This window comes from Dermacentor albipictus, unplaced genomic scaffold (genome assembly GCF_038994185.2).
Source record: "Dermacentor albipictus isolate Rhodes 1998 colony unplaced genomic scaffold, USDA_Dalb.pri_finalv2 scaffold_33, whole genome shotgun sequence".
Taxonomy (NCBI): Eukaryota; Metazoa; Arthropoda; class Arachnida; order Ixodida; family Ixodidae; genus Dermacentor; species Dermacentor albipictus.
Window position 1 is genome coordinate 1,489,883 of NW_027225587.1, and position 144,179 is coordinate 1,634,061.

General features: G+C 46.1%; 3 protein-coding genes across 3 annotated transcripts; 1 reads left to right on the forward strand and 2 right to left on the reverse strand.

The window, feature by feature from the left end:
* Window positions 1–4,909: 4,909 nt before the first annotated feature.
* On the reverse strand, window positions 4,910–62,984 carry LOC139052767 (nose resistant to fluoxetine protein 6-like). Its single transcript, XM_070529847.1, has 15 exons — window positions 62,876–62,984; window positions 61,468–61,676; window positions 57,255–57,366; window positions 55,230–55,314; window positions 52,412–52,500; window positions 51,194–51,373; window positions 47,017–47,110; window positions 46,692–46,778; window positions 37,233–37,398; window positions 35,476–35,558; window positions 31,600–31,722; window positions 29,921–30,041; window positions 11,740–11,929; window positions 10,946–11,088; window positions 4,910–6,222 (listed from the first exon to the last, which is right to left on the reverse strand). Exons 1-15 carry the CDS (start codon window positions 62,982–62,984, stop codon window positions 5,920–5,922), a joined length of 2,094 nt encoding a protein of 697 aa, XP_070385948.1. The 3' UTR covers window positions 4,910–5,919.
* Window positions 62,985–87,108: 24,124 nt separating this feature from the next.
* On the forward strand, window positions 87,109–91,199 carry LOC135914538 (uncharacterized). Its single transcript, XM_065447449.2, has 2 exons — window positions 87,109–88,508; window positions 89,608–91,199. The coding sequence occupies exons 1-2, from the start codon at window positions 87,177–87,179 to the stop codon at window positions 89,650–89,652; spliced, it is 1,377 nt and encodes a 458-aa protein (XP_065303521.2). The 5' UTR covers window positions 87,109–87,176; the 3' UTR covers window positions 89,653–91,199.
* A 19,627-nt stretch (window positions 91,200–110,826) lies between these two features.
* Window positions 110,827–126,227, reverse strand: LOC139052757 (nose resistant to fluoxetine protein 6-like). The gene is made up of 15 exons (XM_070529820.1): window positions 125,281–126,227; window positions 124,374–124,585; window positions 121,637–121,748; window positions 120,313–120,397; window positions 119,897–119,985; window positions 119,244–119,423; window positions 118,591–118,684; window positions 118,287–118,373; window positions 117,539–117,704; window positions 116,713–116,795; window positions 115,730–115,852; window positions 115,036–115,156; window positions 114,395–114,584; window positions 113,334–113,476; window positions 110,827–112,133 (listed from the first exon to the last, which is right to left on the reverse strand). Exons 1-15 carry the CDS (start codon window positions 125,903–125,905, stop codon window positions 111,825–111,827), a joined length of 2,619 nt encoding a protein of 872 aa, XP_070385921.1. The 5' UTR covers window positions 125,906–126,227; the 3' UTR covers window positions 110,827–111,824.
* Between the last annotated feature and the right edge of the window lie 17,952 nt (window positions 126,228–144,179).

Genomic DNA, 144,179 nt, shown 5'->3' on the forward strand with positions numbered 1-144,179 from the left:
AGATGACTGTGCAGCTATTAGTGGCCCCATAACGATACAGGAAATTGAGCTAGATATTGATCATCTGCCTTCTTCGAGAACGCTCGGCCCTGTTGGAAAGGCGCGTGAATTTCACAAAACTTTCAAAACAATTCACTACCCTATATTGCTGGATATCTTTTCTTATTTTGATCTGGAGGCTTTTCCATAGACATTTTGCAAAAACCACAGTTTTAATTCAGAAAACTCCTGGCAGTGCAAAACTTCTTTCTGATGAGTTCTGCAGGTGAATAACGCTGTCAAAGGTCGATTATAAAATATTTGCAAAAGTTTTAAGCAATCGCTTACAATCGCTGATAACGGTTCTCACTGGTTCTCATCACACGTGTGGAATTAGGGGCCACGACATATAAACCAATAAGTATATCGTTCGCGAGGTTCTTCATTACTTCTGTTGTTTTCAAAACAGCTTGCAATGATCTTGGTATACCTTGCAAAAGCCTTTTTTTCGTTTCATTCATTCATTTATTTTTTCTCTTCTGGAACTCACCAACATTAGATTCGTTGTGCTTAAAGGCATAAGGCTTTGTTATAACTAGTATTCGACTCGTTTAATTCGGAACAGCTGGCTCTCAGAACCTATTTCTATCTACTTTTCTGTGAAGCAAGGCTCTCTTATATCCCCCTTGCTTGTTGTCCTTTATGTGGAACCACTGTGCATGAGCATAATAAGCTGAAGTTGCATCCATGGCTTCAATATATTGGGCTATATAGTCAAGCGGTTAGCTTACGAAGATGATCTCGCATTCTTGTGCACAGGTAAACGCAGTGTTTAAAAAGTTATATTTACGGTAGGGAAATTCCGTATTTTATCAGGAGCGATTCTGTCCTTCGGAACAGAAAGCATATCCCCGACCATCGGCAGAATACTTGCTACTTATCACCTCACTCCATATTACATCAATTGGTTCCCGGCCCACATTGGGACAGTTGGAGGGGTCGCTCCATAACCTCAACGAGACGGCACACGAGGCCGCACAAGACCTAACTCACCGTTCGAGCCTGGACTTCCCCTCGGCAGGATCGGATAGCGAGTGCGACCCCTCGTCACTTACAACGATGTCACCCAGCATTATAGGTTAGTCAAGAGAACCATGCCACTACCACACAAAGCACTCAATAAAGCACAAGAAGTCACGTACAGGCGGCTTCAGACGGGCACCTATAATCATGCCCGGCCTTTCTGCACAAAATCTTTCCGGACGCGCACCCTCACAATGGGTGTCGCTACTGTAAGGGTATAGCTTGTGGGGACCCCTTTTGGACACCCGTCTCCTGCTCACGCGCGACTTGGGCCATTCGCCCGCGCGATCGCTGGGACACGCAGTTCCAAGCCTTATTTTGGATAGCGTACATTCCCCGCGGCCGCTGGCGCCGGCGCGACGCGGAGCCTGCTGCTTGCGCGCACGGCTCGCGTTACGCCGTGCGCCGTGCGTAGGGACAGTGCCTGAGGAGCGCGCCCTTCTCACCCTCTCTTCGGCTTCTCTCTCCTTCAGCATCGGAGGTGCGCGGGCGCTTTCGCCCGACAGTTTGACTTTTGGGTGCTCTTGGCTGTCGGACGTGCGGACCCACTTGGTACCGCGCACCTCTGAGCAAGGCGGCCCCTTTCTGTGTGGCGAACCTGCTCGGAAGAGCCAGCGTGCCGGAGCAGACTTCCCGGGAACTTTCACCCGTAGTCTGCGACTGCCACCCCAGTGCCGTATTCCTGTAGTGTACGCGCATTTTGTACATAACCGGGAATAAACCCCCATTTGTTGTTGTCACGGCTGGTGTCGTCTCTACGCCTTGCCGGTGAGTCAACGAACCCGCCGCGGCGCCCCTTTGCGTGTGCTGCGGAGTGGGGACGAGCTACGTGTCTGCTTAGACCTTAGCTAGCCGGGTCCGGGCACGTTAGCCTGAAGCCCCACATATCTGGCGCCCAACGTGGGGCTCGAACCCATGACCCTGAGATTAAAAGCAGATATGTGGGGCTTCAGGCTAACGTGCCCGGACCCGGCTAGCTAAGGTCTAAGGAGACACGTAGCTCATCCGCACTCCGCAGCGCCCCCAAAGGGGCGCCGCGACGGGTTCGCTGACTCACCGGCAAGGCGAAGAGACGACTCCAGCCGTGGCACCAATGTATGGGGGTGTACTCCCTGTACAAAGTGCGCGTACATTACAGGAATACGGCACTGGGGTGGCAGTCGCAGACTACGGGGGAAAGTTCCCGGGAAGTCTGCTCCGGCACGCTGGCTCTTCCGAGCAGGTTCGCCACACAGAAAGGGGCCGCCTTGCTCAGAGGGGCGCGGGACCAAGTGGGTCCGCACGTCCGACAGCCAAGAGCACCCAAAAGTCAAACTGTCGGGCGAAAGCGCCCGCGCACCTCCGATGCTGAAGGAGAGAGAAGCCGAAGAGCGGGTGAGAAGGGCGCGCTCCTCAGGCACTGTTCCTACGCACGGCGCACGGCGTAACGCGAGCCGCGCGCGCAAGCAGCAGGCTCCGCGTCGCGCCGGCGCCAGCGGCCGCGGGGAATGTACGCTATCCAAAATAAGGCTTGGAACTGCGTGCCCCAGCGATCGCGCGGGCGAATGGCCCAAGTCGCGCGTGAGCAGGAGACGGGTGTCCAAAAGGGATCCCCACAAGCTAGCCTTGACCACATGCTCTGGTGTTGTCCCCCTTGCGCCGGGGGACAACACCAAGGAAGAGTGGGACCGATCTCTATGCAGCTCGGACCTTGAAGCACAGCTCTGGGCTGTCCATCGGGCCCACGACGCGGCTGAGGGGCATGACCTCTTTTTCCCGACGTGGGAGCGGCCCGCTGCGCACTAATCGCGCGCACCGACGGACCTCAAAAATGTTATTCATCGATCCGTCCATCAGGAGCTCGAATGATTCCTCTAAAAGTATAGGCTTATGGTTTGGCTCGTGGTGTTATACGCCAAAGTGCTTAGGCGTGCCTCTTGATGTGTATAGCGTAAGTGCACATTACTGGAAAGAGCGAGTCCCAGAACTACGACGTCCAGCTGAGACATTTCTTCCACGCCGCCTCTCAGTTTTTGGATAAGCTGAAGCTTGCAATACATCTTTAGCAAAAAAACTTTCATCTGAATTGCAGGTTATTCACTGTGAAGGGCATAACGCACAACGATCTCATCGAATTTTCGCAACCTTTATGTGTTCCTCCGTTTTTTTAATCAATGTATTGGGATAACCTGTTCAGGCTGGTTAGTGCTAGCGTACTGGGATGGTTGCTCCTCTATCAACGGCCAACGGTTTCTCGCTTTTCCTTTTTTTCGCAACAACTCGCACTTCATAATTCAGTCAGTCTTGCAGCTTACATTTCGTAATATCTTACGTGATTTAGTTCTTCCTTCCGAGCTTTCTTCCCGCCCATTTTTGTGGTGGTTTAATGCATAAAGTTTACTTCGCGGTCTTTTCCTTCGAGCCTGGTTTTCCATTTAGTACTTTAACTCAGTGTCGCGCAAGAGTCTATAAAAAGATTTATTTTCCACCCTTTTTCCGCCCCCTATTAAAGGTCATTATCTATTCGTCTTTCAGGTCACAATTTATTAGAAGGAGTTCGCCAAATGTATGTTCCTTCTAACTGAATAACATTCTTTTATAAAATCCACTCTGAAACCTTGCTGGTGAAAACATGGTTGCAAAAAAAGGTATCTCCATTTATATTAACTGCCGTCTATGTAATGTGCTGGAGCCACTTGAACATTGTTTATTTGCTGCAAAGATGCCATCGGCTTTTGAAATATACTTAAGCGAACTCTCAAGAAGGACTTCAACATCAACCCACCCACTGTGCCAAGCCTGTTTCCAACTTCTTTCAATGATGAACTGGTTGATATGTCTTTCCTGATGGGGATACGTAGCTTGTGGAAAACGCGCAAGAAAGGGTAGCAACGCAGAAGCAAATATATCTTTATTTGCTCGAATGGATATCCATCTTTGACGGGGATACGCCCACCTATCGAAGCATAGGTCAGCCTTTTAGACGCATGTTATCCCTGTTTGCAACTTTTATACCACAGTGTCCGATTCCATCTGTCGGCGCCATTCATGATTTTGGGATACCCATCTAAAACACATCTATGATGAATGTGATATTACACCAAATTGGTACCTCATATTGGTGAGGTGTCTATGCTAGCCGGTTTTCTAGTAGAAAGTATTATTTTGAAGAAATCCCTGGAAATGCGAAGGGCGTCTGTTGTGATGACTCTTGAGGCTGTGCAATAGTATCTGCTTACTGCCACTAGTTCACCTATGTGTGGTTTGCACCGTTGCGCCGTATCGTCCGTAAATATGATAGCAATAGTTTGTTTATGACGTGTTGATTCTTCATGACACTGTGTGCACTGTAATACATACCATAAAAGAAGAATAAGTCAACAGAGCACTTGGTCGAGGGGAAAAAAACTTGCGGATGTCGATCGGTAGGTCCGCTGATAGAATCCCTCTGAACTGCAATATTTTGTTTACTTAGTTTGTGCACAAACATCTCGGAAGTCACTCCTGAGGACAGCCAGAAAAATAGGGCAGTGGTAGAATAAAATATACGGCTGTTAACAGAAAACGTAGTTTGCCTTTCGGCAAAACACCCATTGGGGGAAACGGTGCTATTGCGAAAAATCACCTAAGTTTATGGGTTTGATAGCTCACTCGAGAACCCCTTTCTGTGGGTGTAAGCGGGTCAGTTATAGACAAAAAACAGCGTTAAGAGTACAATTTCTCTTGCTTTCCTGGTTATTTTACAAACTTCAAGCAAGGATTCTTCTGAAACGTGTACCATTCACCAACGTGCACGTGTAGTTTTCGCCAAAAAACTGGCGAAATAGTTTATTTTCATATTGAGTATTCACAGAGGTGAGGAGGACATGTACAATAAATGAGTGCGCATCGGGGCTGTAAGATGCATACTTTGTAGAATCAAGATAAGCCCCACGTTGAAATACAGTGCTTGCATTGCAATCACTTGCACGCATTTTCTTCGTGAGCATAACGCAGGCCCGGTGCTTCCACCATAGCCTCTGTCGCTTAGACTACGCGTTAGCGCAGAACCGATCCACTCAAGCAGTAGTTTCTTTTTTCTTTCACAGTCATGTCTGTGTGGCAGTGACGAAAAGGCGGTTCATGGGAGGACTTTAGAATTTTTCAGTTCAGGAAACTTTCTTTTTTTGAACACCCGCTTAATTTAGAACTATTCCAATGCAGCCCGTTATCCCTAAATGGGACATAGTATTCCGCGGTTCAACAGCAATAAACAACGTGTCCGTTTGAGCAGGCAGTGTCAAGTGCTTGCACAAATTGAGCCCAGACTACGTATTTAATATGAGCACAGCCTTAGCCATGCGCGTAGGCATCCTGTCAGCATGGTGTAGTCCCAGTGAGTGAAATATTGCTTCTGGTTTGAGTAACAGAACTGGAGCTGCATGTACAGCGACTGCATAATACCTGCATTCCTAGAAGACTTAAACGTCACTTGAAACCAGAAGAGTATGTGAGAACACTTCGAGTGCTGATGATTCCCCCTGATATGTCGTACGTATGCAGCAGGAGTTACGCGGGTATGGAGTGAATAGGATGACTGTGTAATATAATATATGTAGATCTCAATCAAAACCTCGTTTACTCTTCGTTCGTCACGGCTCCCCAGAGAGGTCTAAGGACGTTGGAAGGCTATTTGCCCAGCGTATTCATCCTTTTTGTAAAATGTTGAACATGTGCACAATGGGATGGGGACACATTCCTTCGCGAGTTTCCTTTTTCTGAGATGGCTTGCCCCACCCTGCCCGGTAGGCGCAGGTAGAGCGGCTGTACTCAAACGCCTCAGTAAAACGCGGCGTTTTGCAAACAGTGAAGAAAGGAGCATGCTCGGAGCCAACGCCGTTATAAACGGCAACACTCGTTACTGCTGCTTCCGACAAAGCCGACTCCTGCTTCCAGCGAATTTCCGTTGAGGCATTTCTTGAACGTGTTATGCTCTGCGAGGCCGACAGGTATGCTCTTGGCAATGCTGTTGACGCCATTCTTCTGTACTTCACTTTTAACTTCGTTTGACCGCGAGCCATGGTTTTGTCGCTGAGGCATGAAGACGAACTTCTCGAGTGTCGCCGTTGGCCCTTCGCAGGAGATAAAGAGAAAGTAGCTCAAGATGTAACTCCAAATCACGACGGAGAAGCACTGGGACACCTGCGTGGTAATCGTACGGCAAGTTGGAACAAGATGTCCTTGTCTTTGCATGCAGCAATTTTTCTCAAGCCGTATTCAAAAAGCATTTCATACGCCATAGGCAATGGAGTACTTGTTAATACAGGTAACAGTAAATTGCCATAACAGATGCACTATTTGCAACGCTGGTCCTTCACGCATACACTATTTATATGAACAAAAAATCCCTTGTGAATTTGGCTTGTTATTGGTTTAGAAGTTCACATTGGCGCCCAAGAAAGCTTAGTTGCAATAAAATATCAATTATTTTTAATATTCCTCGATCATTTCTCACAAGGCAAAGTGTTGTCTGCATCTGTTTGGCGACATTCTTTAGCAAGACCTATATGAATGGCACAACATTGAACATGCCATTCACAATAGCTCCACCCCCCCCCCCTTCCCGCCCTTCTCTGTCACCAGAGGAGGAAGCCTCCTAAGCAAATCGAAGGCTGCTATAGAGGCGTTGTCGTTCAGAAATCACCCAAAGAAGCTAAAAAAAGGGACGTTAGTAAGTGCTATGATGTTTATTTAGAACCACATTAGGGATAAATAGGTTGAACATATCACTATATAATAAGCCGTTGCCGCATTTTGCTACTTGTTGCTACATACTTTCTCTGAAACCGAGTTTACAAAGAGCCTATGCTTTGTGAGCAGTGGATCTCATTGACGGCTGTCCTCATCATAATTTAGTTTGTGTAGGCACATTTTATTTTGAACCATATTTGCACGCGGCTGGCTTTTTGAATCGGAACCTTGTTTCCACTCCAGGGAAATTTTCTTCTTCCATTCGAGGCAGGTATTTGTGGTGCCGTGGCACAGAACCCATTTCTGTCTGCACCATAATAAAAACCTTGCAGTACGCGTCACCCTATGCCTTTCTGTTCACTGGTGTGGTACTCATGATCAAAGCGTTTAAATTTAAGTTTGTATTCTTTTAACGGGAGCTGCAATGGCGCCCAGTCGCGTAAAAGCATAAATAAAATGACTTCTTTTCTGAAGAAAAGAGAAGAAACCAGAAGGTTCGAAATGCGAAACACGTTTTTATCCCCATGCGCTTGTATACGATTTGCGTGCGTTTTGCGCAACTGTGCCATGACCTCCCACCGACGAGCCTTCGACGAACTCTAGATTTCGAAAAACGCTGCTACATCTTCTCAAAATGCAGTTACAGCTATAATACTTGGCCAGGCGGAGCAAATATGGAGACATGAATATCACAGCGCAGAAAACAATTCCTACTTAACGTTAAAACTCACGAATATTGTACATAACATTTCTATACAAACTTTAAGGTGATTATAGCCTGCGACAAATTCAATTGCCAAGCTATACTGCTAGACTAAGACTAAAAGAAACAGGCGCTACTAAAAGCTCCGATCTGCCATTTATACTATATTTTCAGCACTTGCAACATATAAGGGAGGTGAATGAGATTATTTGAAAGGAATTGCGGTAGACACGTACATAGAAGCAATCACTGCAACGCATAATTAGTGCTATGGGCTTTAAATAATGGCATAACATTTTCTATTTTCTTACTGGAGACCCAGTAAATACCCTAAGGAGCCTCAATCCTGCCTGAGCTCAACAAATGCTTATTTACCTCAATGGTATTGCAGGAGACGCTCGGGCGGAGCGGTTGCCCGGCTTGATAGCCAGGCTAAACCCACCGGTTGCTACAACCCAGCATGCTCACCACTACCACGTATTCGTTTACTGCGACAAGTTCAAAACGCGCCCCAATGGCAGCGCGGCTACGTACGTGAAGCACGATGCTATTCCCGTCACCGAAACCTGATGTGGAGTGGTACTGATGCTCGGAATAGTTGGCGCATAATTAGTCTTGAGGCAATGGTGCGAAAAAGAGGAGGGCAAGAAAGCACATAAAATGTACACCACAAGTGCCAACTTTCAACTAAGTTTATCCCGAAAACGGCACACACATATGTTCAAAATACACCCAACAACGTCAACTTGGCGATAATGATTGACACGTTGGTTGCTGCGCATGCAAAAGACGCCACCAAAAATAAATATTTAAACATTTGCTTTTAAGAAGTCTAGTTCGCTTTGCGATAAATGAATTGATGGAGCCCTACCAAACTTTTGTCCTTGGGTTTTGATAAAAAATGCCTCGATGATTTTACATGTTAACTTGTCCATCTCGCCTTTTAAGAAAGTCACGCGGTCTCGATCTGTGCTGCAGCCACATATATTGCAATATCTAAGTGAACATTGCAATTGTCGCGCACATTCAAGTTGTGTTCTCTTGCACTTGCCCTGTCGTTGAAACAAAGACCGGATTGACCTATGAATACCCTACCAAAGCTTAGTGATGAAATCCTATACACTACATTTTAAATGCATTTTGCACACCTAACCGCATGTTGCTTAACTCATTCTTGCTTTTTCCCATCTTTATTTGCCGATGTGATCGCTGACAGTTTAACAGGAGATGAAAACAATGTTGACATTGTAACCATATCAGATGCCAGTTTCTTTAGGAATGTGAGCGCTACAGAGAGCGTTACAGAGGAAACAAAGCAATCGTTCATGTACAATACTATCAAAGGACATAATCGATTACAAGTAAATAATTATATATAATTGACTACATATGAGTCTGCAAACCGGTCACGCGCTACGCCCCTTGGTAATATGTCTGTTAAAAAATTAGATTATGTGGTTTTACGCGCCAAAACCACCTTCTGATTATGAGGCACGCCGTAGTGGGAGGACTCCGGAAATTTCGACCACCTGCGGTTCCGTTACTGCTCACCTAAATCTACTAAGCACCTGGGTGTTCTCGCATTTCGCCCCCATAGAAATGCGGCCACCATGGCCGGGATTCAATCCCGCGACCTCGTGCTCAGCATCCCAACACTATAGCCACTGAGCAACCACAGCGGTTAATATGTGTGTTAGTATGTGGCCAGCCCAGCCCACGGCCTCCACCCCTCGCTCTACCAGTCCCTTGTCAAGTGCGTTCCACCTCCCCGAAAAAAATTCGGCCTTACTGTTTTGAAGCCATGGCCTTCGATCTCTGCACCGCGCTGACTGGCGTGCGCTTGAGCTGTTTGCGATACCTCGTGACGATCAGGTCTCGGTGGCATAAATAGCCTCCTGCTTCATGGCCAACGTTGCGCTACACTGGGCGCATGTTTGGAACGGGTCGCATAAAAGGTGCTGCAATTATTCGTGGCACTCTTGCGAAATAGAGGCCCTTTATCCATGATTGTGGAGTTGACACTGACTTAGAAAAATAAAAAGAAAAGAAAAAGGAATACGCCACATCAAATATTCGTGTCAGTACTCATTTTAGTGTACAACACCACGGTCAATGTTGTTTGGGTAGCGTCGCTACATATCTGGCGAGGCCCTATAGAATTACATATCTGAAGCTGAACGCAACTGCGCATACCAAGCAACGTTGAAATATGGATTTGGGCCCCAATAAGACAAAGAAAAAAAAAGCAGAAACATTCCCGATGACACGACATACTATTTTCTAGTGGCCATGAAGCAATCAGGCCATGGAGCAGAGCAGGCATCCAGGCTGCGGCGGTCGCATTTCTATGGGTGGCGGAATGCGAAAACGCCCATGTCCCGGGCATTGGTTGCACGTTAAGGATCCTTTGGTGGTAAAAATTAATCCGTACTCTCCCTCTACGGAGTGCCTCATAAGCCAATCGTGGCTTTGGTGCGTAAAACCCTAGAATTCATTCATTCATTGATAAGGCAGTCCTGGGGCGGCTTGCACGAACGCTTAATGATGAAAATATTAACGAACTTAAGAACGCGTTCTTGTGTGGAGTAGGCCTTCTCTATGGAACATTTAAGAACGCGTTCTTAAATTCGTTATTATTTTCATTATTAAGCGCTCGTGCAAGCCACCCCTGGTATTCGCAAAAACGTTATTACGCTAGAACTGTTCGTAAAAGCCAATGCAAACGGTTCTGATGTCAGACATAATTAGCGAAGTCAACCGGCCATTGACAAACAGTACTTACGTACAAAAGGCTTTACGAATTCGAAAAGCTGATGCGCTCTATGCCTTTATTCGCAAACACCTCGTACGCTAGTGTTATCGCAAGAGAAAAAATTCAACCAATCCTATTGTTGCACGTATTATTAGCGAAAACCGCCGATATATGGCAAAAATAATTCATGAACTAAAGGCTTTGTGAATTTGACTCCAGGATCGAGTACTATCACGTCCGTTTGCCTTCGTTCTTTCTATTTTGTTTAGGAAATTACCTATGCGAAACAAATCAGACTCGTGCGCCATGCACTCGCTACGAAGCGGAGAGCAGAGCTAGAAGTGGTGCGAGCTAAAGCTCTTACGCACAAATTCCTCATGGGAGCGAATTCTATCCAATCCTCACGCTTGACATAATGAAGGAAATATACGTGCATTCGGGCTGCATAATTATGCTATATGCCTTTGTGTAAACATATTTTTTAAAGATAAAATGCGAACGCAATCTAAATATGGGATGCAAGGACAGTAAGCAGCAGGAACCAAATTGACGAAGCTTTTGGTTTGTGAGTGCTGTCTCCAATTAACCAGCCATCTCAGAAAATTAAACGTGCCTCACCCCGGTGTATGGAGTTTGCTGTCAGAAAACCAGTGCATGCGCACGTGCCCAGGTGTGCCCAAGTTTTTTTTTATTTCAGGGGTACGCTTGCTGAAACTCACCAGCGTGAAGTGTGAAAAGAAGATGCGCTCTCTGGAGGTGTAGTAGATCAGCGCAAAAATGGGGGCGTGGACGAGGTACACGCCGAAGGACAACCGGCTCAGAGGCACGAACGCACCCCAGGACAAGAAGCGGTTGACAAATCCTTCGTTGGTGTCGTAAAAAAAAGAGAGAGAGAGAAAGAGTTGAACAGCAAAATTAGAAAAGGCAATTGCGTCACTTTCTGCTACACAGGCGCATGTCTTTTACTTGATACGCATTACGAGGAGGTTACATCTCGAATGATCGGTGAAGAATAGAGCTATTACTTTATAATCGGCACTGGCAGATAACTAGTAAGTGCAAAACAGTTGCGATGCTTACTTCAGAAACGACTCACTTTTGTAGCAGAGCTTCCATTATATACTACCTTGCTTCCATTAGTAAGGGGCGAGCAGAAACTATAATCGTTTACTGACGATTCTCCAAGCAATACATCGTACATTCTTCTTTTCTTATCTCAACTTTTACTTTCTGGCCATAACTTCGAAAGCATTGAATATAGATTCTTCAGAAGCAATGTCAGCTAATCAGTTTAGCCAATGATCTCTCCGAATAAGAGGTGTAAATTTTTTTTGTCCTCGAAAGGCAAGCAATTGATGTCTATTCTAGGCCTGTGAAAAATGCCGCGGAGCCGCGAGGTCCTGCAGATATTTTTTCTTAGAATTATGTCTACGTCTAAAGAAGCGTTCATACAAATTGCAGCTACACCTGAGAGAATGATCAGGATTTTTTCCACGTGTGTACGTAGTCTCACCTCCTCTGCCAGTGGCGCAAGTGAAGACGAACCAGGCAAGGCAAATGGACCACAGTATGCGGTCAGTGAAGGCAACGAACAAACGTCGGGTTTCTGTCGGCCGTTGGGTGCTTCGGTACCACTCGATTTTCATGAACATGCAGTACAGGCCACAGAACAGGGCGATGCACCAAAGCGAAGCTTGTATAATCTGTTAGAATGTTAAAAAATAAAAAAAAACGCTCAGGCGTCAGCAAGTTGACAAAAATCTAACAAAAGAGGACCCCATACCCAAGAAAACCACATTAAGTTCAGAATAATTGACTGTTGAGCGTGTCGCTCTAGAATTTTGAACATGGTAGCGCAAAGTTGTGGACAGACACAAAGAAAACATATACACACACAAAAAAGAACTCGTTCGTGTTTGTTTTTTGTTTCTCTCTGTCCGCGACTCATCGCTAAGTTGAAATAGTTATGCCATATTAAGTGAGTAAATCACATGCTGTAATCGCATACCTTGCGCGGTGAACTATGCAGCTTTCATGTACACAACAAAATTTTAGAACACCCAAACTCGACAAATCCGCTAAGCCAGCAATGTGTTCCTTTAAAGGCATCATGTACTGAATGAATATTCAAGCATTTGAATATTTGCCAGAGAAACGAAGCGCAGTTTGGCAGCGTTTTCTTGAAAATATTTCCAGGGCAAGCGTAGATTCCATGGATAAAGTTTTCAGTTGTCACGGGCCTTAGCTGCTGACCTGCATTAGTAAAGTTAACGTAGTTCTACCACGTCTGACGGGTCAGTAAACCGTTCCTTTGGCACTGAGGGAACCTTGATCTTTAAATAAAAAAAACTTGTAGTGCGCTCACACTAATGCTAATGTGCTCATCACGGTTCCGAGTAGGTTATTACCAAGAGGCTGCGTTCTGAAGCCTGTTTCACATGCAAGCGATTGAGCGAATGGAGCGATGAGCGGTGCGGCGCTGCGAAGCTTTTCGCGAGGTTTCGTTTCACATGCATTGCCGCCGAGCGTTTTCCGCCGCTGCGAATAGCAATGCTGCTGGCAAAAAACACAGGACTTTCAGCCAGTTTCGGTAGTTTGTGACTACCAACAAAAGCATTGCTTCGTCCCTGCCTCTCAAATTTTTAATTTATAAATACATATCCTGCGCTTAGCTATTAACAATTCGTTGAAAAGCTCTCTCGGCATGTTGCCCGTACCACGTGTAGCAAGTGAATAACCATCGTCTTATGCGCAGGCTTTCCCGCACTAGTCCTCCACTGGTCACGTGTCGAGGCAGGCCGTTCGGAAGCGGTGTTGCCGCTCTCCCGCTGCCATGAAATTCCAACTTGCCCGAAGCTCGCCGCTCCCGCCGCTGGTGCCGCCGCCGCCGCTCGAAACAGATTTCTGCGGCGCGGCGGCAGGATTCGCGAGCATTTTCGCTTGCATGTGAAGCAGGCTTAACGCCTAACTAGGTTCGCTTCTTTTTGTGTGGCTTGAGCGAGACCAGACAATGCTCAGTGCTGCGGCCGACGAAGATCGGTCGCGGCACTGGTACGCGCCGCGACCGATATTTGAAATATGTGCAGATATGTTTTGGGGGATTGCTTCTATATGGACACTCCGTGCGAATTTCCGCCTATGCCGTGAGGTTCCGTATAAGGTCCAACTGCGATAAGACCATGGCCGCGCGCAGTGTGCTGTAGGGGCAAGGGAAGGCATGCGAGGGTGATCCACGACGAGTGATGTTAAGCGAGAAAAGGAAAAAATAAGTACAGCGCGTTACTGCCTCTCGTGCGAGCGCACCTCCATAGCGCTGTGCGTGTGGGGAAAGGGATAAAAAGAGTAGGGGAGAAAGAGTGCATAGAGGGGAGAGGGTGCCGAGTAGTAAGGCCCGTCAAGGAAGGTGAGCCAAGAAGAATATTAGCTTGGTTCTAGCACGCGCATGGGAGAAAGGCGGAGAGGGTGCACTCCGACTTTTCGCGCGCGCGCAAAGGGGGGAGCGGGGAGATGTGCGTGGCTCAGCGCTGCCGCGCGCGTTTTATATTGGGCGTAATCTGCGGTAGGTTCGAAGGGTAGGCGACCCGAGATAGCCGATTGATTCGTGTGCGCTCTGTCCTCACGCGCCTGGTTTGCGTACAGTCGAGCGCGATTTGAAGGTTATCGCGCGAGCGTCAACCAGCCCAGCACTCCAGGCACCAGGCGGCCGGTTTCGGTACAGGAAAAATCATGATTTCGCACTCTTCTCTCCCTCGTTCGCTATTACATACAACAACCATCACCCCGCGACAAACTCACCGCCCTTTCTCTCTATTCTACGCTTTCCATTTGTTGCGATAAAGTGCGGACTTGGTTACCTCGTATCTTGGCGGGCTTAAGCTAATGTTCTTGGTCACCCATTCTTCCTGGCTCAGCAGAAATGACGTTACATAGGCTAGATACAGCTTCGTAACGTCCAATTTCAGATAATACCGAAGAATACGTCGTGCGCACTGCGATCACTGCCTGTTCGCAGAACCAAAAAAAGGAAAAAAAGAAACTGATAGCCTAGCAGGGAGTGACGGCTGCTGAAGGAAAAGTAAAAAGAGTGAGGGAAGCAGGCCTGATACCGCCCTCGCCTCGGCAGAGAATTCTGGGCCATGGCGCTGTTCGCGTTCCCGGTCGACGCTCGCGCGATAACCTTCAAATCGCGCTCGACTGTACAAGCGACAGGCAGCGCGAAAGGCGATTGACTCACCGCCGCTGCCGCTCTTCATCACGTCAGCCTTCTGGCAGCGGGTGTGTGTGCTTATCGAGTGAGATGTGTTCATGTTTGCTCGTGCGCGAATGCCGCCGGGCTTACTAATTTAGTTAGTAAGCGAATGTTTGCAGCAGTTTAAACAGCCAATAAATCTACTACCATTTAAATACTACTAATAATAATTTACTTCTGCAACTGCTACTACTACTAGTAATACTATAATAATAATTGCTATCGTAATCAATGCTTCGCTTTTCTTGTGAAACTGTGGTTTTCACATAAGGTTCGACGAAATCTAGTAAGAAAAGGGTAGTGTACATTCCTAGTGGCATTAAAATAAACAGCCCTGTTCTGCAACAGCTACCTTTGCAGCTGCTGAAAGCACAAGAACTGCATTCTACTGTTTCTAACCATGAGACGGTACAGGAAAAGGTGGAGTGGAAGTTCGCGCTGTTATCCTAGGCGCAAGCTATCAGCGTGGCACACGCAAAATTTCTTGGCACATGCGCTGCAAAAATCGACCACGCATGCACAAATTAAGACAACAGTTCGTGCGAGCAAAACATCATTTCGAAGACGCTACGTATTCCCGGGGTAATCTGCAAGGTACCGTAGACGGATTTCGATGCTTTCTGGTTGGCAAAAATATAACTTTAAATAAAGAATTCAACAACTCCTGAAAAACGTCACAAAATATCATGCAAGCTCTAACGCCTGAAGTGAACATTACATAACCACAAGCAATAACGGATATTTTTTGGTAATCACGAGAGAACAGCGTGTATCTTCGCCCCTGCGCCAAGAGTCAGCATGCATACAATCGACAACACGCACAATAAATTGGGTGCGGTGTAATTTTCCAGAGATGTGCGTGACCTAATGCATAAGTTGTCGAACGCTCTCCCACTGCCCTTTATTGTGAACAAGGCACAAGTAGGCATGGGCTTCGAAAAGCCAATTATATATTTATTTATTTAAAGCTTGGCTAGTGCTCGCATTATTTTGATCATACGGTGCCTGATCAGCAAGATACAGAGAGGAATGGGCATCCAAAGAAAATTAGAAGTATTGTTATTTCCCAGTCAAGTCTATTCAACGTTGTTTGCTCCCGATATTTCTCTTATTTCATTTCAACAGTACACGAAATGTATTCTACATTCGGTTAGATATAGTAAATACGAGCCCATATATACAAAAATTTCTTAGAACACAATTGTTTAGAAGTGCTATTTCCAGCCAATTCTGATGCTGATTATTAACGAAGGCAGCTGGCCAACGCTGTTGGGCTCTTTCGAATAACAAGATTTGTAACTTTGGACTTTTCTCATTTTTTTCTTTTTGAATATTTACAAACGATTCAATTCTAAAATGTTACTGTTAACCTTCAACAAGAGAAAAGAAACACTAATGCCTGCGGATTAGAGAAAGCTAGGGTTACTAACGCTGTGCATTGCATTCCTAAAATTCGCAAGTTGGTGCTCTACAACGTTCAGTGATTTAGTTGACCCTTGTTAAGAATGGCGAGCTACAAGGCAAAATTGCAACCCAATTACGACTGGGGGACAAGACGCGCATCCCCCACTCTCCGTCGCTGCAGCTGGGATGCGTTCGAAGAAGCGGGCTTTTGCGCTGAAAACCGCCTCCATCCACCAGCCCCATCGCCGTTGTGACGAAACGAGTTCGGTGGGTGAACTATGGTGCCGGAGCTCTCCAACGCGGACCTGATCTGCTACGCATGAGCAAGCTGCCGCGGGAAAGCCGTTTCTTGTTGTTTCCCACACGCCGATCGGGACGCAAGACAACGAGCTACCCACCATGGCTCCGATGCTTCCCGGAACGGCACCCCTCCGACGCCGGCGCCGGGCATCGGAATGTGTGTGCCTATGTGTACGTAAACTGTTCTGCGGGGCGGCGGTAATGACAATGAGTAAACGAACGTTCGCGTCACCTTGTATCGCGGGAGGACCGAGTGTATAAAAACTGCTGTGGTGCGAATGCTGAGACACTTCTCTCGTGCAGTCATGTTAGACTGATACACTTCTCTCGTGCAGTCATGTTAGACTGATACACTTCTCTTGAGCAGTCATGTTAGACTGATACACTTCCCTCGTGCAGTCATGTTGGACTGACACCCTGTTTCTCAAGCAGTCATGTTAGACTGATTTAAATACTGTAAATAAACCCATATTCCTCGTTCTCGATGAGAAGCAGTTCTGCACTCCATCAACGTCCTCAGCGTGGATAAGTTGGACGACGGCATGGGCCAGCTACCTTCAAATTCATGCCGGACTCCAATCTTGGCAACGGATCTCAAGCGATGGGATTGAGCCCCCAATCCTGACAACTGGCTGACAGCGGTGAGAAGGACTTTGCGACATGGTGCTGTATATTGTCAGGATTGGGGGCTCAATCCCATCGTCCGTGGTCCTTTGCCAAGATTGGAGTACGGCATGAATTCGAAGGTAGCTGGCCCATGCCGTCGTCCAACTTATTTACGCTGAGATCGTTGATGAAGTGACGAACTGCTTCTCATCGAGAATGAGGAAAAAGGGTTTAATTACAGAAATTAAATCAGTCTAACATGACTGCTTGAGAAAAAGAGTAACAGTCCAACATGACTGCATGAGAGAAGTGACTCAGTCTAACATGACTGCTCAAGAGAAGTGTTCAGCATTCGCACAACCACAGTTTTTATACACTCGATCCGCCGGCCATACGAGGCGGCGACTGTTCGTTTACTCATCACCAACTCGCCACTGCTCTGCAGATCAGTTTACAGAAACAAAGGCACACACATTCCGAAGCCCAAACGACGGTGTTGAAGGGGTGCCGTTCCGGGAAGTATCGGTGCCGATCGAGGGTCGCTCGCTGTTTTGCGCCTGGACGAGCATGAGAAGCACCAAAATACGGCTTCCCCACGGCAGCTTGTCCATGCGTGTCAAATCAGGTCCACGTTGGGGAACTCCGAAACCATTGTTCACACACCGAACTCGTCCCGTCACAATGTCGATGGGGCTGGAGGAAGGAAGCGGGTTTTCAGCACAAAGGCCGCTTCTTCGAACGCCTCCTAGCTGCAGCGACGGTGAGGGGGAGATGCGCGTCGTGTCGCCCTGTCGTAACTGTGTGGCAATCTTGTTTTGCAGCTCGCCATTCTTAACAGCGCAAAGGCCGCTTCTTCGAACGCCTCCTAGCTGTAGCGACGGGGAGTGCGGAATGCGCGTCTTGCCCCCTTGTCGTAATTGGGTAGCAATTTTGTCTTGTAGCTCGCCATTCTTAACAGCGCCTCCATGGCCCGAAATATCTCGACTGTCTAGCGCTGACAACCGCTAGGCAGGAAGAGAACTGCTGCTTGTCAGGGGGGGATTGATGTCTTGGCTCGCAGCGACCACTTGTGCATTGATGTCACCGCCCCAAAACATCCAACAAGGACAGGCAACTGCAAAATGAACCCCACAACACGGCTCTGCGCCGAGATTACGTGCATTGGCTCTCACTTTAGACTCGCTAGGCTTCAAAAATCAACAACAAAATAAGTGCAGAAACAAAAAAAAATGCTACATTTCACTATGCCAATTTCTGAAGCAAATTCCTGCTGACAAATTCAGCAATTATTGGAGGAAATTCTGCTAAATGAGAGGGGATTTTCTTCGCCTAAAGAAAAGCTAACACTAGTAACCCTAAATTTAGGCGGGACCCTCAAACGCAGAATTCAAATTAGCCTGCTCAAACCATCCACATTGCTATGCAACTTTCCCTTCTTATATCTAACGGAGAAGTTGTACTCTTGGAGAGTGAGGCTCCATCGGAGCAAGCGGCCGTTTTTGTGTGACATTTGATTGAGCCATGTCAGAGGACAGTGGTCGGTCTCGAAGATGAACTTCGCTCCGTACAAGTAACACGAAACTTCTGGGCGGCCCAAACCAAACAAGCGCATTCCTTCTCTGAAGCGCTATAGGCTTCCTCTCTTACATTTAGTTTACGGCTGGCGTAGAGGATAGGATGCTCCTCGTTATCGTCGCCGACCTGACTAAGTACAACGCCCATACCTCTGTCGCTTGCGTCGCATTGAACTATGAATTCCTTTTTGTAGTCTGGCGCGCGAAGCACAGGGCGAGAAACCAATAGCGTTTTCAAACTTTGGAAAGCGTTCTCTTTGTCCTTATCCCAGTGTAGGTTACTCGGTGCTCCCTTTCGGAGGGCGTCTGTTAATGGACTTGCCAATTGCGAGTAATTCGGAATGTACCGTTGATAGTACCCCACAAGTCCCAAAAATGAACGAAGGTCCGTTTTCGTGCGCGGCTGAGAAAATTCTCCAATCGTAGCTATTTTCAGCTCAGCCGGCCGTCTCATGCCCTGACCGACAACATGGCCCAGATAAGTAACCTGCGAACAACCAAACCTACACTTTTCCGCTTTCATCGTTAAGCCGGCTTCCCTCAACCGTGAGAACACCTGTTTGAGGTGCGATACGTGTTGTTCCCAGCTGTCCAAAAAAATGGCCAAATCATCAAGATAAGGCAAGGCGAACTCCTGCAAGTCTTTTAGGACAATATCCATTAATTTAGAGAAGCTAAACGGCGCGTTCTTCAGCCCGAAGCTGAGTGCGAGAGGGCGAAAAGTGCCTACAGGCGAGATGAATGCGGCATAGCGGCTGGCACTTTCTGAAAGGGGAACTTGCCAGTACCCCCGCATGAGATCTATAGTTGAAATGTATTTAGCAGCGCTAACTCTTTCAATTCGTTCCTCAATGTTGGGTGTCGGGTACAGCTGATCCCTAGTGATCGCATTTAACTTCCTGCAGTCAACACACGGACGAGGGTCCTTGTTAGGGGTTTCTACGAGTATTAGCGGTGACGTGTAGTCACTCTCAGCGGGCTCAATCACTCCCAACTCTAGCATGCGCTATATCTTTGCCTGCATAATCTCTCTCTGTCTGGGAGACACCCTGTAAGGTTTTGATCTTACTGGTTCGGCAGAGGTCAGCTCAATTTCATGCGTTATCAGTTCGGTTCTACCCGGCCGATCGCTGAATCTGTCGAGATATTCCCCTAACACCCCTTTTTGCTCATCTAGCTGCTCGGGTTTTAGAGCGTGCGAGCTTACCGAGTGTTCTAGTACTTTTTCTAGGCCGATTTCAGAGTTGGAGGTCGCCCTATATTCGTCATACTTGGTACTAGTGCCATCCGCCTCTTTGACGCTATAGTTAATGACTCCGCTCCGCTCTACATACGGCTTCATCAAATTACAGTGATATATCCTCACTTCCTTCCTGCGACCGGGCATTCTCAAAGCATAGTTAGTATCTGAAAGTTTGTGCAACACTTTAACGGGCCCATCCCAGTGAACTTCAAGCTTGTTCTTTCTTGAAGGTTTGAGGATCATTACCTGGTCTCCGGCGTTAAACGTACGAAGCCTCGCATTCTTGTCGTAATAGAATTTAGCGTTCTTTTGAGCTAGTGCCATGTTCTTTCCGACTAGTTCTTGGGTTGCGCTTAGCCGCTCCAGTAAATTTAGCACGTATTCAACCACGGTTGGACTCTCCCCTCTTTCCTCCCACATCTCTCTTAACATTCTCAGTGGAGACCGGAGTGTCCTCCCATACACTAGTTCTGCTGGTGAGAACCCTGTCGCTTCATGTGGAACTGTTCGCAAAGCAAACAAAGTTGCCGGCAGACAGTTCTCCCAGTCCTCCTTGTGCTCGTAACATAGCGCACGCAAAACTCGCTTAAGCACCGAATGCCACCTCTCTACACTGTTTGACTGAGGGTGATAGACAGAACTGTGTATTAACTTTACCCCGCACTTTTGCAAGAATGTGGAAGTCAGTGCGCTCGTGAACACTGACCCTTGATCTGCCTGAATTTCGGCTGGAAACACAACTCGTGCAAACACTGTCAAAAGCGCGTCTACTACTTCGGTGGAGCTGAGCTCTTTCAAAGGGATTGCTTCTGGAAACTTGGTAGCCGGACACAGCATGGTAAACAAGTACCTGTAGCCTGATTTTGTTTTTGGAAGAGGCCCTACCGTGTCTATTACAAGTCGTCTGAAAGGCTCTGTTATTAAGGGCACTACCTTCAGTGGAGCTTTCCATGTCTCTCCTGGTTTACCAGAACGCTGGCAGGCGTCGCATGATCTTACAAAGTTTTCTACATCTTTGAAACAGCCAGGCCAGTAGTATTCCATAAGCAATCTTTCCTTTGATTTGTTTATGCCTAGGTGGCCGGACCACCCATTTCCATGACAAAGACTCAAAAGGTCCTCCCTATACTTAGTAGGTATGACTAACTGATCTAAAATCCTACCCTTTCGATCTCTGTAATGCCGATACAACAATCCTCCTCTCTCATGTATCATTACGTTGCGCCTAGCAATGCCTTCTTTAGCTGTGTCACGTAATTTAGCTAAGCTCTCATCATTCTTTTGCTCAGCTGCCAGTGACTCTCTATCCACGCGTAAGAGTTGATCAAAGTTCTTTGAGGCCGGTGATAATAACGACCCTGTCTCGCTTGTGAGCGCGTCTGCTTGCTCTTCCTGCAGGCTAGAACTCTGACACTCTAGTGCTACGCTCTCATTGAGCTGGTCAGCTGGCAGGCTCTCCTCAACTGTTCTTTTGTCCCTCGGGCCTAGCTCGGATTCGGGTATTGAAGTTATTCCCTTTTCTGCTTCCGCTGGAGGAGCTTGAGCATTTTCAGCCGAAAGCGCCGCGATCTTACGAGCTTGGCCTCGGGTCAATGCCTGTACTATGCCCTCTCCCAGTTTGAGCCCTCTGTCACGCAGTAACTGATTCGAACGATTCGAAAAGATGTAGGGATACTGCAGTGACAAAATTTTGGAAACTCTGCCTCAGTCTCTAGCTCCCCGAATGGTCTACTGATTTTGACTTTGACCATGGGCAGACACACGCTGTGTTCTTCTACAACCTGTTTTATCCATGCTACTTCTCCGGTGAAGTCATCTACCATCACGTAAGACGGATGGACAATGTCCAGCGTGGCGGCACTGTCTCTTAGCACTCTTAGCACTCTTAGCACTCTTAGCATGGTTTTCCATTAACTTGCAGGTCGTGGAGATATGGACTTAAAAGTTCCATATTCTCATCTTTTTCCTCCACGTAGGAAAAAACTACGCTAGCCTTCTCGCAGTTTACAGCTATATGTCCCAGTTTGTGGCATTTGTAACAGCGAATTGGTCTAACAGATTCGAATTTTTTTTCTGTTCTTTTTGTGCGGTTTCTCCGTTTAATTTCTCCTCGCTCTTTTCTGCGGGCTTTTCCGCCATGTCTACAGGCTCGGATCGTCTAGTTTGCGCACCCTTTTGGAACGGAAATGGTTTCCGCGGTCCATTTCGACCGTCCCAGTTTCCCTCCTCGGCGTTCAACTTTCTACGGGTTGCGTACTCTTCGGCTAATTCAGCCGCCCTTTCCACAGTGTTTACATTACCTCTGTCTTGCACCCACAGTTTCATAGCTTGGGGGATGGTTTTGTAAAACTGCTCTAGACACATGCATTCAATGATCATGTCTCTGCTGTCGTACGCTTCCGCGCTTTTAAGCCACTCGACTAGGTTGGCCTTTAAGTTATATGCAAACTCCGGATAGCCCTCGCTATCTTTCTTGCCTGTGCTCCTAAACCTTTGCCGAAAAGCTTCGGCTGAAAGGCGGTATTTCTTCAGGAGACTAGCCTTAACTTTTGCATAATCATATGCATCCTGCACACTCAGTCTGGCGATTACTTCCGCCGCCTCACACGGCAACATAGACAGCAACCGCTGTCGCCATGTACTCGGGCCGAAGTTCATCTTCTCGCAAGTCCTTTCAAAATTGCTTCGGAACAAGCCTATGTCGGTCCCGACCTCAAATGGCTTTAATAGCCTGTCCATGCGGTATGATTCTGCCTCACTTGATCGTCCTAGAGCGCCTTCACTTCCTTGAGACAACTCCAAACGTTTGCTTTCAAGTTCAAGTTGCATTTTTCTTAACTCGCGATATTTATCGCGTTCCTCCCTTTCTTTTCTCTCTCGTTCTTCTCTCTTTTTCAGAAGTTAAAACCCCAGTTCAACTTCTTCCTCACTGGCCTGTTCGGAAATGATATGCAATAATTCTGATTTTAGCATTTCCTTGCGTACATCTAGGCCCAGTTCCTCACCAACAATCAACAACTCGTCTCTCAGCAGTGTCCTTAACTCCATGACTGCTGCTTTACTGCCTTGATTCTGCTCTCTAAATCTAGCTAGGAAAACACAACCTAGCTAACACACAACAATCTAGCTTCCCTACTGTTCTAAACAGAACAACCACAAAATGAAGCCTAGAGAGTCAGAGCAAAAACCAAGCACTCACCGCAGATACAGCACCATGTCGCAAAGTCCATCTCACCGCTGTCAGCCAGTTGTCAGGATTGGGGGCTCAATCCCATCGTCCGTGGTCCTTTGCCAAGATTGGAGTACGGCATGAATTCGAAGGTAGCTGGCCCATGCCGTCGTCCAACTTATTTACGCTGAGATCGTTGATGAAGTGAAGAACTGCTTCTCATCGAGAATGAGGAAAAAGGGTTTAATTACAGAAATTAAATCAGTCTAACATGACTGCTTGAGAAAAAGAGTAACAGTCCAACATGACTGCATGAGAGAAGTGACTCAGTCTAACATGACTGCTCAAGAGAAGTGTTCAGCATTCGCACAACCACAGTTTTTATACACTCGATCCGCCGGCCATACGAGGCGGCGACTGTTCGTTTACTCATCACCAACTCGCCGCTGCTCTGCAGATCAGTTTACAGACACAAAGGCACACACATTCCGAAGCCCAAACGACGGCGTTGAAGGGGTGCCGTTCCGGGAAGTATCGGTGCCGATCGAGGGTCGCTCGCTGTTTTGCGCCTGGACGAGCATGAGAAGCACCAAAATACGGCTTCCCCACGGCAGCTTGTCCATGCGTGTCAAATCAGGTCCACGTTGGCGAACTCCGAAACCATTGTTCACACACCGAACGCGTCCCGTCACAATGTCGATGGGGCTGGAGGAAGGAAGCGGGTTTTCAGCACAAAGGCCGCTTCTTCGAACGCCTCCTAGCTGCAGCGACGGTGAGGGGGAGATGCGCGTCGTGTCGCCCTGTCGTAACTGTGTGGCAATATTGTTTTGCAGCTCGCCATTCTTAACAGCGCAAAGGCCGCTTCTTCGAACGCCTCCTAGCTGTAGCGACGGGGAGTGCGGAATGCACGTCTTGCCCCCTTGTCGTAATTGGGTGGCAATTTCGTCTTGTAGCTCGCCATTCTTAGCAATATGCGGTGAGTGCTTGGTTCTTGCTTTGACTCTCTAGGCTTCATTTTGTGGTTGTTCTGTTTAGAACAGTAGGGAAGCTAGATTGTTGTGTGTTAGCTAGGTTGTGTTTTCCTAGCTAGATTTAGAGAGCAGTAAAGCTCTCTAAATAAAGTAAAGCTGTAAAGTAAGTAGTAGTAGTAAGTAAGTAAGTAAAGTCTCAGTAAAGCAGCAGTACACAGCAGAGGCAGTAAAGCAGCAATGATGTAGTTAAGGACACTGCTGAGAGACGAATTGTTGATTGTTCGTGAGGAACTTGACCTAGATGTGCGCAAGGAAATGCTAAAGTCGGAATTATTGGAGCTAATTTCCAATCAGGCCAGTGAGGTAGATATTGAAATGGGGTTTGAACTTCTGAAAAAAAGAGAGAAACGGGACAGAGAAAGAGAAGAACGGGAAAGACAAGAACGGGACAGAGAGAGAGAGAGGAACGCGATAAAGATCGCGAGTTAAGAAAAATGCAACTTGAACTTGAAAGCAAACGTTTGGAGTTGTCTCAAGGAAGTGAACGCGCTCTGGGACGATCAAGTGAGGCAGAATCGTACCGCATGGACAGACTATTGAAGCCATTTGAGGTCGGGACCGACATAGGCTTGTTCCTAAGCAATTTTGAAAGGATTTGCGAAAAGATGAACTTCGGCCCGAGTACATGGCCACAGCGGTTGCTGTCTATGTTGCCGTGTGAGGCGGTGGAAGTAATCGCCAGACTGAGCGCACAGGATGCCTATGATTATGCAAATGTTAAGGCTAGTCTCCTGAAGAAATACCGCCTTTCAGCCGAAGCTTTTCGGCAAAGGTTTAGGAGCACAGGCAAGAAAGATAGCGAGGGATATCCGGAGTTTGCATATAGCTTAAAGGCCAACCTAGTCGAGTGGCTTAAAAGCGCGGAAGCATACGACAGCAGAGACATGATCATTGAATGCATGTGTCTAGAGCAGTTTTAGGAAACCATCCCACAAGCTGGGAAACGGTGGGCTCAACACAGAGGTAATGTAAACACTGTGGAAAGGGCGGCTGAATTAGCCGAAGAGTACGCAACCCGTAGAAAGTTGAACGCCGAGGAGGGAAACTGGGACGGTCGAAATGGACCGCGGAACCATTTCCATTCGAAAGGGGTGCTCAGACTAGACGATCGGAGCCTGTAGACATGGCGGAAAAGCCCGCAGAAAAGAGCGAGGAGAAACTTAATGGAGAAACTGCACAAAAAGAACAAAAAAGAAAATTGGAAACATTTAGACCAATTCGCTGTTACAAATGCCACAAACTGGGACACATAGCTGTAAACTGCGAGAAGTCTTGCGTATTTTTCTCCTACGTGGAGGAAAAAGATGAGAGTATGGAAGTTTTAAGTCCATATCTTCACGACCTGCAAGTTAATGGAAAACCATGCCGAGTGCTAAGAGACAGTGCCGCCATGATGGACATTGTCCATCCATCTTACGTGACGGTAGATGACTTCACCGGAGAAGTAGCATGGATAAAACAGGTTGTAGAAGAACACAGCGTGTGTCTGCCCATAGCCAAAGTCAAAATCAGTGGACCATTCGGGGAGCTAGAGACTGAGGCTGCAGTTTCCAAATTTCTGTCACTGCAGTATCCTTGCATCTTTTCGAATCGTTCGAATCAGTTACTGCGTGACAAAGGGCTCAAACTGGGAGAGGGCATAGTACAGGCGTTGACCCGATGCCAAGCTCGTAAGATCGCGGCACTTTCGGCTGAAAATGATCAAGCTCCTCCAGCGGAAGAGGAAAAGGAGATAACTTCAATACCCGAATAAGAGCTAGGCCCGCGGTGCAAAAGAACAGTTGAGGAGAGCCTGCCAGCTGACCAGCTTAATGAGAGCGTAGCACTAGAGTGTCAAAGTTCTAGCCTGCAGGAAGAGTAAGCTGACGCACTCACAAGCGAGACAGAGTCGTTATTATCACCGGCCTCAAAGAACTTTGATCAGCTCTTACGTGTGGATGGAGAGTCACTGGCAGCTGAGCAAAAGAATGATGAGAGCTTAGCTAAATTGCATGACAGAGCTAAAGAAGGCATTGCTAGGCGCAACGGGACGATACATGAGAGAGGAAGATTGTTGTATCGGCACTACAGAGATCGAAAGGGTAGGATTTCAGATCAGTTAGTCGTACCTACTAAGTATAGGGAGGACCTTTTGAGTCTCTGTCATGGAAATGGGTGGTCCGGCCACCTAGGCATAAACAAATCAAAGGAAAGATTGCTTATGGAATACTACTGGCCTGGCTGTTTCTTCATAGACGTAGAAAACTTTGTAAGATCATGCGATGCCTGCCAGCGTTCTGGTAAACCAGGAGAGACATGGAAAGCTCCACTGAAGGTAGTGCCCTTAATAACAGAGCCTTTCAGACGACTTGTAATAGAAACGGTAGGGCCTCTTCCAAATACAAAATCGGGCTACAGGTACTTGTTTACCATGCTGTGTCCGGCTACCAAGTTTCCAGAAGCAATCCCTTTGAAAGAGCTCAGCTCCACCGAAGTAGTAGACGCGCTTTTGACAATGTTTGCACGAGTTGAATTTCCAGCCGAAATTCAAGCAGATCAAGGGTCAGTATTCACGAGCGCACTGACTTCCACATTCTTGCAGAAGTGCGGGGTAAAGTTAATACACAGTTCTGTCTATCACCCTCATTCAAACAGTGTAGAGAGGTGGCATTCGGTGCTTAAGCGAGTTTTGCGTGCGCTCTGTTACGAGCACAAGGAGGACTGGGAGAACTGTCTGCCGGCAACATTGTTTGCTCTGCGAACGGTTCCACATGAGGCGACAGGGTTCTCATCAGCAGAACTAGTCTATGGGAGGACACTCCGTTCTCCACTGAGAATGTTAAGAGAGATGTGGGAGGAAAGAGGGGAGAGTCCAACAGTGGTTGAATACGTGCTAAATTTACTGGAACGGGTAAGCGCAACCAAGAACTAGTCGGAAAGAACATGGCAATAGCTCAAAAGAACGCCAAATTCTATTACGACAAGAATGCGAGGCTTCGTACGTTTAACGCCGGAGACCAGGTAATGATCCTCAAACCTTCAAGAAAGAACTAGCTTGAAGTTCTCTGGGACGGGCCCGTTAAAGTGTTGCACAAACTTTCAGATACTAAGTATGATTTGAGAATGCCCGTTCGCAGGAAGGAAGTGAGGATATATCACTGTAATTTGATGAAGCCGTATGTAGAGCGGAGCGTAGTCGTTAACTATACCATCAAAGAGCCAGATGGCACTAGTACCAAGGTTAAGGAGTATAGGGCGGCCTCCAACTCTGAAATCGGCCTAGAAGAAGCAGTAGAACATTCGGTAAGCTCGCACGCTCTAAGACCCGAGCAGCTAGATGAGTTAAAAGGGGTGTTAGGGGAATATCTCGACAGATTCAGCGATCGGCCGGGTAGAACCGAACTGATAACGCATGAAATTGAGCTGACCTCTGCCGAACCAGTAAGATCAAAACCTTACAGGGTGTCTCCCAGACAGAGAGAGATTATGCAGGCAAAGATATAGCGCATGCTAGAGTTGGGAGTGATTGAGCCCGCTGAGAGTGACTACACGTCACCGCTGGTACTCGTAGAAACCCCTAACAAAGACCCTAGTCCGTGTGTTGACTACAGGAAGTTAAATGCCATCACTAGGGATCAGCTGTACCCGATACCCAACATTGAGGAACGAATTGAAAGAGTTAGCGCTGCTAAATACATTTCAACTATAGATCTCGTGCGGGAGTACTGGCAAGTTCCCCTTTCCGAAAGTGCCAGCCGCTATGCCGCATTCATCTCGCTTGTAGGCACTTTTAACCCTCTCGCACTCAGCTTCGGGCTGAAGAACGCGCCGTTTAGCTTCTCTAAATTAATGGATATTGTCCTAAAAGACTTGCAGGAGTTGCCTTGCCTTATCTTGATTATGTGGCCATTTTTTCGGACAGCTGGGAACAACACGTATCGCACCTCAAACAGGTGTTCTCACGGTTGAGGGAAGCCGGCTTAACGACGAAAGCGGAAAAGTGTAGGTTTGGTTGTTCGCAGGTTACTTATCTGGGCCATGTTGTCGGTCAGGGCATGAGACGGCCGGCTGAGCTGAAAATAGCGACGATTGGAGATTTTTCTCAGCCGCGCACGAAAACGGACCTTCGTTCATTTTTGGGACTTGTGGGGTACTATCAACGGTACATTCCGAATTACTCGCAATTGGCAAGTCCATTAACAGACGCCCTCCGAAAGGGAGCACCGAGTAACGTACACTGGGATAAGGACAAAGAGAACGCTTTCCAAAGTTTGAAAACGCTATTGGTTTCTCGTCCTGTGCTTCGCACGCCAGACTACACAAAGGAATTCATAGTTCAATGCGACGCAAGCGACATAGGTATAGGCGTGGTACTTAGTCAGGTCGGCGACGATAACGAGGAGCATCCTATCCTCTATGCCAGCCGTAAAGTAAATGTAAGGGAGGAAGCCTACAGCGCTTCAGAGAAGGAATGTGATTGTTTAGTTTGGGCCGCCCAGAAGTTGTCGTGTTACTTGTACAGAGCGAAGTTCATCTTCGAGACCGACCACTGTCCTCTGACGTGGCTCAATCAAATGTCACACAAAAATGGTCGCTTGCTCCGATGGAGCCTCACTCTCCAAGAGTACAACTTCTCCGTTAGATATAAGAAGGGAAAGTTGCATAGTAATGTGGATGGTTTGAGCAGGCTAATTTGAATTCTGCGTTTGAGGGTCCCGCCTAAATTTTAGGGTTACTAGTGTTAATTTTATTAAGCAAAGAAGATCGCCTCTCATTTAACAGGATTGCTGAATTTGTCAGCTCGAATTTGCTTCAAAAATTGGCATAGCGAAATGCATTTTTTTGTTTCTGCACTTATGTTGTTGTTTCTTTTTTTTTTGAAGCCTAGCGGGTCTAAAGTGAGAGCCAGTGCACGTCATCTCGGCGCAGAGCCGTGTTGTGGGATTCATTTTGCAGTTGCCTGTCCTTGTTGGATGTTTTGGGGTGGTGACATCAATACACAAATGGTCGCTGCGAGGCAAGACATCAATCCCCCTCTGACCACCCGCCGTTCTCTTCCTGCCTAGCGGTTGTCAGCGCTAGACAGTCGAGATTTTTCGGGCCATGGAGGCGCTGTTAAGAATGGCGAGCTGCAAGGCAAAATTGCCACCCAATTACGACTGGGGGACAAGACGCGCATCCCCCACTCTTCGTCGCTGCAGCTAGGATGCGTTCGAAGAAGCGGGCTTTTGTGCTGAAAACCGCCTCCATCCACCAGCCCCATCGCCGTTGTGACGAAACGAGTTCGTTGGGCGAACTATGGTGCCGGAGCTCTCCAACGCGGACCTGATCTGCTACGCATGAGCAAGCTGCCGCGGGAAAGCCGGTTTTTTTCTTTCCCACACGCCGATCGGGACGCAAGACAACGAGCTACCCTCCATGACTCCGATGCTTCCCGGAACGGCACCCCTGCGACGCCGGCGCCGGGCATCGGAATGTGTGTGCCTATGTGTACGTAAACTGTTCTGCGGGGCGGCGGCAAGTTGACAATGAGTAAACGAACGTTCGCGTCACCTTGTATCGCGGGAGGACCGAGTGTATAAAAACTGCTGTGGTGCGAATGCTGAGACACTTCTCTCGTGCAGTCATGTTAGACTGATACACTTCTCTCGTGCAGTCATATTAGACTGATACAGTTCTCTTGAGCAGTCATGTTAGACTGATACACTTCTCTCGTGCAGTCATGTCGGACTGACACTCTGTTTCTCAAGCAGACATGTTAGACTGATTTAAATACTGTAAATAAACCCATATTCCTTGTTCTCGATGAGAAGCAGTTCTTTCCTCCATCAACGTCCTAAGCGTGGATAAGTTGGACGACGGCATGGGCCAGCTACCTTCGAATTCATAACGGACGTACTCCAATCTTGGCAACGGATCTCGAGCGATGGGATTGAGCCCCCAATCCTGGCACCCTTAACTGCGTGGAATCGAGCTTTTCAGTCATTCGGACTAGCACAACCTCGGCCAACGTCCCTTGCCACGACATCACAACATCTCTTTCCACACTCATATTCAAGAGTTCCGGGCTAAGACATCCCCGGGTGTCGGTTTCTGATTGCTGCGAACCATATGCCACGTGTGACGTAGACAAGCTTACCTTAGAAATCTTCGCCTTGCCGTACCTCTGTACGAAAATCAAGGTGATGCAACCGGAGAAGTAGCAGACCCCGTGGTAGAATGGAAGCAAGTAGTAGTTGTTCAGCGTGTCTACGGAGGTGCTGTAAAAGAGGTGGAAGCAAATATTGAGACTCCAGCATAAGTAACGCTATTCCGAGAAAATAGACACCAAGACGTCCGGCTATCCTAGAAACATTACCAGTAAACTCCAGCGACGAAGAAATGTAAACAAAAGATAAGGTACAATAAAGAAAGACGGAAAGCCTAGAACGTCACGCATATCATAGTCTCTGCCTAGTCAGAGGGCATGACATGTCTGCCGCAGAAGGATACGGCCCTGTGTTTTGCTTAGCATATATTGGCCGCTCACCCGCACTGTCAGCACGGGCAATGCTATGTCGCTAAACGAGGTGAACAAAATAGAGAAAACAAAACAAACTTATACAGTGCTCGGAATAAATTCACATTACTACTGGGGCCGCATTATCTAACCATTGCTTTCATTTCCCATTATTTTCCTCTTTTGTCGTTTGCTGGCAGAACGCCACGCCTATGCGTTATCGCACATGCTTATCCGCCACACGTATCAATGGGGGATAACTAAAGGGAATAGAATTGCCGCGAAATTATTCTTACGTAATGCGGCACTAGATAACACATATATGGATGTAGATGAATAAAAAAGAAGCATCAAAGCAGACACGTAGGCGCGACACGAAAACATCCATTTTATACGCTTAATAATTGACATTCATCTTACCGTGCGAAACCTGCACCTTGTTCACTAAAGGCTCAATGCCGGAGCACTCCACGTCAAGCTCGACTACGGTGAGTTGCTTCAAGCTCGCTACCCTCTCACTCAGTGCACGAGCTTGCCTTGCGTTTGAACTGCAGTCAAACTGCGATGGGCGAGGCCCGGAAACCAAATTCACCAAGCTATTCATGCAAAAGTGCATTTTGCTAATGGCTGCCAGCCTTCGCATATATTGTGTGTAGCATTAGGGTTGGCTGTAATTGGCCCTTACTGATAATTTTAGCGTAAAGGCTCTCTGTGAATACGGGTCTACTTCTCTGAGCCTTTCTCGCTGAGCTTCATAGGCAGGATATTTTGACAGGAGTGTCATACAATTACAATTACAATTAATTACAATTTAATTGCTTTGTTGTCACGGCACGCATAGCTCCTGCAATTCATATTCAGTATTTATTTATTTATTTATTTTCACACTTGGAGAAACCGGCTATTGTAGGTGTAAGTTCAATGGACTTTGGCTCTTGCGCAGGTAGTCAGTCGACCACTCAGACATTCATCGTTCACGTCTTATCTCACGCCTTCCATTCGTCTTTGTGGGAGCCAGCGGGTGCGATCGTTGCGCTAAACCGGCTGTGCAAGCCTACGACTCCTTCTATTCCCTCCTTGCCCCACCGCCCCATTCTTCGCTTTCTCACTAGCCGTGCTGCGTGGCCGCCCCCTCCCACGCGATACACGGAAAGCACTATCTGTAACTGCAACGTTTTTATCGCCTTTTTGCCTATAATATTATTTCGGTCGCACAAAAGTGCATCTCCGGCGCGACGAAAGGATAGCGCCATGCCCACGGAAACGCTGAGACGGCCTGATCCGCGGGTTGCACGCAGTACGAGCAGGGACCCGTATACCTGAACGTATCTGCCAAGGCTACAACGAAGGGCTTCAGGTTGGTGCCGTATATCTGCCACGCAGAGATGGAGCAAAACACGAGGGCGAGCAGTACGAATGTCGCCACGGTCAGCCATTTCCTTCTGTAAAGACAAACATGCAAAACAATGCGTCGGAACTTTTTTCACACCCTTAAGCCACCCCCCTCCAAAAAAAAAAATATGCTGCAGAAATTCTGAGAATTGTCTACTAGTGAGTACTTTCGTCCGGCTGCTACTTCGCTTTTGCTTACTTATTTAGATAGCTTATGCATATATACCCATCGCTACCAATAATCTATTATTACACAATTATAACGATTACATGGGTTGACTTCACCTATTATGCATTTATTTTGCAGATATACCATATCAACTGAGCCAAAACGACGTCACAACCAGTATTTTTTTTTCCACACCACGGCAACTTTTTATTTCCTTTTTATTTTTTATTTGTCACAACCTTAACGCGGCGACGGTGACGCCACTAACTATTTTTCTTCTTTTTAAGGCTACCAGTCATCCAGTAGTTCACTATTATCACATCTACAAATCAGCTATTCAATCATTTTTCTATATCCGGAAATGCCAAAGCAGCCTTGTTTCCACGCACACCAGCAACGCGGGAACGTAAGCTTTCAAGGAGGCGTTACGAGAACGGGGACCTCTTTTATTTCTTTATTCTTTAATTTTCCATTCCATCCTTATCGACTCTAAAACTAGTAGTCATGTAAATTTACACTACTCTAACAATTATGCTTTTGTTTTACAGATGAAAGGTGCAACACTTTTCGCGTTACTCACAAATTTTGCTGGGGTACTCACCTAATACTGATTACGCATTAATAAAGTTCGTATCCCCAATACATTTCGTTTACTGAGAATCAGTTGAGCGAAGAACGAGTAGTTGCAATGGCATTGCAATAAGTGCGCTGGTAATAGCACGCACACACTATCGGTTTTACATTGAAATGCGAACAGACATGAAACGAGTAGGATGCCTTGCTGCAGTTGCAGGTTTGCAAACATTTGTATCAGTGACTTACGTTAGGCTCAAAGGCGGCCATTTCCGTTCACAGTCGACCACGGGTCAAAATATGACAGTGTCAAAATAGCACCGCCGGCCCGGTATATGAGACATTTCAAAAGTTAGCTATATTGCGGGATTTCTTTGCAAGACTACGTACGAGTTCCTCGCCCATGCCCTTGAAATCAGCGCTTCAAAACGGCGCCGCAAAGCCGAGCACATCGATGCGACAAAGTCTTGTGAGAGTATTGTGAGTTTGCAGCCGAACTAGAAGTTAGTACTGAATCCGCAGAAACCGAACTGCAGCATTCAGCTACGCCGAAGGCATTATTGCATTCTGTATGCAAAACGCTACTGCTTAAAACGAAGAAACTGCAAAAATCCTTCGATATGGTAAGGGACTGTCACAGACGAGGGGGCGAATGTCTCTCTGCTAAATATATGTTTACGCAACCAATTCAAAACGCCTTTGTGCCATTTACTATGTGTTGCCACCTGCCCTTTTGCTGACGCGAGTAACTTTACGTATGCGGTTGCAAGTCAAGCCTCCAACCTACAGCGAAGTAAGCTCAAAGTGGCCTGTCTCATCGCATCTGTCTTTTCACCGTAGCGCCAATCTTTCCAATGCCTTTCAACTGCCTGAAAAGTCTAGCCCTCAACGGAGCGCGTGCCAAATGTCACTACTAGTTGAGTTGCCGGAATTGCGTCAAGCTGCATAACATGGTCTCACTATTCCATGAGTTCAAGAAAGCTACCATGGTTAAACAAGCCATGGCAATAAATACCCCGCTATGAATACCATAATAGAAAGAAATTCATTTAATAGAAAGAAAGTCATCGTGAGGCAGAACTCGCCTCACGATATGCGATTATCATTCGAGCAATGTAGCTACACATCGTATTTCTGAAGTCCCGTTTATGCAAGCTATGTAGGGTTTATTCTGAGACTTCCTTGGTGTAGTCCGACACACACAGCGCTATATGCGCTGTCTGTGTCCCTGGGTGTCTTCTTTTGTGCGGTCATTAATCGCGCTACCGTACACCTATTCACAATGTAACAACCGCGATGGCACTCCTATGGTGGTATGCCAACAAATAAATAACGATAGATGTATGACAACGACGAAATTACGAGTGTGGCATGACAACGGTACGGCGACAATCTCATGACTACGAGTGTGCGAAGACAATGGTGTTATGAAGAATTCGTCCAGATACCTGTATGACAATGACGTGGTGACGACGACGGCTCGAACGACAAATGACGAAGCTGAAGTGCTGACGAAGGCACGTACGACCACAACGGCATGACGATGATGGTATCACAACACATGCACGACAGCGGATGTCTGGCAACCACGCAATCACGACGATGGTAGAACAACAGCACCACGGCGACGGCATAACCGCAGTGGTATGACGATGAATGTGTGACTAATACGGCGGGACGACCACAGCATTATGAGAGTCGCACGACGAAGTTAGAATGAAGAGAATGGAAAGACCGTGACATCGCGACGACGACGACGATATGAAAACATAGGCATAAAGACAGCTGTATCACGACGATTCAATCGTGGCAATGAAACGACAATGGTATGAGGACAATCGGAGGACAATAAGAGTATGACGGCAATGGCGTGGCCATGACGGCATGACAAAAGTCGCTTGACGAAACTGACGGGCGACAGTGGAACGACCACGATGGCGCTACCACGGTGGAGTGCCAACGAATGCGTGACGAGGGTATAACGACGATGGTGTGACGAGAGTGGATGACAAAGCTGGAATGCTGATGATGCAGCGGCCACAATGGCGTCACGACCACGAGCACATGCCTAGCTGTCTAAGCTGGTAGCCAACGTGAGCCAGTAGGTCGGTGTACGATAATAGATAGATAGATAGATAGATAGATAGATAGATAGATAGATAGATAGATAGATAGATAGATAGATAGATAGATAGATAGATAGATAGATAGATAGATAGATAGATAGATAGATAGATAGATAGATAGATAGATAGATAGATAGATAGATAGATAGATAGACAGACAGACAGACAGACAGACAGACAGACAGACAGACAGACAGACAGACAGACAGACAGACAGAGACAGACAGACAGACAGATAGACAGACAGACAGACAGATAGATAGATAGATAGATAGATAGATAGATAGATAGATAGATAGATAGATAGATAGATAGATAGATAGATAGATAGATAGATAGATAGATAGATAGATAGATAGATAGATAGATAGATAGATAGATAGATAGATAGATAGATAGATAGATAGATATGCTTAAAATGCCTTATGTGGGCGAACAATGCTAATCGCATTAACTAAAAGGAACTGCCACTGTGGAGTGGTTAGAGGGCCAACTCAAAGAAAATTTTAAGGCCTTTCGGCCTTGTCCCTAAAGAATAATCGTCATCTAGTTTGCGTTGATTTAGGTTTATTGTTCTGCGCTTCTCAGATTTCGAAGAAGCGCTGAACTGTTCAAGAGATGGTGAATATCCCAGTGACAACGAAAACGTTACGTGATGACAAGGCTTTGCAGGAACTGGCGTCCATGTTTCTTGTTTTCTTACTCCGACGGAATACAAAGAATACTGCTCCGTTATTATATCGTAACTATCATGTAACATGCAAAACACTACCTTTAAAAGCAACATCCTGGAAGTGCATTTAGCTCTTCTGTGAAGACCTAAATACTCAACCAGGACGCCAACATACCACACCAGGCATTTCATTTTGCGATATAAGAAAACTAGTTGCACATTGTCCATCTTAAATATAAAGAAGTAGAGAGAGAAAACTTACGTCCTAAACGTCTGGATCACGACGAGGGAAATCAGAAAGAACTGAAAGTCTGCGGCGAGATACCACACCTGCACCAAGATTGTCTGCAACGAATAGAAACGAGAAATGAAGCGAAAACAGCAGCTCAAGAATGTGACGTCACATAGATCTGGTAGTGCTGCGGGAGTTTCGGCATCAGCACAAAAGGTACCCGTGTACTCTACGAGTGGCATGCTTACATGACGTCGAACCGGTGAGTACAATACACTTGCGACCAACTCTTTAGGAAAGAGCTTTCTCAAAAGGCTAAATGTGTATTTCAAGGCAATTTCAATGCAAAGCATTATTAGTATTGATAGTATTGATTCTCTTCCGGCTGCCTAGTCTCAATCGGAGCATTCATAGTTTGGTTGGTAACAACTTTATTTATAGTCCTGCAGAGCTTTCGCCGACGGGGCCTTAGATCTCCCACGTGCGGACGTCTAGGTATAATAATAAAAGATTACGCGTCCTTTGGTGGGTTCGCAGCCCGGGTCTGCCAGCGCAGTGCCCCGATGCTCCATCCATTAGAGCCCAGACGTACGCATTGTTGGATAGAAGGACAACCTTAATCGTCCTATTACTCGTGCAAAGTAGCATCATGAGACACTATAGGCACGTGCGCCGCCTCGGATAGCAACAATTTGCTCACAAAAAAAAGGAGAGCAAGCCAGTTTCTCCCATCGTTTCCTCCTTGACATCTAGAACTTTGAGACGACCGCATATTGCGTATGGACCCAGTTCGGCCCATACGCAACAGCCAGCAGTTACTTCAGCGGCGCGTTGCGCGTGTTTTCTCACCCTGTCTATGCAGAATGTGTCGTGCTTTGTTTTCTAGGTTGGCGTGAAAGAGGTTTGCGTTTTATAGGTTGGCGTGCCCCAAGTTTGCATGAAAGATGTTCATCGAAGAATGGCGCATACCCTGTGTCACGTACTCAGAGACCCTAGTCAATCCTACATTTGGTTTCGAACATGGTTCCCTCTGCCCAGCAGCTTTAGGCTCGACCCATTAGACCATGGTCAGCCTTGTGGTGGCGGGAAAAGGGTTGGAGACATTGCAACATTCCGTAAAGTGCGTATCCTAAAAAGGGTAATCGCAGTGAAAAGTATATAGGGAGCACGTATAGTATACGGGACAAATCTATAAATACATAAATCAGGCTACAAGAAGTGTGCGGGCAATTTAAAGACTATCTAAATTCATTATCCAAACGACAGTTCCTTTTTTTACTAGACAATAAGGCTCGCGCTGGTAATTCTGAACAGCGTATCCGGAGAGAGCAGTTTATATTTGTTTTGATTATAATCCAATTTTGTTTCTCGGCATCATAGCGTGCGAATGCCATTCTTTACATTTATGGCATCTGTATGATGGCATTAGGAAACAAATGCCTTGTAAGACATAAGATTGTTTGATGTCCTGTAGCTGTCTGAAGAGAGCTGCAGAACATAAAATCGACATCATCTATATATCGTTATGGCTCGAGCTAGTGAAATTCCACGCTGACCATCATAATCATGCAAAAACTACTGTTTATTCTTCCTAGCTTATCTTTCCCAACGTTATATTCTATATGATGCTAGCAGCGTCGGCCGTTAGAATTACTGCTTTGATGCAGGCTGTGGTCTCTACTGTCAACGACCGAAGGCTCCCGTGAATACTCTGTCCCTCCTAATGCATTCTTTGTCCCAAGCTCCGCCACCAGAGCCGAAAAGAGAAGGGATATCTTCACACTCACTATTTCTTGGTCTCCCCTCCAGTTGCGCATCTGAAACAGGAAGTCCCACCAGTGCTTCCGAATTTCGGCATAGAATTTGTTGTAGAATTCCTTAGAGTTGGGCCCCGATGCGATGAGCGGCAGCAGGTGCGTGCACATGATCACGAAGAACAGTGGGACAGTCGTCCTGTGAGGGAAAGAAAAGCGTGCTCGTTCCAAAAGCCCCCGTTTCAAATCTTATACCCATTATTGCACTTGCGAAGTTACTTGCACTAATCTTCCTTTTATATGCTATATCATAAGCGGTGTACAAGGTTCTTTTCTGTTTTTTTTTTATGCCGGTATAGTAAGGATAGCAACTGTTCTGGTCCCACACGGTCTCGTAGGACTTTCAGAAGTCACTGATACAGCGCGCTTTGAGTATTCATTTCATTTCATTTATTTCCTAAAGTGCCCAACAACAGCGCTACGCCTTATGATTTGTGCACTTGTTTTACACAAAGGACGGAAAACAGAAAACAAAAGAGAAAACCTGAAAGAACAATAGTAAAAGATGCAACAAAAATTCAGTTAAATTAGAAATAGAAGTCCCATAAAGAGCAAATGCAAGGGCCAACAAAATCAAGGTCATAACGCAAGGTATTTTGCTGTGTTGCAGGAATTGTTATAGCGTTAGAGGTGCAAGCTGAATTCACGTAGAAAATGCTCGGGTTACGCAAGTTTTGGCGAGGCACGCAGAAGGTTACAGCCGACAGTAACCGCGGACAGGAGAAGTGGTTGCGAATTAGTTTACACAAGAATAAGTAATCACGATATTTCCGCCTTATTTCCGAGGGTCTAACATTAAATATTCGCGGTACACACTTATAGGCATAACATACATGGCGTCCCAGATATCGACCGTACAGGATACGAATGAAACGTCACCGAACACATCAATTTTTGTCACATTGGTCAAATTAATAAATTTACATACAACAGAACAAAACTGTAACTTCTCACCGACAAAAGAAGAATACAAAAGAACAATGCAGTTGACATTCGCCAAATGTTTTTTGTTATGCTTGATATGAGACCTAACTTACTGTAGGATGCATTGGCAATGCTTGGAACATGTTATTCGAAAGGAAACAACAGGTCTCCTACCTGGATTAATGCGCAAAAAGATGGAAGCACACCACTACGCGACAGAATTCTCATGTTCCTGTAATAATTCGCATTCCTAGCTGATTCTACTTCACAGTAAAGTTTAATATCGTCAGCGTACAAAAGGAGATGCGAATGCCGCAGATATTCTTAAAGATTATTAACAAAAATATCTAAAAATATTAGGCCTAAGATAGACCTTCGCGGAATACTGAAAGTTGATTCATGAATCAAGTCAAAGAGTATTTAGCACCAACGCGAACGTAATTTAACCGAGTGTACAAGTAGTCTTTATACATTGTGTACAGGCTGGGGTTAACGACGTAACTCAAGAGTTTATGGATAAGAAGGCTATGAAAAACAACATCAAATGTTTTTGGCAGGTCGAAGTATACTGTGTCTATTAGCAACAGCGGGTCCCGCAGCATCAAGAAAAGAAATAAGCATTGTTTCCACAGACCTACCAAGAACAAAACCATGTTGGCATATGCTAGTCTTGCGCTAAATAAAACGAAAGATGTATAAACAGCTATTTCAAACACTTTTTCAAACGGAGACAAGAGGAACACGGGGCCATAATTTTTTATTTCGCTGATGGTGCCACTTTTATGAACGGGCACAACTACTTCATTCTTCCAACAAGACCGAAAGATACTTTTATGCAAAGCAAGAATAAAAGTAGAAGAGCCTTTGATGACAAACGTGCTATTCGGTCGTAAGCAAGTGAATGCTTTGCTTTGAACTTACTTACGGCCTCAACGATATCGTGTTCTGCAATACATGAAATGTTTAAATAGTCACTGCAACTACATTGTCAATCACCAGAGCTGGGAGCATGCGCTGGATTCAAGAAAACCGAAGGAAATTTTTCAGCAAATACATTGTTCATATTGTCCCAGTTTCTAGGAATGTGAGGCCAAGGATGATTTGCGACAATAATCTCAGCCCGCTCACTTTGGGCCCGCCCTGCAATCATCACCACAGACAAAACAAGAAAAATGGTAACTACAACGGGGCAGTGGAGACGGTACTGCTCAGCTCGGATGCCGAGCTTCAGTCCCGGGCTGTCTCGATGGCCCAGGCTGCCACCACGGAGCAGGGGCTCCTGGCCAATGGCTGAGGGGAGGAGGAAGGGACTCCCAGCCTTCCCCATCCCTGAACCCATCCTGGGCAATCAACAAAGTTGTGCTCTCTCTCTCTCCACCCACTCAGAACTGTACTTTCCTACATAGGTGCAGAAACGTTTAGGATCGCATTTTACGCGCTCTACGACAAATTCTAGAAATCGCCTCTAGAAAATTTGCGATTTCGAGCGGAACGTGCCATTGATCAACAGAAACTAAACTGCTAACAGCAACAGAAATACCATAAACGCAGAAATTAGCCAGAATCAGATCTAAAACGTTTCCAGCGGTATTTTGAACCGTGTTAAACTGCGTTAATGCAAGTAATTCGATAAAAATAACGGCGCATCACAGCGAGGGGATGATAAAGATGCGTATTTCGGCCGTTAGGAATCCCAAACAATACACGCAACATTCGAATCGCCAGCTACCAGGACATTATATTTTGCAGCATCAATAACCTCAACTAGGTATTCATATGCTCAAAATACTGTACGTTACTTATGTGAGGAAAAAAGTAGGCTGCACAGAGCAGCAAATTTTTGCTGCACTTAACAGCAATATCAGCCAACAACATTTCTAGCACAGCTTCAAGGTCCGCACGCCTTATGACGCTAAGATTGTTCCGCATGGCATTTAGCCCATCACCGCCGTATTTAACACGCGCATCATACACGCGGTCACATCTATGAAGTGCGTATTCCGGTGCGAAGGAATTCTTAGACAGTGAGCCGTTGCAAAGCCAAGTTTCAGTAAAGCAAATACCATAGTAGGTGCAGGATAGCACGCTCTCATAGAAATAGAAGGATTTCGTGTGTAGACCACGAACCTTTTTGCTAAAAAATGGAACACTTCATTAACGAGGTTGGAAAAGAAATTACATTATTTTATCGCTAGTGTCCCTGGATGCATCGTGTCAGCCGTTAAATGACCTGAACATGCAACACTTTGGTCAAATGTCTTCTGAGCTGATTTTTTTGGAATACGTTCACGTTTACTGTGATCCGGAAGGAAACGTAACTTTCGACCTTCGCTTTGGGCTTTTGGCACTTGACATAGCTGTTAACTTTTTAGAGCAGAGCTCATAGGCGCCCGTTCCTGGGTTTTGAGTCACCGTAATTCGGCGTAACCGAGTGAACTAGCAGCCAATGATGAAAAAGCGAACGCGAAGCGGGCGATGATAGACGGCGATAGCGAAGAGCGCGAGGAGGAAAGCAGAGGATGAGGACACAACGGAACTAAGAGGCGAACTCGGAGGAGGAGGGTATGGTGAAAGCATGAGAAGAAAAGCCTAGTGCCGCGCAAGACGGGCTCTGCAGCGACGACGCTACTAGACGGCGCCATAGTAGCGCGATGTCGTATGTTCACCGATGGCATGCGGCGAGCGCGTCTACCGGTACCATATATTGAAACAAAGCGCTGCATGAGCGGAGGTCTCTCTGCGGCGGCTGCTGTGACTCTAGCCCAGGCGTCACCCACGCGCTGCCTCTAGCGATCTTCGGATTAGTGAGGCAGTGGCGCAACACTTCGCTCTGTTTGCAATGTGCCGCAAGATACAGAGTGTCCACGCCAGCCAATATATCGCGAAATGAAAAACAACGTATAGAGCTGTGCTCCAATACATATTAGGGAGTCTCGATATCGTCGGTGAATTGTTTAGCGTAGCACAGATTTCCTCGAAAGTCGTCGAAGGGGCCAAGCGCGACACGAAAAGTGATTGCTTTCCCGGCACAGAAACTAGCGTACTGGAAGTACTTGCACCCAGCGACGGCTTCGACGGCGTCTTCGGTCGGAAATGAAATTATTGTAGGCCCGTACGCGGCATTTGCTTCCCGGGATGGCCCACCCCCAGGAGCTGGTTTCGATTTGACGCTGGGCTGTTCTTCACGTATCGACGCCAAGCCGGTGGAGACGATCGGTTGACTTGCGACGTGTGATCAAATGCATGTCGATGTTCCAGTCGCCGCCTGAGGTGATCGCTGGGGGGTGTTCTGAGAACATCGTTGAGGTTGTCCCAGGTTAGGTCGCTGATATTGTTGTGATGTGTGGCCTTCAGTGGCCGTAGCAGAAGGATGACTCCGCTATCTCTTAGACCCTTGCGCGGCTTGCTGCTTTACTGCTGACGAATACAATGGTTCTTTTGATTTTTGTCTAGTTGCTCTAAACTGGCGATTACTCACTGGGCTCACTGCATCAATATTCGCAAGGGGTTCCTTTTATCGTGGTTGCTTCCCATGAAATAATTCATGGGCCCTATAACGTAAAACTATTCCAATATGTTTTTATTCCATTCTTCTGATGTCAAATTTGCGTAACCGCCGACGCAAGCATCGGATGGTCACCCGCTGGGTTCTCTGAACAGACCAATCAAACGCTCTCCTCACTCATAGGAGGTCACTTTTGTTTGCTTGAAAAATGAATAACATTGCTAGCACTGAGCGGCTTGTCTTATCTAATTGGCTCACAAGAGGCGAGGAGCACGCTCAAGTGGAAAGGGATTCGATAAGGCCGAGCCACTGCACTGAAAATCGATAACCGGATGAAGAGGGTGGCGCCGGCGTCTGTGATTGGTCCGCTTCCCCTTACTGAGCTTGCGGTGACTCGTCGACAATCGCGGCGGCATGCAAAAGGAAGCATAAGAATGACGCTAAAACAGTTCCTCAGCAAAGGAGAGTTGGCAGGACGAGGTCGTAAACGGGCCGAAAGTGCTCGAAAATGTTGCACGGCCACGTAGAAAGTTTTATTAGACGCAAATAAACCCATGCTCTTCGGCAGGTGCGAGTAGCCAGTGCCTGAGCGATCAGCGGCAGCCATGTTTTATTCCTTTCGGAACGGGGCAGCCTGCGGCTATTCAGAAGAAAATTCAGTTTTGTTGGGCATATTAATGCATCTTTGCATCTTAATATGCATCTGCATCTGCATAATGCATCTTAAGCACGTCACTTTGACGCGGTGAGTTCTTGCGGTTTTGTTACGTCGCGTGAGGGGCAGGTGAAGTTGGCGCAGCCCGAAAACTTTTGACCAATGGCAGAGGGCTAATGGCGAAGAGGCGTCGAATAAAAAATAACTACTTTTCTTTTGTTTGGTGTACACGTACACGTGTACACAATTGGAATAGAAAAGTTTGGAATAGTTTTACGTTATAGCGCCCCATGTTTACATAGCATGGATGCGGCCAATCACATCCCTACTAATATTAAGTCATCTCTTTTATTGCAGTTTTTAAACACAATATGAAAAGAATACTGTTAGCAGAACCATCTTTTCTTTTGTCATAAATACATTTTCATAATTATTACATTTTCTTTACATTACTTTTATTATTGTATCATTAGGGTTCAATTTTCTGTAAAACACGTTGTATTTTTCTTTGTTGGTAATATGCAGAAGAGCCACATTTTTGTTACACAATACTGGATATTCCTGCTTATGATTATTTATTGTGATAGTACTGTATAACGCTGTTTTTATACATATGTAATTGTTTTCTATTTATTATAACTTGTTCCCCACGAATTGTATTTCTTGACGCGTTTTTTCTTTAGTTCTTTTTTGTTCGCCCTCTACTTGCTGGTCCAATATGCTTATGTGCCCACTAATGACAGGTGGTACCCCTGGCAGTTTCTAACTCTGGGACCTCCTGATGCTGTATATATTATGTAAGCCTGTTTCTTGTACATGCAATAACAATAAACTTGAACTTGAACTTGTTTTGTGGACATCCTGATAAAGAAGGCGTATGATTACCCGCGTGATTTGCACATTTAGGCTGTCTCACAGGCTTGCATTCTACATGCTCATGGTTCTCGGAGAATATTTTACACCGACGTGTCCCATGACAGTTTTTTTCCAGGCATCCAAACCTCTGGCATTTATAACACCTCAAGCCATGACCAAGGTATTGCACCGGGAGGCTGGTAAAGTCTAAGTGGATACTCTGAGAAATTGCCTTGTCACATCTAAAGTGAAGTATTACACTGTGCAAAGAGCGCGATTCAATTGTACTACCCTCCAGACGGTAGTATCTTGCTTGTCGGCGGTCTTATATTGCTCCAAAATCTTTCTAAAGCTCGAGCAGTTGCCCTTCAGTGTACCGAAGTGGCACGTGAGGAATCTTTTTGACATTTTGAGTGTACGAAGCTCTATATAGGGCTTAACTCTTAGTCCTGCCACTTCGTGCAATAAAAGCAATTTTTTCGCAGATGCCACTGAAGTAACACTCACTGAAAAACTGCCGTCTCTGTTTACTCGAAACGTTTGAACTTTTTCCTTTTCCGCTGAGGTGATTTCTGATGCATCATGATTTGGATTCATTTGCCAAAAATTGCATCCTTGTTCTGATGGTCGGAACACCACCAGGATTCCTTCACTTCTTTTCTTTTAGTAGGTCACGAATTTGAAAAGTTCTTCATCACACTCAGTGGCTTCATAATCGCTTCGGTCATAGTTTGAAGCACTGTCACTCTCCTGATTGGGTGTCTCTTCAAGATGAGGTCTCTTACTCTTGCCTTGGCTGGGTTCTACCATGCTCACCGGAGACGCGCCGTCAGTGCCTTGATCTTCAAGGACTAGCCATGCCGGCTTTATGATGTCATGCACATGGTGTGTGTTGCCAGAATCTTGGACGCGTTCCTGCGATGCACTCATGTGCCTCATAACACGCTGGGGGTCATATGGCTCGTGCCGCTGTTCTCGGCCACCGGAAATCTGTTCTCGACCGCCGTAGCGGTTGTAGACACTCCGATGGAAAAGGAAAACAAAGTTTCGTGCCTAGCTTCAATGGGCTCGTAGGCCGCTACACTTCGTCTCCCTGAATTCCAGAGCGATGAAGTCCAGGCATAATGTGAACAAACTAGTTAAAACTGCAATTAGCGCAAGCTCTTGAGTCGGTTGTTGGGACAGGACAGAAAGATTTTCCACCCAGTGGTGAACCATTTCCCTCAAAATGGGTTGACCTTGCTGCAGTCATACGAGGGAGGTTTTGTTGTTTAGCTCACTGATCGCTTCAATGAAAAAAAAAAATACCTTCAAAGCAGTAGAAAAACATTTTAGGCCTCCATCGATGAAACCTGCCCAAGCAGAAAAGAACATAGGGATATTGCTAGAGAAGTGCAACCAAGAATGGTGGACGACGGCAGCGGAAGAGTGCGGTAACGACCGTCTTCAAGTCTTCTTCACGGCGAAGACCCGTAAGGTGGACTGCCTTCTCAGAGCTATTGTGACAGAAGGCGGATCCTGGCAAAAAACAGTGAGCAGCTCCCTTAAGCGTCATCTGAACGCCTTGAAGCCAGCGGAACCGTTCGCTCCTCTGAAGTTCAGCAGACTTGTTAGAAGTGTTAAAGCATGGCCTACCAGGAGCCAGGACTTCCTTTACTTTGAACATAGAGAAGTCTTATTACTCAAATCCCAACGATGAAGTGTTTGTAGTGGTAGGCGAATTGATAGAACACAATGGGGCGTCCTCTTTCAAAACCAAGTAGGCATGAGTGTTGGAGCGTTTCTTGAGCTCTTATTTGGAGTCTACCCTGGTAGAGTGTAAAGGTTGCCTATCTTTTACAAAACAAAGCGATTTGTACTGGGTCTAGCGTTGCGTTGGTTCTTTGCAATATTTTTCCGCAATCATGAGTGAGATGTGTTCTTGTTTTCTTGTGCGCGCGTGACACCACGCTTGTTAAATCATTTAGTACGCCTATGCTTACATGTTTACATACCCTATAAATCTAATATCCTTATTTCGTACATAGCTATGCACTGATTTGCTATCGCACTCTATATTTCGCCTTTCAAGCGAAACTACAACTTTTTTTTCCTCTGTCACTGTTGTCGGATGTAGTTTCTCTCTGTTTAGACGTCTTGTCGCCTTTATTTATCGCGGAACACCCGCCCTTGTAGCTCAGTGGCTGTAGAGTTGCGCTGCATGCCGAGCTTGAGGTCGCGGGTTCGATTCCGAGCCACCGCTGCCGCATTCTGATGGGAGTGAAGTGCAAAACACTCGTGTATCGTGCATTAGGTGCGCGTTAAAGAACACCAGGTGCTTTTAATTCAAAGTGCCCTACTAAGGCGTGCCTCATAATCAACTCGGTCGTTCTTTTGGCATGTTAAACACCGGAATATAATATTTCATTTCCTCACGCGACCCAAGAAAACTCGGTTGGACGAAATTAATGAACGCCGCTCAAGAACTATTTAAAACATGAACACAACACGCTGATTGTAATGAAAGTGGACTCTCGGACTTGGATGTAACCATTCTATATAGCAATGCTATTCCTTCTCGCGTTTCAATAGTGGGCCGAGTGGCGCTCAAGCCATGTTATTACAGAGATAAGTCAGTGGCGAACGGTGGATGATAAAGAAGAATCGAATGGAGGAGAATGAATCATCACATTATGCCGGCCCTGGTTGAAACGTATGACACGGCGACAACCGAATGCCGACAAAGAAAGCGCATCGCGCAGCTTTTCAGGCAAGCACCGATATACTTGAATCGGCGTCAACGAAGTGCCGATTTTTGCAGGAAAGGGGTGCTTCCAACACCCGAGTAGTGCAGTTACTCATGGAAAAGTGAACTCGCATAACGTGTAATATAATATATTTTAATTATCAGTGAGAGCCTCCTTATTTAACACCACCTCCCTTTGGCTCATTATTTATTTATTTATTTATTTATTTATTTATTTATTTATTTATTTATTTATTTATTTATTTATTTGTGTTGTGCAACAAAATCAACGCGAGAATGCCTGCGCAGGGGCTTTTCTCCCTTCGGTCACCTTGTGAAGGGAAATGAGAGTGAATGGGATACCGCAGTGCTGCACATATTGGCTGCGTTTCAAGATCCAGCCTGAGACACGTCTAGTTAAATCACTGCTGAACGATTTGCCACGTTTCAAACGCGATAGCTCTCATTTTTTCTCTTCTAGGTAGTCCAGCTAGAATAGAAGCTCAGCTAAAATTCCCAATATCATCCTTGAACTGCGATCACTGTCCTTTTCCCGGCTCTTTCAGCTATAGTACTGAGCAGGTCGCAGTCGACCTGCAGCTCTCATTATTTCATGATATTTCGACGTGGCCATCTGACAGGTTTATTTCCGTATCAAGAGAGAACAAATGAGATATCGCGACCTTTTATTAATAATCAGGTCACCCTGATTGTGATAAGAAGCAGTGGTTTCAAAATATTGACGTAATGCTTTTTTCTTCAACTCACCTAATGAATCGTCTGATGATTGCCACCAAGGTTACAACAACACGATTCCTAGTTTGCTTCATGAGCGCATAGTATAGCAAAAATCCACTGAAAAAAACACAGAAAAGCAAGAATGAAAACATCGGTTAATTCATCTAGAGTGTAAACAATAGCCTCCGAAATTTTAGTGAAGACTGTTTGGCTCAGTCTGCGCTTAAACAGAGGCTCTACATCAATGAAATATTAGTATTATTCTTTGGTAATACTTCAAAACTCATTAAAAATACCTTGGAAGAACATACTTGAGAATTTTTTTTCTTGTCGGAAGGAAGGTTCTAAAGCTTACCTCAAGAAAAAGAATGTGTCCACAGCCAAGAAACCTCCAAGTGCGATCAAAGTCTCCCAACGCTCGAAGTAGTGCAGAGCATTAATCAGCCTCGCTGAAACAGAGAGCACGAGGATATTATTATGTGGAACATGCCTGTGATCGGCGTAAGCTCAAATGAAATAAAAGAATGTTTTATATATACCGTAAGCATGTTGTAAGCCTGGAGAAAAAAAACATTATGGAATTTTGACTAGGGTGATTCGCTCACTGCTGCTTCCGCGATTCCTGACTGCAGTGTTTTGACAGCGAATTTTCGCAGTCATTGAGTGAAATGTGTTCATGTTTCCTTGTGCACGCGTGACACTATGCTTGTTAAATCAGTTGATATGCCTATGCTTACAAGTTTAAACCACAGATAAAGCTACTATCCTTACTTTGTCCTCTAATGCGCTATCGCACTCAATGCTTCTCTTTTCGGGTGAAATTGCGCCTTTTTTTTTTTCATCTGTCGCTGGCTTCGGATGAAGTTTCTCTCTGGATAGACATCTTGTAACCTTTCTTCATCGCCAAACATCCACCCTCGTAGCTTTTAAACATGTTGAAAAATTTGGTCTTTCATCCATGCAACAAAAAAACGTACAAAATAAACAGGAGAGGCAGGCATGCTGAAAAACAACACAACAACACCAACATACGAATACAAAACACTAATGACACTACACAAGATTACATAATACACAACGCAAACACATAGTACAAAACTTATATCTAATAGGTCAAAAGACAGTTTATCAAATTAAAGAAAGTTCTTCAACCTTTATTAGGTGCATAGTAAATTCGGCAAGTGCTATCGCAACATTGCACAAACAAGTTGAAGCTAATAATTTAAGTGTTGAAGAAATGTATCGCTCTCAGTCCTATGTGAAGCACTCTTTATTGCTCGAGAAACGATGACAATGAATACCCGTTAGAGAACAAACTAATGACAAGAAACTAAAGCTAAAAAATTAACGGATGGAAGTAGCAATAGAAGTACATAATAAACGAGGCAGTATACTTGTCAATGCTGCAAGATGTGGCCTCTCTTTTTTATTCACTCTCCTAATAGACATGCTTGCACGTTTGCATGATTTTTTCGTATGCAGACTGCATACACATGGCAAAAGATTTGACAGCCCCAAAGGGTTTTTTTTTTAATTTCACAGGTCTTTAAATTACATGAAACAGGGGTCCTATAACGTAAAACTATTCCAATATGTTTTTATCCCAAACTCTTGACGTCAAATTTTCGTAACCGCCACCGCAAGCATAGGGCGGTCACGCGCAGGGTTGTCTCAATAGACCAATCAAACGCTTTCCTCGTGCATAGAAGGTCACTTTTGTTTGCTTGAAAAGCGAATAACAAAAACGAACACTAAGCGGCTTGTCCCATCAAACTGGCTCACAAGAGGCGAGGAGTACGCTCAAGTGGAGAGAGACTCAACGGGGCTGAGCCACTGCATTGAAAATCGATAACCGGATGAAGACGGTGGTGCAGGTGTCTGTGATTGGTCCGCTTTCCGGTTCTTAGCTTACGGTGGCTCGTTGACAATCGCGGCGGCATGCAACGGAAGCTTAAGAATGACGCTAAAAGGGATCCTCAGAAAAGAAGAGTTAGCAAAACGTGGTCGTAAACGCGCCGAAAGTGCTCGAAAACAACGTTACACGGCCACGCAACAAGTTTTATTACACGAGAATAAATCCATGCTCTCCGGCAGGTGCGAGTAGCCAGTGCCTGAGCGATCAGCGGCAGCTATCTTTTATTCGTTTCGGAACGGGGCACCCTGCGACTATCCAGAAGAAAATTAAGTTTTGTTCGGCATATTCATGCATCTTTAACGCGTACGCGTCACTTTGACGCGGCCAGTTTTCGCTGTTTTGTGACGTCACGTGGCAGGCAGGTGAAGTGGGTGCAGCCCGAAAACTTTTGACTAATAACCGATGTCTAATGGCGACAAGGCGTCGAATCAGAAATAACAATTTTTCTATTGTTCAATACAATCATGCACAATCAGTGTGTGCACGTCATATCACATTAGATTTATCGCGGTTTTCGTGACGTCGCGTGACAGACAGGCAAACTGGGAGTGGTCCCAAAAAGTTTTTGACCAATGGCGGAGGGCTGATTGCAGAATTGGAATAGAAAAGTTTGCAATAGCTTTATGTTATAGAGCCCAAAGTTTTATTTTTATTTTCTTGGCTTGCTGGCGATGGTGAAGGAGAGCTTGTGGAGGCGGCTTGACGCCGATTCTAATGCCGGTATGGGCAGTGGTTCTCATCAGCGTAACGCAATGAACGGGCAGACGGACGGACAGAGCAACCCCACTTTAGAACTCTTAACTGCTCTCACTATAAAAGACCAATTTAAGAAATGAAAGACCACAAAGAACCCAAGGCCTGTCGCTGTTGTGAAGGGCAGGGCTTGGGACCTAAGATGTCGCGTAACGTTACAGGTACATCAGTTGCCATGCCCATTTGGCTGCCAAAACGATATCTCTGGTCACGATAAGCAGATACACTAACATTTCACGGTCTCTAAACTACTACAGTTATCACAGTAGTACAAATCAATGGTTCACCCTATGGAACATAGAAAACTGTTTGTGAATGATAAATTGGGTGTCCCCGGGCCTTGAGAGTATAATAACAAATAAATAAATAAATTCAGCCGAAGTCGACGGGATAGCTTATGCTAGAGTGAAGTGGCTAGTGCGGTTATAGAAGGGCTCGAAAACGTTGTATGCGCGTTTTGCCTGAGTGCTAAAAGAACGATCTCATGGACCAAATTTATAGCTGGAGGAATCGACAAGCAGGTCAGTGTTTATTTGAAGGCAAATGTTGAAGTGTGCGTGGTAGTTGGTTCAATAATTACTCCTACATTCGTTTTCTGCTTGTTAAGAGACGTTAGATAAAACGCTTAAAAATTTTATCGGAGACCCAAAGGTGGCCGTAAAGTTACATTGGAAAAATTTGGGGGCCGTATTATTGCTAACTTAGACTCACTGTTTCAGAGGTGTAGATTAATTGAGGCTTTGAAAACACTTATCAAATGGTCGTTTTCTTCCTCGCAAGCACTCTAAAACAAGATTACACCCTTTGGCTCGTATCTTGCCACACAACAATAATCGTCCGCATTTCCTTTCTTTAACGCTGCGAGCCCGGTACTTCCCAGTAAACTGACGGCATGCGCGTTATCAGCATGACATAGCATGCCCGACAGACAAGTAGCGGGCGTGAAGTTTTCAAGAAAGGAAACGCAAGTAAAGCAGATGACGATTATTGTTGTGTGGTAGATATACACACCAAAGGGTGTACCTTTGCGCAAGAGTGAGGGGTGTTATATGAAGCGCGTACATAGTTAATCCGATTTTCTATAACTAAACATGACACCGAGAGTAAACTATCTAGGTTATGTGAGCTATGTCGATGGTGACAGCGTGTAGAGTTTTGCCTGCTGTCCTCGGAGTAGTGACAGGGGTATCGAATTCAAATTTCGTCTAAAAGAGCGGAATGTTATGCCTGATGCTTCGTGCAATCCTTAAGGAAGGTGTGTGGATTCATTTTGGTGTCATACAAGCGTTATAAGCTCGTCTTTGACCCGGTGTCCTAAGAGAATACAATGTGTCTGAGAGTTTGTTCTTGTACGAAGTAGAGTCAATGTACTGAGTCATATGCGGGCAAAGCTTTATAGTGTGCGCTTTAATTACAGGCCATTAAAATTCACAGTGCAACTTCTCGAAAGAAACAGCTGCACTGGAAAATGCGCTGTGTTTCTACGAGGCTGCAGAAGTCTTCTGCGCATTATTTTCACATTTCTTCGTTTTTTCGTTAAGTATCCTCTCGAATATTTTGACCCTCTTCCCTCTGCATAAGCACCGTAAGATGTTAGCGGTGATATGGATTCCAGCAAATATGTCCTCCTTTATACGAACAGCTTCTCTGAAAAACCATCTGGGCCAGGCAAATAAGTGCAGAATAGTGCTGGAAAAAGGGCGACATAAAGAGTGACACAAGTTTATTGTCGTAGAAAGCCATCCACGATTTGTGACGGGCTATTGGCGTTGCGCTTTTTAATTTACGTTCTGATTGAAACTTTCACTTAGCTGGCATTATAAACTCAAGTGCAAACAAATAATAGAGTCAACAGAGGGCTTACTTATATTGTCGGCGATTGTTCCGTAGGAATGTCCGAGGCAAACCCAGAACATGCTCAGGAAGCGGATGCCATGTATAAAACGCAATGATCTTCCATCAGAATTCTGGTTGTTGCTGATGTCCACGATGAGCCTCGTGTTTGTTATGAGAGAAAATGCTACGAGGCACTTGTAGCGAGTGGCTGGATAGAAGAAAAATCACCAAACATAATTATAAGAGGCAGCCTAGAATAAGGCGCCATAAACAGAAATTGTTGTGCCCCTAATGTTGTTGATTCAATTAAACCAATTTTTTTCTTTTTCATCTTTTGCGGCTTCTTGCGACAGGTAAACATGATGATAGCTGTAACAGATTATCCCAAGACTGCCTGAAATAGACTTTATTACCTATCACTGTCAGACTTTCATGTCTTATATTTTGGTGCACTGGATGGTGAGAATCATTACAGATTTTTCAACTGTGGCTGCTGTCATCGCAGGTGTAGTTTAAACTCGTTGTTGTGTAGAATAAATTTTTTTGACACTGATAAGGGTAAGGCAGTTAACCACGACAGAAAGCGGCACCATCAGGAGAGCTGCTGTTTGGATTTACCATGGGCCGGCTGCACCGCTGAACAGGTCTAGAGAACACGTGCATGATACTAGCGTAAGGCATAATAAAACGGATTGGAATCATGAACCCATCATCTCGAGTAGCCGTACGAGGAGCTGGTCTAGCTGATGTAAAAAATTTCCCTGGTGCTTACCGGCCTTCATCAGTGATCTGATGTAGCTACGCGAACAAGAGGCAAGAGAAGAAAAATTTGCCTTTGTCCAGGCACTGAATCATGACCATCTGGAATCAGGTTAGAAAGCAACGCTATAGCGTGCATTCGTCAATAATTCGTAGCACAAGGTTATTGATTAACCAAAGGAGTTTCGCACGAGAGCGCAAGCTTAGACGAAAGAAGTACGGTTGCTCTGTTATGTGATGCAATCCTACCTCCTTCGTCGGCAAAATTTCAAGTTTACAACACGAGATTATCTCTTTGATCAGTTGCAAATCACCGTCTACATAAGTGGCATCACAACTCCGAGTGATAACGATAACTCCGCTTCGTAGGCACAAGTTCCGACGAATCCTAAGAGCGGACATAATCACCTTGACATGCTGGTCAATGAGAAACGAATTAAAACCTACTGAGCTCGACCGCAGCAATCTATGCGTTGTTTCTACGTACAGTTCTTGCGCTCCTTGTCCCAGTTTCTTGTGAGGAGCTCGAAGCTTGTTGCAGCTACAATGACGGTCGCGAGGACCGCCAAGACGGCTCTGAAAACGTATAACGAACAGCGCTAATATAGTCAAGTGTTCGACAAGAACTCGTCTGACGAGGTAACATACTATTGCAAAAAACGTGCACTCGCCAAGGATACAGGCTGTGACAAGGAACCTGTGACATTAACAACAGTTAATCTCCTCAAATGCTCAAAAGAGAGGAACGCAACTCAGTCAAGCCTCGCCGTGAATGAATTCTGGGATTTTACGTGCCAAAACCACGGTATGGTAATGAGGCACGCCATAATGGTGCACTCCGGCTTAATTTAGACCACCTGGGAGTTCTTCAACGTGCACCCAATGCAGTGAACACGGGCGTTTTTGCATTTCGCCCACATTTAAATGCGAACCTAGAGCTTAGCATCGCAACATCTTAGCCACTAAGCCACCGCGACGGGTCCGTGAAACGGCGTATAGGAGCGAAGTGCGCGGTGGTACCATACACTGCGGGAACAAACAAGGCCCTTGTAAGGATTTTCACAGGCCATGGTGTTCAAATCGCCCACATGCCTTCCCGAAAACTTGGCCAACCAGTGGTTCTTGCAAAAGACGCTTTTGCGGAGAGTGACAGCCCTGCAGTAATCTACAACGTACTATGTAAAAAGTGTGACCTGTCGTACATCGGCGAGAGGCGAAAGTTTTAAACCTCGTTTGAAGCAACACAAAAATGATGCCGCCTCTACACAGCCGCAAACGCCTTGGCGGAACATCACGAACTAACCGGGCAGACCACTGACTACGTATTCAATGACTACGTATTCGCATCGAATACGAATAGAACAGTAAGAGAAGCGAATGGAATCGAATATGAATCGTATGTAATGCCAATACCGAATAGAACAGAATGGAATGCGGAATATTTTTTCACATAGTTGGCGAATGATGTGAAGCCGTCTTACTAGTTTCCTCGAACAATATTCACATCCTGGTCTACACATTAGAAAGTTTCTTTAGTACACTTCCAGTACGCTGCATAGCAATTTGCTCGCAAACTTAAAATAGCACTGTTCGAAACATGTGCGGTCATAGATTATCACAAATGTTCATAAAGTTTACCTTGGCCATATAAAATAGGTGCTAAACCACGGCGGCACACGGTGGCTATGGAGTTACGGTGCTCATATCTAGGCCATGGGTTCGACCCCACCATGGCGGCCGCATTTCGATAAAGGCGCGGGGCACAAACTCGCGTGCTCGCGTGCATAGATTTAGGTGGACGTATAATAAAAAAAACCAGTTGGTCAAAATAATGTGAAGTCCCCGGCAACGGTGTGCCTCATAATCGTATCGTGAATTGGGCCCGTAAAATACGAGAATTTAGTTGTTGTTTTTTATTCTGTGTATGCCTTCGCGATTAAACAAGAAATGCGCGTCGTCTGCGGCGATTGCATAACGAAAAAACAAAGCCGAAATTTTTTGTTGAGTTTGAAGTGTCGCGGCAAATGTTGCCACTATTATAGAAGGTTGGCTTAGGTACTATCATGAACCGAAATTTAAAAAAATACGCAAATGGCGCGTAAATGGGCAAAACCAAGGTAATGTTGTTTGCCCTCACTTGGAGATACCTGGATTATTTTTTTTTTCAGTCCACCTAATTACATATTAAGTCATAATTATGTATTCAACTTCTCAAATATTAAAATTAGAGGAAAAGTGTCAATGAGAAAATTGTAGAGCAACATAAAAAACTCCCGACACACTTTTCTGTTGCTCAATACGTGCTACATAAAAGCACTTTTTTCCTAGCGTGAAAGAAGCCCGGTACTACAAGCAAGATGCCTCGAGCGGCCAGTCACGCGGCAATCTTGCGTGTATTCACGGGCTGCTTTCACGGTCAGAAAAACTGTTTTATGTAGCTCGTATCAAGCAACAAAAAGCTGTATCGGGAGTTTTTTGTGTTGCTCTATAAGTTTCTAATTGACACTTTTCATCCAATAATAATATTGGAGAAGTTAATTAATTAACCCTGATTATGTAATTACGCGGAATGCAAAAAGTAATCTGAATATCTCCAAGCGATGGCAAACAACATTACCTTCGTTCTGTCTAGCCACGTGGCATTTGCGTATTCTTTAAATCTCGGTGCATGACACTTGCGACACCCTGCGGAAAAAGTGTGCTGCAGTCAAACGTATTCTTATTTAATCCGATGCTGCAATGTAACGTATTCTTATTTAATCCGTTGAGAGGACAAAGGTGCTACATTTATAAATAATAGCAAACAATACTTACCGCCCAATGTCTAAATCGCATTTTATTGCGAACGATGTTGTTTAGACGGACATGTCTGGCTGTCAGAGCATGCTCTAGTACGTTACAGCCCTTGTGAGTGGGATGAAAGTTGTGATATTTTTGCTTCAATTTCATTTCGGATCGTGTACAGCCTACGACATAAATTACTAGAAAAATATTCGAAAATACTCCGATTTTCGAATTGCGACCATTCGATTCGAGGACCAAATCGAGTAGTGAATGTGGTATTAGAGGACCGAATCGCATAAGACAGTATTTGATACGTTATTGGAATTTTACTATATTCACACACCCCTAAAATATTTGAAGGCAAAGGCTGTGGAACGCTACAACGAGGTGTATTTTAGACCTCATTTAAATTGCTACAGTGCATCTGGTACTCAATACCGCACGCATTATAATTTTTTTCCAACTTGAATGCACACCTCGCCCACAAAAGGTCCACTGCAAGGTAATTGCGGCACACTCACATAATCCATGCCTGAGTGTTGTCTATCCCCTCGTCCACGCTTGTCACGCAGTTCTTGACGTTGAATGTCGCGTAGCTTCCCAGCACTGAAATGAAAAGTCGCGTTCATTTGGCAACTTGTGCTATTTAGTTCACTTCGTTACCTTTATAAACATACATTTAGGCTCCATTATATAGCAGAATACCACATTGTATCAACGATCTGCTTGCATCTCGTCCTCAGAATTTTATTGAACAGCAAAGGCTTATAGAGAAAACACCCTATTTCTTGCTGTGACTAAACCATATTGCTCCTTGCAAGGATCAGGACCCGTAGTCGCAAAAACCTCTTACACTAAAATTGTTCATAAAAGAAAAGTTCAGCCACTCTCAGTGCTGGAGTGTCCGTTAGCAAAGGTGGCTAGCCAATAGGTAATAGCAATTACGAATGAAAAGCATTGTGTAGTGGTTCCACGAGCTTGTTCCGATTGCCGCTTTGCGCCCCTCCCGATTCGATGCATAGTCACTTTAACTGCAGGGTGGCAGACCGCTTTATTTTTGCTGTATGGCAAAGCTTCATTCACGCTACCCTACTACACCACAGGCATGGGGGGGGGAGGTTGCACCACTAGCTACTCATGGCGGTGCCGCATGTGTGATCAGGCAACTTGAGTACATAATTTGACCCGAGTTGTTTCAAGTCTACATGATCATTTTGCAATGTAGAAACCGTAACCAGATCTTTACGATGATTCCCTTCAACTTCCCAATATTAACCTGCGCCATGAAGCTTGTTAACTAAGAAGTTATTGATGTAATTAATTTGTTTAAAAAATGAATTCCGATTTTTTTTGCACATGACGTCCGCCTGGGCAATACTTATTCACTAGTGATATAATTCAAACAAATTTTGTAAGCTGTTTTTCTTTTACAGTATTCGAAGTAAGAAAAAACGCTGTGTGTTGTCGATGATGCCTGACGTAACGCCAATAAGAGGCAATGGCAAGTGTTTCTCAGAATAGTACTTACCTGAGCTAGTTGGTTCAAAGCTAAGGCGAGTTTAAACAGCTCAAATGAAAAAAAAAAAAACTTAAGGCATCCTTGTTTTTCCTGCTTAGCCCTGTGCTGTTTCAGTTCAACTGTTCAAACTCGTTTGAGTGTTGGTCATTTGCGGTGACATAACTCAACAGATGCCGATTTTTCAACAACCTGACGGTGGCGTAATCTGTGACAGCGCGGCGGGTTTCGTGGTCCTTTGCCCTAACGGTGATAGATGGCGCCACTATTTCGTTTCAGTGAAATCGCGAGCTATTTGTGTTTGACCATGGCCTAGGCAGTCGTCCTTTAAGATCGAGAAACAATAGCAAGAAGACCGCCAAGATAGTGCCCGAACATTACTGCTGAAGGGAGATAAAGCGCAGCGAATATCTACGAAATCGCTTGCTTCACGCGAAGGGGACGAATTGATTTTAACCCGCCGTCGTTGCTCAGTGGCTATGGTGTTGGGCTGCTGATAACGAGGTCGCGGGATCGAATCCCGGCCATGGCGGCCGCATTTCGATGGAGGCGAAAACACCCGTGTACTTAGATTTAGGTGCACGTTAAAGAACCCCAGGTAGTGAAAATTTCTAGTGTCCTCCACTAAGCCGTGCCTCATAATCAGAAAGTGGTTTTGGCACGTAAAAGCCCATAATTTTTTTAATGGGTTATAAACGACTACCCGTTCGGCTTACAACGGGCAGGCCTGGGCAGGCCTGGACAGGCCAGATGCCGCCATGTCAGGTGATGTAATTTTTGTTGGATTGGTTCAACGGAAGCCTGCCGGTAACCTAGACAAAAACCGCTTCTGCGGTAAAAAATATTGCACTAGAGTTTCTCGTAAGAGAAAATTCCAGAAAATTCTGATGCGGGACATATTATTTGTGAAGACGGCTAGCCAATGGCGGAGTTACCGTAAGAAAATCTTTGTGAATTTTGGCCCCGTAAACAAGATGTCGCGGAGGAATAGTAAAGCAGTCTCTAAAGCACAGCGCTTCCAAAAACTCACACGCGTGGGCTATGTTGGTGATGTCTTGCTCGCTGCACGAGTTGATGACACACACGCCGAGGCGAAGGCCGGTCAACTTCTTATCTGTCAGATAGCCCTTGAAATGTTCGACCTAGGACAAAAAAATATGACGTGATGTTAATCGAACATAAATAATTTACCGGTTTACAATGTCTCGGTCACAGGCATTCGAACAAAATTTATCTACGATGCTAAGCAAAAACGGTGAGCTCCGTTCCACCCCAGCTCCTAGCAAGAAAGACTTCACTTTTTTTTTACCTCCAATGTTGCTTTGCTACTAAGTGTGCAGACATTTCATGGTAATGCTCAGTGCACATCAAGCGAGTAAGTCGCATTTATTTATTGTACATGAGGTTGATTTTAGGCACTGTGGGTGGTTTCGTGTGTCAAAGTGACACTTCTGGGATGTTAAATTTTCTCGTATTTATCAACCCCGCGTTTCCTTCAACGAAAAATGTAGAAAACAAATGAAAAGAAGGTAAAAAATAAACAAGTCCCGGTTGCTTCTATTGTACGAAAAGTTGGTGCATGTGGGTAGAAACAGTGGCTAAATGTCATTCTGCAATTCATTACCTAAAATACATTTCGAAAAATCATACCCTAGTGGGTGAGTTGGGTGTGTAAACACCATTTTTATACCCTTACTCTCAGAGAATTTCGAAAACGGCTGCCTTCATTAGCAGAACACATTTATTTTACCCTTTCATTAAATTTAGAGTGCTAAAAGGAGGATTTGTGCGAAACACACATATTACAGAATTTAAGGGTGCTCGGGCACTCAACAGTTAAAGCAAGTATAGAAAGCCTTAGATGTATATTTCTCAGTGGTTTGCGCCAAACCATTGTTCGAGCATGTCATATGATCCTGTAGACTATAAATGTCCACCTGCTGCTTCATGCACGTAGCGTCCCTGGTGGCGAAGCGTACAGCCTCTGCATACACGTTTTCGCCGACAAGTTTAAGTACCGTAAACCTGCCCTTCTCCTCCGCGCTTCTCTCTCCCTCATTCCCTCAGATTACGGCGTCAAGCCGAACTTACGTAGTCCCAGCTTCTGACTTTAGACGGAAGCGACGTCACTGCCGCACGCAGGTGCAAGCGGGCAACAAGCGAAAATTCAGGAACCGAAAATCCCGGATGTGGAACAACCGGAAGTGGAAACCCCCGCAGGGCAGCTGGTATAAGCGATGAATTAGGGAACAGCGGTGCACATCAAAGGTTGGCGCCACTTAGCAAAAGCAGCGGCGCCGCGCGAATGGAGGTGCTTTAGTGAAGTGGAAAGAGAGAAGTGGAAAGTGGTCGAGAGGTTACACTTCCGGCTGGCCATTTGTACGTCCACAGCTCGAATTAGAGTGCACTAGACTGTTCATTCTAGTACACTCTAGTTCAAATTCAGGCTGGGTTGCTTTATCTTCACGGAAAACACTTCGGGATTACTTCGGCGGACGTCCGGAAGACTAGGGTAGTGATAGCATAAACATATCACGGTAAAAATAAAACGTAGTGTGCATTTCGGCCAGATACATTGGGGAAAAAGTTGCTATTTCAAAAAAAGTAATCCTTTCAAATGGGTGTATTATTTCGCCTAAACACCCTTTTTATATGGCTCTATGAGCGTGAGTTATAAGACACGAGAAAACACCCTTAAGGGTGCGATTGCCGTTAGTCTGTTGTTTACCATACCCTTATCTGGCACATCACAAGATGTCAACAAACACTGACACCAAGGACAACATAGGGGAAATTACTTGTACTTAATAAATTAAATAAGGAAACGATAAATTAATGGAAATGAAAGTGGATGTAAAAACAACTTGCCTCAAGTGGGGAATGATCCATCAACCCTCGCTGGATCGTTCCCCACCTGCAGCAAGTTGTTTTTTCATCCACTTTCAGTTCCATTAATTTATCGTTTCCTTATTTCATTTATTCAGCACAAGTAATTTCCCCTATGTTGTCCTTGGTGTCAGTGTTTGTTCCCTTCTAGGATATGACTAATAAAACTTGGGCCCCTCGGTTAATCCCCTTTCTTGTCGTTTCTTATCTGGCACACTGCTATAAACTGAAGTGTTTGTGCAGTTATTTAACCGCGAAATGTAGGATTGCATTGCATTACAATCTCGTAGCACTGCAGCTGAGTGCGCTTGTTGTTTAAAGTTAAGCACTCGTCCACAATGATGTTGGCGTATAACGGACATGTAGATCCGCACTAAACATTCGAAACTGCCTAACTCTCTTAAGAATTTTTTTTTTCGCGCCTGTACATTTACACAAACCTCTTTAATACAAAATCCCTTTAATATGCCTCCTAATTCCTCGTAGATATGGGAAATAAATAAAGTAAGCGCGTATCTTGAGCCTTTCCGATCAGCTACCGTAAGCGAGGAGGAGGCCGAAGCGCAGGATATTTTCGCGTGCAAACTATGACCATAAGAAAAATATTCTACCATTTTGCCTTATTAAAATATTCTACCGCATTGCCTTTTTAAGCTAACTGGAGTAACGACGCATTGGACACGACAAACAATGACTGGACAAAGCACTTCTCTTATCCTATACGCTCTTGCTCCAACTGCCTATAACATCTCCAAACCAGTCCATATTACACTCTTTTGCACTCTTTTGCATTCTTAAGCCTTCGGTTTTCAACTCGCGCTCTTTTATGGAGCTATAGCACACGTGCGAAATCGCGTGACTTGCGCTTTAAGCTTGTATATAGGAAGCTACTGATGGTGTTTACCAGGAAAGGGCCGTATGCACTAGACAAATGGTCGCGGACGCATTCAATGATGCCCTATAACGTAATTGGGGCTAGGAGGGCCAAAATATCCGTCGTGTCTTGGTTGTCGTATGGCGTGCGTTATTATTATTATTATTATTATTATTATTATTATTATTATTATTATTATTATTATTATTATTATTATTATTATTATTATTATTATTAATTTCCAATGCCCTGTGCAACAATGGAAACTGATTTCGTCAGCCCTGGGCACTTATTAGCGCAGACAGACAATAGAGCACACGGAATTCTTCTGGCGTAACATAGTAGCTCCTAATTGACAGCACCTACATTTCTGTATAATATAATTTATCAGCATGACAAAAAATACAACTCATTTTGCACGTGCTCAGAAATTGCGAACATTCTTGTTTGGGTGGGGCCATTATAACAAACATTCTTGCCCGGGATGGGAACATGTGCCAGATAAACATATTCGCTTCCACAAAGAAACACATATGACGGCTGGGTGCAAAACCAGGCGGGAGCCGGACGCATACACTCTGTAATGTTGCCAACGGTATTGCTGTGCTCTCGCTCTTGAGGCAGCTATAGTGGCGACTATGAAAATGAGAGTCAAGATTTTACGAACCACGGGATTAGAAAAAAAATGTTAAATTGCCGTGTAGTTTGTGACCCTATAGTCAATAAAACCATACTCGAAATATATAGTTCTTTTCATCTTTTATTGCTCAGTCTGGAAAAAATAAGCTTTTATTTACGCATGGAATGCAGCGCGGCATAATGTAAACGAATTAGTACGCGGAGGCCTGCTTCTTATATAAACTGCAGAAGTGCCTCCTGCAACCAAATGTCCATGATTAACCGCACGAAGTCTTTAGCCTGGTCTATCCGTAAACACCGGCGCTTCTAAGTGCTCTCTCTAGTGTAGCTGCTGACTCAAGACACGGCCACTGCAGAAAGCCTACGCAGGCTCTTTAGCACGAAATAAGAAACAAATTACTTATCTAACGCGACAAGGGGTCTTCCTGTCATTGCTAAGAAACAATTAAAGGAGACCCAGATTTACTTTCCGCAGGTGATATTAGTGGCTTGAAAGTGTTGTAGAACGTCCAATTTCTCGAAGGGGCAATAGTTCAGGTGAAATTAAGGCTCTTAGTACACATTTACGCTAGAGTTCTTGGTAGCCAACGGAACATTCATTATGATATACTTTCCTGTCACTTATGTCCTATTTCTCAGTCTCTTTCGGATGTAAGGAGTTATTAGTTCTTAAAAACAAGTTCAGCATGCCGTCTCATATTTCTGATGGTTGTACATACATCGTAGTGTTAGCCGCTGCTTACTCTCCTCCCCCCAACCCAACCAAAAGAAAGGAGCACTCCAGCAAAACATGGCAGGAAGCGAGGCAGAGACCGAAAGACAACTTATAAGAAAGCCGACTGACCCGTTCGTGAGAGAATGCCAAGGCTGGTACGATCTCGTCGATGAAAGAAACGTCTCTGAGCAGCACATGCACGTTGCAGAACAGACCGCGTACTTTCTCGATGCCGTTGTCGTCGCGTACCACAGTCTCGATGCATTCGTCGTAGGCACCCACTTCGGCCAAGCTGACCTGGAGGAAGCCCGTTGGATACTTTGCCGTTGCGTCAATCACTGCGCCAAATTGCGGCCGTAGATACACAAAAGAAAATGAATGTCTGTATTTCTGGTATATACAGGTTGTGTTCCATATAACTTGAATCAGAGTTTTAAAAATGAAAGGCACACCGCACGCGAGTTGAACAGAATGCATAATGTTGGCAGTGGCCTAGAGTTAGACTATTTTTTATTTTCCCTTCAGCCAACGGATTAGTTATGTTTAATTAACGAACTTTTTAAGTATTGGCTCCAGACCACAAGTGTGATACGCATAGTTGTAGACCCCCTTGAGAAACCTCTCAATAAAATGTTTCCAACACGATATATCTCACGTGGTCCTTTTTCCGCGTTTCAAGGAAAGCCCGCGAAAGATGAAAAAAAAAATACCACGTGAAGGGGCGCTTACGCACTGTTACTGTGCTGCTCTCAAGTGTGCGATGGATGAACAAGGTCGGCTGCAGCGAGACTGGCCCGCGACAGGGCATTTGCACCGTCATGCGACATGAGCCGCTTGCCCAGATACCTACACCGGGCATAACGCCCTGTCGCGGCACGTGCCAGACTACTGTAAATAAGCATTGTCGGCCGCCTACGTTCTCGGCCGTTGGAATGTTCTGCAGGTACTCCTGCTGATCATTTCCGCTACTGAGAACGTTAACCCTTTATTCACGAGTGTTGCCTACGGGCAACGCACCAAAAAAGTTCATCATTTCATTATTATGTGGTTTTAGTGCCAAAACCACAATTTCTTTATGAGGCACGCCGTAGCGGGCGACTGCGGAATAATTTGGACCACCTGGAGTTCTTTAGCGCGCGCCTACATTTAAGTACGCTGGTGTTTTCGTATTTCGCTCCCAATGAATTGCGGCCTCCGTGGCCAGGATTTGTTACCTAGACCTAATGCTTAGCAGCCCAACACTGCAGCCACTAAGCAACCATGGCGGGTCATACCAAAAAAGAATGCTTTTCTTGCCGAGTTTCAGTATTGAGTGCGAAGCTTCTCGCTAAATGTCTTCGGTCAACACTGAATGGCAGGCAGCAAGCGTCATTTGTGGGTTTAGAGCAGGAACACTAGACGAGGAGGAAGAAGCTTGTCACGCGACTCACTGTTTTCTGAAAGCAAGGTCACCGGAGACAGGCCGACGCAACATATCCAGCAACAGTGGTGCCACACATGTTATGTAAAGGAAATGAAATGTGCATCTATGGTTCACATAGGCTCCTCCGCAAGGGGGCCAACTCAGCGGACTTGTTCCACATGAGCTCCCGATTCAACGCGTACTTCCTGCGGACTGCAACCCGGAAGCGCCAGAACGTCTGCATTATTCGACGCAGCTCGAAAAGCGGCATTCAGAGAGACTATCCGCAGCGCTGTGAGTTTCTTTTTCACATATTTACACGCTTTGACAGCAGCAAGGCGGCGGCCGCCGAGCTAAGCCTACGGACGATTGCCAAGCTTTGCTCCCCGAGGCCACGCGCCTCGCGCCTCGGCCACGAGCCTCCTGCCCGTGCCCGAGCTTTGAGACCGAGCTTTTCGCTTCGTGAACCATCTGCCCGCCGCATACTGGCCCTTTGAAGGCGGGGTACGCTTCATACTCAAGATGGAGTATCAAGTGCCGGGGGAGGATATCTCCCCGGACGAGGTTACCCAAGATCAAGGCTGGCAGTCTGCGGGGGCCAGAAGAGTTGGCGCCAAAACACGCACGGCTGACACTAATGCGCTATCGCCCCAGCCGGGAGCGCGACGTGGCAAATCAGGCGGTGCTGCGCTAAAATCCAGAGTGATACGAGCGGGACGAATGCCCTCACTTCCTCGAGATGATATCAAGATTGTGATCAGGCCGCGAGGTGGACTCAATATCTCCAAGATTGGCATTGTTACGGTGGCTGACGCAATACTCGCCGCCGCTGGCATCAGTCAGGAAGATCTATGCCATGATACTCTATGCCCGAATCTACAGCAAAATAATATGGTTGCTAGTACTCCCAAGCGCGAGAATGCGAACCGCTACGTCCGGATGAAGCAGATGCTCATCTCGGGCAAGGTATATGAGCTCAGTGCCTACGAGACCGCCCCGCACTCCACGTGCAAGGGAGTGATCCGCAACATCCCTCTTCAAGACGGCCCTGACATCATCGATGCCAAGATTGTCAACACCAATAATCCACTCGCCTTAGCAGCGAAGAGAATAGCTCAAACCGGCACGGTCATCGTCGCGTTCGACGGGCATCGTGTACCGAACTTTGTCAGGTATGGACCGTTACTCATGCAGTGCTCACTCTACCGCAAGCAACTCGACGTGTGCTATACGTGCGGCCGCCTCGGTCATCGCGCCGACGTGTGTCCCAATCCAGCTGACGCTATTTGCCGTGGCTGTGGTGCCCCTAGTCCCGATGAGCAGCATCAGTGCACCCCCAGTGTAAGCTCTGTGGTGGCCAGCATCTCACGGCTAATAAGGACTGTGCTCAAAGATTCAAGATCCCATACATCGTGCGTCGTCGTCGCAGTGAGCGCGCCAAGATGGCCGGTGCCGTGTCACCGTCCCCTCATCAGCGCTCGGACACTGCGGAACTCGTCCAGGCTTCGTCCACTCCAGGTGCTCAGCGCAGAGGACGCTCCCGTTCCAGGGGCCGCTCGACAGTCCGTTCCGTATCCAGGGGCCACTCCGCCTCCAGGGCACGTTCCGGCTCCCGCCGTGGGTCCAGAGGACGGGCCTGTTCCCGGGGACGCTCCGGTTCTCGGCCTCGCTCCAGCTCCAGGCCGGGGCGCGACACGTCGAGGCGGACCAGGTCCCGCTCCCGCACGCCCACCGCCCTTAGAAGCAAGTTCACGCTCTCCTGGGCCGACAAGGTTCGAGGGGGACGTGAGGGTCCAAGAGGTGACGACCCGCCTCGCGATTCGCACCACGCACACGAGCTCGAGGAGTTGCGACGAGTTAACGAGAAGTTGAGGAAAGAAAACGCGCAGGTTAGACAAGAAATGTGCAGGCTAGCTGCGGAGATGGCGGAGATTAGGAAACTCGCGCTTTCACCCTCCTCGCCGCAACCCCCTTTGGCCCCGGTCGCCATGGATACATCCGAGACATCCCACGTGGCGCGCGCGCCCAAGCGTCGAGCGGTAGAGAACAGAGAGGAAGACGAGACCATAAAATTGCTCTCAGAACTCAAGAATGCTTTCGCCAGCATGCAGGCTAGCTTAGCAAAGGTCCAGGAAGCTATATCGCACCCAAAAATGGGGTTAGGTGCACTCAGTGAACGGATAGGCAAATTAGAGGAGGTCGATGCCAGGAGAGAACCCAGCCCCGCTCCTTCGCAAGTCGCAGCACGACGTCATGTACTAGCACCACCGACGGAGGGCGCGATTCTCAGGGCCGTTCAAGCCTCCTCTCAGCCTAGCCATGGATAGTGCGGACGAGAACTTTAGTATTTGGCAATGGAACTGCGGAGGGTTTCCCAACAAGAAGCCGCTTCTGCAGCAATATTTAAGAACTCTCACGGTTAAGCCCCAAATCTTCGCTATTCAGGAAGTTGCAACTAGTACTCCTATCAAACTCGCAGGTTATCTGGTAGTATCCTCACATTCAGGAGGCAGGGGAGTTGCTACCCTTGTCAGCAAAACGTACAATTGCCTCTCTCGCGACCTCGGCCCAGTGTGTGATGGCATCGAGTACGTCATGACTGAAATCCTCATGAACCCACCCAGAAAGGGCCTCAGAAGAAACAGCCTTTATATCCTCAACGTATACTGCAGCCCCAGCTACCGCAGGGCGAGGGCGAACTCTCTCCTCAAGAGGGCCGTCAGCCTTCCCGGTGGGCACCCCCTTGTCATCGTCGGGGATTTCAACGCTCCACATAGAGTGTGGGGTTACACCCATGACACGCCCAAGGGACGCGAACTGTGGCAGACTGCGATGGAACTGGACTTGACCCTTATCACCGATAAGGACTTCCCCACTAGGAGAGGCAACTCCGCATGCCGGGACACTACCCCAGACCTCTCTTTTGTCAAGAACGTAGGGGAGGTCAAGTGGGTCAACACGGCTCTAGACCTCGGAAGTGACCACTACGTCATCGAAGTCTCCCTCCCGATAGCCCGCTATAAGACGAGGAAATTCAAGCTGATCGACTGGGACGTTTTCCGCAAGATCAGAGCCGAGCGCGCACCGATGGCGGAGACAGATTTTGAAGGTTGGTGCAAAGGGATAAGGGATGACGCCGCGGCAGCAACCAAAGAGGTCGTCACTGAGCTCGACGTTGACAAGATGGATAGCAGATTGGCGCACCTGCTGGAAGCCAAGCAAGCCCTCCTCACGAGATGGAAGGGGCAGAAGCATAACAGGCGGCTCCGCAAGAAGGTTTCGGAAGTTAACAGGGAGATCGAACATCACTGCAAGAACCTGTGTAAGCAACAATGGGATGAGCTCTGCGAATCCGTCGAGGGTCAGCTCAGATCAGGCAAGAGCTGGGGTCTGCTCAAACACCTTCTCGATGAGGGCAGCACCAGATCCAGCCAGAGACGATCCCTCGCGCGAGCCATCCACCTCGCTACGGACTCTACCCCCGGACGTGTCTATTGTCGACAGGCTCATAGAGAAGTACCTGCCGGTCGCGGATAGCTCTGACCCTACCCAGTTCCCGGACTACGCAGGGTGTGCGGTGCCGGAGTTGGACCAGGACTTTACCGCGGCCGAGATCCGAGATGTCCTCTTCTCACTCAACGTCAAATCTGCCCCTGGTCCAGATGGCGTCACTAACAGGATGCTGAGGAATCTCGATGATGAGTCGATCGACTTCCTCACTGAAAGGATTAATGAAGTCTGGCGCAGTGGACAGGTCCCCACACAGTGGAAGGCGGCCTGCACGGTACTCATCCCCAAACCCGGTAAAGCACCAGGAATAGAGAATCTACGACCAATTTCCCTGACGTCCTGCGTTGGTAAGGTTGCAGAGCATGCCCTGCTCAACCGGCTCAAGGTGCACATCGAGGCCCATGACATGTACACCCACAATATGATTGGTTTCAGAGCCGGCCTCTCGACACAGGACGCCATGAAGCTGATAAAGCATCAGATCATCGACCGGAGCACGGGAGATACCAGAGCCATCCTTGGACTAGACCTGCAGAAGGCATTCGACAATATTTCACACGAGTTTATTCTCCAGTCTATTGCCGGCCTCGGGCTCGGGAAGAGGGTCTACGACTTCGTCCGATCCTTCCTTAGCCAGAGAACTACCAAGCTCAAGATCGAAGGATACCTTTCGCAAGAGATCACCCTCGGTTCACGCGGCACGCCTCAGGGCTCAGTCATCTCGCCAACATTATTTAACATCGCAATGATCGGGCTTTCTAAGGAGCTCGCGAAGATTCAAGGAATCAACCACACCATCTACGCAGATGACATCACCATCTGGTGCGTGGGCGGGAGCGACGGCCAAGTTGAAGCCGCCATGCAGAGCGCCATCGATGCGACCGAGCGCTTCCTCCGCCCCACTGGGCTCAGATGTTCTCCATCGAAATCTGAGCTACTTCTCTACAAGAAAAGACCCAGAGGTGGCGGCCATCGTGATTGGAAACCGGCGTCCGAAAGCGAAATACGGCTTTTCACTGGTGACGGGTCTCCGGTGCCTAGAGTGCACTCACTCCGAATATTGGGGATGTATATCGATTCTAACGGTTCCAATGGAACCGCACTCAGAAAGATCACCGCCAAGACGGAAAGTGCTCTCGGCCTCATTCGGAGGATCGCCAACAGGCAGCGGGGAATCAAGGAAGAAAATCTCATCCGCATTATACATGCTTTTGTTCTCTGCCACCTTTCATACTCGGCGGCCATGCATAATTGGCATGTGGCTGAGAGGAACAAGCTCAATTCACTCATCAGAAAGGTTTTTAAGCTTGCCCTCGGCTTGCCTGCAAGCACCCAAACCGAAAACCTGTTGAAGCTCGGAGTCCACAACACGCTCGAAGAGATTATCTAGGCACAAGAGCACTCACAGCTGCTCAGGCTATCCGGCACCCCGACGGGCCGCAAGATACTCGACGAGATGGGCCTCAATCCTGTCGACCAGTGCCCTGACGCCATGCGGATTCCCAGCGACATCAGGTCTCAACTGCACATCGCGCCCCTGCCTCGCAATATGCACCCCGCAAACAACGTCGGCAGACGTCGGGCCAGGGGTAGAGCTCTACTCGAGCATGTCCGCAATAACCACATTGAGGCAAGCTTCGTGGATGCCGCGGCATATGTCCAACAAGAGGCATTCGCCGTGTCCATCGTAGACTCCAATTCAAGGCTCACTTGCTGCGCTACGGTACGCACTTCAAGGCCCGTGGTAGCCGAACAGGTTGCAATCGCGCTGGCTGTGCTCGATGGTCGCAGAGAGGCAATATATAGTGATTCCAAGGCAGCCATTAAGGCCTACCAAACCGGTATGGTCTCCCCCCAGGCCCTCCGCATTCTCCAAAGCGCCAAAAGTATCTCTCCGCATTCTCTATTTTGGTTTCCCGCTCACTTGGGGTTGATTGAGGGTTCTCCCTCTAACCCTAACGAGGGCGCACACGAGGCCGCGCGAGGACTCACTGACCGCGCCGCCTCAGCAGTCCCTCAGCCCCGCGGTGAACACTTGCTTACGTTTAACGAGATCACCACGCACTACTATCTGTCAAGACGGGTCTTCCCCCTCCCGCACCCCGCCTTATGTAGGGCGCGGGCGGTTACCCTTCGACTTTTACAAGCCCGTGCGTACCCTAACCTCGCGGTTTTTCATGCCATATACCCCGAAAGATACCCCAGTGCGGACTGCCCTGCCTGTGGACTAAGGGCAACATTGGACCATGTGTTATGGGGGTGTGAAGCCATCGGCTCCTCCTTCAGCGAGGATAGGTGGGCTGCGCTCTTGGGCAGCCCCGAACTCAGCGACCAAACCCTGGCCGTCCAGAGTGCCCGCGACCGGGCCGTCAAGCTCGGCTTGGCGGTCCCTACGTGGGACTAGCCGGGTGGCGCGGGGTCTCCCCTGCGTCTTCTCTGGACCAAAATAAAGTTACTTCACTCACTCACTCACATAGGATGAGAGCTGTCTATACAAATTGAAAACAAGGCCTTGAGTGGATTGGGGTGAACCCCTACTTCCAGTTTCGTACCTGGGGTTTTCCCCCCCTTGCAGAAAAAATTTCCGCAAAATATTTGTTTTTTTTCTTTTTGTTAATTATGCATATTCTTGATGTGTTCTGCATAGTTAGATAGAAAATAAACACTTTTGGGGTATTTATACGTCTTGTCTTTAAATGGTGTACCTGCATGGTGTGAATCGATATGCGAGCCGTAATAAAGTACGGGTTCTTTTCATTTGGTTCTACACGTTTCTTACCATTTACGACTTACAACCCGCCGACCCCATTGTCAACGTATGGGTAGTGCCGCTCGGTCGCCTCAAGAAGCGCAAAAAGCAGAATTGAAATTATAGCATCGTAACGTAATCTCGGCCTTCATTTACGTTGATGTAATACTTAATGTAGGTCTGGGAAGCGATGACGGTCGGCAACAACTATCAACCACTGCTCATTTACACTTAAACTGCATTAAATCAGGAAACACTTGGTATGTACTTACTTAGCTTACGCGTGTTATGTTTCTTTAATTAATTCCATCAGTGCAAACTTATTTAGAACTGTCGTCCAGCATCTGCCTGGGTACATGGATCCCGTCAAGCTGTCGTATGATAAGATTTTGTGCGTGTTCCCTGCATTTTATTTCGATAGCAATTATACGGACACACCAGGCGCACTTAAGCCGTCGTCGTCGTCATCGGCGTGAGGTCCCGTAAGAGTGAAAGCATGTGCGGGTGAGCCGGTGAACGCGGTTCAATCTCGCATGCTCGAGAGAGGAACGTGGCACGGATGCGTGCCCTATCATGTGGTGCGCGAGGAAGGGGTTGATGCGGAAGAGGAGGAGCGTTATTCTCGGGCGGCTGCTACGGTACCTCGTTGTCCTCCTCGCCCGCCGTTCCGTACAGAGTGGAGGCAACCGCGGCGTCTACTACGGCGTTGGCCGCGCAAATCGTGGACGCCGTAGTAGACGCTGTTACGATCGGCTTGCAGGGGTACTGCTCTGCAAAGTTATCTCAACCCGCTGCAGGTGCTTCGATCGACCCGCGGTGGTGACGCCCTTCAGAGAACCGGCGAAGACGACAGCGCTAACCGACCATGAACTTCCTTCGGAGAACTGGAGACTACGGCAAAGTTAATGCACCATGCGTCTCCTTCGCAGTGTCGGCGACGGAAGCAGAGCTGGCCACGTTTGGCGGATCGTCTATTGTTGGTTGATTTGCCATGGCCTTCATAATCTCTTTGTAGCAAGAAGAGCTTCTCTAACAAAAGCGTGCTTTGCGGTACGTTTTGCTCGGGCCGCAGGATTCGTCACAGTTTGCTGACGCTCATGGCGACTACCGGAGAAAGTCAGCTCTGGAATTAAGAGGCGCCGGCTGGGGTCAGGCGTGACCAGCTGGCTACGAGGATCTGCTCAATTTGGGTTCTAGGAATCCAAAGTGCGTACGTGTGTGTGTTATCCCTCCCCCTCACAGGCGGGTCGACTATGCCGCAACGACTGTGGACGGTCTGATTGGACGAATGTTGGACAGCAGTTTTCCCTCCCCTAGGGATCTAAGGAGGACAGAGGCTTTTTAAGCAGCAGTTTCTCGGTTGCTAGAGGGTGCTCGTGCTCGACAAGCGGTGCGCTTGGTTTTTGGAGCTTCGTGCTCGTGTGCTGTATGCTTCGTCTTGGGTGCTCCATTTGGGAGTCACGCTAGACTGTCGAAATGTATCTCTTCTTTTAATGTAAACATGTAAATAAATCCTGTACTCCTTGTTCTCGACGAGAGCAAATTTCTCCCTTCAACCATGACCTAAGCGTGGGTGGCTTGGACGATGGTATGGGCCAGCTACCACATAGTTCATGCCCGACTACAAACCTTACAACGCTTTGGCGGACGGCGCTCGTGTGCCTTGAAAGCGATATGGGACGTGGCTAACGTGCGCGCCGCGCGGGCCTCATCTTCAAAGCGATCTAAGATGTTTGCAGACTGCGCGTAGTGCCGGTAGCTTCGTATGCGCTATGCTTTCGGCGTTTCGTTCGCGCTCAAGCGAGACATGCATGAAGGCCAATTCGCTTGCTGCTGCCGTGATTCCGTACTCGAGAATTTTCAAAACGAGTTTCAGCTATCATCGAACGAGACGTGTTCATGTTTACCTGTGCGCGTGTGACACCGTGCTGGTTAATTTAGTTAAAACACGTTGACGGGCTAGTTGGTCTAACTCCAAGAAAGAATGTGTAAGCGCTACTGAACAAGGACGTAGTAAGAAGCAGGCACACAAAGACAGCGCTGTCTGTGTGTGTCTGTTTCTTTTCTACGTCCTCGTTGAGTCACGCATACACATTCTATCATTGTTAATTTGGTTAGTAAGCGAATGTTTACTAGTTTATACGGGCGATAAAACTACGATCCTTGCTTCGTACAGCTATCTACTAATTTGCTATCGCAATTGGTGCTTCGCCTTTCGGGCGGAACTGCGAATTTTTCTTTGCAAAGAATGAAAAAAACAAAATGAATGAATGAACGAGCGAGCGAACGAACGGATGACCGAAAAACCAAACTGAAGAACGAACGAACTTCGAACAAGAAACACCCCGATAGTTGCTGTATAGAAATGATACACTGTGACAGGCAGGTGTTTTAACTTAAGATATTCACCATTTCTTGCCAGTCAAAGCCACCACGCACAAAAGTAGAACTATCGAAGCCCTGCGTTCACAAGGAACAGTTGCCATTGGTGATCACCGTCACTACATTATACATTCGCTCATACAGTTGGCCAGTGAATCGTGATAGCGAACATGACATTATAATGAAGGTCATCGACCGATGGCAAACAGTACTTACAGAACAATCGTTTCGTTGATTCTGCCCTGATCACGGACTGACAAAGCACATCGAACGTTAGAGGCGTTGGTAAGAGCCGGAGCTGTCCAATTCTGATTACGAAGGCCACCGGAGAATGGCCAGCAGCTGTTATGAATGAAATGCTTTGCGAATTCGGCGCAGGGCCCGTATTCACAAAATTATCCATATGTGAGATTTCCTCATTCGCTGGTGTTGTGCACCCGCTACTCAATATAACAATCAGCGTGGTAAGAAAAGAGTCTTAGCAACGATGGCCTACTGCGAACAGCGCTTACGTAAGGCAAGTTTTGTGGGTACGTGTCCAGGATCTGGATTCACAGAACATCTCTTACATAAAATAATTTTTTTAGGGCCTAACCTCGGGGACGTGCCACTCGTGATAGCAATCGCCATGCTAATGATTGCGAATGGCATTCACGTAAGAAAACTTTTGCAAATACTGATTCATGACAGAATTCATAAAAGATTTCATTCTTAAAAGCTCTTTGCCGTTGACCAGCTGCCCACGCTATTGATATTTCAAACACAATTGTATGGTACTTGTTCTTGCAAAAAGCTCTAGCGTAAGCACGTTCTTGTGTTTGCGGGAACGAAAGAAAGCTTTGCCTACTTATGAATGTCTGTCACAGTGGCTGTAGTTTCGATCGCTTTCACAAATGGCCCCTTCTTGATCTCGCCAGACATTCCTGCGCATCGAAGGTTTCGTGATTCTTAAACCATAAACTAGGAGCCCTTGGCAAGGGCCAGAGTCTGCATTCACAAGAACGTTGTGACGCGAGTAGTCCTCGTCAGATCAGGTGTCGGGCACCCGTTATTTTGCACGTATTAGCTAAAGCAGCCAGCCTAAGGAACTGAAAGCTTTGCGGATTCGTCAGCAGGGGCGGTATTCACGAAACTGTTATGTATACAAGTTGTATCCCAGAACTAGCCATCGCAAGTTCTGTCACCTCGTTATTACACTGATCGTTATTGCCGTGAATCTGAACGCTGGCCGATGAGGAAATGTTCTTACATAAGAGAAGTTTTCTTTATATGGGGTCGGCAGTCAAATAGCTTATATCACGTCAGCCTATTTTGTCATTTATCGGCCACCTGCGCTAACACTATGTTCATTACCGTGATTGTTCAGGCGCTTGTTCTTAAGAATAAGGTTGCGTGGCAAAACCTGCGACTTAGTAAGTAATTTCCCCTTCAAAAGGCATTGTGGTTAACGTACGAAGTGTTTTGAGGATGTAGTCCTTGAAACTCAATTCCCAAAGATCTTTATTTTTAGAAATAAATGTTATTTGCTATTTTCCTAAGGTATATGCTAATATTTCTAACATCACGATTCTAGCGGAAGAACGCTCTTGTTTATACCGGGCCTGGACCCATATTCCAAAAGTGCTCTTACGCTATAAAAGCGTTATCAAAAAAAAGGTCACAGAAAACGATACGACGAGCGTAACAAAGTGAAACTGCAGCACACTCACGTCTCAAGGCCCATGGCTCGAGTGCTTGCAGGGCGCGCATAAATTTGAACAGGCCGAAGGTGCATTCTGGAGATATATCCGCCTGGAGTAACTGCTTCGTGAAACTTGGGCCTGCGTTAGACATGAGTTGCTTGATTCCAACCCGAATGCTCTCTAGAAACATGGACTTCTCGGGACGAGAAGTGTTTGATACTACTGCACTAGTAGGAGAATCCGTGTGCTTCGTGTCCATCATGGTGCCACTCTCGAGTGCTGTAAAACTGGTCCTTGTTTCGTATTGAGAAGTCCTTTCTTGTGTATTCAGGGGTGCTGCCGACGTTACAACAATCGAAGGGGTCACATCTTCTACACGCCGGTCTTGTTGTACTGCGTCTCCTCCGGTAAATTCCTTTTGTTTGACCGTCGCCAATACCAAAGTGGACTGACCTTCTGGAGCCCCTCTAAGGTTGCGTGGCAAAAAGTGCGACTCAGTAATTCCCACTTCAAAAGGCGTTGTGGCTTCAGGTACCGTTGAGAATCCTCCTTGGCCACTTGTCGTTTGCCCTGGGAGGACAGTAGCCGGCGAAGTGACGCTTGCGCATGTGGTTTGGGCGCAGTACGTGAAGAGAAGCGACGCCCAGAGAAACTGCAGTGCCAGCATTTTAACTCTCCGCAACAGTAATCCTCTGCCGAAAGCCAACATTGATGAGCCCTTCACCAATGTCGCTCACGGTTATAATAACACTGGCACGGTTACAACAATCTTCGAAGAGGGATGAATAGTGGAGGAGGCCAATAAAGTGGGAAGCAATCTATCGCTACGCTCCGAAAAGGCGAAATGAGTTCTTTCGTCAAAAAATGGTGATCTTCAAGAGCCACACAGACCTTATCAGGCGCTCATAGTGGTTAGGTAGCTAGTTTCAAAAGGGAATAATTTAACGGCTGCGTACGGGGTTCGAACACCAACGTCGCTTTAACAAGTACACCACAGTCTGTCCGCGTCTTTGCCCGCTGCCGCTATGAGGCCCATGTGGGTTTATCAGAACTGATTTTTTTTCAAGGGCAGCTCTTAATCCCAAGCACGAAATCTCTCCCCCTCTTTATTTTGCCTTTCTTACGTAGAGGTGTAAATCATCACATAACAACCATACGACCGCATACGAACGACGTATGGTTCAGAGGAGAAGCGTCAGGGACCACCACACGCTTATCCTGATATTTTCTTCGTCACTGCCTGGCTCTTCAATATTTCCGATGCAACAAAATTAAAGAAATGAGCGAATGAGGAGAGGATAAACGGCGGCGTTCGCGGCACGCACGCCATCTCCATAATGAGAGGCAGCTGATTTCGCAAGCCTTGCAAGCATTTGGTCACGTGTAGTGCACTGACGCGCGCGCTTGGAGGTGGGGCTATCTACATGTCTCTCTCATGCGGTGTTCAGAAGCAGACATGCACGTATATTGCAGCGTGAGGCGCATGAGAAAGCAAAGGTCCTACGTAGAAAAAGAGAGGGGGTGAACGGTGGAAAGTGGGGAACGGGATCTGTTCGCAACTTGTGGTTTTTCCGTAAGCCGTGACTTCGATTCAAGAAAAAAAAAAAGGTCTGCGGTGCGTGAGGGGTAAGAGAAGTAAACCAGCAGCCAATTTTGGCTCAGCATCCCGCAGACATTGACCGTTGTACGTATGATGCGGCTCCCATGGCCATCCCACCTTGGAAAGATGTATTTGTACCAAATTCACGGCGCGAATGACAGAAACAGTAGCCACGACGTAAAAGAAGCTGTTCAGGTTATGTGAGTCCCTGCTTTCCGGACACGCGAGATGGGGCTTGTTGTCAGAAGACGTTTGACTTATAGTTAGCGTAGCTACAGTTCTGTTGGCATACCTGGAGAAAAGTCTTAGAATATTAGCAACGCTGAGGGTTAAGATGCTTCAACATAAACAAATGCAAACACAAAGGAACAGATACTCAAACGTAAGTGATAATCTTAGCCTTGACACAAGAAATTATTTATAGGTACGCACAAACCAGAATAGAGGTTGTGACAATTTATTGGCAAAACTCTAACAAATACCAACAGTTGAATGGCAATTTATACCTTGACACATTTTGTGGTTTTGAAATCGACAGCGCGTATGTTCGCGCTTTCACTGTTCAGAATGGGGCTGCATTTCAATATCTGGTTGTTTTCATGCACATATTTTTGCCTATAATAAATAGTCATGCCGGGTCAGAGTACTTGTAAGAAGCTTCCGGTCTCAAAGTCTGTAATCGCTTATGCAGTCCAGTTGTTACTCTGCACAACATTTTCTTAACATAGCAGTCTGAGCATGACACAAGACGAAGCACTTGCTTAGTATTTTGCAGCAGTCCTGATCACCTCGTCGATAAAACATTTGACGCCCTGTTTCGCCTTTTGCAATAGAACCCAACCTGCTGTTATTTAAGCGTTAAAAGCCAATGAGTACTTCATAGCTTTTTTCCAAGCTGGAGGAATAATTTACGAGCACGCTTAGTTTTGGGCGCCGCCCATAGCGATTGCTCCTCGGCAAAGATGTGAAACTCATAATGCATCCAGGTTTCATACCTTGAGCGCAGGTCCATTGCGCATATCTGAAATAATGACCCTGTAGGAAAAGAGATGAAAAACCCAAATGTCTGCGAATGCTGAGTCACTCATGCGTCCCAGAAGCCCGTATTCTTCAAACAACAAAAAACAAACCAGTGAAGGCTGCCGTTACACGAGGAACAAAAAATACAGCACGAGCAGCAACGGCCACGGCTTGTTTTCATGTTCCACCTAAGTAAGTGAACTCGCCGAACACATACTCATGCGTGACGCCGGTGAAGGGAATTTCCCGGAATGTAGAGGTTATCGCCTCGCGTCAAGGGCCAAAATAAGAGGCATTGTCGAGAGCTGCACGTGTATGAAAAAGATCAATAAGTGCCTTTAGGTTGTCCCCGTAAGTTCACTACATTACGTTTTACTTAGGAACGATTGATTTTGCTTTACTCCTTAAGAGGAAGCTTTATCTCGGGCCCAATTCCGACGCGTCCTATTCAAATACATGTAGAACGCAAAAACGTTTTTCTGAGATAACCCCTGGGCCGATTTTAATGAAGTTTGTTGCATTTGAGAGAGAATGCTAAATTCTAGGGACTGTTGGAAGTGTAATTTTGATTTAGCGCCTGCATTTTGTTAAAACGATTTTCAAATATTCGACCGTATGAAAAAAAGAGAAGCACCTAGTTTACAAATTCATAGCTATGCATTAAGAAGAGATATCACGGTTCTGCAAACCGCATCCATTAGATCATTCAAAACGGACAAATTTGATGCTTTATTTTACATCTTAGATGAATTTGTTACGTTGGTTACAAGGGTTCTGCAAAAGCTGTATGTCCATATTACTCAACTTATTTAGATTCATGTGTGACCTATCACTTTTGTCCGCTTTCGATATACTAACATATGCAATTCACAGAATTGTATTACCATTTTTCATTGTCCAGTTACAGATTTGTAAACTTGATAGTCTCGCTTTTTGAAAATTTTTGATTTTTGCCAATTTTAATAAAACATTGACAGGCTAAATAAAAAATTCGAAACTAAAAGTCACTACAGTTTAAGGTTTTCTTTTCAATGCAACAAACCTCGCCGAATTCGGTGCAGTGGTTGTCGAGAAAAACGAATTCTCCTTTTACATGTATTTAGATAGGGGCACCCGAGCTAAAGCTTCCTCTTAAGTCAACACCTGCGTTATGAGAAGCGACGTATGGGAAGGCTTCAAAACAGCTTTAAACGCCTCAATCTTATTAACATGGTCAGAAATCTCGTTTAATTAGTGGAACTCAAAACACGGGACCAATGGAGATGGACAGCGACGTCCTTGTCTCTCTCCCTTTGTCACACGTTTTCCGTTCGCCTTTTAAATGTCGTGCGCCTTGTCTGTCGTACATGTGTTCTTTCGTCCGCGTCTTCGCAGCGCTCATTTCATCAAGTATGCATAACCAACTCACCCACATCAAGCTTCTGCTACTTTTAAATGTCGTCTTAGCTATTAAGCAACTACCTCAGCTGAATCTTTTTATTAGCGTTTGGCTCGTTGCGCTCCCGTGGGGAGGTGGCTACCGCGGCGGGCAATGAATCCTTCAACCTCATGCCCAGCCACGAAGTCCCAAAGCCACTTATTAACCGCGCTGGGTAGCGCACATATATGTTGTCTTGCAGTTCCCTAGACCCGCACCACCGGAACGCTTGCCAGCGTGATGCCATTCTTTACTGAATTACTGATCACGGCGCGGAGTATATATCCATTACAATGCTCAACCGATTTCGTCGGGTTGATATAGCAGACGTGTATATCGGTCCCGTGACAGGCATGACGCCGCGGCCGGGAGAAACATTCAAATTCTAAAGTAGGCTAGTTCGCATGGCCGACATGCGAAGTAAAGCTTCAGCATCATACGGAATAACTGCCGTTAGAACTGTGCGGTTGGTTGCTATGTGCTTATAGCAAAAGTACTGTGTAGTACACAGCTGGTCTCGATGGGAGCGGATAACTGCTTAGTGGTAATAGGACTATAGTCATCATCATTCTTATTATATTAACCCCCCTTATCATGAGCCGAGAAAAAGTATTGTTCTGCTAGTCTAACCCCTCAATATCAAGTAATATTCTTACATCGCAGCTAAAGAGCTCTCTTGCATGCAGCTACAAATATCATGACCTCATCGGCCCATCTGATGTGCACCTGAAAAATTAAGTTTTCCTCATATTTCTGTCCATTCGGTTATTCTCATCGGCAGTCAATGTTCTCTTCGAGTCAACATGCAGCCACAGCGGCCGCATTTCGATGGGGGGGGGGGGGGGGGGGGGGAGGCGAAATGCGAAAATGCCCGTGTACTTAGATTTAGGTCCAAGTTATTCCGGACTTCCCATCTATGACGTGGCTAATTATCAAATCGTGGTTTTGGCGCGTAAAACCCATATTTTTTCTCTTCGGCGTCTTTGGCAAATGCGAAATATTTTCAGCAAACGCCATCGACAGAGAAGAAAACTCCAAGGACTGGAGCACACCTTGTATAGTACTGGCGAGCGCCCATAAAGATGTGCGGTAAAATCCCAAGCGCCGCAATTAGGTACCGAATTGCTAATGAACCTTCGTAGAACAGGTGGACGTCATGGAAACCGGATGCTGAATTTCTAGCGGCGTTAATCAAAACTTCTGCTCACTTGTGTGATTGAAGACTGCAGCATTAGCTAAAGATTATAATTGGAAATCCGTGTCAGCTTTCAACTGACGAGGTTGTTTGTGCATTCTTTAAGAGTCTGTGAGAATCGGCTAGAGTTCATTTCCCTCTCCCTCTCTTTCTCTGTCTTTCTTTTCGTGTTTTTTTCCCTGCTTCAGCATTTTTATTCTCCGTATACATGTCATTTTCTTAAGTGGATTGTATGGCAATGAGCACTGTGCCTAATGTTTGTGTTCCTGTCTGCCGGTGGAGCAGAGCATTGAATACTTAATGAAATATCGTTCGTATTGTCCCTGTTAGCTTTTATATCTACCGGGCGCGCAAGGTAATTTTGCAGACTGGTTGCGTATTACATTACCATTCTCATTATTGTTAATGTTATTGGGGCCTCAGCACCTAATTTATTCTCATTATATCTCTCTAGACGCCTAACTTCGTCTTCGCTAAGCCCTATGTTACATATACAAATTAAAAAAAAGCAGTTGGCAACCAAGGCACAAGGACCACGGGGGGTTGTGTTATTCCGCCAGCCAATCACACAAGCAAACACAATCGTCGTCATGCGACCTTTTCAAAATGGCGTCGTACTTCATGAGCGTCTGCTGTTCCTGAGATTTTCATCGGCGGAAGCAATGAGGGGTGCAACAGGCATGGATAAAATCTACGGAGTCTGAGAATTTCACTCTCTAAAATTCTGCGGTACACCTCATTTCACTGCTGAGCCCGTTTTACTCATGAAACTTCACTGCCAACTGAAGCAAGCGTTTTATTTCAGTTGAATACAGAATTAGGCTTTCACCCCTTTTACTATAATAGACGAGGGAAAACGTATAAAATTGCGCGCCTACAATTTCATTTTTGTGGTTACCGCCCTTTTAGCTTACAAGGAAAGCTTGAAGTACGAACTATTTGCAGCCTCGCGGAGGAACTGTGGCTGGCAGTTATGAGAACGGGAGTGGGGTTTCACTGCAGACTTCAGTTGGATCCGCCTATAGCACATTTATTCCAGAGTATCAGCTTACAGTCTGGTACAGGAGATGAAGCCGTACGCTATCCTAGTCTACCCTTACACGCGGACCGCAGGGACGCGGAGATTGCTACCCCCTAAATGTGACAAAAAGTCAATTACGTCCATTGCGGATTAGCTTCAGGGGGAGAGTTAGCCGTCACGCTTTCTGCGTACGATGCCATCAGGCGGCACTCCTAAGTAATTGATTTGCTTGCTCCCACAGGGCCTGCGCGAACCAAGAATTTCTGGGATGTCAGCAGCCACGTCACACTCCTTGTAGCGTTCTAGCTTCCTATGGGAACCGACCACGTCGCTATCTATAGCGAGTGTCAATGAGCGAGAGAAAGAGAAACACTCACACAATGCTCGAAACTCGCTAAAGGCTGCTACTGTGGAAGCTCTGCACAACATCAACAAACACTATTTGATGCGAGAATGCAGCCGTTATAGAAGTCAAATTCAATAAAAATTTGAAGCTTTGAATGGCTTTATTGAAAGCCCTTACAAAACAGTGCTAAGATAAAGATTGAAAAAATTGAAACCAATAATTTGATTCTCGTCTGAAGTATTGTAGCTATTTGTGAAGTCGTCATATGGCCTGAAATCGCTCGCGCATGCATTAAATAAAAGAAATGTCTTGTTTTCAGGCCAAATGTTTATACGCATCCTTGCACAGCCGCTGCCATGGAATGCTGACGAGAAAAAAAGAAAGGAAATGTCCCGGTATAGTGCTCAGCTAGCGCCAGAAAACAAGTCTAGAGCAATTGCCGAACTAGCCATCACGAAAGCAAATGACCGTAAACCAGTTGAGCTACACCTTATAAGAAAATAGAGTCAGTGGACAAACCTGCGTTGCTACAGGTGTGAAACTTTAAAAAGGGGCATCAGTAAGCATTCGTTTCTTTTCTGCGAGTAAGCAATAATATCTGCAAGGACGAAGGCTATCTGCATAAAAAAATTCTTCTGTCCTACGGTGCCAGGTAGATGGAAGCTCCTGCGCGGCTCTAGTTGAGCGAAACGCAATTTCTCGACGAGTCGCGTACGCTGTATGCCTCAACGCATTAATAACCTTCTGAACGACACATGTTCACATAGCGAAATCATTACAGTTAAATGGATAGCAAGCACGTCGAAAGTGGGAACCCTTCATCACAGCTCCACTATTATTGTTCATCGTTGCTGAATGAAAATCCTAATCATTTCATTTTCCTTTAGTAGCTCCCGATCAACGTCATGCAATTACGTCCGGTGAAACAGGTTGAGCAGGTTGGAAAACTTTGGCTCACGGACAATCTATTGATTGGCTTTGTCGTTCCAAAGATACACAGAAGCTGTGATAGACGCCGTTGGGAGGAGGAGGAGCACCTCCAAGGCTAGTTCGCCGTGCGGCTAATTACGCGCTCCGCGCTCCGAGCACGGAATTATTATTGACCACGTCGGTTTTCCTAAGGTCCCCGCAAATCACGGCAAACGAACCTCATTTATTTATTTATTTATTTTTTTAGTTAGTTAGTTAGTTAGTTAGTTAGTTAGTTAGTTAGTTAGTTAGTTAGTTAGTCAGTTAGTTAGTTAGTTAGTTAGTTAGTTAGTTAGTTAGTTAGTTAGTTAGTTAGTTAGTTAGTTAGTTAGTTAGTTAGTTAGTTAGTTAGTTAGTTATTCCGCACGCATCGAAATGTGGCTACCGTGGCAGAGAATGAATGCCGCTAACTCCGGCTCCGTCGAAATATTAAACACACGAAGGTCGTTTGTTTGCGAGGCGAGGAACAGCAAAACGGGAGCCTGCTGCGAGCTTCATTTGTCTTGAGCGATGCGGGGCAGAGTGCAGCCGCGGTGACGCTTTGTTCCCTGACGTCATCCGTTTCCGGGTGGTACCCTATTCCGCGTCAGCAATGTTGAGATGACATGCCAACAGAAATATCCAAAAAGCAGGTTTCTTGGCCGCGCATGCTAACCAGTGCCACCATATTCCTTCGCGTGCACTAAACCATCCAACGTCCATTATTTGTACGCACTATGAACGTTCGCGTGAATAGTGAAGTTGATCCTAGACTTAGGCGAAGCTTAAGTGCAACGTCAGAACATGAGGGCATTTGCGTAACAAGAATACCACTTACTGTATTACACTTCTAACAACGCATATAGTGAACAGGCATCAGAGTAAATTGATGTTCGCCCTGGTTGACACCAACGAAAAAGTCATGCTTTGGCGATGTCCACTTTCTATTTCACGTGAAATGGGACCAGAAACCGCTACAAACACTGCCGCTAGTTGCATAGAGAGCTGTAACTTACGGTGGCTTGAGGTGCAGCGGTTTCAGAGCTGGATGGATTAACGAAGGTGAAGGCACAGGTACTGCGTTTTGGCCACCCTCAGACAAACTCTGAGGTATCAACGTCTCGGCGTCAGATGTACCAGTCCCAGTGGAGCCAGCGGGTGGAAATTCGCACTTACCGCCGAGGTTTGCCTCTGCTCGGTTGATCCGTGAACTTTGAGCCCCGGAGCCCAACAACTTCCTCCCGTACCCGATCTTGTTCTTGTTGCTTAGTGAAATGGTGCAACCCACTCTGGGAGATCAGCCATGAATCGGGCGGGGAAAGACTGTTATCATCAATTTATTTATTTTTGGGAAGGAGGGGGGAATAAGGTGAAATTAAATGAGTATCTTGTAAATGCGAATATGAATGATCAAATATTACTGTGAAATTATGTGAGCTTAAGAAGTAAAAAGAACAATTTTAGCATGCAATTGTTTTTCTTTCGCGCAAGGGGCTTCACAAACGTTCCTGTGACTGAAACCCAATAAGGTACCTTCAAAGGAAAGATTTGCTGGAAGCGTAAAATTCAAGCCAAGGTTTTGGAAGGATTCTTCTGAAAGTCTTTTCCTTTCGATAACGAACCGACGACATGTTAAAAATAAATACTGAAGAGATTCACCCTCATTGCACAAAGCGCGCAGAGGTGATATAGCCAGACCAGACTTGTGGAGATAAATGTTCAGTGCGGGGGTTAGGAACCATTGTTTCTTAATCGTTACTTCAATTTTGATTGCTGTTCCAAGGAAAATTGAGATGTGGGAAGTCGGATGTTGTCAAGGATGATTTGGCGAAGTTATTTGTAGTAATATATTTTATGAATCGCGCCGCAATGATGAAACCTGACGCTGATAAAATGGGGATTACAGGACCATCGTGTGATGCTACTGTGAGTGCATCTGTATATTCATTTAAGGCTAGCCCTTTGTCGCCTGGCACCCACACTAAAAAAACGAGATGTGTCTTGGGAAGAGGGAATATATATATATATATATGCTTCTAACGCATTTGATAAGTTGGGCATGATTAGTGGATCAGAGACAGAACAACAATCGGTTAAAATTACAGCTGACAACAGAGGTGAAGCCAACTTGTGTAAATCTAAAAGAATTGACAATAATTCCGCCTGAAAGATAGACGTGAAGTCAGGTAGTCGAATAGAAGAAGAACAATTTAGATATGGTGATACAATGGCCAAACCTGCCTTCTCTTCCCAGACAGAAACATATCAGTCGCTATCACGGTCTTTGTATGAAGGTATGTAAAGTGCTCTTTCAATATACGTTGCAGATACTGATACCGCAAATGATCAGCGATTGTTTCTAAAAATACCATCAAATTCAATTTTAGCGACCTAAACATGGGAATTTAGGACCAACTCGCATAGGTGAACGTTTAAAGGGTCCAGTAACTTTCGTACGAAAACAACTTGAAGGCAACGTGAGCGAGACCATTGATGGTTAAATAGTGAGGCCGATTCAATAATGAAAACATATTCTGACCTACTTTATGGAGATTCATATATCTTTAGGACTAAAGTTCGCACTATTAGGATATCAAATGGCAGGAGACGAGAAGGCAGGCGTGCTTCTTGATGTAAGATCTCCTTCGCGACACATTTATGAAGCCCAAGACATAAACGGAATGCCTCTGAATCTTATAGAGCAGAGGCTGAATTCTGCATGCACGTCGACCAGAAAAAAAAAACGCAGCCGAACTCTACTATCGGGCGCACATACATGCAACAGATCATAATGAGGGCACGCCAGCGCTATCCTGAGCGATTGCTGCTAAGTCTGCGCAGCATTCCTACTGCGCAGGCTCCCTTTGAGCCAATGTGCTCCATATAAGGACTCAGCTAAGCTTTTCGGTTTACATGACTGCCAAATATTTAAGTGAATTCCCCTCTTGGCATTCTTTTGTCCATAAAGACTCGAATTTCGCACAGGAACGCTTTTAGGGAAAACTCGGATGGCTCTTTTTCTGATATTAAGACAGAAGTTAGTGCCATCAAGCGACAATTCAAGGCTACTCATATAGGACCGTAGCGTTTGGTACAATGTATGCATATATATCGATTCAGCAAATAGATGCGATGTCGTAGGCGTATACGTACACATGCACATCATGTTGCAATGGAACAGTACTTAGTAAAACATTGCCCAACCATGGCGAAAGGATTCGTCCTTGGGGTGGACCTGTTGACTGTTTATATGTTCATGAAGACAACCCGCATTGAGAGCAGTAAAATTCCCTTCTGGTTAAAAATTCATGAACTCATGCGACTTGCATTCTGAAGCGGGTTTATTAGGCTTACTGTCACACACTTTGAGATATTCAAACTCAGTAGCGCACCATAGCTTTTCAGACATCGAGCTTGTTGAATTCGAATTCCTAGGTCGACATGCGCACGTCAAATCGAGCACACACGTCTCAAGCCACTTTGGCATGGGCTCAAAATCATGTTCTCTATCAGCCAATTATCTACGCGGTCATGTTCTTTCGGTGAGTCTTACTAGGTTGGATGCAAGCGATATTGGAACGTAACCAGCACCTTGCTTTGTTTAATGGGATTACTCTTGAAAAGTCTGGACTCCAGAGGAATCCACAAATTTTCAACCATGGTAAGTAATGCGTGAGGTGATATTTCCAATAAAGTTTTACGCGCAAGCGTAACTGGCCAGCTCTTCAAATCGGCGGTGTCTGCCTGAGGTCGCGAAGCAAGCGAACAAGGAAGGCGCCTGGAGCTGAAGAGAATCGCGCGTCGGGGCAAGTACGAAGGAGCGCGCTGTGAGCTCAGCGCACGGCAACGTACCGCCACCTAGAGGAATGTGTCGGTGACGTTGAGCGAAGTGGGGAGGGAGAAACGAGGCGTAGCGTCGCGCAGCAGGAAAGTAGGCGGATGCTCGCCGCTTGGTTGACCTCCTTTGGCAGTTGCTACACGTTTTCTTTGTGATGCATACGTACTGCGTTCGTCTCGTGGTAGCATCGTCCTCGCGCGCTGCACGCTATGTGCGCGAGTGAAAGCGTGCGACGGTGAGCCGACAATGGCAGCGCAATCTCGCGTGAGCAAGGGGACGAAGTACGCCGTATTCCGTCGCGCGCATGGCACCATGGCACCGGGGGAGGGGAGGGAGCCCCGGGCAGCTGTTTGACCGCGCGGTCGCGCGGGCTTTATCTTGAACGCCATCTGCTTTAGGGGCATAGTCTAGGGGGGCCGACGGCTCATAGCTTTGCGTGCGCCACTCACCATTCCCTTTGCGATGAAGCAATAGACATCAAGAAGGTCACTTTGCTCGCTGCCAACGCCTTGACAGCGACTGTTCGCGATCATCGAGTGTGATGTGTTCATGTTTGCGTGTGCGCCCTGACACCATGCTAAGTAATTTAGATAGTAAGCGAATGTTTACAACTGGGCGTTCTACTCCCGCGGCTGCTGCGTATGGCGCGGCCGCGCCAGCCCTGTCTAGAATACCATCTGCGATGCGGACAGTGTAGGCGTTAAGAAGCACGGAGGGCCGATAGCGTCGTGTACACTATAGCACCCATACCCTTGCATGTCACCCACGTTCACGAACTAAAACATCCTTGTAACTGCTTTATTAGTGGTGTAGTAATGCCGTCGGAACCTGCCGCTGAATTGGGCAGCTGGCTTGCTACAATTGTCAGCTACGAAACTGTAACTTCTTCAGTGTCTTTACCATGAGTAGGTGGCGTGGCGAGTAGGCGGCATGGGGCAACAAAACAGTGTCGCGTTGTTTGGGATGTGAACACCACAAACTCCGTAAAAGCAGTGAATGTTTCTCCTTCTCGCCTTCAAGCAACTTTATATGAACGTACTTGTTAGATTTTATTTTAGGAACAGATGAAATATTGTAAAGAGCGTCCAGCAGCCAGAGTAGTCCATGGTACTCAAGGGAAAGCATACACACCGATGTTATTATGCCTGGTCAACCTTGTTGTAAGTTTACGTCGCTTACTTAAACGTTGAAGCTATTCACCAAGCGTCGGGCAAACAGGCGTCACAGAGGTACAGATCAGTGTAACTGAAAGTCGATCAAACTCTGTTTTCGGGCAGCAAAGAAGCGAGTGTGAAGTAACACCAGACACAAAGCTATTATGAGGATTTCGGACCTGCGTAGGGTTTCGGTGTACGCCATCTCCAGGAGGCTCATAATTAAAAACATTGCATCTGCAGGGGGACTAGAAGATCACTGTGACGCAAACAGGCAATTGTTACGATTACGGGTTTATGAATGTTACGGGTTCCTGGTTCACTGACGGGTTTCGGTCGACAACTTATGAATACGACTCATGGCCTCCGAGAAACGAGTACGTACTGTAGGGGTTGAAGGACGGACTTCGGGATGAAACCCAAACTTGGGAGTATTTATTTTACATTATATACAAGGAGGTGAGAGTCAATGAACAGTCGTACAGTCATTACGGGCCGGCAGCAACTCGGACGCTGCAGCCCGCGGCAAGAAGTTCGATAGAGGTGAATCAGGGAAACAGGGCATGCTCTAGGTCTCTCTGGAATCCTTCTTATAAACCCTTCGAGCACTGGAAGTCGCGTCATGTTCGACCAATGGGAGAGTCCGCTCCGGTGACGCCACTTTCAGCCAATGGTAGGCGCCCGTGCGATGGTGTCATACCCGGCGAAGAGAGTCGGTGCCTGGTCCTCCTCTCTTGATCACTTGATCCCGGTGCTGCGCTCTTGCCTCGCAGAATTGCAATCCACTTCTTCTAAGATGGAGAAGGAGGGGGGGCGCTCATGCTCCATTGTACAAGGGCCCACCTGCTCCCGGTGGCTCGGCTCCGCAGTGGTGGCAAATGCCTTCTTCAAAGGCGAAGGGGGATAATTGGGCTCCATTGTCCGACGGCCCCTTCTAATCCCGGCGGCGCACGACCTGGGGGCCGCAAACTTGTTTGCACTTGTCTGGTGCTCCTCTGGAATGTGCTTTCCTGCTTCTGCATTCCTCAATTAGCTGTGCTGCGATTCGAAGTGGTTTGGGGAACTCGAAGTAGCCTCAGGAAACGGCGCCATATCTAACAGTACCCAATTGTACGCGCCGCGTTGTCCTGTCTCGGAGGCCACTTTAGAACCCGGCCTGAGATTCTGGAGGACGTAGACAGACTCGCTTGTCTCCATCACTGCCCGGCTTGAAACTTGCTACAAACAGTCCAAGACCATGTGATGTCCCTTTTATTGCGCTAGCTTCATTCGCTTGTACTTCCTCTGGGACTGAGCCATCAGTTACTGTTGGTATATTAATTCGTTAGTGTATCGTATCTTATAAAGACATGCACATCATGTTCAACTCGGCATTACTGCGCATGCCCACTAACGATCGAACCAACGAACATGCCCTCGAAAGCTATCTTAAACGTGTTCCCTCTCCTACCCACAACGTATATATAGTGGAGCAAATAAAGCAACGGCGTTCTGTGTTGACTGACACTTGGCTCGATCGCATTCTTTACGTGAACAACACGAAACATGGTGTCAGAAGTGCGCCGCCACCCGTGATGGAATTCTTAAAGCCTCCTGAACCGTTACGCCTGAGTGGCGACATTGCCAAACAATGGAAGCTTTTTAAGCAAAAATTCGAGCTTTTCCTAGCAGCCTCGGTGCCAAGAGACAAGCCTCGGGATGATAGCACGAAGACTGCCCTACTGCTCAGTTTGGGAGGTGAAGATGTGTTGGAAATCTACAACAACTTCACTTTCACTGAAGACGCCGAAAGAATGGACTATGCGACCGTCATCAAGAAATTCGATGAGTACTGCGCAGCGCAGGTGAATGAAATACATGAGCGGTACCTATTTCGAAGACGAGTCCAAGCAGAAGGTGAGCCCTTTGAACCATTCGCAAGGGACCTGAGGCACCTGGCGAAATCGTGCAACTTCGGCGTAATGGAAAATTCAATGATCCGTGACCAAATTGTATTTGGAACGAGCGACGACAAAGTGCGCCAGAAGCTGCTAAGAGACAAGGAATTGACACTGACGAAAGCTGAGCAGGTGTGCAAATCCGCCGAGTTGTCAGATGCACAAAATCAACTTTGGGCACGGGAACAGCGCCAAGTTGACCATATCCAAGCAAGGCCAAAGGAAACTGTTGCATCCCCAGTATTTAAATGCAGTAGGTGTGGTCGGGAGCACGGCTTGAGGAATTGTCCGGCGTTTGGACGCACCTGTAGACGATGCGGAGGCAAGAACCATTTTGCGGTGCAATGCAAGAGCAACAGGCAAGTGGCAGAAGTCAACGCCGACGAAGACTTCACGATTCTCAACGTATCGGTAGATACTGTCAAAAGCCATCGTGACTGGGTAGTAGAAGCACTAGTCGGCAGCAAGCGCATCAACTTGAAAGTGGACACCGGCGCACAAGCGAACCTTCTGCCGTATGGTATGTACCGCGCATTACAGCCCGCGGCACAAATAAGAGAAAGTAATGCAGTGCTACGCTCCTATAGGGGAGGAATCATCAAGCACTTCGGGGTAGCCAGATTGAAGGTCACAGTTGGCAAGACGGCGACTGAAGTCGACTTCTTCCTTGTAAAGAAGGGGCGCGCGATTATTGGTCTCGAAGCAAGCGAGCGCCTGGGGCTCTTCGTCAGGTCGGTTGATGCAATGACGACAAAGGGAACTACAGAGTTCATGCAGGAATACAACGACGTCTTCACCGGCACCGGATGCCTTCAGCGGCTGCACAAAATGGTGTTGCGACAAGACGCCGTACCTACGGTCCAGATGGCTAGACGAGTACCCCTGGCGCTGCTGAAACCACTGCGGGCTGAACTCGACCGGATGCTCAAGGCAGGCATCATTGCCAAGGTGGAAGAGCCAACAGACTGGGTAAGTCCGTTAGTTATCGTCAAGAAGAAGGACGGTCAGCTACGTATATGCATGGATCCTAGGAAAATTAATGAAGGTCTCAAGCGGGAGCACTTACAGATGCCTCGTCGCGATGACATAGAAGCCGAGCTTGCGGGAGCACGATATTTTTCACGACTAGACGCCAAATCTGGATTTCATCAAATACCGTTACATGAAGAAACATCCAGAATCTGCACGTTTTCGACCCCGTTTGGGCGTTATCGTTTCCTCAGGCTTCCTTTCGGCATAGCGTCAGCATCCGAAGTATATCAAAGGTACATGAACGAGATCTTTGACGGAATTCCTGGTGTATGTGTGTACGTCGACGACATCCTAGTATGGGGCTCTTCAAGAAAAGAGCACGACGAAAGGCTACGAGCTGTCCTTCAGTCCGCGCGTAAGGCCGGGTTAACATTCAATGCTTCAAAATGTGAAATTGGCGTGCCAGAAATTTCTTTTCTTGGCGATGTTATTTCCGAAAACTGCATACGGCCAAGCCCTGATTCTGTCGAATCGGTTCTACATCTACCACCACCGAGGGACAAGAAAGGAGTTCATAGAATGCTAGGTGTCGTCAACTATTTCGCGAAGTTTGTACCGGCCCTCGCAGAAAAAACTAAGTTACTCCGAGACCTGATAAGAAAAGACAGTGTTTTCGATTGGACCGATAACCATGCCACAGAATGGAACCATATCTGTGCAACCTTAAGTAGCCAGCCAGTTCTGGCTATCTTCGACCCGATGCGTGACACTAAAATAGCTTCGGATGCATCGCAAAATGGCATCGGCTCAGCATTGCTACAGCGTTACGGGGACGCTTGGAAACCTGTTGCGTATGCTTCGCGAGTACTTACCGAAACTCAAAAACGATATTCACAGATTGAGAAGGAGGCGTTGGCTGTGGTATACGGGTGCGAGAAATTTCACCATTTTGTGTATGGACGCACGGTCATCCTCGAAACAGACCACCGCCCCCTGATCAATATTTCGCAAAAGGCAATTGCTGACATGCCCCCGAGACTGCAGCGCTTCTTTCTACGTTTACTGAAATACAATTTCACTCTGCATTTTGTTCCAGGAAAGCAGTTCGTGCTGCCAGACCTGCTGTCGCGTGCCTCTGTAGGAAAACCGCAAAAGGATGAAGCAGAAGAAGACATCGAGATTCACGCCGTAGGTGTTGTATCGTCACTTGTAAGCGATGCCACGTTAGAGCGCCTATCAAAAGAAACGCGAAATGACAGCTACTTGCATAGTGTCGTCACGTGCCTTCAGAAGAACCAACCTGTGCAGGGACGGCTTAAGCATTTCGAAAGTGAACTGTCAGCCGTAAGCGGGGTGCTACTAAAAGGGTGCAAGGTCGTGGTGCCAACCAGCATGCGCCAAGAGATGTTAAGAAGAATCCATGAAGGCCACATGGGACTAAATAAGTGCAAAGAACGTGCGCGTCGTTTGGTTTTCTGGCCCGGTATGAACACTGATGTCGAAAATGTGATTAAAAAATGCTCAGTATGCCAGAAGCACGCTTACAAGCAACACAGCGAACCCTTTCTTATCCGCCCAGTGCCTGCGCATCCCTGGTGTAGGATTGGTGTTGACATCTTCCAGTACGCTGGAAAATCGTATCTTTGTGCGTATGATGCGTTGTCTAATTTTCCCGAGGTTGAGCAGTTGCAGGACACGTCAGCAGCCGGTGTGATTGATAAACTAAGCGCAATATTTGCTAGACACGGCATACCAAAAGAAGTGTGCACTGACAACGGACCGCAATTCTCCAGCCGCGAGTTTCTGCTCTTTTCAGAAAGATATGATTTCAAGCATGTCACTTCAAGCCCGCGGTTTCCACGCTCAAATGGCTTGGCCGAGAAAGGGGTTCAGGTGGTAAAAAGAATCCTTAAAAAGACAACCGAAGGAAGAGAGGACTTCTGGCTCGGATTGCTCAGCTACAGGTCATGTCCGCTGGAAGACGGCAGATCGCCGGGTGAACTGCTATTTGGTCGACGGCTTCGAACGCCATTGCCGGATTTTACGGAAGTACCCAGCACGTCCGTGAGGAAGCATCGACAGACGGAACAGCCGAGACGCTCCCTGGCTCCTTTACGGAAAGGACAAGTCGTGCGAGTGCGCGGAGACCGATGGGATACCAAAGCCAGAGTGATGCGAGCGGAGCAACCAAGGTCCTACCGAGTAGAGACAGAAGACGGCAAAATTCTACGTCGGAACCGGCAGCACCTTCTTGCGACAGCCGAACCTTTCAGCATGGAGTCATCTACCGGAGATTCCACGGACGACGAAAGCGACAACGACGGCATTGTAAACGAACATACGTCGTCAAACGGAGGTGCACCGGCGATATCAAATGAGACAAGTCCGCTTTTGAGGAGATCAACACGGCAAAGAAGACCGCCACAGCGCCTCCAATACGACAGCAATTTTAAGCAATGTTCGTAACCCTTCGTAATACCGTTCGATAATATTTTCACTTTCGTGTTTTTACAGAAACGAGGATGTATCGTGTCTTATAAAGACATGCACATCATGTTCAACTCATTACTGCGCATGCATTACTGCGCATGCCCACTAACGATCGAACCAACGAACATGCCCTCGAAAGCTATCTCAAACGTGTTCCCTCTCCTACCCACAACGTATATATAGTGGAGCAAATAAAGCAACGGCGTTCTGTGTTGACTGACACTTGGCTCGATCGCATTCTTTACGTGAACAACACGAAACAGTTAGTTACTCACAGACCAACTTCAACTAGATTATTTGGTAGTTTCCCAAGCGTGTAATGACATACCGATGTCAAGGGGGCGGCATGTTGCCTGGAGGAATAATTTGGAGCAGCCCCATACAGGCAGGAAAACGTGGCGTAAGAAACAAAATAAATGCAGGAACATATGAGCCCACAGTTAACTATGGCAAATGTGCCAAAAACATGTAAGCAAACTGCTATACCGGCGCTGCGCGATCACAAGCCCTGGCCCTGGCGGGGCGCGAGACGCACGCACATGCGCGCCGCGGTAGCTCAATTGGTGGAGCATCACATGCGAAATGCGAAGACGTGGGATCGTTCCCCACCTGCAGCAAGTTGCTTCGTCATGCACTTTCATTTCCATAAATTTTTCATTCCTTTATTTCATTTAGTAAGTACGAGTAAACTCCCCCATGTTACCCTTGGTATCAATGTTTGTTGGCTTCTTAGGATATGATTTATAAATATCGGGCCCCTCAGTTAATCCCCTTTCTTCTCGTTTATTACATAACGAGGGTCTCTAATCCGGCAGCATTGATGCCTTCAGATAGCATGTGTGAGTTTATTGACCAGTTGGCTTCACTCAAGAAGATCATGTACTCGTGACGCCTGTGGCAGAAAGGATGTTCCACATCCGCCGCCAAGGCATGTGAGAAGTGGCGCTGGCTAACCCTCCCAGGGTTAGTTGTAGTAGTAAAACATAAATACCCAAGAAAGTGGATGAGAAAACGGCACCGCGGTAGCTTAATTGGTGAAGCATCGCACGCGTGATGCGAAGACGGCATCGTTCTCCCGCTGCAGCAAGTTGGCATTTCATCCACTTTCATTCTCATTTATTTATCATTTCTTTAATTCATTTTGTAAGTACAAGTAATTTCCCCTAAGCTGTCCTTCGCGTCAATGTTTGTTGAAACATACATACATACACGGAAACAGACATTGTTTTTTTTTTTTACATAACACTCCCTGCACTTCAACGCACTTTGCCCAACAGTTCACAAGTTTTTTGACTCCGTCGGAAGAAAAAGCTTTTTGGTTGCACCTTTAACCCATTTTGCACCGCATCAATGACTTCTGCATCGGTTGCAAATCTTCTTCCCCTGAGCGCTTCCTTCAATGGTTCAAAGATATGAAAATTGCTTGGAGCGAGGTCTGGACTGTATAGTGGGTGTTCCAGCGATTCTAATCCCAACTCCTTTACTGTTTCGGCCATCCCTTTGACAGAATGTGGCGGAATATTATCTTGCTGCAGGATGACAGCTTTTCGCAGTTTTCCACGACGTTTGGATCTCATTACCGGTTTCAGTCTAGTTCGCAACACATCGCAATAGTTCTCACTGTTCACAGTTTCGCCTCTTGGGAGGAAATGAACGGCTACCACAACTTCCACGTCCCAGAATAGTGTTAGCATAATGTTACCAGCTTATGGTTCACGTTTCAATTTGATAACTTCTTGTGATGATGAGTGTTTCCATACCATGTTCGCAGCCTTACATTCCGGTTCGTGATGATGCACTGTACAGTAACAATTTTCTGTAAAAATCCATCTCCCTGGCGATGATAACAGGCCAAATGTTCACGCGAGAAGTCCAACCTTTGGGCCTTGTGCTGCTCTGAGAATTCTTTCGGGACTCACCTTGCACACATTTTCCGAAAATTTAACCTGTCGTGTAAGATGGAATACGCTGAACCATGACTGATATATATAGTATTGGTGATTTCGTCCACTGCGGTTCGTGTGTTTTCCATTACCATACCCTCAATGACTTTCAAGTTGTCATCAGTCGTTTACGTCGATGACCTGCCCGATCTTTCCTCGTCACATAAAGAAGTTCTTCCCTGTTTGAAACGCTCTATCTATTTGTAGATCTTGCTTCGCGATAAACAGCTGTCACCATACTGCGTTTGCATCCGACGAAGAATTTCCGCAGGTTTAACACATTCTGCAAATAAAAAGCGAATCACTGCCATCATTTCCTCCTTGGTGCAAATGGACAATGGAGCTGCCATGTTTAACGGTCTGTTACACTCTAACGACTGACGTGGGGATAAGAGTGACACGTTCCATGGAAGTGTTGCAGACGAGACTAATTCAGCGCTGGATACTAGCAGCGTTACCAAACCCTAGTGCGACACCACACCACACCACACCACACCATATACACACACACACACACACACATATATACCACACACACACACACACACACATATATATATATATATATATATATATATATATATATATATATATATATATATAAATATATAAAGAGAGAGAGGGGGAGTGAGCTGGTTTGCGGTATCTTCTCCCCCGGCCCCTCATCTGAGCATTAGTACTTAAACCCTATGTCACTATACTCTACCATTACCTGCACTTGCAATGACTCCAGTGTCATCATTCTGTTCCCTGCTTTTCTTCCACCACTACTCTAATCGTATCTTACTTATCTAGACTGCTGACTAGTAAATCCTTCTATCTTCTTTCAATCCCAACGCTTCTGATAAGCGGACACTCACTACGGGTATCGCTAGGTGGATATCTAGGCATTCCATTAGGATTTGCTGAGTCGTTTTCGGGCTTTTCTTTCGCGTACCTACATGTCTCATCTTGTGGCGCATATTTGTTCTGGTATTTTATTGTCCTCGTGCAGGTACCTCGGCCCTCAACTAGCAAAGTACTCCCCTTTCCGTCCTCTTTCAGATTATCGCTCCTGATTTCTTTCGTGCAATTTCAGTTTCCATAGTCTCTTTGTTTGCGTCCACTGCACCAAATTTACCGGCTCTACTTCTCTCACTTTCTTTTTTGTGACTCCTGGTTGTTTATCTACGTGTTAAATTGCCCTGTACTTTGTTGCCAGCTTTCTTAACATCTTCCATTCCGTGTCCACGATATTGAGATACAGATATTTGGGCACTTTAGCCGACCATTTCTTTTCATCCGTGTTTCTTAGTCTTTCTTCAAAAATAATTTTGCTCTTCGCTTCTCTGACTTTAAGAGAAGCCCAACCCATGTCCCCTTGCACTGCGTCATTTGTGGTTTTACTGTGGGCCGCCAAAGCCAGTCGGTCTAACTGCTTCTAGTTATTCTCCAACTCCGGTAATATTTCTGGTTTATATATAGCCCAGAAATGTATTTGCGAACATTAGCGCTGCCACAATTAAACTTTTCCAAATTCATCATACCGCCTCGAACTTACTGTAGCGCCAAATTTCTCTATGTTTCGTTATTGCTGCATTTTGCTTCCCTTTCATATTTACTTTATCTTGGTTGATGCTTGAGTAGACATTTCCTTCGTACGCGTGGAAATATAGCACACTCTGTTGGACAACCTCTCTCTGGAGGATGCTCGCATTTGGCGTTGCCTCCAGGGAAACAATTATACATCCCCACATTGGATCTACTTAACACAGACGAGGGACTATAACGACGCCCTCTGCAAAATTTGTAAGCAAAAAGGTGCGCTATAACATATAATATGGGAGTGCACTGGCTCCCCAGGGGCCAAGGAAAACGTTGACAGTAGAGAAGCCTGGGAGGCCTTGCTCCAGAGCGAGGCTTAAGACGACCAGCGTCGAGCAATCCGCCTGGCCGTTGAGGCCGTGAAGACTCACCGTCCTCAACGCGCGGGGACTGCTTCGTCCTCCCCCCCCCCCCCTACCTACGTGTAGGTTAAGAGGCGGGCACTCCAGCTCGGTGGAATAATACAGTTTCCAATCAATCAATCAATCAACCGAAACAACATCTCCTCAGCCGGCGGTCACGTACGGTGCTGGGCGGGGTGAAAATTAGCAATTCGCCCGGAAGCTTACTCGTGCAGAAGAGTTATCAAAAATCTATTTCACAAAATTTGCCCAGCATCCTTGTGTGTTTCTACGAATCAAGTGAACAACCTTGCTTTATATGATTTGTGCTTACATGCGTATGTTTTCCTGTGTGTCTAAGGAACATGACCAGGCTCTGTAGAACTGCCACCTTTTTGGTGTGTCGTAAATTTTTGGCGGAATGAAACGTGCTCACACGAATTGTGCGTTTTCAGTGTAAGTACTGTGTATTATAGGAAATGGAGTAAAATATGGACACCATAAAGCAAGCAGATTGTCTGCAACCGAGTTAGGGATCAATGAAGGTTTAAAAATGTAAATATTATCCTCCTGCTGTTCTATATTTTCCACTTCAGTTATCTTGCTGTAACATTTCAGTCACAGTCTGTAATGTCTGTACTGTCTGCAAAGTCTGTGCAGACAGTCTGTAATGACGTCCGGTGTTATTAGTGATTCTGTCCCTTAGACAAAGAGTAGACAGTCTCGCGGGCTAAATTGCTAGTGGGGAAGAAACATAGGGTGCACGGTGAACATGGAGAAGTTGAAAATTTAAGAACTCCTTAAAATTAATCAGCAGATGCGCATTTCGGTTGGCCCTGCGAATGGCAAAAAGAAGCAATTACATTTTTTGCATAAGGAGGAGAGGAGTGGGGAAGGGGCCAGTGAGGCCAGGAAAATTAGTTTGTAAGGAACTAGTGCGGAGAGTTTCTGCAGTTTCCTGATGGTAGCGATAAGGACGGGCTAGCTAGTGCCTAATGTTTGCTCTTCCTGTCGCCAGAACTCTCTCTAGTACAAGAAAGCAGATGCTAGGAGAGTAGGGGTGCTTTCTGGTGGGCACCGTTTTGGAAATTCACTTTTTTTAAATAAGGAATTTCAGTTTTAAGGAAGGCTGAATCTTTAAGGCAATCGGGATCGCTATGGAGAAAGTTGAAGTGCAGGACCTCCTTCTAATTTGCGGGGAGTGGGGCATTTGCGCTGGCTCCACAAAAACAATAGGTGCAGTTCTCGACGTCATGAACCTAGAAGATGCAACGGTCGAGGAAGCTGACGAAATTTGCGAAACTATCGTTGAAAGAAAGCGAAAAGTAGAGGCAGCGATGGCGTTCGCCATGGAGAAATTCGAAATGCCGGACCTACTTTGCGACGAATCAGGCATTTCCGTCGGCTCCGCAAAAGAAAAAGCAGGAGTTCAAGACGTCATGAAGGCAGAATTGACCATCGAGGAGGCTGACGAAGCTTGGCAAACCATTATTGAAAGAAAAGAGAAAGTAGATGAATGCGAGAGGCGCTAGCGTGAAGCAGTAGAGAGGCGCAGGCGAGAAGCAGAGGAGTGCGAGAGGCGCGAGCAGGAGGCAGCGCAACGGCACGTTCTTAGGATGGAGGAGCTTGAACGCGAAAGTGAGATACTTAGATGGCAGATAGCACGACCTCAGCTCCGCACTTTAGAGGCAGGCAACCACATAGTTAATTTCCTCGCTGATTTCGAAAGTGTCTGTTAGAAATAGGGTGTGAGCCGGGACTTGTGGACCGAGAGATTACCAGCGCTAATCCCGTTAAGTATCGCTAAGTGCTTCATGAACTGCTTGTCCGAGGAGAAAGCGTGAGACTACATTAGGGCTAAGAAGGCTTTGTTCAGACACTTCGGCCTGAAATTTCGCGCCGACCTCGAAGGCCAATAAGAGAGAGTGGTGGGATTCGCAGAGGATAGCTGCACGCGACAAAGTTTCCGCAGTACATCGCGACAATCAGAAAGAAGCGACAAAGCGCCATATGGCATCGGGAAGCAAAAGGGTAGCAAGTCTGTCCATAGCAACTTTAAATCGGAGACTTCATGTTCCCCCGGCACGCATCAGGAGAAAGAGGGCGACGAACATCAAGCTGAGTAAATCGGCACGAAGGCGGCAATTTCGGTCAGCCTGCAAGAACAAGTCAGCTATGGCTCTTCGGAAGCGTCGGAGCAAACGCTGACGGAGCGAGGAGTACCCTTCTCCGATATGGGAGCTTTCAGGGCAAAGACACTGGAAGATAGTCGGAGACTGATAGGCGTGTCCCCTATTGAACATCGGTTAGAGGACCTTGGAAATATTCCCGAGGCAGCTGCGTGCGTGACGAATCAGACGTATTAGTAGCCGGCAGCGAGGAGATAGCGGTAGAGAGCGGCGAATTTCCAGCACAAGGAACGGAGTGCCGGTTAGGCAAAGTATGTACGGAGGCGGCAAGTCTGGCCATCCTGTCATAAAAGGTTACCTATGGCTGTTCGGATAAGTCAGAACAGATGGTAAAGCGAAGGCGTATATGCACAGGAGGAGAAAGGCGGACGCGGTCGAGGCGTCTAGAATAAAACGTGCGAAGCGCCAATGCGACAGAGGCAAAGGCGCGAAAGTCAGGAGATCCAGCTGAAGACTGTGAAAAAGCGAAGGACAGTAACTCTCAAGCTTAGGCGTTTGCGGAGATGGGGGATAGGCGTAAGGCACGTCGCGAAAAAGAGAGTTTCGCGAAAATTCAGGCGCAGTAACCGTCCCTTAAACGCATTGAGGGCGTCTCGTCGTAAGCACAAGGACAAAGGGAAGCGTCCTGCAGGGTGTTATAAGAGCTGGTCACTCGCAAGAGCAAAGAAACTCAATGGCCTAAAACATAAGGGGAAAATGGGCGCGCGGGTCTTGGAACGTACCCCTCTCCTAGTACGCGGATGCTCTTGTTCTAAAGTCGTAACTACGAGGTGTGTCGGGGAAATGAACGAGTTTTGCCTTCTTCGCGACCGCACCCTCTCGAGCTCGTATGAAAGGGTTTGTTAAGGCCTGAAAAAGAAACCAGGAAGAGGCATTGCAAATTGTTTTGTTCTTTTGTATTCATTTTGTAGGAGATTAGTTGCGCGCTGAACGTTTGACAATGCGTAAGGAATGCAACAATCTTACTTTTTAGGTTATTAGTACTTTCGTCTCAGGTTACTTCGTAGTTTGAAGTGAAAAGTTTACGTGACGGCACATGTAGAACTGCAAGGCAAACAGGTTAAGTGTTGCATACAGTTTGGAAGGTCACGCGCAAGTTGGGCAAGTTGATAAGTTATGCTTTAGCGGGAGTTCATAATGAGTAGTGTTTGATTTGGCAAGAGTGCTTTTGGAGACACGTTTTGTAGGTTGCGTTCATGAGCTTTAATTTCTTCCATGACATTAATATTTTGGAACGTTCAAGTTTGAGGAACTTTTGTTAGACAGAAGGCGTCATTGGTCTCTTCGGCTCGTGGTATGGCAGATTTTTTGTTTAGTTAATTTGTTTACTTCCATGAAAACATGACAGCTGAACGCTGGAGAAGGGAAAGCATCAGTGTTTTAGTTTCTATTCTTACACGGAGAGGTAGACTGAAGATAAAGAGCCTCAATGTAAGTTTTATTGCGACTTCTTTTGGATAATCCGCACAATTTTTTGATGTTTTGTTATTTATGGTCGTACTTAGTAATTTATTCTAATCACGCTGCGTCATATTAGCATCATTTAGAAATGCGCTAGAAGAAAAGAGGAACAAGTGAGGCTTTCTGAGCCAATTTAGGAACGTGATAAGGTTTTCAGACGTATTTTCCTATTGTGGATTTCGCAATTTGGCGTTATGTAATCATCTTGTAGCTATCTGGTGTTAAGTGTTACGGACATCAAGTAATCAACACCAGTTCTCCCTTTGCCTTCCTGACATGAAGAAGCTCTAATTCCTTATTACTTAGCTTGATTACGTAAACCCGTTTGTGTCTATTTGAGAGGACATGTAATTGCAAGTTTCTGGGTACTTGTCGAATTCAACGTGAACCTTGTGTTTCAGGGTTTTTTTTCCCGTAAGGGGTTGTTAGATTTTTTTTTTAATTCGTACAGTCTGGCGATGAGAGTGGCGTGCACGTGGATCTTGATGCATTGTGTGTAGCTGACAATGGTCGCTCCTTCGAGCTTGACCCCTTGCGGTCATGCAGTTCAGTCAGAGCCCACCTACCAAGAGGTCTTGAGCCAGAGATCGTCATACTCAGAAGCTGCGGCCCATGGCTTCGAACAATGCAGGCATCAAGCCGGCTGAGCTGCATCGAACAACTCGACCTTCCGATGCACCATCTGGCGGCGGGGATGCTGTTGTGCCCGGCGGTCCTTCAGAGCGAGGAATGCCACCCCAACGACATACAGTCGTCACGCCTCATGCTACGATTCTTCAAACCTGTCAGCAGCCCAAATTGGCCTGTCCATGCAGGAGATGAGTGATGTGCGTGCGTTTCCGACCAAGCTCCTTTCAGAGGAAAAGGGCAACCGACCTTGTGACGTAATCGGCCTCGCGATGCCTTCGGTGTCCCGACGCCGGAATCAGTCGCCGGGATTGGTCTCCTGACGCCATCTGTTTCCTGACACCGGATTGTGGGAGGTGACTGGGCAGTGACGACGCAGGCCATAAAAGCAAATCCAGACGGCTGGAGAAAGGAGGACGCTCGGAATCAGTGTGACACTCGGACATGCTAACACGTTGCCTTAGCGTGCTGCGATAGTTGGAGCCATACTGTGAAACTCAACAATGAACTTTTTTAAAATATCATCCTTTTTTTCATTCTCTTAAACGTCGCTCGGAACTTTTTTTCCGAGCACTTGGCACGGCACCGTCAATGGAAGCTCTGTTGGCCACACGAACCCCCGACTTCGCCACACCATATAGGGTAGCGAGCCAGAGGCTTGTACGTTTGGTGGTTGACCCTCTTCCTACCTCTCTGCCTCTTCTTATTTTACATTGTTTGTTTCTTGTTTCCTTGATCTCTAGAACGGTGCGATAATTTCATTGCTGCGATGTGAATTTACCGCGACAAAAAAATCGCGTCAGAACACATTTCGTAATGACTGTAGATGTTAATGCGATTAGCGATGAAGAATGTGGCAGCACGCTGTGTTGCCGCCGCAGAGAGGCGCCATGTATGAGGCTTGCATGTAGGCTTTACGGACGTGCTTGCAGCCGGGCTCTTCTCTTGCGCTTCCCTCCAGATATGCTGAGTCATTCAGCGGCACTGCCGCGAAGTCCGCGGGTGGCGCTTGTGTGCATATACAATCATACAAGCTTGTCAGAATATATATGACGCGGATTTCATTCCGCCCAGCACCGTATACACTTTGATTGTTCTTTTTTTTCATTGAAGAGCGGCACATTCTAAGTGGCACATATTTACCCGAGTCGCCATCAAAGTAAGTACCATCGGCCCACGTATGGGGAGTGCTTAACGCCTGCTTCACCTCCACCGCGGGTCGGGCCGGTATTGCACTATGTTCGGTATCGGCGCATGTATGGGGAGTGCTTAACGCCTGCTTCACCTCCGGCGCGGGTCGGCCCGGTATTGCACTACCTTCCGGATCGACCCACGTATGGAGAGTGCGTAATGCCTGCTTCAGCTCCTCCGCGGGTCGGGCCGGTATTGCACTATGTTCTTCGGGATCGGCGCATGTATGGGGAGGGCGTAATGCCTGCTTCACCTCCTTCGCGGGTCGGCCCGGTATTGCACTACCTTCCGGATCGACCCACGTGTAGAGAGTGCGTAATGCCTGCTTCACCTCCTTCGCGGGTCGGCCCGGTATTGCAATATTTCCGGGATCGGCCCACGTGTTTTGCTTACCACGCCAACGACGACACGAAAATTTCCTTGGATGGTCGAGGTATACAGCTTTGCTGTAAAAAGGTGGTTAACAACAAGAAAATGTAAAAAAGGAAGGGAATGCGCGTGTTGATGCAATGACCAGTAAGCTCAAAAGCACTCTGATTTCTTAAACGCAATTCTCACTCTGTTATCCAGTCTACTAAACCTTTACCGTACGTAACTTTAGTTGGCACGAAAATAGAATCTGCTGCCTTAATTTGGAATCCTAGTCAGCTATACGTCGCTAATGAACTTGAGCCCATCCATAATAAAGTGGCCTGCTTTACCCCTGGAAAATATTCACGCTTCTCTAATGTGGCGGATATGAAAAGCTAATTGAAACTGGCTGCACTCGAGAAGCGAAGGCTTACTGTGCAATACTCTCCCACTTCCGCACGCTTTATTCCAGCAATTATTCGTTTTAAGAATGTCATATAAAATTATCCCATCTCATTTTTCCATGCTTGGATCACGAGTTAAAGTAGTTCTCGCTACTTGCACTTTTCATCGGATGGTTCTTGGTATGTGCCTCATATTTTGATGTAATAATACTTTGTTCGTTTCATTATCGAGCGAACAAAGAGGAAACAACCAGATGACTTACCAGCTGCGCCTGCCGCAACAGAAGGCCGCCTGTCAAAGCAAGTTCAGTTGCCGCCACGTGCGTTATGTGAACGTCAATAATTTTTCCCGTCAGAAACGTTGTACAGAGCAAATGTGGAGGCTGTCGGTTGGCAAGTACAAAGTGACCTATAAGTGCACGAAATGCGAGGAATCAGGGGCGTATGCAGAAGGGAGGGGGAAGGGGGCAAGCACGCGGGGCACGTGCCCCCTTTCCTCCCGAATTTCTGCGTATCGTGATTTGTGGCCCAAAGTTACGTGCCACAATACTCGCCTGCCCAACCATCCTGTCCAAGTGCGTGCCACCTCCTCAGAAAATGAATTCCTGGCTATGCCACTGCAAGATGTGCTTGCGCATTACCAACAAAAGTGGGCATTCTTTTCGTATTCCACAACGCAATGTAACGCGCGCCGCATTCAAACTTTTGTATTGAAGCTTACGTTTGTTAATAGGGTGTACGAAACTACTCCTTTTGAAGAAAAATAAAGCTGTCGGCACCTACTCTCACTGGAGCTGTTGCGCATGTTGCCCAGTGCAGTGGACATACTGTATCTTGTGATATAAACATTTGAAAGCAGAAAAAAAAATTCTCTTGGCTTTTGCAAAACACACACTGATAAAAAAAATCAAATTACGATGTTTTTTCGTGCTTAAACCACGATCAGCTTATGAGGCACGCCGTAGTGGGAAGCTCCAGAAATTTATACCAGCTGGGGTTCTTAACCCCAGTTGACCCACCTAGACCACCTAAATCTAAGTGCACGGGTGTTTTCGCGTTTCGCCCCCATCAAATTGCGGCCTCCGTGGCCGGGATTCGATCCCGCAACGTCGTGCTTAGCAGCGCAACAGCACAGCCACTAAGCAACCACGGCGGGTGTTTGATGAAAAACTAAAGCAACAAAGGAAAAAAAACCTAAGTGGAAGAACGGTACATTTTTTTTACGGCGAAGTTGAGCCGCCTATCTCCAAACTGATGTCATTCTAGAACTTTGTTCCAAGTGGATACGCCTTGCAAACTAAGCTGCTACAATTCGTAGGTGCAATATATGCCGTAAAGTAATTAATTAATAAGTTAATTCGTAATTTTTGTGAATTAGTTGGACAAGTGTTTCAATTTCGCTTGCAAATATTATGCGCTTCTCTGAATAATCCAGCCCAAGGACTGCAATTACGTTATTTTTAATAGCCAATTTTGAAAGAGTTCGTAAACTTGAATGATCGCCCCTTACATACTTTGAGACTTGGTTGCACGAAATAAAGAAATTGTACGCAGCGCCACATAATCATTCTCGCAATGTCTGGAGAATGTCAGGGTCTAAAAGGGACTATTCTTACAAACATATATGCTCCTGTACCTTGCATTGTGTGCATGGAGACAAACCCCAGGAGATCAAACTTAATAGGTTGTTCCTCTCTACAGCGAGCCTCCTTATCAGATGGTGGCTCTGGCACGTAATACACCCCCCCCCCCCATTTTTTTTATTTTTTATTGTACTTTTTGTATTGTATATTTAGAGGTTTGTATTTTTTTTCTTTTTGTTGTGCCAAATGACCCTCTCTCTTCCAGCGCAAAGTAATTAAACAACTATTGTGATACTTCTCGGCTCACCTAGTCAAACGAAATGAAAACATTTGGAGGACGCTTAAGCTACCCCTTTAAGAGCGGAACGCCTTAGCAGTCAAAGATCCCTGACTGCTTCTCACGCTTCCCGGCAACTGGAGCGTATGTAACCGCAATGTTTACCTGGGAAACGCTCACGGCGAATGCTATGCACGAAGGCGGGCTTTCTGGTAGGAATGAGGCCTCTTGCGTAGGCCGCGATGCGACGGAAGCGAGCGCCATCTAGAGTTGCTTCAAGGAAACGGGCGTGCCGCTCCGTGGACTCCGAGACATTGGCACGCCTGCGCGCACAAATGGTGGACGCCATGGACGGTCTATGAAGTGTAGAAACGCTGGAAAAGGGGTTTGTTTGTTTCCTCCTACATTCAAATTACGATCCGACGCTATCATGTCGGTAGGTTGTGTGTAAGTGGTACTTTACGATTTTTTTACGTATTTTAGGTTGAGAAATACAGTTAGTTCAGTAACTTACTTGCGCCACATGGGCCTGGGTATGGGTAGTTAGGAAACCTTTCTGCTGAAACGACGTCCGACGCTGAACGCCGCACACCAACGTGGGACACCGACGCCGAGTTTACTGCGACATGATGTCGTTAACCCTATCGCGTTAATATTATCGGGGTGGCTGTATTAGGGTCGCAACTGTAGTGAGTTACGTGAAACGTCCTGTACGTCCTACACAAGATGTATGGGTGCTAGGGTACTCGAATAACATAGCAAGATGGACAAGTTACATTTATTCACGCATTTTAAAACTGATGCAGGGTGTTTCGGCTAACTTGGGCCGAGTATTAAAAATAAAACAGAGGCGCTACACGTGTCAAATCGGGGCAGTATTGTTCTGAGCCATATGAAGCACGTCATGATATATTTTCCTATCCGCTCAGCTGGTTAATTCACAAAGATTGCTTAATAAAATGTTTAAGTAGTAACTCTAGCGAAAAATCTTCAATACTAAAGTTGTAGCGCTCGTTCAGAAACATGGGATTATTTCATCTATGCTAAGATAACTGCCCTGTTTAATTATTTCCCAGTCTTTCTTTAAGGAACCCAAAATTTAAAAAATACCACGTGAATACGGACTAAAGCGCCGTGCTTTTAGTGTCCTCGTAAGTTGAACGAATTAGCAAGAGCTGCTGCGCGAACAGAGATCGACTGAACAGGCTATCGTTGACTGCGATGGATGATACGTGACATAAGGGGTGTACCATTTAAAGAAAAAAATCTGAAACGAAAATACGGCCTCCACATGCGAATGCGATATAGGCCCGGAGGCAGCATGGTTTTTATCTCCGTCCTTAATCACAATATAAGCCTAGCCCCATCCTTCGTGTTTCTTTATTCTTCCAAACAGAAAAAAAGAATGACTGGGCTGCGTCAAATGCTGCTACCGGTCCCATGTCGCACTCGCACGTGGCAGCCGCTTTTTCGTTGAAGAATTTTTTTCCTTAAAACGGTACGCCCTTTTTGTCATTTAACGTCCATTGCAGTCACCGAGAGCCTGTTCAATCGAACTCTGTGCGCGAAGCAGCCTTTGATAATTCGTTTGATTTACATTTGAGGGCACTAAAAACGTGGCCTGTTTAAGATCCTTAGATAAAACAAGTTTTCAAGGTAGCGCCACTCCTTTCCTGGTAGTTTCCTCCTCCCCGAATCGCTCTGGAGTGCCCCCAAGAAGGGTCAAAACTAATGAGGGTGGGCATAAAATAGGAAACGTTTGGTGCTAGTTATCAAGCCGAATAGAAATATGTATGTTTTCATGTTTTCGTGCAACCCGCCGTGGTTGCTCAGTGGCTATGGTGCTGGGCTGCTGAGCACGAGGTCGGGTGATCGAATCCCCGCCGCGGCGGCCGCATTTCGAGGGGGGCGAAATGCGAAAACACACGTGTACTTAGATTTAGGTGCACCTTAAAGAACCCCAGGTGATCGAAATTTCCGGAGTCCTCCACTACGGCGTGCCTCATAATCAGAAAGTGGCTTTGGCAAATATGCATAATCGATTAGTGGCTTCTGTCCTCTACGCAATGATACCAAAGTAAAGCAAATGACATTTATTCGCGCACTAGAAAGTTCGCATGTTTAACTTATCCTAGAGCCATTACACAGAAAACTATTCGGGCACTACTGCAGTTCTTCCTTTTATTTTTAGGAACACCGGCCTAGCGATTGTATAGCACTGCTGTGCGTCTTGTTCGCACTACTCATTCTCACTTTCTCTCCGTCTTATACTCTTTCTACTTCCCCCTTTTGCTTACCCTTAGTGTATGGTAACGAAGCAGGCGTTCGTCTGGTTGACGTCCCTGCCTTTCATTTTCTTGGCTTTCTATCTCTATCTCTCTCTAGTGGGGGTCTTACGGTGTAATCTTGCATTCGTGCTCGCTATCTAGTCATAGTTGACCCACCTCATCAAAGGTAGTGGCCGCAAACTGGCATCCCTCTGTGAAGCTGCCCGAGTCTCTTCACGTCATTTGTTGACTCAGTGTGTCGAACGCGCGGCGACGCCATAGCCGAGCAAACGCGAAATGTCGGCAAGAAATTGTGCACGTCCAGGTCTTATAACCTCTGGTAAGCACAGCTCGCAGTTTGATTTATTATAGCTATTATGGCTCAGTGAGCTCTCTCAAATGCGACCACCTCTTCCACTCGGAGTGGCAAAGTTATTGCCGAGCTATGTCTCTTTGAACGCCGACCGAGAGCCTAAATTTAGCTCCGATTGCGTCAAGCGTGGCGCGCCGACGGCGGCGTGCGTTCACGCGGCCCATGCATGAGTCATTAATGACTTCTTTCCACTACACAAGGATGTCAAGGTAAGGCGTGTGGGTATAGTACAGTTACGAAGATGTAAACGATAATCCTATGGCATCCTTTAGTTACATGCGGTTTTAGCAAGCGACTCCTCTCTGACAGATATTGCAGACGTTTCACCTCAAAAGAGAAGCGAAAAAACTTTGCTGTCAGGCTAGCATATCATCTTTCCGCGCTAGAACGTAGCCATCGGAATTTTCCGTGACGTAGTGACACGTGCACCGAGCGTCGAAGCAGTGTCAGTCTCGCAGACGAAGTCAAGCGATCTCTCCTCCACTAATCGCACGTAACGACGTTCCGGTTGCGCGGCGTTGGATAAGCGGCTCTTCCACGCTATTTCTGGACAGCCGCAGGGACGTTGGACGTTCCGCGACGCAGTCGGGGGGAAACGCATGGCGTCGTTTCCAAAGCGCTCGCGTGAAGTCAGCGTAGCGATTCCTAATCGACTGCATACACCCAATTCGCTCGCGCGCGTATGAACGGCGCAATGACCTTCGGAAGCGCGCTCTCTTGCCCGACCACCACAAGCGGGAAGCGCGTTCGGCGGCGCTCGCGGCCTTGCGCCGCTGCAGCGCATTGTGAAAGCGTCCAGGAAAGAATGCGGCGCGTAGCAATCGAAGCAAGGAACAAGTTTCGTGAATCGCACCGGGTTGCGGCACGTATACGCCTGGTGCCAGTATTTGCGGAAAAAATTACGCCCTAACCACTAGGACCCGTCGTAAATCATGTTAAGCTTTTCGCGGTGGTGTTTCAACAATCTATAGGCGCTAGACGTTGCGCTCTGGGACCTCATTACCGCACACTTTCGTTCCACGTACGTCTTCCAAGTGTGTTTTGCGCAGCGTGCAACGGTGGGGCTGACCTGTTTAACGCTGCGGACACCACTCACCCTTGTCCACTTATGTGAGTAAACGGGCTGGGCTTCTAGCTCCATGTAACGAACCGGACAATCTTTCTTTCTTTCTTTCTTTCTTTCTTTCTTTCTTTCTTTCTTTCTTTCTTTCTTTCTTTCTTTCTTGCTTTCTTTTTCTTTCTTTCTTTCTTTCTTTCTTTCTTTCTTGATTACTCGATGAAAGACGGATGACCGATGAACTCGCGGTCATCACAATGCTTTAATTATTACTGATAATACACTGGGGACTTTCTATTCCATATAGTACACAGAAACTCAATCCTGTATGCGTGACTTGCTGCAAAACGATTGGTATTCTGTGCCGGAAATGTTTTTCGCATTACACGCTCACTAACAGACAGAGCTTCATTCGCAGCAGCTACGACTATGGTAGTAGTTAGGATAGTAGCATAGTAGTAGTAGTAGTAGTAGTAGTAGTAGTAGTAGTAGTAGTAGTAGTAGTAATAGTAGTAGTAGTAGTAGTAGCAGTAGTAGTAGTAGTAGTAGTAGTGGTGGTGGTGGTGGTGGTGGTGGCTGTGGTGGTGGTCTGTTTTAAAGGAAACTGTGTCCCGTGTTCACATCCACTATAGATGGGAGCCTACACCGACTTAAAGATGAGGAACAATTTAACATAAATTCAAGGAAGACTTATGTAAAAGACTAAATAAAATCAAAATGCCTACTGTCGTTTGTTAACATCACGGTCTTCCTCTTTAGTGCATAAATTACTTTAACTATGAGAAATGTTAACGTAAAGCAGCTTAAAGCACTCTACTTTAATACGCATATACGCTTGTTATTCAATAGGCCAATTAGAAGACTGTGGCATAAGGATATTTTGTTTTAGCCAAGTATACTAGCTGTCCGAAAATAAAGCGTCTTGAAGCAAGCTTATTTATTTTTGTAATACCCCATACTTAAATTTGGGTACCTGTTGCAAGTACCCGAATTCATGAAATTCGGGAATAAGACCAAGAATAAGTGTATCAGACAGGCAATGGGCTGCCTGAGTAATAACAAACGCTGAAATAAAGCAATAATAATGTTACAGTAAATTAACACCACACTATATCAGTAAGCAAGACCATAGAATGCGACAAACACTAACAGAAAAACAGGAATAGCTATTCAACAACAGTAATGCAGATTAGGACGTTATTCGATTGTGCGTTGTCCAAATATCAGTCCCATGGAAAAGGTTTCTGGAAAAAATACAGCACTACCTACTTATTTGCATTATTGTACCAAATAGGTTATAAATCTAGCTTCGCTATGAGCCAGGGGCACAATTCGCAAAGCGTTTAGTTCGTAAGTGCGACTTTCCATTAGCCAGCCACCTACGCTAAAATATCTAGCATCTTTATTGGCTAAAATTTTCCCTTAGGAATACTTCTAGCGTTAGGGTATTTTGTGAATGCGAGTTCATATGCCTAATTTGCATCAACTGAGCAGCGACGGAATGCCTGCTTTGGAGCTGCACTGCTATCGCCGACTGGGACGTGTTTCTAATGATGAGATACTTTGAAAATACGTTCACGGCTACATAACGAGTGTCACCAAAGGCTGACAACCGTAAATACCCGCCAAGGTAGCTGAGCGACTATGGCGTTGCCCTGCTGAGTTCGAGGTCCCGAGTTCTACCTTAGCAACGTCGGCCACATTTTGTTCAGGGCGCAATGGCAAATTGTTGACGTGCTGAGCATTGGGGGCAAATTAGAAACACCCACGGGAGTGAAAATTATTCCGCAATCCCCCACTTAAAATCTGACGGTGGTTTTGGTACGAAAAAAAACACTAGAAATAACTTCAACAACCATAAAGTACACCTAACTAATACTCTTTGGAATACTCGACCGGCTGACGTGATTCCAAGTTGCAAAATCATAAATTTAGTTAAAAAATATGCTGGCTCTCCCATAATCGAGAGCAGGTGTAAGCATGATTTAGTTACCGGCAAAGCAGATTGGTTCGATTAATTAGGACGATTACTCACAGCGATCTCACAACCATCTCGCCACCATCCGCGACGCGCCAGACGCTGCCGGCCTGGTCACGCAGTGTGGCGCCATCTCTCGAAGGAGGCGGCGAAAAACACGCGCCACGGAACTCGCGGACCGCCGGCGTTGGAAAGATCACAGGCAACCCTGTCTCAGCACCAAAAGATGAAAATCAAGTGTATGGTCCACTGCATCTGACTTTTGAATGCCGCTATTGCAAATGCTAAATTCAACTCCAGCGAACAAGAAGTTACAGCTTGAGTGTTATTGTGAACAAACATTAGGAATAACATGGAAGTGATATTTTTTGTTACTTATTTAGGCAGTAACTACCGTATGTAATGTGTTCCTGGACAAGGGGTTGGGGGCCAGCGAACTCATTTTCTTAAGTTTTGACTGGTTCCCCGGATGATCTCGTTTTGCTCTCGCAAAGGTGCCCAGATGTTTTCCTTTCGTTCTCGTCCCGTTCTCGTCTTCAGTCTCCGAGTAACTGGCTCGCGATTTCGAATCACGGTCTCTTGAAGGTCACCGACAAAGGGGGCTAAAAGCAGTTTATGCTTAAAATTTACGCGCGTGCTGAACTTCTATAAGTGTACAAAAACGGCAACCGAGCTCCAATCTTTGCGGCACCCCCATCGAACGGACTTCGTGATTGCGTCATACGGGATTCCAGCCAGACTGGTAAGCTGAAAATTCAAAAAGTACAGGGACACTTAAGTATCCTTACGTGCATTAAATTCGAAAGCAGTACGGCTCTTCCACGCGATACTTTTCACTAGGTCGTCTGCTCGAATATATAGCGCAAGTAAATTTTGAGGGTGGGCCACCCAAATTTTGGGGAGTGAACCAAGTATGTTCTGGGAGCGGGCCAGGTTTATATTGAACTTGGGTCAACTGAATTTTCGAATTGGGCAAAGCAAATTTTGGGGTGGGCCACCGAAATAGTGGTTGTGGGCCAAGTCAATTTTGGGAGAGTGGTTTTGAACGTGGGTCAACTCATTTTTCTTCGTATTGGGCATAGTTAGTTCTGGGGGTGGGCCATCAAAATTTTCGGGGGGGGGGGGGGGGGCAAGTCCATTTTGGGAGTGGACTAGGTCGACTGTGAACATGGGCCACTCAGTTCTCGAACTGGGCAAAGTAAAATTTTTTTTTGGCCATGGCGTTCGTCCGAAGCCGTGGCTGTTCCCTTTGGGATTTCGCAGTGAGGGCCGCAGTAGGTCCAGCAGCCTTGAACGTGACGTTATCATTTGGTCACTTTCGTTTTGGTACCATCGGACGTTAACGCTAAATTTTCCCCCTTGCGGGGGAATATAATGTAGCATTGAGTTCTGGGCTTTTACGTGCCGCAGCAGCTATCTGATCATCAGGCACGCCGTAGTGGGAGAGCCGGCTCTCATTTTGACCACTACGAGTTCCTTACGGTGCGCCTAATGCCCGGTATCGACGAGTCTTTTCGCATTCCGCAGTCATCGGAATGCGGCCGCCGCGGCTTCGTGTCGTACGCGCGACTTCGTGCTCAGCAGCAGAACGCCGCAGCCGCTCAGCCATCATCGCCGGGTTCGCAGCGTATTTATTGCTGCCTGTGTGTTGAGCATTCCGCAAAGCTTAGGCTGATGGCACTGGTGGCATAGCTTCATTAAACATGCAGTTACGGCGAAAGCCGTTTCTTTTAAAAGACAGCAGTCGTCGACCTTCTCGCTTTCGCTGCCTCCTGTGGTCTGCAGCAGGAGCACGGGCGGCTAGCCACACTGCACAAACTCGAGGCACCGAACAACGCTGACTGCGGTGCTCTCGATTCTGAATATTTTCAACAAGCACTAAAATTGCCCTGAAAGTGTGTCTGCGTTCATTAATCCTGTGCAACCCAAGCGTTGTCCCATCGAAATGATGTACTGGCGAATATGTACAGTCCCATTGATAGAAGAAGGTGACTAACCCAAACACCCGAAAAAAGCAAGACACCTCGTTGCTAACGATGCCTTTACACGCATAGACCTCGCGCGACGTTTGTTCGTCGGGCACCCACTTGCGCTCACACACTGCGAACGCTTCCAACATTTGGTACGTTACAAATGGAGTGCAGTGTTCTACAGCTTATTCTGCGATGCGAAAATAACTCGACAACTTCAGTTCAAAACATACGAATAGTTTATTTACAATTTATGTACAGAGCACAACGCGCATGGTTCTATGGAAAATAAATAGGTCCACATATGGCAAAATGCAACATGCCGACATTGTGAAAGAAGTGATGCGTGCAATTGAAGGTTTTCCATGAAAACAACAAATATTTACGATGTCGTCATTCACGCACAAGCTTTTTTCTCTACACACAACTTTCAACCTGAGCGAACGTGAAATTATGCTGACCAACCACTGTGACTGTTTCCTGGATATGCAGAGTCGGAGAAAGCGCGATAAGATTAATAGGACATTATTGCATTGTTTTAAATGATAGAGCGATAGGTGTGGCCAACTATTCTTACAAGGCTTCTTTTACGTATAGTAGAATCCCAACTCAAACCCTTTTCCCCTTACGTCATCCTTCTTGAAATTCTTTGTATCTCATTCGATAGCTACGGGCTGCCGAAATTAGCAGTCACATTTTTCCTGCATAGATGAAGCCACCGAACACAATGCACAAAAAAAACTGTTTTCGTATGTAGCACCCGTATATAGCACTGACCCATCGGCAGACACGTACGTGAATTTAGTGTTTAACAATTGTGTGGCGCAATCAGTGGTATTATCACGCATTGAAACCTTCCACTCGACCGCTTTTGCGTCCTCTAAATAGAGAAAGCGTAGTGACTCAACGTGCTTACATTGCAAATGGCGTGTAGCACTGACGTCAGCAAAAAAAGAAAAAGAAAATCAGCTTCAAAAACTTGGCACCGCCTTCCCCGGCGAGAGTTCTTCGCGCGCTAACCCTGTTCACGCACGCCGTAATTCATTCCAGCGCAAAGTTGCACACCTGCGCACGCATTGGCGCCGATCACGCAGACTTATGTGTTGTCTTTTTTTTTTCTCCGATAACCCTCGGCTCGCTGGTGGGGGCTCTCAGAAGAACCAATTGGTGGACGATTGCCACGCCTCGTACAGAGTGTCCAACAACGGTTCTTAGCGCGGTTTCACATCACAAGCGACAACTCTTGTCGATGCAGCATCCATCATCGGGGCCCGTTCCTCCTAAAGAAGGGGGCACGGCTCCGGTGAAATAATTCTTGATCGTGCCCTCCTCGATGATGCCGACGGGCAAGTCCTTGGCGTTGTTCTTACTGTTATGCTGGACGCCATTAGCCACGACGCCCACCCGCGACGGTTCCTTTCGCCGCTCGGGCATGAACACCAACTTCTCGAGATGTCCCGTCGGAGCGTCGCAGGCGATGAAAAGAAAGTAGCTGAGGATGTAGCTCCAAACTATGACGGCGAAACACTGGGACACCTGCAAATTCGGGTAACAATTAACGTGGAACACCGTCACAAAGAACTTGTTATTCTTTTTTTAAAGATATAACTCGATACGTTTTGGACTCAATAGTAGATAAATAAGAATGAACGAACGTTACCATCGTGAAAGGCTTGAATGTACTGCTAGGACTATCATTTTCTGCAGAAATGTCGGCAGCCATGAGCGAACAGTATTTACGGCAGTTGTGAAAGCGGGTTATAAGTGGCACTTGCTCGCAAGATGGCGGAATCGATGCTATATTTTGGTCCTTTGTACTTTTGAATAAAAGGAAGTATGTGGCCACGCTCAGACAAATACATTTTGTGAGACTTCATAGATAGCCTGGCAAAACAGGAATCTGTCTCACTGCATGCGTTTCTGCTATTATCAAAGATATAGCTGCAATGCTATCACGCAGCCAATTCTTCAGTAACAGCAATAACGCACAAAAGCTGTGTCCATGTGGCTCATAAAAGTTAATCAAAACGAGCGTGCTAGTCGACTTGGGGAGAGGCACGCGTCCTAATTGACCGCTACTCCTGCTTTAACGAACTTCGATGTGGAAAAAATTTTTTCCACATTATCGCTGGCGGACCGCGAAACTTTCAACACTAGAAGCGTGGCCTAATCCATTGCTCTCTTCTGGACCACCTTCAGGTTTCAGGGCTCTGTCTCTGAAGTCAATTGTCGCTTTCGCTCATAAGCGTTCTTTTACGTCATTTCAGCTTATGTTTTAGCCCAAGACACGTGGTGAATTCACTTACGAAAGAGCGTGGTGTGTTTCACGAGCTGATTAAATGAAAATTCCTGGCCGCTTGGCTCCGTTACGAACAAAAGAAAAGCAATTTTATAGAGTCGCCTTTTCAACCTACCAGCAAGGGAGGCATAAATCAGATACCATGTTAGGCCCCAGGATCTTTAAAGTCTTATTAAGTGGCCTATATGCACTAAAAGAACTCGTATCATGTCAGTAACTTGCGTCGTGTGCATTTGTCCACCAAAAGAACATCAGACCTGATCTCTTAGTGCCAATGATGTAATGTCTAATTCCCCCATTGAAGTCACGGGTCGAAGCTCAAGCAGAACCACCCATTTCCGTTCAGATGTGTAAGTAATCATTCGCGCTGCCAATATCGGAGCGCTACATAGAGCTAACCATAACTGGAACACAAGAAGAGTGCCCACTGGACTCACGAGAATGAAGTGCGAGAAGAAAACACGTTCCCTGGCGATGTGGTACATGAGTATGTAGAACGGCGAGTGGATGAGGTACACGCCAAACGACAGCCGGCTCAGTGGCACGAACCCATTCCAGGACAGGAAGCGGTTCACGATTCCTGCGTTAGTTCGGAGTCAAAGAGAGAGAGAGAGAGGGAGTGAGAACGCGTAACACAGTTGAGCGGGTGGACAAGAAGTCGAGTCGGAGTATAAATTCATTCCGTTGGTCATTCGAAGTTTGAACAACTGGGCTTGATTTCATCAAAAATAAAAACAAGCATTCTTTTCCGCCATTCTTGGCACCATGCTTGGACTAGTTCACTTGTCGCAAGTATCTGTATTGACGTTCGCTTCAGATCAAAATCAATCGAAACTTATGTTTTGTTTGACAGGAGAGGCTCTACAATGGCTAATAACAGTGTGGCGACGGTTTAGTGTTTTCACTCTTGTAAAAATTTATACGGGGCTTTTACCCGACCGTAAATGCGCTAATAAAACGAAAGTGAAGTTTGGGAGATACAAACCTTAGTTATAAACACTCACGCGTGTTCTAAATAATTTGCATGTACATACTTCATCAAAACGTGCACTGTTAGTACTGCATTACTGCACTGAGTGCAACGTTCACGAAAAAAGAACCACGAAAAAAAGAACATACCTATTAAAAGTAATATTTACAGCTTGCGTTTCAGCAGATATGGCTCTTGTTCGCAATCTTTCTAGTATAATCGAGTCTTCATATTTATTAAATAAATAAAAGACGGTCATCAAAAAGTATGAACTGAATCGCAACCGCAGTTGACATGCGTTTTCAATTTCTGACAAGCTTCGAAGCGATTGGCACGGGAGAACACAGCTTCGAACGTTTCACTACCAGACAAAGCTAATATGGAAACAAAGAAGCTGCTTTCGATAATTTTTCACAAGGACACCCTCAACCACTCATGGTTGAAGAAAACCTGCCGCTCTCCCCTTTGTCGGTCTAGTGGCAAAATAAAACACGCACGTGCATTCTTCTTTGAGCTGTTTCAACCTACCTCCTCTGCCAGTTGCGCACGTGAAGACGAACCATGCCACACAGATGGACCAGAAGATGCGGTCGGTGAAGGCGTAAAACATTCGCTTCCTCTCGGAAGCCCGCTCGCTGCTTCGATACCACTCAATCTTCATGAACAGACAGTATAGGCCACAGAACAGGCAGATGCACCACAGTGAGGCCTGGATCATCTGTGCAGAGGCACCAGAGACGGAATCAGTCACAAGAAAAATACGAGTGATAATTGGGCTAGGGGGGGAGGGGGGGGGGCAGAGTGCAGGCGAGCAATGACGCATCTGCATTATATTTCACTAAGAGGAATACTCCTTTCCTTTCTCCTGCGTAGCCAGTTGGAGAAACATAATCGATTATTCATCGGGGCCAGTGACATCGGCAATCGTGGTTTATGTGCAGAGTGACAGCACACCAGTTGTGTTTTGTTTTTTATTTCTGTAATGTGACCCGCCACGGCTGCATTAGTTATACAATGTGACGTGCGGGATAAGGTTATTGGCTAGGACACGTATCTTCTAGTCAGTAACGTTTTCGCTTTGTTCAAATCCAAAGAAGAGTCAACGATGTTGATGCGGAGGGCTTCTTAAAAACATTTTTGGGCGAAAACTTCAGCGCAGTGCGACTCACCTTTGATATTTTTGCCTTGCCATATCTCTCAACGAGGAGGAATGTTAAGCACCCAGAGAAGAAGCAGACTCCATGGTAGAATGGAAGCATGTAGTAGTGGTTCAGCGTGTCCATCACAGTACTGTATGGAAAACAAAAGCAAAAAAAGGGCTTATTTCAACGGTGACTTGGCTCAATTGTGGTATGGTCGTTACACAGCGAAATGAGCGGAAAAGGACTTGTGCGTAAAAAAAAGCAAGCATGTTCTTCAAAAGTAGCAAGAGAAAAAATATAGCTGCATACGGGGCTACGAAGTTATTGAAAATAAGACATTTCAGATTACCTGATAACTTGAAATATTAGTGAAACAAACGCAAAGGGGCCACACTTCATACTTTTGAGGCTTTAATTTAACGTTACCTCCTCACAACTATCGCAACTGTATGTGACAAACGTAACACATGTCTACAAAGAATCGCGCGTAATTAGGAAACGCTGATTTGCTCTCTATCAGAGGCTCGATTTCGTTGCTGCGACCGTGCTCAAATCATCATACTCTTATCTTCGCAGTCTTAAATTGTAAAATGAACCATGACGGCCACAAAATAACGCGAATTTTAAACGAAAATGTCCGCCATACATTAAACTGGTCAGAAGCTTTTCAGGAGCGGGGAATAGAATTTAGAAAGCTTGGCGTAAATCGATTGGGCCTTACCCGAACTCATTTGCCAAAGCCACAAGGAACGGTGTCATGTTGGTGCCGTATATCTGCCAGGCAGCGATTCCGCATGACACGATGGATAAAACACTGAAAATTATTGCGATGAGCCACTTCCTCCTGTAAAAGAGTTGAAACCAAAGGGTTCATGCATTGCATGTATAGAAGAAAACAATAAGAGACGTGCGCCAGGGAGCTTAATCGCAGCAAACATGTGCTCGTTCGTCTCTGTTCTAAATGAAACATGCAAAACCGCAACCGTATAAATAGTCGCTGACGTGTAGAAACTTTATTTTTTTTTACAAGGACATGCACGCAACATACGAGCCGAAATTTTCATTCATTGGATCTTGGGGTAGTTCCACAGTATTCGGAAGTTTATGTAGTGTAAACTGTGCGGACATCATTGTCAAGTTAGCATAGTAACAAAAAAAATTGATTTTGTTGGCTACATGTGAGGCTCCAAGTTTTTCGATGACGTATTCTGCACCAAAGCACCAGAGTTGTGCTCAAATCCTATATATTTCGCTGCTTCCTCCATTGACATCGTGTGTACAAAATCTGGCTTCTAAAGATATAAACAGCCGCTCGCCAGAAAGATGATGTTCGTGAAGAATAATTAATGAACGGCCCCATCAACTTATAAATGATGCTCTGCCATTAGCAGTGCCATGTAAGATTTCCTAATGAAGAAGGCTAAAGTCTGCAATGTTTGTGTATATATAGCTGTTGAATGTTATGAACGAAATATTATTTTTATTATTAATATTTTGTTGATGCGTACGGCACACATCGTGGGTACATAAAATGCTGATTCAACATTCCTCTCTTAATGATTATTTCACCCTTATTTATAACCTTCTTTTGGCATTCGAGTCACTCAGAAATTAACAATGTTTCGAAATATCTTCTCTGGCACCAAGGCAAATGCAGAATATGTTTGTGCTGGTCTGCTTACAAATGCATACAGCAGTACTTACGCTTTAAAGATCTGGATAATCACTACCGCCGCCAGGAAGAACTGGTAGTCTGCAGATAGGTACCACAGGTGTGGCATGGTGGACTGAAAAGGCGAAAAAACAAGAAATAGCATGTACTGAGAAGAAAAACGCAACATCTTGTAAAGGAGGAAATGCAATTTTCTCCGTAACTTTCTCGGTAGAACTCTTTCGTCTGGGATATATATATATATATATATTTCTACACTGCACGGTCCAAGGCTATATAGGGATGAAAAGAGTGAGGACTTTTAATGTAACTATCAGGCTTGCGTTTTTTTATGAAAGCCACTCAGCGTTTCTTTTCGCTAGCTGCTTCTCATTCCCTTTCCTATCCATCTTTTAAAATCTTATTATTATTTCTAATAACACATAGTAATACTCCCCCTACTACTTATCAACGAACACTGCTGTGGCTGGCACATTGTTTTGAAATACCAAATACACTCCGTCCCTTTCAAATATACTCTCTCGTCCTGCATGCAATATCTGCTTTATTGTGAATGATGCAGGTGCGCAGGGCGCTTAACGCGTAGGTTTTGTAGACCTTGCTCGTGTAAAGTCTGCTTTTACTTGCTGTGGTTGTAATACGGGTCATGACATTCTACGCTAAGTATTACTTCGAAAATTGAGAAAAAAGAACGAAGCTACTTTGTCTGGGGCTTTCAATGAGTCATGCCGTTGGTCTGTTGTAAGGAGCTCATATTGCATCTACTACGCTACGTGCAGCTGGGTTGTACAGGTGTCACCAACTTATAAGTGTGCTTATGCTCGCAACTGCCAGTTTTCAGGAGATGGGCACACTCACCACTTCCTCGTCTGCCCTCCAGTTGCGCATCTGAAACAACAAGTCCCACCAGTGCTTGCGAATTTCTGCGTAGAATCTGTTGTAGAATTCCTTGGAATCGGGTCCCGTCGCAATAAGGGGCAGCAGGTACATGCACATGATCATGAAGAAGAGGGGAACGGTGGCCCTGCGAGTGGAAGAGCATTGCCTTCCAGTTTAAATGTCGGCGCTCGACACTTCCTGATGTTCGAAGTCTTGAAGGGCGTCTGAATCAGAACGGCGCTAGCAACACTCAAGTTTTCCACACTCAATTGGCTCATGCACTTGCACTATTAAAGATATTGCGTATCTAAGGCATTATAGTTACATTATTTTGTTACTAAGAATTTTTCCTTGTGCATCAGATGCTCGAAATGCGATCTCTATTTCTTACTGCACAATTCCGTCGTAAGTGTTACTTACGCAATCATGCACAATGACCCTAATTCTGATTTAACAAGTTACTTTTAAGAGCCAACTTTAAAGAAAGCCTTAATATTTTTCTTCATGTAATTCAAATCTATACTCAGCAAAGAGAAACAGGTCATGAAAAAATGGGCCCTATAGTGGAAACGGACGCAGTTATTAATGGAAATAAAAGAACATTGATTGATAATGGCATGGTAGGAATCAAATTTTGATGCTACTGATGGAATCCGAATGCATCTTACGTACGATCTTCAATGAGAAAAAAAGTCGAATAGTTACGTAATACCACTTTTCCGCTCACCTGATGTGTCTTCTGATGATTGCCACCACAGCCACGACAAACCGATTGCGCTTTTGCTTGTTAAGTGTGTAGTACAACAAAAATCCACTGCAGAAAAACAAACAAGGAAAACAGATCAGCACTCCAGTTATGAACATCGCCATTTTTGAATTTTGTACGGCTTCGATTTCTACGCGAAACATGAAGAAGCCTCGGTGTGATATTTCAAGACAACATTCATTTAACCAAATAGCTTGGACACTTAGACAGAAAAGCAGCAAATTTGCAAATTTCCTCCAAGCTGATATAGTGACTTGAGGTTTACCTGAAGAAGAAGAAGCTGTCCACAGCCAAGTAGCCAGCTGTCACGATCAATGTTTCCCAGCGCTCAAAGTAGTGAAGGGCGTTAACGAGCCTCGCTGAAAAGATCACCGCAGCACATTGTCAGAACAGCATATAATATATTTGTACGACAAACTAATGCTTGGTTCGCAGGAGATGAATATGCGACGATTGCTAAATGACATTTTCTTTATGAGAAATATACTGAAATATTCGCAAACGCTTAAGCGCGTTTACACCAGACTGCGAATGATAGGAGTAAGATTGCAACAGCAGTGCATTATGGATACTACATGACGCGCTCCTTAAATTCTGTCGGCACTTACAGTCGTGGTAGTGTTCACAGCAGCATGGTTCAAACATTATCTCACTTGTTGTACATACTTCCTTAATGAGCCCGGATAAAGTTTAGTATCGCCTTCTAGCAAAGAACTGATACTGCTGGTTAACAAGTAATGAACGTTCAGGCATGCCAATTAAAAGAAATGCTAGACAACCTCCATTCTTTCCCACCTTTACTACACTGCTGATAACAGTCTGCGTTATTGACGAAAAGTGCATTTTAACCGTCAGACAACGTGCAATGAAGCTTTCACGCTTCGTTACAGTGATAATAAATGATGCAAGGAGGCTTACTTATGTTTTCGGTTATTGTTCCATAGGAGTGGCCAAGACAAATCCAGAAGATGCTCAGAAAGCGGATGCCGTGCATGAAGCGGTACGAGTAAGTTTCGGAATTTTCGTCCTTGTTGACGCTCAGAATGAGCCGTGTGTTTGACAATGCTGAGAATGCCACCGCACACCTGTATGGAAAAGCTAGAAAACAAGAAGGAAACACAGTAGTTGAAATGGGTCTTAAGTACGCGTAGACAGTCTGTCATACACTTTCGGGGGGCTGTAATGCAATAAGCTGCAACTTCTGTTCTAGTTCTCTAGTTGAACAAGATGAATAGTTTCTTCACGGCAGATATTGTTAGACCAAATGAACACGGATGAATTAATTCAGTGGTTGCCTTAATAACACCAGGAAGCTCTTGGTATTCCTTATTCTGCAAGAATTTTGGGACATGATTTTATAGTTAATGTTGGCCATGTTCTTAACTTCAGAAACTCTGCTAATATTCGCCGTTAGTTTACAGTGAAAAGCGAGGGCAACCTTGCTGCTGGTTCTTTCTTTTCGTTCTTTTTTCAACTTTCTTTTGCGTTCTCACAACGTCCTCATGCAACTACATGTTTGTCATTGAAAAGTAAATTTCTTTAATAGTAAGACTGCCAATATATGTTCGTACCTTTCTTGTGACTCTTGTCCCAGTTTTCCGTGAGTAGCTCAAAGCCTGTTGCAGAAACAATCACAGCCGCGAGGACAGCCAAAAAACCTCTGAAAATTCATACAAATGAGTTAGAAAAAAAACTCGCATTTACTAACGATTAACTCGAGTGACCGCAATGCGATAGCTATACGCGATCCTAACATTTGATGATTATCCATCATAATCCACATGAATTCTCATAGCGCATGATAATTTGTACCTTATTATTACATTGTTAAAGCATTTCTGTATCTGCTGCTGTCTACTAGTCTATGACGTCGTCATGACATGACGTAGACACGAAGTTAACATCCCAACAGGCGTATCCTCACACATATAGAGATGTCATATTTGAAATTTTAGCTACAAGGACAACGCCACGTATAAACACTTACATTATCCAGGCTTGTGTGGTGTTTATCGCTTCATACTCGTTTGTCACGCAGTTCTTGACAACAATTTTTGCCACGCTTCCCATCACTGTAACGGAAAAACCAAGGCGAATAGTGAGCATGCGCAGAGTAGGAGGAGAAGGAAAAGAAAGTAAGGAGAGGTAGGGAGGTCAACCAGACGGCACGTCCTGTTTGCTACCCTACACAGGGGAAAGGGTTTAAGGGAACAAAAGAAAGGAGAGGGAAGGAAGAAGGTACTATCGGTATGAATACGTGCGGATGTCTATAATTTCACACCTATAATCGGTCACTGATGCCAGCCGCTTTCATGAAACGTAGCAGTGCCCGCGTCGCTTTGTAAGCTCACGTCGCATGGAGCTATAGTCGGAGAATCTTAGTCTCCGAAAATGCTCTGTTATCTAATCGGTTTAAACAACCTCCGAAGAACGTCCCGTTTGTTGTCATAGATATTACAAAAAAACACAACACGTGCTCGATCGCATGCAAGTATACACACCTAAAGCTCTTCTCTTTGCGCTCTATTTTTTAAAACGCAGTTTTTTTAATGTTCTTGACAGGGCAGGAAGTGGAGCGCAGGCATAAAGTCCTTCCAAAGAAGAAGCGGTAGTGCTTTTTTTTTTCGTTTACTACGGAGCATTAACTTGTACGTTCCACGCAAGCGAATACAGAATTCACAGATTGCACCGAAAGGACACTACCTTATATAATGTGCATCAGAACGCATTGTATGCACGTGCGATACTATTCTTCTCTGTCTCAGCACACGCCCGAAAACGCCTAACTCTTCCCTTAAGTTGCGTGTGAAACTTTCATGTAACGATAAAATTCATTCACAGAAACATAAAAAATCTCTAGTGAGTTAACTTGCATGCATTGTCCGAACAAAAAAGTTTAGACAAAGAGCAAGAAAAAAAAGAACTAAATTTGCTTGCAACTTCACCAGACGGTCATAAATCGAACTGCTCTGTTTGCAGCCGTCCGATTTTATGACCATTCTTTTTCATTTTCTTCTTGCATTTCATTACACTCCTGCTGCGGCCATGACGGTGCCAGTCAGCAAGACGTAAAAAATTAACAGAATACGCGAGGAAGGACAATTAGAAGACATTGCTTTAGATCGCCATTCCGAACTGCCAGCAAAGGTAACAAAGAAATTTTTCAATTTGCAAGATTTTTTTTAATGATTAGCAAGTCGGACACATGTATGCTCTACGTCAGCGCTCTGCACACGCCGTAAACGTATTCAGTATTCTAAACTCACACACAGACAAAGAGAGAGAGAGAGAAACAGTACTGCTGTACGTACGGGTGCGGGCGATGTTGGTGAGGTCTTGCGCGCTACACGAGCTTACGAAGCACACGCCAAGGCGGAGACCAGGAAGCCTTTCGTCCATGACGTATGAAGTAAAGTTCTGGGCCTAAAAAAATTAGTAAAATATAATTCAGAACAAAGAAAGGGAAGATAATGCAGTGCGACAAAACAGCCGCCAGAGTTTTGTCAAGAGTATTAGGAGGGTGGCTTCGTGACGCTACCCTGGACCTAGCGGCCCAGCGCGTTGTCGAAACGACATGGCAGGCTACATCATTCCGCGCAAAGAGCGTCTCTATGGTAACTACAAATCACGAGATATCGTCAACTAGCGCGCAGTGCTTCGAGCTCATTGGAATCATCGACTGCACCGCGACGTTGCTAGCACATAGTGCTGGAAACCTTGTGGAGCAGAAAACGTATGCGAAAAGGTTTCGTTGAACGCGCCTTTACGCTCCGTCTGCAATGAGTCTCCGGGTAGAGGTGTCCCGCTCGGTTTAGAGCCCACGAATTGTCGGAATTAGGACACCTCGCTCTCGCCATTCTTGTATGCCGTCATTTCGATGCATTCATCGTCGTAATGGCCATCATAGCCGCATGCAGATGTGGTGGCTGCGGTGAACCTGTATAACACTTTTTTTTTTATTCCGGCCCTTCGTTTAACGACAGAGTTGCTTTTCGCGTTTGCGAAAATCGTATAAACGAGTGCTCGTTCACTGCACCAAGAATGTAGGAAAGCGAAAATGCATGGTTTTTGGAATCTCAGGATTTACTCGGCACTAAAAAAAAAAAGAAAAAAAAACGCAGGGCAAGCACGAGAAGCACGCAGAACACGCGTTCTACGTTATCGCTTGTTAGTGTCCTGCGTCTTTCATGCGTTAAGTAGGACTAATTGAAACGCTTCACCTACGCTACTTATTCTCATGTTTTGAATTCTTTCACGCAAATAGGTAAAGCAGTGAATAAAACTAAAATAACACAAAAATGCCGGGAAAGCAGGAATAAGCACCACTAATCTCTATCAGAAATTAAACCGAGCACGAACACATTATGCGCCTATTCGAAGACTAAAGTGCGTTGTCATTGGACGGGAATAGTTGTGTAGGTGGACGAAATGAATCGTTTAATTCCCACGATACGTAGCAGTGCCTCCCTGCTGCCAAGTGAGATAATTCAAACATTTGTTTTCTTGTAAGTAAAATGTGATTACTAACGTAATGTAACCACGCTTATAGATGAATTTTCAGATCTTATGCAAGCCTAGCACTTTGTACGCTTGATTATTCCCGCTATCGTGCGAAGGAGCAACGGTGAACCTTCATAAGAGCAACGGTGAGGAGACTAACAGTTCATCCTGAACCGGTTAGTCACAGGTGACCAACAGATATTTTTCCAGAAGTATAAGTCGCCAAAATTATAATATTTGTGCTCCATCTCTTAATCATCGAAATAATTATCCTACCTCGATCCCGTTTTATTTCCGTTTTAGCTGTTGTCAGACTAAACGCCGCACGCAACAGCCACGTCACATCAGGGAGGAGCTTTGCGCCGATCCTCACTCTCTTGCATATGTAATCATGAGAACGACAATTAAAATTTGGAGTCGGATATCTCGGAGCACAGACAAGCTAGAATAATTATTCCAACTGATACTGTGTAGGAACACGACTGCCTCTAACTTTCCAATACATACATTCCTACTTACTGCAGCCAACAAAAATTTAATTATTCAATTTTAGTCAATTGGGCTGCTGACAGCGATAATTATCATCTCACTTTCCGTCCCCCGGGCCACGTAACATATTTTCACAGGTGGCCTTCGCGTGCCTCCCAATTCCTAACTTTAAGAAAACCATAAAGCTTAATTTTGAACACCCGGTATGTCGTGCTAACACTTTTTAGCAGCCCACACACTTTCTAGAAAAAAATTGCCGCAGAGAACAACGTATTCGACGAAGGACATTTCTTTTCTTGTCGCTGAGGTTCGCACGTGAAAAGAACTCTCCTTCGCAGACGGCACCGATGGCGATCTTTCTCCGGTGACGAATATTTTGTCTGTGCTGGTTTTATTTTCCAACCATCACTTCATCACCATGGTTTAGCAACACTTCATAGGTGCTTCGTATGGCACAACTTGCGTCAGACACATTTAATCACATGGCATACCATGGCATACCATGGCATACCTATGAGTAGGCTACAGGAGACAGGGACGAATGTTCCTGGCCCCTGTAGAAAAAAATTATAATTTTCGCGTCGCCATTTTCCGTGTCGGGATCATTCTTGCAAAGTCAAATGCATCGAGTGTCGTTCCCTCGCATTTGGTCAGTCATTTATACCGCGCACAACGATAGAGTGGAATAATCTGCCATCGCACATTGTCAAGAAAGCAAATTCCTCGAAATTTACAGACGCTCTACGCAGAACCATTGCATACCTAATATATAACGTTTCACTCTCTGATTTGTAAACAGATTTTTTTTTTCATGCGCCGATAACCAAAGTCCCCGTGACGTTGTCATAGTTTGTGCAAATGATTTAAAGTTGCTGTACTGGTAACTATCTTTATCCTAGTTCTGTTTTTATGTTGTATTTACATTTACGCACTGTTCTTTGCCTCACTAATGTAACCTTTGCCCCATGTAATACCCTCCCTAGAGGGCCTTTAGGGTTACCGTGAAATGAATAAATAAATGAGAAATATGAATCATGACATAGACAGCAGAATACTCACCCTCTTGTGTGAGTAGAGGAAAGCAGGGAGTATGTCGCCTATGAAAGAGTGGTCGTCGCCGAGCGACACGTGGACGTTGCAGTACTGGCCACGCACTTTCACGTCCCCGTATTCGTCGTGCACGACAGTCTCTATGCACTCGTCGTAAGCGCCCAAATCGGCTGTGGACGCCTGGAGCATACCGTTCGGGTACTTGGCGGTAGAGTCAACCACTGCATCAGTTTGTAGGTCAAGACACGAAATTTAAGAAACACGGGAGAACGTATCTGCTGGACAAACAAAAAAAGGTTTGCGAGCCATTGAGCCGTTTCGAGCCGTTTCGAACCGTATCGAGGCGTTGTCGCAAAGAGTTGTGAATTACCTGCGGCCGGCTATATGATTTAGCTTGCACAAGAAAATATAACGCGTGCACCTTACGCTCGCCGCTGTAGCTTTTTGAACTAGGGACCTCGTAAGTGACTATCGCTCTCATATGAGTAGCGCAACGTTGAGTCAAACAAATTAGCGTTAAGAACGCTTATCACGACATGTGATTTATTTATTTATTTATTCTATGCTTTATCGCGAGATCTCCAACTGGCGTGGGAACTAACGCCTGACTCGAGCCTTTCCCGGAGAGCTAAACTACGGAGAAATATCATGCACAACCTGTGGACGCTTCTAACGCTGGCAGTTCTTATAAAACGCTGCTTTATACAATGTGCTCCACCCAGCACTCATGTTTGCCAAGAGATTCGAAAACACCGATAGGTGTTTGCGAATCCCGTGACAGACTACACATCGCGGTAGAATCTGAGCTGCCCACTAACGATTATATGGGAATCGATCCCGGCTTTTACAGAGGCGGGGCTGTTTTAAAGCTAATGCATGGTGTCTCAGTTATTTGGGAAAACCAGAAAACACTCACGTCTCAGGGCCCACGGCTCCAGCTCCTGAACTGCACGCATGAACTTCAGCACGCCCAGGCTGCATTCCGTCGATATATCAGCTTGCAGTAGCCTCCGCGCGAGTTCACCGCCCATGGTGGACATGATATGCTTGATAGTGGCCTTGAAGCCTTCGATAAACTTCGATTTTCTTGGCTCATGTGAATCGGGGGTCGAAGATGGCACTACTGGCTTTGTATCCAACGCGCTACCGGTAGTGGAAGTTGTCGCTGATGTCCCGGATTTTGCGCCCGTCGACTCATTGAGCGTTGTTGACCGCGTCGCTCTCGAAGAAGTCGTCGCTGTGGCGGTGCGTCCATGTTCACTAGGCGGAGGGCGAGCAGCTTCTGTCGACCCAGTCGGTGCAGGTAAGCGTCGCGGTACACTAGTGAACTGCGACTGGCGTAAAACTTCTTCAGTTCCTGGAGAAGTTGTGGCCTCAATTGGATTCAAAGAGCTTAGGATATCAGTCTGTCCAGCCGTGGGAAGGCCAGAATGAGTAGCTATGCTAGCGCATTTCACAGTGGGCGTCGAGCAAGCCAGAAGCAGAACCAGTAGGCCACTAAATATATGGAGCCTAACTTGCCGGATAATTCGAGGCACCATCACCGTTACGCAAGCAACTAAGCCTGCAGTTTGACAAAAATTGCAGTCGTACTTGCTTTATAGAGACGATATTAGCGAGATAACTAATTCTCGTCTAAAGCGACGGGCTCGGCGAGGATTCAGAAGTCTCACAGAGCTCTGGAGAGTTCAAATAAATACAGGCCCGATTTGCTGGAGCTTTCTAGCCAAACCCGACTTCTGCACCTCGTTGACTCACTGTTCTTTGGAATGAATTCCGTGCTCTAAGGCAACGTTGTAAACGAAAACCAATTCTTCAGTGTCGGTGGCACATCGAACCGAGCGCTTGAACCGTATCGCAGGCTTCTTTCGGCGACTAAAGCTTCCGGGAAACTATACCCGGCTGTTATAACCGAACCGTCCCTCCCTCACTTTTATTTTTCTTCTTTTTAGCCAACATCTTTCGACGTCACCACTCGTGGGTATGACGTCACTCAAGCGGCGACACCAGAGCAGCCAGCGGACGTCGGGGGCTTTTTCGGAAAAGAGAGCGAAAGTCGCCGTTGCATCCGATAGAGGAGGTGCGGCAGGAAGGAGAACGACCATTGACCGTGAATTCCATCGACATCGGCGTTTCTTGGGCTGAGGCAGAAGGGGTAAACAAACAAAAAGAAAAAAGGGAAAGGGTATTGCCGGCAGTCCAACCGAACTCGTAATAATAGTCATCGAAGCGTTGCGTGTTGCCAAACCCTTTTCTTCATCTCGGTAGAAGGCAGCGCTCTCGTGCAGACGACGGCGGGTGACGCCGCTGACGAGTGAAGCAAATCCGAAAGCGGAATGCTGTGTTATGACGTAAATTCCGGACCCGCTTCTGGCACGCAGCGAATCCGCGCCGCCTAGAGAGGGAGAAAGAACAGAGATCAAGCGAAAGTGGAGAGAAACGTTGTTCGAGAGAAACGGGATTAACTTCGGAGGCTCGCCAACTATCGGTGCGTTCCGTCTCGCACCCTTTCGTTTTTCCGGACGGCGAGAAGGGTGAAAGTGCGGGGTGGGGATCGCTTGCCAATTTGGCATCTGGCGTCGCTTCGCCAGTGCAATCGTTCATCGCGCGTGCGTTTCCAGCGAGCTATCCCAACGTCCCAAACGCGCCGAGATGCGCGTGGGGAGAGAAACGACGCCGGCAAGCAGCGGTCTCGAGCGCGTCCTGGGAAGGAAGAGCGCGTCCGCACCAGTCATTACCTAATAGAGAGGCTGGCGGTGACGTCGGAAGCGCGCCATCATGACGACACTTCGAACGCAGCCGCCACGCCCGCTCTCTCATGATCGCCGCTACTTTCTCCGGCTCCTTTGTGTTTTGCAAGGTAACATGTTGCCCACGGTCGTGCCGGGATTGCATTGAAAGCGTCTTCTCTTCCTCGCTGTCTACCCTTCCTTGGCGCCTTGCGGCTTCAGGCTTCATGTTGATGGGCGAACGCACTCCGATGGGGTGGCTTGAGTTCACGCGGCGGCAGTCTCCCTTTCATTTTTTTTTTATGGCATAGAAAATTGTTCTCACGTTACTTTCTTTCTTTTTGTTTTCTTCTTGTATATTTTGCATTTTTTTTTGGACAGCGAAACCCTTTCTTTGCAAGAGATCACGTTTGGCTCACACAAGAAAACAAAAGAACAAAGGTACCAGCTCTGCGACAGCATAGTTGGGAAAGTCCAGGTAATTGCCAGTGGTTGTGTTGCTCGAAACTCGCGTTCCCTTTTATGCTTACTCCGGTGGTTCGGCTCGAGGGGATTCGGTGCGGCAAACTTTCTAAACGACAAACCATAGTAATAGTATCGCAGGTTAATGCCCGATCATAGCTGCACGGAACCGTTGACGTTGAGCCCAGCACGAGCTGTTTGTCGTTAATATTCCCATCCTGAGCGAATGCGTACAATTCAAAGTCCGACGGCCATTTTCTCTTTCTAAATAGTGTAGTGACAAGGCCTTAGCTTTTTGGGGAAAAGAAAGAAGCCTTAGCTCGCGCACGGCATGTGTTTTTTTTTTCTTTACTTAAGCAGATGTTAAAACACGTGCTGCTTTCAGTAGGCAACGGCTGAGCGAACAGTAACGGAATTTCGCATTCAGAGTGAATTGTTGAACAGCAGTACCTGTTAGGGGACTTGCTGAAGTTCCATTGAAGCCTGGACGTAATCTATAAAATCGACTAAAATAGCAAGACATCAAATCAATGAAACTCCGAGTATTATACCTACAGTTCCGCGACAAAAATAAATTGAGCAATCATCTGTGCTGCACGAGGCGGACATTTTACTAGATCGATTGATTAATTAATTCATTCAATTAAGGGGTTTAGAGCATCAAACCGTCACTTGTATAGTGAGAGTCGCCGTCGAGGAGGGCTCCTAATAAATTTTTACTGCCTGCTTTTCTTTAACGTGCAGCTAAATCTAAGTGCACGAGCGTTATTACTTTTCTCCCTCAACGAAATGCGAGTGCGACGGCTACGAATTGAACCTGCGACCACGTACTCGGCAATTTCTTACGCATTAAACTGGGTTCGTGCTCTTCATTTATAAAGCTAACATCGATTCTGCTAAATACATGCACTGGAGGTCAGTAGTACACGTGAACTGTGATTTACGAGTTAATTTTGTCAAATTCAAGTGTTCTTTCACTCGTCAATAACTGCATCACGGTATATATTTTGTCATGGAGTAAGAATTTCACAAACGTGCCAGTCCGATAATTTTGCAATTTCACAACTTTCTTCAATCCTTACGATACTCCCTGAGTTCCCAAAATGAATTTCTGTGACAAGAAGTTACCATTGCTTGGCACTTTCTGTTTATGTGCACTCCAACAAATTTCGGTAGTGCATTCCCCTCGCATCTGGTTCGTGAAATCTGAGTTGGTCACCCGCCAAAGCTTCTTCTTGAGCAGAAGAAGCCTGAGCTTCAACTCAACGCTTCAACAGTGGCTCTTGCCTTCGAAAGGGCAATAAGTTCGTTCCCTCATCTAAATTGTTTAAACGTTGGCTTCAGCATGTGGCTTTTCTTGTTTATTTACTATAAACCACTTGAAGCCTCCATCTCGCTCTGGCCTCATTTGTCCTGTTCGGATTCTTGAGCAGTTCAGCCACTTTATCTTCACGGGGGTGTTTCCAAGCAGGGCAAGCTGGTTTACGCTCAATATGGTGAACAGTGCAGAAGACAAGACAAGTGACATGGAGAAGACAGGGCTCGTATCAACAACAACAACAAAAAGATTCCCTCGTCGTCCTGGCCCTACAAAAGTCAATGTCCAGTGAAATAGTTGAAAACCACCACTGTAACTGCTGAGGGGGCTATGCAATGCTTTATTGCTTTGGACTATTGGTAGTTATGGTAATTTAGAGTATCGCGAGTTATGGTAATTGTGATAGCACGCGGCTGCTAGGCGTATTGCTGTTTCTTTTTCCCTTTGCCGCTCCTTGTATTCACGCTGCTCCTCGGAAGTCCTAACTGTGCGTTGCCTGCACATAGCAGTGCTGCAACAACAATGAAATCAGTTGCTAGACTGGTTCTTTTATATACGAAAGGCTGGTGACGTCACTCCGCACATTACAAGCTGCCGTCGCTGCAACTTGCGACGTGCGCTTGCTTATCATCAATTATGTGGTTCGGATGCTTGTTTTGTGCTTCTTTATTGAAACGAATGCTGTTCTGTATGCTGTATGCGTGATTCCAAAGAATGTATGCACTTTTCGCTTCACTTTGCTGAGTGTTTGAAAGCTTGCTTCTGCTTCAAACAAGCCGCGAGTCGGCCCGGTATTTCATTACCTCGGAGATCGGACTACATTATTGCCCACGGACATGGGCGCGAAAAATTCCGACCAACGAGAGGCTAATAGCTTCGCTGTAAAAGCTCCTATGGTAAGCTTGCGAGTAAAAGTAAATTCCAGCCAATCCTGACGCTGGACACCGGCCAGTGTGAAAGAGCACTTACGAGAGAAAGTGTTTAATGAGTTGGGCCCAGATGTGTTGTTCTGTCCTGTCCCTTTCACTTGTCCCGTCGTCTGCGCGGTTCGCCCTGCTTAGGCACTTTATCAATTTAGCTGGGTTTTCGGCAGGTTGTTACTGTTGCCTAAGTGTTCTGGCGTGCTTAGCTAAAACCATCTCTTCTTCAATACGCAGACATTTTCTATAAAAAAATTGTGGTAATGCTTCACTTTCGAGATGGAAAGAGAAAAACCTATGAAGATTCATTTCACCCGACTCCATTATTGTTATGTCGATTGACGACACGCTTTTCTTCTTCACTATGTAGATGACGTCGCTCTAACCGTTGTAAGGATTGGGGTCGGGCATAAAATAAATAGTAGTTGGCCCATGCCGTCGTCCGACTCATCCACGCTAAGGTCGTTGTTGAAGGGAGGGACTTGTTCTCATCGAGAACGAGGAATACGGATATTATGTACAATATCTGCATAAAGGGTGAAGAACGTTACATTTCATCAGTCTAGCATGACTGAAAGAGAATGCACACTGAAGAGCGCGGCCGCTTAAAAACACTCTGTCCTCCCTAGATCCCTAGGTGCGGGAAATTGTCGTTCAACCTTCGACCAATGGGAGCGTCCAAAGTCATCAAAATCGACCCGCCTTTGAGTGGGAGGGTTCACACACTCACTTGCGCACTTTGGTTTCACTGAACACACCGAGGTGAGAGGGCTCTTGTAGACAGGGGTCTTGACCCGAGCAGGCATCTCTTGACCAGAGAGTGGACCCCGCTGTCAGTGGCCGCCGCGTCTGTCCGTTGACTGAAAGCACTGCAAAATATCGTTTTCCAGGCATTCTATTCCTCCAAGCAAACCGTGAAAGTGGCAGCGAATCAACTAACAATACTCGGCCCGCCGAACGTGGCTAGACATGCCGGCGCCGTCGGGCTGTTGACAAGGCACATTGTCGTCTTTACAAAGCGAGTCGTCGCAGCGGACTGGGAAGGGTTCGGAGGTCGCTTCTCCGAGATCGCCAGCCCCCGCAGGCCGATCATAACACTCTTGAATAAGATGTGAATGATTATGAATATAGTGTTTTGTGGCGCAACGGCCAAGTATGGCCAAAGAGCGCCAGGCCAAAATAATAAGATGGGAAGATAATAGATTGGAATTTGAGCCTAATCGAGTGTGTCCGCGTACGGCTGACTGAGACTGCGTGTAGGTATATCTTTCGAAGTATTGAGCCAGAGCTGATACGACTGCAAGAGCATTTATCCCGCAAGATTCTCAAGATTGGCTTCTGGCAAATAGAAGTCGACGAGAGGGATCAGGAGAAGACCGCCTTCATCACGACGATCGGCGTCTACGAATTCAACGTTATGCCATTCGGACCCTGCTCGGCACCTTCAACGTTCCAGTGTTTGATGCACAAGGTATTGGCAGGGTGGAAGTGGTAGGCTTGTCTCATCTACTTGGATGACGTAGTTGTCCTCGCCGAAAATTTGGACAGTGACCTTAGGGGCTAGAGGCTATAAAGTCATCAGGGCTCACACTGAAGCCGGAAAACTGTCGCTTTGCCTGCGATCAGTTTCTGCTTCTGGACCACGTCATCAGAAAATCTGGAGTCCTTCCAGATCCGCAGAAGGCACCCGCCATCGCTAGCTTTCCTCAGCTTGCAGACAACAAAGGTGTTCGCAAGTCCCTTAGCCTGTGTGATTGTTACAGGGGTTTTGTCAAAGACTTTTTACGCATCGCCGAGCGACTGACATATCTCACAAAATTTGCTGTCGAGTTCAATTGCGAAACACCGCAAATCAAAGCATTCGAAGAGCTTAAACTACGCCCGCAGTCACCAGTCGCCCACTGCGACGAATACCCCGGCACCTATATTCACACTGACAGAAATCGCCTAGACCTCGCCGCCATCCCAGTCCAAAAAAAAAACGATTTCAAAGGGTCATTGCTTACGCTAGCCGGTTGCTGTCGAATGCAGAAGCCACCTATTCGATGACGGAAAAAGAATGCCTTTCCACCATTTGGGCTGCCATTAAATTCCCCCCTTCCCATCTACCCACGGATGTATATCTTTGCACTCCTTACAATGTGAGGAATTATGTACAGATCTTTTTTTTCTGTCGCAGACACGTGCCATCATATTTCACAGATTTGCTGTGGAATGTTTTTCTCCTCAGACAACCAGCTCGATCCTTAAACAGCTTAAATTATGTGTACTGTGGGTGTCCCTGTGCCGTCTGTTTAACGTTAGAATGATGAACTCGAACCAATTAAACAAACTTCGACCACTCGTGGAGGAAGCACGGAGCGCCTCATCGGCTATTTTCTCTGCTTCAGCACCAAAGGTCTTTTTCTTCATAACCTCTTCTGCCAACTGGACACCCGATCTTGTAAAAAGAAAGCAAGGTGCGGCAGCGGTGCATAGCCAACATATAGTCAGTGTCGAAAGCTTCACGGCGCTCTGCTGGCATTCTCCAAAAAACGGGGCTTAGATGCCACATGCAACTACCTCTGACCTTTCTACTGGGCGTATGACCTATCTGTTCTCATGCATTTTCCCTATTTCTATGGCTTATCCCCCTTCAACTGTGCAGGGTAGCAAACCAGATGTCTGTCTGGTTAACCGCCATACATGTGCTTGTTCTTTTTTTTTGCTCCCCCTGTCTCTGCAGAGTATACGCCTGCGGGCTTTGCTTACTCCGAAGAAGTGATCTTGTCCTTGTTCCTGCGTAATAGCTTTGACGCATGCTATGGAGCGGTGTCATTCGACATCTGCACAGAAACGCGCTTATTACTGTATATAACTATTTGTGCGGCGGCGTATGTGCGGCATGTGATTCTGCTACGCATTCACACCGGACGTACTTGATACGTACAATAGATACTTGGCGCAGTTAAGAAAGATGCAGTACTACTCTATACATCTGCCAACTTTCTCGTAATTTAGCAATTGACGTTGAAGCTCGTTTTGTGTACGTGACGATGACATTGTCTAATCACGATAAAAGGGAGACTGCAGTACTGCGATCTCGAACATTCAAAAGTGCCGTTGTATTTGGCGATATTCTTTAAAATATTCGTGTTCATATACCGGCTGAAGGCATGCCATCGATGGAACGTGCTGTTGTTTTGGTCTTAAGTCTCATGCTTGCCACTTTGTAGACTTGTGTCTTCTTTTACCTTTGATTGCACCGTTTATTGCATTTATTTCCTTTAAGAGCAGCAGGATAACAAAGCAGAAGCGTACACGATTAGCAGTCAAGCTGCCTGTGCGTCTGAACAGAACATACCGTAAGTGCACAGCGAAAAATCTTCGTCATCGTCGTGTGCGTGGAACATCAGTGGCGAAATGTTCCAGTTGTGGGTAGGCGGATGAAAATATGGAAGGAAGTAGCTCCCATAGTAGTTGAACGTGGTACGAGTGGTCATAACAATTCGAAGGACCATCCTCCTTTTGCTGCGCTTCGCAATTCATGGCGACTTGAAAAGAAAACAAAAGTCCAGTCCCCACGATAGGGCCCCACGGCCGGTTAGACACCACGATTACACCACAGCAATTTTGCGCTAGTGGCGGAAAATAATTTCGTGAGAGTAAACTTCAAGGCCTCGCAAACAACTCGGCCGTTCGCCCGGTCCTATACTTGTTCCAGTCTTTCGTAACCCTCTCGAACACATTATCATTAGGACGTACGCCATTACGTCATTCGAGATGACATCCCACAATTGGCACGTTGCAAGTTTCCTTTAGCGGCGGATCAAAGTGCAGTCACAGGTCCTTCGGCGAAAATGTTGAAAAAGGCCTCACACGATTGCGTTTATTTGGCACAGTATCTTTACGTCAGCCGTTACACGTGCCGCAGCTGGGACCGATCCGTCGCTATTGCGCTGATTAGAGGAGAGGAAAAGCAGGAGAGTAGCTTCAGAGACGATGGATGACGCGAAGCGACGATCGGAGTGCGTCGTTCAGAGTGCATCCAAGTGACGCGGCGAGTTTCCTTCCAAGAAAAACTTCTTCCAGCCCGAAAGGGGTATCCCGGAGTCACTGAAGGGATATCCCGGAAAATGAGATCAACTGATTCTTACTTTTTCTCTCTCTCCCGCGCACACTTGGGGGCGCAGATATTGATTCAATGATAATGTACGGAAAGAACTAGGTGGAAAAGCCGATTGGAATAGGAGATCGTGCTCCTCTTGCAAAACGAACGCGCTGCTTCCGCATGCTACGTGGAGTGCTGGGCTGCCGTTTAGTACGCTTTGACGGTGTTTACCCAAGCCCGCGCGAATATCACCTAGCCTTGAATGTTGTGCACACGGGTCGCCTCAGACAATATCCTAGAACGAGAAATGTCTGCACCTGGGCAGCTTCTCTGTACGTGAAGCAAAATAGAGAGGTACGTGGGTTGGCATTGCAAGCGCGAGCATATTTTTCTTACACGGGGTGGGGTTTCAGTTTCCTATGTTAACAGCTTGAAGCTTTCCTTGATACATGCCCACTAATAGGTTACTACGCCAGAAGTGTTCAAAACATGCACTGGTTACCTATAGCACAATAAAAAAAAAGAAAGTAGACACAGGGACACATGCAGATCAAAGGTGTGCGTATAGTTCCCAAAAGTACTTAAGGGTCCATATCAACGTGAGGGCAACATAGGGTGCGGCTTAGGTCGCTTTCGTTTGGCATCATTACGATAACCCCGTAAAAAGAGTACAACACAAAAGAAGCTAGACGCGGACAGCTGCCTGTCCGAGTCTTATTGTGCGCTTTGTCTCCCGTGGCGCGCTGGTCGTAATAATTTAAGTAACAGCGTTCTACATATTAAAAGAAAATAATATACTGTGAGGGATCGATTCTGGAGTATTAAGAAACATTATATGTGTATAAATCCAAACACTACAGACGTTCACAGTAAGCTGTAGTCTTCAATTGATTAAAGTGATCGAAGGACTTATGTCTCAAGCTAGAGCCAACGTTTCGAAAGGGGATAGGGGTCAAGGGATAGGAGATAGGGGATAGGAATAGGATATGATAGGTATAGGGATAGGTATATAGGGTATAGGTATAGGGGATAGGGGATAGGTATAGGGGTATAAGGGATAGGCGACAAGGAGTCGCGTCGCCTTGCCGAAATGTTGGCTCCAAGGGTTGACGTTCGGACTTGTTGGTATGGCATTCTAACAGTTGTAAAGGCCGTTACAAAACGGAGATGAACCGGAACGACACAACACAAGTGCTACAGCTGTAGAAATTGTGGCGAATATCTATTTCGGTACTATCTCGTTTATCTCTTAGTATGTGCATAAGAAATTCAAATCACAATATCCTGTAGCCTACAATAAGAGCAATTACTGCAAGAGAGAATGAAAAAAAACGTTTTTCAGGGAAATAGCCGAGCAAAAGCCAGAACTAGATTTCAACAAAGTGCGCAAGCATTGTACTAGCAAGCATTATACAAACTAACGAAGACCTTGCACCATTGTTGGTTGCTTTCTCTATAATATTCCGCTATTAATTCGCTGAGGCCGAAGAATGAAACTTCTGGACTCCGCCTGCATAATTCACTCTTCTCGAAGTTTTACGTCCAGAATCCGCTGAAAGGTCTTCATAGTAAATGTTTGAACCAAGTATCTATTGCATTAACTTAAGCCCTTAAGTAACCCTTGTCGTAGTAGATTAGGACAGTTTTAGTAATAACAAATGCGCCAAGAATTAAACTAACAGTGCATCGAGAATTATGTTGAGACAGATGCTTTCCTGAAGGTTAATTGCGCGAAAATCTCGATCGCAGTTTCAAGCCCATTAACACAGCGGTACGTGTGCGTTACGGGGATACGTTATTAAGTTCATGTAGGCTGTGTGTTTTTTTCTGAAGTAATTCGCTCACTCTCTAGTTCAGCAAAACATAGCGAACACGCAGTGATATCTAGTAAACTAAGTGATTTAAGAAACCTGGCGGCATAACATGTTTTAGTGTCGAATAGACTCAGCTCGAAATTAATTAATTTAAATTACGTTGTTTTACGTGCCAAAACCACTCTCTGATTATGAGGCACGCGGTAGTGGAGGGCTTCGGAAATTTTGACCCCCTCGGGGTCTTTAACGTGCACCTAAATTTAAGTACACAGGTGTTCTTGCATTTCGTCCCCATCGAAATACGGCGGCCGTGGTCCGGATCTGATCCCGCGACCTCGTGCTCAGCAGCCCTACACCATAGCCACTGAGCAACCACGGCGGGTAGCTCTAAATCACCATTTGGTACACTAAAGTCTGTTTTTTTAGATTTCATCCCATTGGAACAATCAGTTTCAGATTGCTCCTCAGGAGTACATTTAGCATTCAGCAATGCAACTTAGGACGAAGACTGAGCCGAAGTACACGCAGCACTGTTTTCCAAGAAATAGTGATTTCGCACAATATATCTGACTTGCAAGGGAAAAACTACAATGACAAAGGATAACAAGATACAGGTGAAAATGACGACAGTAAAAAGACAACAAAGAGTGAGAGAAAAGAAAAGCATAATAACTCTTGATTTGACTGCACCTCATTAACGGCGTGCTGACGCAGCTCGATGCCGACCGGACTAATAATAAATCCTACAACATTTACTGCGTCACCTGGCTGTGCACAAGTGTGCACAACTTTAATTTCTTCGAGCCATGGCTGACATACGCACTGTCTGCAATGGTTCGATAATCTCATACTTTGCTTTGTTTTTCTCATATTTTCATAACATTCCGCTAAGCATTCAATGATGCAACTCTGGCCAATACAATTAATAGACAGCCTTAGAATGTGACTTCGGACACGATGCCTTCCCTTCCAGAAATAGTGGATGGTATTCTATTGCATCTCAACAAACATTATATTGAAGGCAATCAAAGGTCAAGAGAAACCCAACAGTATTTCTGTAATAATTCTTGCGAGGTTTGCGGATAATTCAGGCAATGAATGCGGTGTTGTGGGGGCTGCTGCCAATAGATTCACCACTTTGACACAAAGCTGCCACTTTCTCGAGGACCGGAAGCGCAACCTGCGTATCAACACGGTGCACAGTCTCCTTTATGATGTGTCACGTGGAGTAAATATACTGTAACGTCCGCTTGTCTCTCAAAAATACAGAAAAAAAGTTTTAGTCACCGCTTTTTTGTCGCACAAATTGTGCAGCCAGGTCGCATTTTTGTGTCTTTGATCTGTCACTTAAATCATCAACACAGATGGGATTCTTAAAAAATGAGCTCAGGGTTAACATACTTGAATGACTGAATATGTGTGTCATACGTAAAAATTATACTGGTTACAGGCATTTCTTCAAAGATTCTAAAGTATCAATCACCACATTGTTAAACGAAACCGCGTTAAAGTGAGAAGTACAAAAAAAATCCAAATTTTTAAATTTTTTTGCTTTCGTACACTTTTATGATAGCAATAATTTGAAATCATCCCAAAGTGAAGGTCTTTAACATGATGCTGTTATGTTGGTCCTGCGCCATGATCCTGGATGCATATAAACAGGGTGTTCTTTTTTTAGCTGCTCCAATTTTTGTTAATATTGGCCATGGCAGATATTACAATTCAAACCTTGATCTAAATTACGCGATGAGGCTGCCATTACTTAGTGTTTAATTGACTAATTGACGTGATCACGCTAATTAACTTTTAAATAATTACATTACGCCCCATATTTCAATCTACGCATTATATCCACTGAGTTCGCACGGCGTATCCACTTGGAACGAATTCTCTGCACAGCACCAGTTCCAAAATATTAATTTTCGAAGTGTCCGATGGGATTCATTGGCGTTCCAGTTACATTTTTACAAAACCGCTGTTTTATGCATTCAAGGAAAAATATAATTGGAACACCAATGCATTTCGACGGACACATCGAAAATTAATATTTCGGAACCGGTGCTGTCCACTTGTGCCTCGGGCGGCAAGTCGCGCGGCAATTTTGCGTATATTCGCGGGCTTCTTTCACGCTCGGAAAAACGCTTTTATGTATTGAGGAACAGAAATCTGTATCGGAAGCTTCTCTCGTCGCTCTACAATTTTCTCATTGACACTTTTCATCTAATTACAATATTCGAGAGATTAACTAATTATTTAAATAATTAGGACGAATTATCGAATGAGGCGGAATGAACAAACAAGTTGAGTACCTCTAAGCGATAGCAAACACCTTGGTGCTGTCCAGCTACGTCGCTTTCGCATATTTTTTAAACTCTGGCTAAAGTTAGCTGGGACACCCTGCAGTATACATGTGCGGGCGTGTTTCGTGTAGTAAACCTTGCGTGCAGACGACGACGTCGTTTCTCTTAAAAGCCGACGTTGGCTCCATACTTATTGAAATGTCGCCTCACGGCGTTCCGCAGCAGACGTAGCTTGCACAGCTGCGAGAGCTACTTTCAAACACACTTTATAAACTTCCCACCGTGCGGCATATCGCCTTGAACAGCCGTCACTTCTGTCCTCGATGGCCCGAGGGTAGTTGCAGAGGAGGGAGAGGCCACTTGAGTATTTTTCCCAACCTACGGAAGCCACGGTCTACACGTGGCGTAATCGCAATTTATGGTGTGCTGGTTGCTTCAAGGGCAACGTAAAACTTTCTTTTATCTTTGTTTCCTTTCTTTCCTGAAGCTTCGTTTATCACCGCGAAAGACCAGACACGTGAACGTAGAATGTTGGACGCTGACATCTTCACACCGTCTCTCTAGGTCAGCAAACACACTGGTCGCAGCAATAAGCGAAGTAATGTCCGCTCGAATACCCGCCAAATTAATTAAGGTGTCTTTGGGCGGTGGTTTTAGCGCTGTCCTTGGAAGCGGCCTTCACGTAGGCGTCTGCTATGTGCAGCTGCAAAGGGGCCAACAACTCGACGGCCAGCACCTCTGCCGTCGCTACCAAGTAATACTATATCCATAGAGCGACGTTAACGACCGTATATTGTTTCAGATTGTGTCAGATTTCAGAATATGGTTTCAATATGATTTCAGAATATGACAGAAATGAACAGGTCTTCATGTCTATCATGGCGACTTGCGCCTTGAATGCTTGTTACGGTCGAAGTCTCAGCCATACCGATAGCAACTGTATTATTACTGAGGACAGCAACGAGAAACTCCAAAGGCGTTATGCTTGGCAGGAATTTCAGACAAAACTCGTCTGCGATGTCTGTCGAGACGATGGGAACAGCAGTATTGTGCGATTAAAATAAAATCATTGCGCACTGAACGGGTCAGAAAACGCCCGCCAATCAATACCTACCTAGGGTGGAGCAAGCGTAATGCGTGACTCTAGCAGGCTGTGCAAACGCAACTTTTTCGGGTTCGGTTCGGATTCGGATGAGCGCTTTTCGGTTCGGTTCACGTTCAGCGCTGGAAAAAAATTATAATGGTTGTAACCAGTTCAGAACTTTGTGAACCAGTTCATCGAGGTTAACGAGTTCAAATATTAAAAAATCATTCACGTGCCTCCTGTTTCCACAAGAACACGTGGTAGGTACATTTAGAGAGACAAGTTCGCTTCGGTTAGAACTACTATGAATCGTTTCCTTTTACGAGCATTTGCCAGAAGGACAACAACAGAAATTAGGTGACTTGCAGTGTTGTATAATAATATTTGGGGTTTTACGTGCCAAAACCACTTTCTGATTATGAGGCACGCCGTAGTGGAGGACTCCGGAAATTTAGACCACCTGGGGTTCTTTAACGTGCACCTAAATCTAAGCACACGGGTGTTTTCGCATTTCGCCCCCATCGAAATGCGGCCGCCGTGGCCGGGATTCGATCCCGCGACCTCGTGCTCAGCAGCCCAACACTGCAGTGTTGTATATAGGCATGTCGTATTTGACAGTGTAGAGGGCATCGTGGAGCACTGTTAAGCTATCAAATGCGTTTTTCAAATGCGTCTTTCGTGACGTGAAGAGGAGTCCTTGTAGCCAAACCCCACGCCAAAAGGCCATGTTCTATTTATTGCGACTCTTGAGCAGGGGGGAATTCTATAAATGTGCCGCTAGTGAACTGTGCATTTCGGCTGCTGATAAAGTCAGCATTGGCCTGGCTGAGGTACCAGACTGAAGGAGGCAGGCGGCCCCAGCCTGCCTGCTTCTGACTTGTACAGCTCCAGCCAGTCGCGGCGAAATGGAAAGTCCACCAGGTCATCACTTACAGAATTTCGCAAAAGTGCGAAGTCGCACCTAACACAACTTTACAGATACTTTTTGAATCCATAAATTTAAAGACGGAATATTTATATCAGCCAAGGAAGTAAGCTAGTGAACGCACTGAACAAGTGTGTAATATTTTAGCTAAGGTCCGAAGGCATCGCAAAAATGCAAATAATAAAAAAATTATTTCTGGAAAAAAAGTAATCTGAAGTTCTTGATTCCAACAAAAAATTAAAAACACGCACAGAAAACTTGTGCGACATTGAAAAACCTCAATTTCCAGCAAAGCTGCTTATTTGGAGTAGTTGCATAAACAGTTTCAATGGCGCGTGTGATTCAGTCAGATACTTTAAAACGTTGCCCGCATATAACGCTTTCAAGAACTTGCTCGAGACATTTTCAGTAGATGCCCTACTTCATCCGCATACATATGACCACATTTGCTCCAGCGATAATTTTCGTACTTTTACACCAAACTTTACCTTGGTGTCTCTTGTTCTTCCAGTTCAGCAAACTAAACTGTACGTCATTCTTGAAAACCATTTATAAAGTTCTGAAGCTCTTGCATGAGTAATTTATTACAAATGCAGTACATAAGCAGCACACTTTGAACTTTAAGTCACCCGTAATATAACTCCTATTTCCACGATATATCAACAAGGTCACTAGTTGACCGAGGAAACCGCGGGCGCTTCTTGTAAGGTACAAAAGTAGGAACATGAGGGCTAAGTAGTCGTTTGCAGAGCTCATAATTATACCGGAAACGTTATAGTGCCGTCACAGATTACATTCAACATGCTCCATGTTTTCATACTACGCGCGCTATAACGTAAAACTATACCAAACTTTTCTGATCCAATTCTGCAATCAGCCCACCGCGATTGGTCAAAAACTTTTTTGGACCACCCCCCACTTCACATGTCTGTCACGTGACGTCACGAAAACCGCGGTAGCTCCACATATGTTATGACGTGTACACGCTGATTATGCATAAATTACACTGAACAAAACAGAAATAGTTATTTCTGATTGGATGTCTTTTTGCCATTAGCCCTCGGTTATTGGTTAAAAGTTTTCGGGCTGCACCCACTTCACCTGCCTCTCACTCGACGTCGCAAAACCGCAAAAACTTACCACGTTAAAGTGACGGGTACGCGTTAAAGATGCATTAATATGCCGAACAAAACTGAATTTCCTTCTGAATAGCCGCAGGCTGCCCCGTTCCGAAAAGAATAAAAGATGGCTGCCGCCGATCGCTTCGGCACTGGCTACTCGCCCCTGCCGGAGAGCATGGGTTTATTTGCGTTTAATAAAACGTTTTGCGTGGCCGTGTAACGTTTTCGAGAACTTTCGGCACGTGTACGACCTCGTTCTGCGAACTCTTCTTTGCTGAGGATCCGTTTTAGCGTCATTCTTAAGGTTCCGTTGCATGCCACCGCGATTTTCGTCCAGCCACCGCTAGCTAAATAAGGGGAAGCGGACCAATCGCCAACGCCGGCACCACCTTCTTCATCTGGTTATCGACTTTCATTGCAGTGGCTCGGCCCTAAATCCCTCTCCACTTCAGCGTGCTCCTCGCCTCTTGTCAGCCAATTAAATAAGACAAGCCGCTCAATGTAGGCAATGCTATTCGTTTTTCAAGCACACAAAGGTGACCTCCTATGAACGAGGGGAGAATTTGATTGGTTTGTTCAGACAACACCGGTTACAGAAAAAGTAACCGATTACAATTTACTTTATATTGAAATGCAATTGATTATGGTTACCAATTACCACCCCGTGAACTAATTAATTGAACAATATCTAAAACCTAATCGATCACGTTTGCATTACTTTGCTACCAACCTTAATGTTGATAGCATTGCACAAATACAGTAGATAGAACGATTTGGCCTGTCTTTTTCAGTGCGTCATCTGCAGCTCTTCGCGCGTTATCTTCACTAGCAATTGCTTTTCAAAATTTTTACTGGTCATCTTTCATCGTTTTCTTGTAAAGCACCAGCAGCGGTACTGAAAACAAGCCCGATATGCGTGCTTGACGGAAGAGCGGTGACGTAACGTACGAACGAAGATTACGGCTACCCAGTGCCGTGATGCACGCATCCGGGTCCCCTATGAAGCTCAGCGCTTCTGTTCGGAGAAGGCGCCCCCGGTATGCGACAATGAAAAGCTGAACAAATTGCCCGTAAGGGATTTCTCGTCTCAGGCATCAGCGACTGAAGTAGACATCACTATCGAGCCATGGAAGTGCAGGTTCACATCGTCGGTCAACATCTGGTAAGTCGTTAGGATAAGGAAAGAAATGCTGATGCCTGAATTTGCCAGCCTGAATTGATGTTGAATTGCTACACTGCTGCGTGGTTCAACCGTGACCGTTCTGATATAGTTCCCACTAAATTCGAGTGCTCAAAGCTGCGCCTGTTACAGCTTTTGTCGTCGACGAAGTACTGATTAGTTGTGAATGCTTACTGAAAAATGTAGTTGATTTGCAGCGAGCGTTACAGCGCAAAAAATGTTATTAGTTAATTACCAAACTACCAAGAATTGTAATTGAGAACAAGTAATTAATGACATGCAGGTTGTTACATTCCAGTCTGCTCATATTCAGCAAATCGAAGCTCAGTGTTGTTGCGACTGGGGGTCTGAAGATGTGGGATGCTCTTTCCTCGTGGAGGAGTAAGTGAACGTGAGGCTGGGCCCGATATTCAGGACATTTGACAAACACGTTTATATTTACATAAGTACAAGAAAATGCAAAGTAATACAGAAAAGTTGATGATGAAGTTGTTGTCGCCAATCACTCCTGCCGCCCGCCGCCAAATCGTTCTATTTACTCTATTTGTGCAATGCTATCAACATTAAGGTTGGTAGCAAAGTAATGCAAACGGGATGGAGTAGGTTTTAGATATTGTTCAATTAGTTCGTGGGGTGGTATTTGGTAACCATAATCAATTGCATTTCAATATAAGGTAAATTGTAATCGGTTACTTTTTCTGTAACCGGGGTTGTCTGAACAAACCAAAGTCTCCCCTCGTTCAGTCGCTTTCCCCAATCCGGAGTCAGGAGACCGATGACATCAAGTCCCACCAATCCGGAGGTCGGTTTCCCTTTCCCACAAACAGGGAACTTGGTCGGAAACGCACGCATATCACTGAGCACAAACATAGAAAGGTGCGGAACGTACGCTGACTGCGATCGTATCCTGGCAGGTGATGGCCGGATCATCGCACTGACCGCGTCTTCGGCTTGCACAGGCCAATGTGTGCGGCTGACAGGTGATGGCCGTATCATTGCACTGACCGCGTCTGCGGCTTAGACGTGCCAATTTGTGCGGCTGACAAGTGATGGCCGTGTCATGCTAATTGCTCAAACCTCTCCTGAATGAGGTACTCCCGTGCTGGTCATAAATCATTCGTATCGAGAACCATATTCGACGCCATCGGTCCGTTTCCCATAATCGTGCGAGCCGTGACCGAAGGGTGTCGCGCCGGCCACAGCCGATCACAACAGTTTAGTGACGCATAGTTCTCTCGGAAACACATGTTTAGTTCACCGAGGTCACTGCATGCGTGTGCCTCGTATAATGTGAAAATGGGGAGAAAACGATGGCTCAGTGGTTATTTATCTCGCAGCTCATAATTGAGTCAGAAACGTTAAAGTTCGCCATGGTCACAGATTACTTTTAACATGCCCCTCATTTCTAACAAATGTAAAGTTACGTGTAGTACAGTTATATCGGGACACTGCGAAACGTAGCGTTTAATGGCCATATAACGATCGAGCACTCACCGCTTAAATTTTTTATAAAAATCGTAATTCATCCACATATTTTACCTCACATGCCCATATGGGCTAGCTTCAACGATCCGGCGGCGCAGCGATCGGCTCAGCCGTCAGCGCCACCGTGTCAGTCCCGCGAAACAGCGAGGCGGCCACTGCTACGGAGGCATGCTTTTGCGGCGCTCCTTTGGAACATGTAGGTCGTTCTCAGTTGCAGTTTTAAGGCAATCGAAGACATCGAGGCCCATTTTGGACCATTGATGCTTGAGAAAGGACGTGAAATTTATGACTTACAACCATGTATATTGTGTTAATGAAGTAAACAGCACGGACATAGCATAGAGGTTATAGGTGCCAGAACCACGGTCTGATTATGAAACACGCCGT

Coding starts and splice junctions, on each gene's coding strand:
- LOC139052767 (XM_070529847.1), bottom strand. CDS start 62,984: ATGCAGACGTTCTGGCGCTTCCGGGTTGCAGTCCGCAGGAAGTACGCG. Junction 55,315..57,254: donor CACCAACATAGCCCACGCGT/GTGAGTTTTTGG, acceptor TTTTCATTTCAG/TGCTGGGAAGCTACGCGACA. Junction 51,374..52,411: donor GGACAAGGAGCGCAAGAACT/GTACGTAGAAAC, acceptor TCTTCTATCCAG/CCACTCGCTACAAGTGCCTC.
- LOC135914538 (XM_065447449.2), top strand. CDS start 87,177: ATGGAATTCTTAAAGCCTCCTGAACCGTTACGCCTGAGTGGCGACATT. Junction 88,509..89,607: donor TGGAAGAGCCAACAGACTGG/GTAAGTCCGTTA, acceptor ATTTTGTTCCAG/GAAAGCAGTTCGTGCTGCCA.
- LOC139052757 (XM_070529820.1), bottom strand. CDS start 125,905: ATGGTGCCTCGAATTATCCGGCAAGTTAGGCTCCATATATTTAGTGGC. Junction 115,853..116,712: donor ATTATCCAGATCTTTAAAGC/GTAAGTACTGCT, acceptor ACTCTTTTACAG/GAGGAAGTGGCTCATCGCAA. Junction 113,477..114,394: donor GTGCGCAACTGGCAGAGGAG/GTAGGTTGAAAC, acceptor GAACTAACGCAG/GAATCGTGAACCGCTTCCTG.